Below are 135,245 nucleotides of genomic sequence, written 5' to 3' on the forward strand. Positions count from 1 at the left end.
AGGGCCTGCTGTCCCTGCAGAAGCTCTGGTTCTACATCCAGCCAGCCATGCGCACCGTGGACATCCTGGCCTCCCTGGGTGTGAGGGCCTGGCAGGAGGGACCCCCTGGGTGCAAGGGCCTGGTGGGAGGGACCCCCTGGGTCAGGGCGCTTGTCTTCTGATTTTTTCAAGAGGTCAGAAGCCGTATAGCTTTGTGTTTTACGAATTTGCGAGAGGAAGACTCTGGGAGTTTCCAGAAACCCCAGCTTCATAGTTTGAATTTATCCCAGAAAGAGCACCTGTCCCCTGAGAAGGTGGGAGATGAGCTGAGGGCTCTCGCCCAGCGTGGCCAGGGGCCCTCGGCACTGAGCGCCGCCCTCTCCCTGGCAGCCACCTCGGTGGATAAAGGCGAGTGTGTGGGGGGAGCGACCCTGAGCCTCCTGCACGACCGGAGCTTCAGCTACACGGGTGACAGCCAGGCGCAGGAGCTGTGTCTGTACCTCACGACGGCCGCCAGCGTGCCCTACTTCGAGATCCTGGAGAAGTGGATCTACAGGGGCATCATCGATGACCCGTACAGGTGGGGCGAGGGGCCATGTGATGGGGGTAGCGTCCCGTCCAGCTCTGCGGACCCCCACTCTCTGCACCCCCGGGAGCGAGCACCCTGCCCCGAGGGGTCATGGCTGCGTGTGCACGTGCGGGGGGCTGTGGGGTCTCCCGAGCGGGGGGAGCCCTGCGTCAGGCGCCCTGCCTTGCAGTGAGTTCATGGTGGAGGAGCATGAGCTGCGCAAGGAGAAGATCCAGGAGGACTACAACGACAAGTACTGGGACCAGCGCTACACCGTGGTGCAGAGACACATCCCGTCCTTCCTGCAGAAGATGGCGGGCAAGGTGCTGAGCACGGGTGAGCGCAGGCGGGCGCACCCCCCCACCGCTGGGCTCCCCAGGCCTGTGGTCTCTGAAGGAAACCGCTTTGTGCCCTCAGCGCTTCTGACCCCAGGCATGTGGATTTCCACACAACAGCCGGTTCTTAGCGCTTCTGACCCCAGGCGCGTGGGTTCCCACACAACAGCGAGTTCTCAGCGCCCCTGTGGACACCAGCCAGGGGACCACCCCATTGAGCTCAGCTCTGACACTTAACCGCCGGGTCAGTGTGGGCCCCAGGGATCAGGGCTCCATCGAGGCCTGCTCCAGCAGACACCCGTCGTAGCGTCGTGTCCCCAGGCCACCGCACGTCTGTCCAGTGTGGCCACCAGTCGGGGTCCCGGGCTCCTCCCCAGGTTTGATATTTGCTATGACGGCCCCCAGACTCGGGGAAACTTTACTTAGCAGATACGCTGGTCTGTTATAAAGGATGTTGTAACGGATACAGACAGCCCGATGAGGAGGTCTGCGGGGCAGGTCTGGAGGGTCCCAAACACGGGAGTGTCTGTCCCCGAGGAGCTGGGGGCCACCAGGCCCCTCCCTCGTGGCAGGTGGACGTGCTCACCAGCCCAGAAGCTCTCCATGCCCCCTCCTGTAGGGGGTTCACGTAGGTTCCAGGACAGGGCATGACTGGTCCTCTCGTGGCCGTAGGTCCCTAACTTGACCTCCAGCCCCTCCCCTCCCCAAGTATCGGGGGACGGGCTGAGGGTCTCACTGTCCTGCCATGTGGTTGGTCCCTCTGGCCGCCGACCTGCCTCCTGAAGGTCTGCAGGAGCGGCCAAGAGTCCCCTCGTGGGTGTGAACTCAGGTGGGGTGAGAGGGTTCTAGGTGCTCAGTGCTGGAACCAGGAGCAGGACCAGACGCGCGTGTCGTGTTTCTCCTAGCATCACAGGCCAGCAGAGGAAAAGCAAGAAAGGGCCCAGGCCTTGCTGGGCCGGCGGTGTTTTTAGTCATCACCTTGTGGGTCAGGAACCTGGTGTAGAGACACGTGTGTTACACGTTATCTAGAGACAGGCTCCAGCCAGGGCCCCGATGTTGGTTCTAAGAGCTGGGCTGAGGGCAGGGCTGGGAAGTGGTGGAGGGTCTGGCTCTCTGAGGTGATTCTCGTGGCCTTGATGAGGTAAGTCTGGGGTAAGGAGTCACAGGAAGTCGCAGCGCTCGGTGGGTGACGGCTGTACTGTGCTGCTCTGCTCTGGGCGCGGGGGCTGGTTTCTGGGACCGTTCTCTCCCAGTGGTCCTGTTCCCGACCTCTGGCCAGCGTCGGGGCTGCGGCCTCTCGGGTTCAGGCCTGCGGGTTGTCGCTTGTGTGGCAAAAGGTGCAGTGTGCTTTTCTCCATCCCTTTCAGGAAAATACCTGAATGTGGTCAGGGAGTGCGGTCATGACGTCACTTGTCCAGCAGCCAAAGAGGTCATCTACACGCTGAAGGAGCGGGCGTACGTGGAACAAATCGAGAAGGCCTTCAGCTATGCCAGCAAGGTGCTGCTGGGCTTCCTCATGGAGGAGAAGGAGCTCGTGGCTCACCTGAGGTGCGTGGCTTCCTCCTGGGGGAGAAGGGACTCGCGGCCCATCTGAGGTGCTGCTGGGCTTCCTCCTGGGGAGAAGGGGCTCGCAGCCCATCTGACATGAGTGGCTTCCTCATGGGGAGAAGCAGCTCGCGGCCCATCTGAGGTGCTGCTGGGCTTCCTCCTGGGGAGAAGGGGCTCGCAGCCCATCTGACATGAGTGGCTTCCTCATGGGGAGAAGCAGCTCATGGCTCACCTGCGGTGCACAGCTTCCTCCTGGGGGAGAAGCAGCTCGCAGCCCATCTGAGGTCCTGCTGGGCTTCCTCATGGGAGAAGGAGCTTGCAGCCCATCTGAGGTGCGCAGCTACCTCATGGGGAGAAGGAGCTCGTGGCCCATCTGAGGTGCACGGCTTCCTTATGGGGGAGAAGCAGCTTGCGTCCCATCTGAGGTACGTGGCTTCCTCATGGGGAGAAGGGGCTCACGGCCCACCTGAGGTGTGTGCCTTCTTCCTGGGGGAGAAGCAGCTCGCGGCCCATCTGAGGTGTGTGGCTTCCTCATGGGGGAGAAGGAGCTCGTGGCCCATCTGAGGTGTGTGGCTTCCTCATGGGGAGAAGCAGCTTGCGGCCCATCTGAGGTGCTGCTGGGCTTCCTCCTGGGGGAGAAGGAGCTCGTGGCCCATCTGAGGTGTGCGGCTTCCTCCTGGGGAGAAGGAGCTCGTGGCCCATCTGAGGTGTGTGGCTTCCTCCTGGGGGAGAAGCAGCTCGCGGCCCATCTGAGGTGTGTGGCTTCTTCATGGGGGAGAAGGAGCTCGCAGCCCATCTGAGGTGTGTGGCTTCCTCATGGGGAGAAGCAGCTCGCGGCCCACCTGAGGTGCTGCTGGGCTTCCTCCTGGGGGAGAAGCAGCTCGTGGCCCATCTGAGGTGTGTGGCTTCCTCCTGGGGGAGAAGGAGCTCACAGCCCATCTGAGGTGTGTGGCTTTCTCATGGGGAGAAGCAGTTTGCGGCCCATCTGAGGTACATGGCTTCCTCGTGGGGGGAAGGGGTTCGCGGCCCATCTGAAGTGCACGGCTTCCTCATGGGGAGAAGCGGCTCATGGCCCACCTGAGGTGTGCGAGCTCAGTGGCCCGCCCGCATCAGGGGCCGGCTCGGCTCACGTGACGCTGGGACTTGGCCAGGTGGGGACCCACCTGGTCCTGCCACCTGATGTCTCAGCGACGCCCCCCCGCCCAGACACGTCTGCCATGTCCCCGTGTCTGCAGCGGCTGCCTGCCCTCCAGGGGCCCGTCTGCAGCCCCCTCGTGCCCTCTGGCGGATTCTCCTGCACAGCCTGGCGCAGTAGGCCTGTGCCCCCCATTCCTTTGAGCTCATTGTGAGCTGATCTCTGACTCCTGTGTGAGTGTGTTTCTAGGTGGGGGCGCTCACGTCCTCCCTGCCCCACCCAGCCCCTCATGACCCAGCACCCACCGTGGGGAGCACCGGGCGAGTCTGGGCTCTCCCCCGCCCGCAGGTCCATCAAGCGCTACTTCCTCATGGACCAGGGCGACTTCTTCGTGCACTTCATGGACCTCACAGAGGAGGAGCTGAAGAAGCCGGTGGACGACATCACGCCCACCCGCCTGGAAGCGCTGTTGGAGCTGGCCCTGCGCATGAGCACCGCCAACACCGACCCCTTCAAAGACGACCTCAAGGTGGGCCTTGGCGAGCGCTGCTCACGCGGGGGGAGCGTTCCCAGGAGCCCCCGGGCTGTCAATCCTCTGCCTCTCCATGGGCCTCTGCATCGGCGCTGGGCGGGGACACTGGCTTTCATCTTCGGTAGTGTCTCTGGCCTCATATGTGGAGCTGGATGGGTGCTTGTTTCCGTTTTCTGGAAGTTTCAGGAGGGCTGATGCTAATTCTTCCTGGAAGCTTCTTGTATTGTGAGGGTTTAGTTGTTAACTCCGTCTCCTCCATAGTTACAGGTCTGTTCCAATTTTCTGTTTCTTCTTGAGTCTGTTTTGGTACTTTATGTGTACCTAGGAATTTGTGTAGGAGTTAGTTCTCATGATCCTGTTTATTTTTGTGAGGTTGACAATGTCCCCACTCTCATTTCTCTTTTTAATAATTTGTGTCTTTTTTTTCTTAGTTAAATATAGCTAAAAACTCGTCAATGTCATGAATCTTTCAGAGAGCTAACTTGGTTTCATCTGTTTTCTCTGGTGTGTTTTATTTATTCCTGCTCTAACCTTTACTGTCTTTCTCTTTCTGCTGATTTTGGGTTTAGTTTGTTGGTGTGTAGCTTCCTGAGTTGTGGCGTGAGGCTGTTGTCTCGAGGCTCTTCTTTTGACAGGCGTCTGTGGCTCTGGATTTCCCACAGCTCTGCTTTGGTGGTGTTGGCTGTCATGTCTCCATTTCCATTCGTCTGACGGTGTTTTCAAATTTCTCTTGTGATTTCTTTCTTGACCTGTTTGTTTTTAGGAGCGTGTTTCATTTTCTCTGCTCATGTTTTCTGGCTTTAACATGTTGATTTCTGACGTCACCCCGCTGTCGTCTGAGGGCGTGGTGGGATTCCTGTTTTGTCAGCCTCATTGGGTCTTTGTGGCTTCACCTGTGGTGTGTCCTGGGGCGTGTTCTGGGTGCGTTGTGTCTGGGCCGTGCCCTGCGGGGTCAGTCAGCCCACTGCGCGCCCCGTCCCTGGCCTGCCTGGCTGTCTGCGTTGTGGACAGCGGGCTGTCAGGTCTCCCCTCAGAGTGGGGCTGCAGCCCGGGTGGGAGGCAGCACAACTGTTCCGGGGCTGCTCCTGCAGGAGATGTGTGTGCTCACCTGCAATTCCTGCTTGCTGCTTCCCTCTCTTTCTTATCCGTCATTCTGTCCTCTCAGCCGCCTTACCAGTTACCATCCCGCCATCGCTGGCGCATGGGAGGCCCTCGTGTGTGTGGCGGAGGTGGGGGGCTGCACTCCCTGCCTGGGCTGCCGTGCCCACCTCAGCACGCCCTCCCCCGCTGGGCCTGTGCGCGGTGGGGCTGGGCGGTAACTCACGACTCGGGGCTTCTCCCTTGCCCTTGTTTCTCATCGATACCGTCAGGGGTGTTTGTAAAGTAATTTCTCTGTACTCTTTTTTCTGCTTTGTTGGGAAATGGTTTAGTTTTTTAATTAGTTTGTCAGTGGATGTCTGGTGCATTAAGCCATCTCCCAGACTTAGAATCTGTGTCTGGAGGTGCTTCTTTGGCTCTGGACTGTTTTCCAGTCATGATGCAGGGGTGGGTGTGGTCAGGATGTGATGCTTTCTGTCTGTTTCCCCAAGATTGACCTGATGCCTCACGACCTCATCACCCAGCTGCTGCGGGTCCTGGCCATTGAGACCAAGCAGGAGAAAGCCATGGTCCACGCCGACCCCACCGAGCTCACACTCAGCGGTCTGGAGGCCTTCTCCTTCGATTATGTGGTCAAGTGGCCCCTGTCTCTGATCATTAACAGGTGAGCGTTGGGCTCTCATGCCTGCTCGTGCCCCTGGGGGTTACTGGCTGCCTGGGTCGCACTCTGTCTCACGAGCCTCACGTGGGGTGTCTGGTGCAGCAGCAGCTCCCAGCCGCCCGTTGGAGCCCACCTTGTCCTGTGTTCACAGGAAAGCCCTGACGCGCTACCAGATGCTCTTCAGACACATGTTCTACTGCAAGCATGTGGAGCGGCAGCTCTGCAGTGTCTGGATCAGCAACAAGACTGCCAAGCAGCACTCCCTGCACTCTGCCAAGTGGTGCGTGCCGGCGCCCGGGGCGGGCCCTATGCACACTCAGCACAGACCCGCGGCACGCGCCTGCAGCCTCCGCTGCCCCACGTTTGTGCTGTGTGCACGCGGGACAGACCCCTGGCCCCTTCAGGGCGTGGAGCAGGTGGCGTGGGTGCAGCAGGAGGCCCGGGCACTCGGGACACCACATGCTGACGCCCTCGCCCCGCGCAGGTTTGCGGGCGCTTTCACCCTGCGGCAGCGGATGCTCAACTTCGTGCAGAACATCCAGTACTACATGATGTTCGAGGTGATGGAGCCGACCTGGCACGTCCTAGAGAAGAACCTGAGATCTGTGAGTTCAGTCCCGCTGGCCACATGCCTTGGGGGGGGTCTGCAGAGCGGGGTCAGGGGTCAGGGAGGCAGGACCCGGACCCCACAGCTCCTAGGAGGGGAGGCAGGGCGCCCAGGACGCACGGCCTGGGCTCAGGCTGCTGGAGGAGCACGTCCTTCCCTCAGAGCCTCGGTGGTGGCACCCCGTCCAGGGCCCTGGGGACCTTCCGCCAAGAAGGTCATGTCACCAAACTCCAGGACCAAAAGTACAGTGATCAGTGTTTCCTGCTTGTTTTCTGTCTTTAAAAACCAAAATCTTAGACCTTGTGGGGCACATTAAATGTGTTCTTTTAGCAACATTTTAAAGGTTTTCCCTAAAAGACCCCAGGGTTGTGTAAAAGAGGAGCAGAGCAGCATGTAGCAGCCCCGTGGGGACGTGCTGCCGTCCCCTCGGGCGCCCCCCAGCGGTGCCTCCCGTGCAGGCCTCCAACATCGACGACGTGCTGGGGCACCACACCAGCTTCCTGGACAGCTGCCTGAAGGACTGCATGCTGACCAACCCCGAGCTCCTGCGCGTCTTCTCCAAGCTCATGTCCGTGTGCGTCATGTTCACCAACTGCATGCAGGTGCCGCCGGGACTTGGCGTGCGGTGGGCATGGGGCGGGGGTGGGCGTGGGGTGGGAGCCACGATCCGAGTCTGCAGCCCGTCCTGGCCGCACAGGGGCTGCGTTTCCTCGCGGAGGTTGGTCGTGGCTGATGAGCATTCCTCCTGATCCCCAAGAGATTCACGCAGAGCATGAAGCTGGACAGCGAGCTGGGCCGCCTGACCCTGGAGCACGGCACGATGCAGGGGCCTCCGACGGAGGCTGAGCGGGCCGAGGAGCGCGCCCGCAAGGAGCTCGCCCGCAAGGTGGGTGGTGCCGAGTGGCCATCCCCGAGGCCCTCCTTTCCCACCTCGGAGTTGACACAGTGTTCGGGTCACGGCACTTAGAAACCAGCTTGCTGCATCCTTCCGTTCCTGTCTTCCTTTGATTGATAAAAAGACTATCTTTAAATTACATTCCAAACACAAGCCATGGAGAATCTCCCTTCCCAGCTTCCCAGGGTAGGGCCGTGTCATCCAAGGTTGTGTGGTTAGGCCGGGCCGTGGGAAGATCCCACAGGCCTGCAGCCCAGTGGGCACAGAGCTCGGGCCCTGTGGCCCCTGAGCAGAGTCTGTCTAGTTGGCAGAGTTGGGCACCTGACCAGGTGCAGGTGTGTGTCCTATGGGGTGGGGTGGGGTAAGGTGACCCAGGCGGGCACTTCCAGGTTGCCCACGTGCCGAGGGGCAGCTTGAAAATCTGAGCTCCCTGAGGAAGCCCCGCGGTCCACGTCCTGGCTCCTGGCTCCCCGTGCTGGGGACGCGGGGCCACCTGCCTGGATGCGCCTAGGTCCTCCCCTCTCAGGAATTTGTACGACGCTGTAACTTTTTATCTTTTATTGATGACTTTCTAAGACGCGTTCTTCTGTTTAAAAAGAGGAGCGGGGTTTGAGCTGTTGGGGGCGCCGTGTCTTGCAGTGCCTGGCTGAGCATGTGGACGCGCCGCAGCTGGCCTCCAGCTTCGAGGCCACCATCAATAAATTCGATAAGAATTTCTCAGCCCACCTGCTCGACCTCCTGGCCCGGCTGAGCGTCTACAGCACCAGCGACTGCGAGCACGGCATGGCCAGTGTCATCTCCAGGTGGGCCCCCCGCCCCACTGAGTCCTTGCACTGCCCTGCGCCCTCCTGCCCCAGAGCCGCTGTGACCGAGGCCACGTCCTTGGCCTCCGTGTGCTGGTGCTGATCCCCATCACCTGCTGAAGGAAGGCCATCTGGGTGTTCACACGTGTGTGCGCGTCTGTGTGTGTGTACATCGATTAGGGTGTATTCGCGTGAGTGCTCACGTGTGCTGCGTCAGCACCTCCCCCAGCCCAGTTGGTCTGTGTTCCGAGGGCCGGGCCAGGGTCAGCTGCACCGGCGGCTGCGCCCTGAGCCAGGACCAGACAAGGACCACCCTGTCTCCAGACAGGCAGTGAGGAAGTGCTGGGAGCACAGGCAGGGCCAGGGCGGTGCCCTCCCGCCTGCCATGGTGGGCACGTGAGGCTGGCCACGCCTCCAGGGCCATGACGGTGCTCCCCTGGGGTGCGCTGCCTGTGACCCCAGGAGCGACAAGTAGAAGGTGTGATGGGAGCAGGAGTGTGGAATCGGGGGGGGGGGCCCATGGGCCAAACTGGAGGTGGGGAGACTGTGGAGGACAGCATGGGGCCGGAGGCCCAGGCAGCGGGGAGGACTGAGGAGGACGGAGCACAGGGCCCGAGGCCCAGGCAGCAGGGAGGACCGTGGGGCGGACGGAGCACGGAGCCCAAGGCCCAGGCAGCGGGGAGGACCGTGGGGCGGACGGAGCACGAAGCCCGAGGCCCAGGCAGCCAGGGGGACCATGGGGAGGATGGAGCATGGGGCCCGAGGCCCAGGCAGCAGGGAGGACCGTGGGGAGGACAGAGCACGGGGCCCGAGGCCCAGGCAGCGGGGAGGACTGGGGAGGACGGAGCACGGGGCCCGAGGCCCAGGCAGCGGGGAGGACTGGGGAGGACGGAGCATGGGGCCTGAGGCCCAGGCAGCGGGGAGGACCATGGGGTGGACGGAGCATGGAGCCCGAGGCCCAGGCAGCAGGGAGGGCGGAGCACGGGGCCTGAGGCCCAGGCAGTGGGGGCCTGTGGGCCAAGCAGTGGGGTCTGCGGCTCTGGGCCGGCAGTTTCTGCTCCTCAGAGGGACGGGGTGGGCCCGCTCATGCAGGGTTCGGTGAGTGAGGTCTGGGGAGGAGGGGCGGTCCTTGATCTAGAAGCTCCTGTTGGGTGGCCTCCGGTTCAGCCAGACGCTGGGACTGCTCTGTTCTGCCTGAGGGCCCTGATGTCCTGGAGCCCGGTGTTCTGAGAGCCGCAGGGCCCCGGGGCTGGAGACGCTCGTCTCCGCTCTGACCTGGGTGCTCTCCCCTCTGACCTGGGTGCTCTCTTGTGTCTTCAAGCTCTGCTGTCACTGGGGCTGGAGTAGGTGACGCCTGTGTGGGTGTGTGTGCACGTGTGCTGGTGACTCCAGCGCCCTGGGCCTCGCCGTGGGTGGTGAGGGGGTCGCCAGGGTGACTGAGGCCTCCCTGGGGACCCCGCCCACTTCCCCCACAGGCTGGACTTCAATGGCTTCTACACGGAGCGGCTGGAGCGCCTGTCTGCAGAGAGGAGCCAGAAGGTGGCACCCCCCGTGCCCGGCCCGCGGGGGCCCCCCGCTCCCGCGCCCAGAGTGGCTGTCCCCGCCCAGTGACGCTGCTCACCTGTCCCGGCTGAGCCTCGGTGGGTGTGCTGAGGCCTCGCCAGGTGTCTGTGGGATGTGTGTGCTGTGTGTTCTGTCCAAACATAAAGTTGACGCACCTGCACGTGTCTCCTCTTCTTCTTGGGCTCACCCTCTCTGCAGAGCACCGGCTGGTCCGGGCAGGCACGGGGCAGGGCCGGTGTGGTCTCTGCCGTCCTCTCCCGGATCGAGCAGAGTCACTTGGAAGGATTTTTTGCCTTCAGATAAGGCAAAGTGAAAACACATGGCCTTAGAACAACTTTAGGATGGTCACTGAGGTGCTGGGCACGGGCAAGATCCAGGTGTGGTGTCCACAGTGGTCCTTCAGGCTGGGGTTGGCTCTGGGCAGCAGGGGGCAGCATAGCCCCTGGTCTGTAGCGGGAGCCGCCTGGGTGCGGGTGAGTCACCAGCCTGCAGCCAAGAGGGTGCAAGAGCTGCCTGGGGCTGCCGCCTGAGCGGAGGCCCCGCCCAGCCGAATGTCCTGGGTGTGTCCGTCGGTGAGCATCTTCCTGCCCCCCGACCCCCGCCCCCCGCTCCCCCACAGAAAGCTGCCCCTTCCTGCAGAATTCCGTGTGTCTCATTTTCAAAATCCAGTTCTGACCACCTGTTTCAGGAGGCCCTTGGCAGAGAATGGATGCCCGGGTTCCCCCAGGGACAGGGGTGGGGGGCGGCACTCAGACCGGCTGTGCCCAGCAGAGGGCGCTCTCCGAACAGGGGGCTGGATGAGCCAAGACAGCTTCCTCTTCTGAGCTGTGTCGTGTGTAGGCGTGACCTGGAGCAAGGAGGTTTATCTATCTGCCAGTCCGTCCAGTGGGGCTTCTGCAGCAAAGGGTCTGCCCTCGGGCACCTGCTGGCCTCCCACCTGGCCCCGAGGCCCTCATCCCTGTCCTGGGCTCTCCTGAGACACCTCTGGGGCAGGTGGTGCCAGGGGCACGGGTGGGCTTGGTGGGCGTGTCCTCTGTGGTGGGCGGGGCTGTCGAGGGGCAGAGGGGCTTCCTGGCTGCCGGTGGCTGCCCTGTTGCTGAACTGCCTGTTGTGCTCTGGGCAGCTCGCTCGGGGGCCGTGTAGTCCCGGCAGCTGGTGTTTTTGCCCAAATAGGGTCAGGCTGCCTTTGAACTTCTGCTATCAGGTAACACGAAATACCAAGGAAGAGAAGTAAAATTGCCAGATGATTTGGGCGTTTCACACGCGTCGTTTTTATGATGTGAGCTCAGGGACAGAAGCCACCTCTGCCCCCACGCTGTCACCTGCGCCCGGGACACTCCAAAGTGTGTGTGAGCCCGTCCCACCTTGTATTCCTTTTCCTGCCATTCACTTCGGGGGAAATGATGGCCTGGTGAACTTTGATTTCTGGTCTGGAACCACTCGCACCACACCATCTCACCTGAGGCCTTGACATGACCCGATGTCTGACCATGTCAGGGAGAGCCCGTCCAGAAGGAGACGTGGGTGCCGTGGACGGCTCGGCTGCAGGAAGCCTGGGTCCCTGGGTACAAGGCCAAAGCGGGGGGGCAGCCCTGCCCTGCAGGACAGGGGAGGGCAGGACTGGCAGAAACCAGGGGAGCCGCCCGCGGGCAGGCTGCCTCCAGCCGCTGTGCAGGGCACTGGCACAGTGGCCCACTCCTGGGCCGCCCACCGGCCAGGCAGCCTCGCATACACCCTCCACAGTGCAGGGTCTGTGCCCGAGTGAGGCAGCTGCCCCTGCGTGCGCCCTGCCGCAGGCTCCCTGGTGAGGCCTCAGGGCCTGGGCACAGGGCTGCCCAGGGGCCGCTGGGGCTTTCTGTTCCCAGGAAGCGGGAGGGAATGCCCTCCCAAGAGAACCCCCCCCCCCATACACACACAGCCCTTCCCAGTCAGTTACCTCCACCATCCCAGCAGGCCCCCGGCAGTCCCGGCCTGTCCCTCACGCCCCTGGGGGACGCAGCGTTGCAGGGTGACGCATGTTAGCCCGACCACCTGACCCTGGTTACTTCTGCTCACATTTAGGAAACTTCCCAGTGCTGAGCACTGGCTATGGTCGCTGACGGGTGCCCCAGGGGACTACAGGGAGACCTGGGAGGCGGTGGGGGCCCCGCCCCTCCCGGTACCCGAGGTGCTGATTGGCCGCGACCCAGGGGCCAGTCGCTGCGGGTGGGGCGCGCGGGAACGAGCCTGACTCCAGCGCAAGACGAACCTCAGTGTAGGCGCAGCCGTGGCGGTACCTGTTCTCACCGCCCTTCCCGGACCCCGGATACCTGCGCTCGGGCCCCCGACGGCCGGCTCGCACCCCACGCCCACCGGACCCCCGCCATGCGCGGCCTCGGGCTCCTGCTGCTCGCCGCGCTGGGGCTGCGGGGTGAGTGAGAGCGGGACCGCTCTGCCTGCGCCGCCGCCTGGCCCGCGGCTCCCTGGGCGGAACTCTGGGCTCTTCTCGGGGAGTCGGCCAGTCAGCGGGGAGGCCCGGGCGGTGGACGCAGGGAACCTGCAAAAGGGAACTGTGTGGGTAAACGGTCACCTGGGCGTTTCCTGCGCTGGAGGAGGGCTTTGCCGGGAGGTTCAGCGTGAAGGGCCGGCTGCCCCCGCTCCATTCCAGGGCTTGGGGGCGACTGCCCACCTCTGCTGGGACCGCCAGCCTGGCGAGGAAGGGAGAATAAGGAGCGGTGACCTGGAGCGGGGGGGCCGGGGACACCCCGCGGAATTTCCCGGCCACCTGGGGACCTGCCTCTCTCTGGGGGGGCTGGCTGTGCTGCTAGCCTTTACCCCCACCCTGGCTCCCAAGAGCCTCCTGGGGTTCTGGGGTGAGGGCACTTCCTAGGCAGGCGCCCTCCCCTCAACCTCTCAGTCCTGGAGCTTTGCCAGACGGTGTAACGGGGGCACGACCACTAACACTGGCAAGAGGAAGACTCTCGGGGGTGAGGCCGGTGGTCAGTTCTGGGTCTGGAGTGTCCGGTCGGGTAGCTTCTAGCTCCAGGCGGGGTGAACCCTGCGGAAGAGGGCTCTTGCTCCGCCTTTAGATGCAGTTGTGTGATTATGGAGATGAAAAGTGTCAGCTCTGAGGGCTAGGCGGACAGACTCGCTTCCCCCCACCCCCCAGGGCCTGTGTGCGTCCTGACCCCTAAGAAGGGGGTGGTATTCAAGCCACCCTGGGCTCCGGGTGGCAGCTGGTAAGCTCCTAGACGGGCTGGCGCTGGGCAGTGTCTCTGGGCACTGCCCGGGTGGGGGTCCTGTGGTCTCTTTAAGGCAGGGCCCCCACTCGGGCTGGGGAGCCAGACCTCAGGGTCTGCTGTGATTCCCCCAGAGAAGGGGCCGTGCACGGCAGGCTGGGAAGGGATTCCCGGGGTGGGAGGGTGTGCTGTGCACTGCTGACCCCCCTTTCCCGCAGAGGTTGCCCCCGGGGCCGCCCTGCCCCACGTGGAGCAGTACGAGGTGGTGCAGCCCCGGCGCCTGCCTGCACCCCGCGCTCGGCGGGATCTGCCCTCCCGCCTGGTAAGTCTCGGCGGGACGCTGGCCTAGGGGTTCCCCCCACCCGCCCCAACCTGGGCCCTCAGAGTCCGTTTCCGACTCTGAGCAGGGTGACAGCTCCCTGTGTGCCCCAACTGTAGTAAGGGGGCTGAGGGCCGGGGGGCTTCCAGGCCTTTGGGCAGACTCCTGGGAGCTCACCTCTGCCCCAGCAGCCTGCCCCGCTCTCCCCGCCCCCCCCCCTCCCCCCGGCTCCCAGGCCTCACCTTCTTCCGTCCTGCTCACCCCGGAGGCAGGGCCACCTTGGGTGGCCCTGGGTGGCGGCTGGCGCAGCCCCGTCTTCCTTTCTGGAGCCCGCCAGCCGGCCTGGTTTCACTCTGAGACGTGGGGTGGCTCTGCGGGCAGGGGCCGGGCTGGGATTCCCCGGGGCTGCCTGGGGGCATTCTTGCTTGTGAGGGTGGAGACAGCCCTGACTTGACCTCCATGTCCCAGAAGGAGCCGCCCACTGCCCTGGGCCCCCAGCCCCCTCTGCAGGCGCCCTGCACATGGTCCGGGACGGGGCGGGCGGGGTGGGGGGTGGGGAGGGGTCAGCTGCATCCTGGGGGCATCCTTCCGGTCGGCCCGGGGCTGGAAGGGGCAGGGCCTCACAGGAGCAAGTCCGCCGGAGCAGGGAGGGCAGCCTGGCCCCCTCGTCCTCTCTCGGGCCGGGGTCCCCCTCCCACACGTGGCCTGGGAGGGGCGTTGTCCTCTCCCGGAGGCCTGAGGCCCAGCTCTGGGTGGAGCTGCCAGCCTGCCCCACCCCTGGGTACAGCCCAAGCCCCACCACCCCTCCAGGTTTGAGGTGGGCGTGGCCAGGCAGGGCCTCACCCTGGACCCCTCCCTGCCCTCTGCCCAGGGCCTGTACCCAGAGAGTGTGAGCTACGTCCTGGGGGCCCGCGGGCACACCTTCACCCTGCACCTTCGGAAGAACAGGTGAGCGCCCACCCTTCCCCCGCCCCGCCCCACACCATCTCCAGCCTCTCCTCTGTACCAGGGGCGGCCAGGGCACCACGGTGGCTCTTTTCCAGGGACCTGGTGGGCTCGGGCTACGTGGAGACCTACACGGCCGCCAACGGCTCCCAGGTGACAGAGCAGCTGCAGAGGCAGGTATGGCCCCAGTGCTCCTGCCCTGGGCCAGCGGCGGGCGCGGGGAGCCGGGCGCGGGGAGCCGGGCGCGGGAGCGGGGTCCTCACACCCTCCTCCCGCAGGACCACTGCTTCTACCAGGGCCACGTGGAGGGGCACCCACACTCGGCCGCCAGCCTCAGCACCTGTGCCGGCCTCAGGTGGGTGCTGCAGGCCGGGCGCCCCTCGCCCTCCAGAGGAGTGAGCGGGGCCCAGGAGGAAGGGGTCGGCCGGGCGCAGCAGTGGGGTCCCTGGGGCCACAGCCTCGGGGCCACAGCCTCAGAGCCGCCCTCGCCTCTGCCTCAGGGGCTTCTTCCAGGCAGGCCCCGCTGTCCGCCTGATCGAGCCCCTGGCGGGGGCCGGGGAGGAAGGGCCACACGCCCTGTACCTGGCGCAGCACCTGCAGCAGGAGGCTGGCACCTGCGGTGTCAACGACAGCAGCCTGGAGAGCATCCTGGGGCCGCGGGTGTCTGCAGCCTTCAGACCCCGGGTGAGTGGAGGCCCAACGCTTCCTACTGCTCTGCTTGGGCCTGCGCGCCCCCAGGCTGTTGGCTGCTAAGCGAGGGAAGGGTGGGCCTGCGCCTGGCTCCACCCTGCGAAGGCAGAGCCCCCCGACCCCCAACGGCTCACCCAGCGCTGGCGGGAGCGGGCGCCAGCTCTAGGGCCCGGGAGATGGTCAGCGTGTGCAGACGGGCTGAGGACAGGAGGGCTGTGGCTGGTGGCTGACTGGATTCTTGTCACCACTTTTCAAAAGTGGTCAGAACCCAGAGAGACCCGCTATGTGGAGCTGTTTGTGGTCACGGACAGCACGGAGGTACTTGGGGCGGGGTGCAGGGGTGATGGGCGGGGGCGGGGTGCAGGGGTGATGGGCGGGCGTGGGCCCCAGGCTGCCACTGAGGGTCTGCCTTCCTCCAGTTCCAGCGGTTTGGGAGCAGAGAGGCCGTGCGTCAGCGGGTGCTGGAGGTGGTCAACCACGTGGACAAGGTGGGCGCTACTTCCACCCTGGGGGCTTCCAGCAGGGGCCGCGGGACCCCTGGGCAGCTCACGCCCAGCCTGACAAACCCTGCTGGACCGGAGGGTTGGGGCGGCCGTGGTGGTGGGCTGGCTGCAGGTAGAGCCACCCGCCAGGGGGAAGGGGAAGCCGGGACCCTGCCCCAGTCCTCGAGACCCCTCGCATCACAGTGGACACCGTGGGGCTTCAGGCCCTCCGCCAGCCTCACCGCCAAGCCTGACCCTCGCGGTTCCCTGTCCTCTGGCAGCTCTATCAGGAGCTCAATTTCCGCGTGGTGCTCGTGGGCCTGGAGATGTGGAATGGTGGGGACAAAATTCAGGTCAGCTCCCAGCCCGACGCCACACTGGACAGCTTCCTGGCCTGGAGGGCCCGAGAGCTGGTGGGCCGGCAGGCGCACGACAACGTGCAGCTCATCACGTGAGCGAGCTGGGGGCGGGGCCACACCGCCCCTGGGGGAGGGGCCTGGGGCGCGGGCTCGGGGTGGCCCGGACGGACACTGTTCTCCCTCCTAGCGGGGTCGACTTCACGGGGACCACCGTGGGACTGGCCAAGGTGTCTGCCATGTGCTCCCAGGGCTCGGGGGCTGTAAACCAGGTGCGGGGTCTGCACGGGTGTGCTGGACCGAGGCTGTAGCTGGCCTGGGGGCGGGGCCGGCCGCGAGGCCTGGGGCTTGGCAGAGCACGTGAGGCGGAGCAGGGCACTCAGGTCCAGCATTCCGCCCACTGCTGCGCTCTGGCCAGCTGAGCAGCATTGACGCTGTTACTGTTATTTGTAATAACATTACCGTATATCTACTATTTGAAAAGTGACGTTGGCGGGAGCACCGCCAAGGCCCTCAGCCTCCCTGGGGCGGACAGTTGGGGAGGAGTGGGCAGTGAGGTGGGGCATCTGCCCTGGGCGCAACCCCAGCCAGGATGGCCCCCCTGCAGGACCACAGCCCGAATCCCATCGGTGTGGCGAGCACCATGGCCCACGAGATGGGCCACAACCTGGGCATGGACCACGACGAGAATGTCGCCGGCTGCTACTGCCCGGTGCCGAGGGAGGGCGGCGGCTGCGTGATGGCGGCCAGCATCGGGTGAGGCTCGGCGGTCCAGCCTGGCCCAGGGCCCCAGGGCTGGGAGGTTCTGTCAGCGAGCAGAGCCGGCTCCACCCACCCTCCTGATAACAGAGACACCCACCAACTCCCAGTACCCCAGGGAGCCCTCCTGATAACGGGGATGCCCCCCAACTCCCAGTACCCTAGGAAACTCTCCTGATAACTGATAACTGGAAGGCCTCCCCCCAGCTCCCAGTACCCCAGGGAGCCCTCCTGATAATGGCAATGCCCCCCAGCTCCCAGTACCCCAGGAAGCCCTCCTGATAACTGGAAGGGCCCCCCCCCCCCCAGCTCCCAGTACCCCAGGAAGTTCAGTCAGTGCAGCCGGGCCGACCTGGAGACGTTCGTGGAGAAGCCCCGCACGGCCTGCCTGGTGGACATCCCGGACCTTGACCGGCTGGTGGGCGGCCCTGTGTGCGGAAACGGGTTCCTGGAGCGCGGGGAGCAGTGTGACTGTGGCCGCCCCGAGGTACAGAGCCAAACACCGCCACCCTCCGCTGTCTCTGCTCGTGGGCCAAGTTCGCCTCTGCAGGCTGGGTGTCTGTTCCTGACCCCTGGGTGCCCTGCACACTCACGGCCACACCTCCCGAAACAACCGGCAGGGCTGCTGGGTGGGAGTGACCGGTCCTCCCGCGGTGGGGGCGGGGGGCCCGGCGTGCAGCCCACTCAGACCTTCGCTGTCGCCCCTGCCCCCAGGACTGTCAGAATCGCTGCTGCAACGCCAGCACATGCCTTCTGGCCAAGGGGGCCGAGTGCGCCCACGGCGCCTGCTGCCACGAGTGCAGGGTGAGCCTGGGGCCCGGGCCCAGGGCAGGCGTGCAGGCTGGGGGCCTCCCGTTCCCATGGTGATCTTGGCACCCTGGAACCAGGTGAAGCCAGCTGGAGAGCCGTGCCGCCCCGCGAAGGACCAGTGTGACCTCGGCGAGCACTGTGACGGCCGGTGGCCCACATGCCCCGAGGACGCCTTCAGGGAGAACGGTGCGCCCTGCCCGGGGGGCTACTGCTACAACGGGGCCTGCCCGACGCTGGCCCGGCGCTGCCGGGACCTGTGGGGGCCAGGTGAGGCGGGCACAGCCGCAGGACCGTCAGGGAGGCGAGGGTGGCAGCGGTCCCAAGCCGGAGGACTGACCCACTCCTCCTACAGGCTCGCGGGTGGCCGTGGAGACTTGCTTCCGCTACGGCATCTCCGAAGGCTGTCGGGCTGGGGTCCCCCTGCAGTCCGGCAGGTGAGTGTCCCTCGTGGCCCAGCTCCCCTAGGGCCAGGGCCTGGGATGTCGCCCTCCCTGGGGCCACAAGAAGGTCCTCTACACGAAGGAGTTTGGGGCTGAGTCGGGGCCTCTCGGATGGCGGGGGTGGAGGGGGCCATCCTACCCTGCGGGACCCTCGGGTGCTGCCCTTCTAGGCGGGTGGGCCCCTGGGGCTGGGGTGTGGATGCCTGTGGCCTCGGAGCTCCTGGCGCGCTGAGCCTGGAGCAGGAAGCCCCGCAGAGCGGCCCCACGCTCGTCCCTGTCCCCAGGGTCAACAGGTGCGGCACGCTCTTCTGCGAGGGGGGTCAGGAGCCCCCGGAACGCGGATACTGCATCCTCACCACCTCCTCGGGCATCTGCCGAGCTGTCGTCCAGGACGGCAGCACCGCGTACGAGCCGGTGCCCAAGGGCACCAAGTGCGGCGAGGAGCAGGTGGGCTGGACATGCCTCCCGGTCAGGCCGCTGGGCTCGGGGCGAGCTTGCAGGGCCCAGAGCAGGGCCGTGGCGGCTGCTGGAGCGCTCTGCCCCAGGTAGAAAGTCAGAAGGCGCACGGGGCTGCGGGAGAAGCCCCATGTCAGTGAACGGGTTTGAAGACGGTCTGCGAGCCCTAGGGGTGGGCCGGGGGGTCCTCTGGCCCTGGTGGCCGCAGACAGCTGGCTGGGCACGGTCCTTCCCCACAGCCAAGGTTGGCCAGCAGATGACCTGCAGGCGGGGCCATTGAGAGGGTGGGGGCCGTGGCCTGTCCCCCCAGAGCCCAGATGCAAGCTGGGGGGCGGCTCTGGCTGACGGTGGAGACTGGGTGCTTCAAGCAGGGGTCTAGACTGGCCATCTCAGGAGACCCCACTGCCCTCCAGGTTTGCTGGGACGGCTTCTGCCAGGACCTGCACGTGTACAGATCCAGGAACTGCTCCGCCCGGTGCAACGGCCATGGGGTACGTGGGCCCAGGGCACAGCCCGCCACCTGTCCTCTGGGCTTGAGATATGTGCCAGCCAGGCTTGGCCCCCGCCCCAAGGCAGACAGAGGGCCAAGGCTGGCGCCCTTGGGACGTCGGGAGCTGCCGGGACCTCCCGAGGCGGGGACTGTTGGGGATCTCCTGGGCGTCAGAGCTGGTGGATACGTGGGCAGGATAGTCAGGTGTGAAGCATCTGGTTCTGAGCTCTGACACTGGGAAGGCCAGGGCTCCGGGGCTGTGCCCTCCTGGGTTCCTTCCTGGGGAGGACAGCCCACCGTCAGACCGCCCTGCCTCCCGCGGCGCTGCCTGCTTTGCTCAGAAAGCCCCACAGTGTCTGGGAGGGCTGCGACTCTCGGCACCTGTGATGAAGCCTTGGTGGCGGTGGTCCTAGACACCCCGCCACCCTCTGTCGGGGGGCTCAGGCAGCACAGCGCGTGGGGGTCCAGAGGCCCTGACTCCCGGCCGTCCCCCAGGAGTGCAACCACGAGGGCCAGTGCCACTGCCACCCGGGCTGGGCCCCGCCCTACTGCGCAGAGCCGCCGTCCGACACGCACGCAGGTAGGCTGGGCCCACCCGCCTGGGCGCCTCCTCACACGTTCTCAAGCCTGATGGGGTCTGGTCGGGGGTCCTGGGCAGGGCTGAGAGGAGGCCGTGTGCCCCTGAACCGTGAGGGGCCTGTGGAGGGTGTGGCCTTGCAGCCTCACCTCACAAGTCCGGGGCGGCCCTCCCGGAGAAGGGAGGCCTGTCCCAGAAGGAGGGCTGCAGGTGGCACGGGCTGCTCCTTGCTGGATCCTTAACCCGCCCTGGGCCCGGGACACTGGCCTCCCAGCCCCACACCGTCCCCACTGAACACAAGGCCGTGCACAGACCTGCGGCCGCCGGGGCCTGGCCCAGCCACTCCCGCATCACCAGGGCCGAGGGCCGCCCGCCACCAAGCCCCCGACTGGTCCCCTGAGAGCCCAGAGTGCCGGTGTCACGTACCGGGTCTCAGAGCCTCAGACAGGCCTGGGCTTTGGGGATGTGTGGCCAGGGCTCTGGCTGTCGGCTTCGCCGAGGAGGTGATCCCCTGCTCGCCCCTCCTCAGCTCCGGGCTGGCCTGGCCAGGGTTGAGTTGCTGGTGGGCCCTCCCGGTCCCTGCTGCCTCGAGCCAGGTCTGGCCCTAGTGACGCCTGGCCTTCTGTGCTCCCACAGCCCCTGGGAGCCTCCGAACGCGTGTGCTGGCGGGCGTGGGCGCCCTGGTGGTGCTGGTGCTGATCCTGGTGGGCGTTCTCATCTACTGCAAGGCCCGGAGCCCAGTCCGAAGGAGGTGGGGGAGCTGTGCTCTGGGCTCGCAGGACGTCAGCGTGTGCATGGCCAGTCGCCTGCTGGCGCTGTTGGGGGGAGAGGGGACCCCATGCTGGTGGCCCCGCCCTGGGCCCCTGCCTTCTGCCGTGGGAGCAGGCTGGGCTGTGGGGACGCGTTGGTGACGAGGAAGCTCAGAGAAGGCAGCACCGGCCCACCGCCCGGACACTGCGCTCTTGAGCCCGCTGTGTGGGGACCTCGCCCCGTGCTGGCTGCAGCAGGACACGCTTGCCCGTGGCCTCCAAGCGCCCCTGCCCCGGGCCTGGCCCGACCCCAGAGCTCTCCCTGTGTGGCTGTGGCCTGCACACCCCCCGGGGCGGCTGCAGCTGAGCCATCTGGGGCTGGGCCAGGGTCCCCACGCCCAGGAGCCTCAGTTCCCTGGGCTGAATCCTGAGGCCAGGATGCACTGACCCATCTTATTTCTCTTAGGAACGTGGCACCCAAGTCGGCCATGGGGCTCTCCAACCCCCTGTTCCAGGAAGGGCTCAGCAAACCTGCGGAAGGCGGGGCTCAGGCTCCCCCCGGCGGCTCCCTAGAGCCGGCCCCTTCCTCCCAGCCCGCCAAGCCCACAGCTTCCTCAGTGACCCCTAAGCGCCCACCCCCTGCTGTAAGCGCCAGCCATCCCGACAGACTCCTGGCTACCCCCAAATCTCAGGCTTATGGGGCTTAGAGTGACCACCATTTGCAGGCGAAACCAAGGCTCTAGGACGAGGGTTCTGAGCACCCGCCTGAGCCGGGAGCAGCCTTGAACCTGAGGCTCAAAGCCTCCGCAGCGTCCATCCCAGGATGGTTTAGAGGCGCAGAGGCCCGTGCTGCTGCCCAGCACCTCCACGTGAAGCCAGGGCTGGGGGAGGGGGTCGAGGCTCAGGCCCCGCCCAGTGTGGAGCAGGATGGGGGACCCCCACAGTGCACACACTTGGGGCCTCCTCCCCACTCTGGGAGGGGCCAGGACCTTGGGTCCTCAGCGGGTGGGGGGCAGCTCTGAGCCAGGCTTCTCTGGGGGTGGTTGCCCTGGGAGACCCAGGCTCACACCTGCTCCCTTCAGCCTCCAGCTGCCATGGCCAGCCCACCGTCCCCTCTCCCTGTGTACCCCCCGCAGGCCCCGGGCCAGGTGAGCAGGGAGGGGGCACAGCGCGGGCCCCGGGGGAGGAGGCTCTGTGGCTGCACCTGGCGGGCCAGGCGCGCAGTCTCGCAGCCCAGCGAGGACATGAACGGCACCCAGGGGGGCCTGGGGGTTCTGACCACTCCTTCCCACTCCCAGCAGCTCAGACCTGCTCCTCCCGCCAAGCCCCTTCCGGTGCTGAAGCCAAAGCAGGTGAGAGGGCCATGGGGGAGGAGCTCAGGGGCGCTGTGGGCTCCACCTCCATCCTTTTGAGGCTTCTGCGGTTTGGGAAAGATCTCTTCCAAACGCGAGTCACTGGCGCCCCAGCAGGCCCCCTGCCTTGGGGCACGTATGGGAGGCCCTTCTGCCCACTGTGAGGTCTGGCTCTGGTGGGTCGCCTCCATTGCTGGGAGCACTGCTGAGGGTCCTACACACTCCTGGACACACTCTCACCTCCCCGCAGGCGGGGGCTCCCCTCACTCTGACGGTGAGGCCTGGAAGACCAGGCTTTCTCTCCCCTCCTGGGGCAGGGCTTCACCCACCAGGCGTCCTACGGGCCCCGTGTCAGCCTGTCCGTCCCCGGTGGTGTGGAGTCATCACTGGTTGCAGTGGTGTCTGTGGGGACTCGAAATCACTGTTAGGGCCCTCTTCCCCTTGTGGTCAAAGCTTGGAGGTGCTTGGAGAGATGCCAGCCTGGTTCCTCCTCAAGCTAACCCATGGGGCCTCTGTGGGTGGATCTCGCCTGGGACAACCATTACTGCAGTATTTATTCAATGAAGATTCCCTATTTCTCTTTTCTTTTTTACTTTTTATTTTGAGTTAATTTTAGAGTTACAGTAAAGTTACCAAAAAAAGTCTTTAAATAAAGTTTTAGGAGGGGTTTTGACAGGCCAAACAGGGATGGGGGTTGGGCAAACAGATTTCCGGTCCAGGAAGCTGGGGCAGCCAGGGAACTGTGCTGGAGAAGAAAGTGCAGGCCGCCCCAGCCCTCAGCCCCTCGCCCCACTCAGCGGGGCCCTCTGGGCGCTGAGCTGCACCCCACCCTGGCCTGGGCTGAGCAGGACTCCTGCTAGAGACCTTCCTTCCCCACCCCAGCCAAGGTTGCCCCTGGAAAGCTGAAATGCAAACAAACGCACATTTTAGTGGTGAATCCTTGGTTTTAGACCTTTCAAAGACCCACATTCTGGTAATTTAAGAGCTTTTCCTGGGTAATGTTGGGGTGGGGTGGGGTGAGGTGGGGAGTTGAGGGGAGAGGGCAGGGTGGTGAGATAATCCGACAGGCCCAGGAATGGGGGTCCTGCCACGTTTGGGTTTCATTCAAGGGCGGTGCCAGCCAGAGTGGGGCGGTGTCGAGGGCAATTTTCTGTAGAGCGCGTTCAGCGCAGAGAAGCCTGCAGGCCAGTCTGGGGCGGAACACAGCACCCAGGGAACTTTCTAGAAGTGCTGGGCAGACAGCGCCGGGCACTGCCAGCCATCAGCTGTCTCCATCCTTCCAGGTCATCAAGCCGACCTGCGCTCCCCCGATTCCACCCGTCAAGCCTGGAGTGAGAGGGGCCCAGCCTGGACCCACTCAGGTGAGGCCCTCACTGCCAGAGCAGTGCCCACCGGCTGGGGCAGAGCGAGCTCGCTTCCCCAGGAGGCCGTAACCTCTGCTCTGTACTCTGTCAGAGGACTTTTCAATGCTTACCGCTTCTTCCGGCTGCTAACGTCTTTTTCTGCACTGGTTTAAGTACAGACGTCTACTGCTTGTGGATAGAGAATAGACTTGATAAAGCATCAGCTGTTAATATCCAGGGCTGTCGCCGCTCTGAGCACAGTCATGTTTTTGGATGAAATGAGGATCCAAATTTTAAGAAAAGTAAAACGAAGTTAGATTCAGTTGTGCTCTTTGTAGCAGATGGTCTTTACTATCATTTTTCCTTCCCCAAGGTTGCTCTGAATCCTGTCCAGAGGAGGTGATAGGGCCCAAGCTCAAAGCACCCTGAGTGGTGTGGTCTTGTGACCTCGCCAGCAGCAGCGACACATGCAGCCGCCTGGCCCCAGGCCTTCCACCCCCTCAGGGGCTGAGTCCTCTCTGAACTGTCCTAAGAGAAGAGCCAGCTCCTCAGGGCCAAGACCACTCTTCTGTGTCTCAAGGTCACAGCCTAGCGCCTCCGGACCCGGGACTCCCTGGCTGGGCCCAGGACTCCCAGCTGGGCCATCGGCTGCTGTCCTGACCTGGGGAAGGAGGTTGGGGGAGGCCAGCCCCTCAACTGCGTGTGTCTTCAGACCGCCACTGGTGTCTTATCTGGTACCTGAAAACCTCAGGTGCACATTTAGCAGGGCTCAAAAATTTAATAAAATGCTTATATTTTACGATTAAGTTATTGATCAAGTTTTAAATGACCGGAAGTTTTTACTAGATGAGTGTAAAGTGTTGCATGCGAAACAAGGGAATTTAATTTATAAGACCTAAGCATTCAACGTTTGTTAAAATAGAAGTCTACTGTCAATGTTGTTCAGTCGCTCCCGGCCCTTTACCGTCTCGGGGACCCCCAGCCTTACTGCGTCGGGTCTGACTTTCCCTCCCCCTCCCGAGCCTCCCGCGGGCACCGAGCGTGGCCGCGCCCTCACCTGCGCGCCCCGCCCTTCCGGTCCCGGCCCTGCCGGCCCCGCCCGGAATTCCGGTCCCACAGGCGCTTCCGGCGTCGTCTCCTGGCAACCGCCAAACAGACGGCCGCGCCGCGCCGCGCCGGGCGCCGCCATGCTGAACACAGCCAGGCCGCGCCCCCCGGCCCCGCCGCCGCTGCCGCCCGGCGCCCTCCACGGCCTCTACGCCTGGCTGGACGCGCTGCCGCTCAGCCGCCGCAAGCGCCACCTGGCCCGGGACTTTAGTGACGGCGGTGAGGGGCCGGGGCCCGGGGGGCCTGCCCGGGGGTCCAGGCCGAGAGCCGAGCGCTCGTCCTCCTCGGCCAGCGGGAGTCCCGGGGCCTGATTGGCGGGACGTCCAGGCAAAGGCCGCGGCCCGGGCAAGGTCTCCGCGCCCTGGGCTCCCTGCGAAGCCGTGACGTGAAGGCCCCCGGGGAGGGGCGGGAGGACCGCTGCCTAGATGGCCCTAGGAGGAGGAGTGGGGCGGCAAGCGGAGTGGGGGCCCAGGAGTTCCTCACGCCCCACCCCCGCCTGCCCGGGGGTCCCCTAGCAGCTCCTCGGAGCCCGCCGGCCCTCACGGTCCTCCCGCCGGGGCGCCCACACCGTGCGGGGATTCCCCGGGACCCCTCTCTATCCTTCTCTGCGTGGAGGCCCTGGGGGACGAATGATGCAAAAATCCGGGGCCCCTCGGCTCACCCTGTGCCCCTGCCCGCCCCGCCCCAGTGATGCTGGCGGAGGTCGTGAAGCTCTTTCGCCCCCGGCTAGTGGACCTGCACAACTACGTCCCCACCTGCAACACCGGCCAGAAGCGCAGCAACTGGAACGTTCTCAACAGGCAGGGCTCCAAGCGGGGCTTTCCGCCCTGCCTCCCTGCTGGGCCCACTCCTCGCTCCCCAAGGCTGGCCTGCATGGGCGGCCTCCACCCCGGGGACAGGTTCTCAGTCTGTGTCCGTGCGTGGGCTTCCCTGATACTCTGTCCAGTTCCATTTGAGCCTCCTGGGGGCTCCCCACCAAGAGGCCAGCAACAGTCAGCGTGACACACGCTCTGCAGCGCATTATTCTGCCCACTGACCTTGCCTCTCATGCACTCACCCGCCAAAAATTCTGGGTGACAGACTGCTCAGGCCCAGCAGACACGGCAGTCAATGGGCCCAGCGAGTCGAGAGGGAAGACGGATAAATGAGATGGGGCCAGTGTCAGTTGTGAGGAGTCTCGTGAGGACACTGAGGCAGGACCACAGGAAGTGAAAGCAAGCAGCCTGAGGGGGGACTTGGGTCTTCTGCGAGGCTGCAGTGGGGAGGGCGTGCGGATCCACCCAGGGCCCTTGCAGGACACTGCCCTAGGGGACAGTGCCTTAGCTGGCTTGAGGCCTGGCAGGTTCTGGTGGGACTTACTCGGAGGGGAGAGAGACTGGGGAAGATGGAAGCGGGGTGGGCGGCTGCCCCCACCCCCAAAGCCTGGCGACAGTGGCAGCTGCAGGCAGACGTGTGAGAGGTCAGGCTCTGAGCACTTTGGAGGTGAACGCGCAGGACACCTGCAGAGAGCCGAGGAGCCTCAGGAAGATGAGTGCTACCTAGGGAGGCAGCAGTGAGCCTGGGACTCAGCTGACCTGAAGACACAACGCACTGTGTCCCATGACCCGCAGGGGGTGACCGGGAAAGAGATGGCCCCGGGCCTCTGTGGGTACGGGGGCTGGAAGGCACCCCAGTCCAGCGGCTCTGCACGAGGTGAGCATCCCCGCTGGGCCTCGTCTCAGGGCTGCACCCGCTGCCTCTGCAGGAAAGTCTTCCACAAGCTGGGTCTCAGTGTCTCGGAGGAAGAGATCCGAAAGGTGGTCGTCAACACCCCTGGGGCTATTGAGCCCATCCTGTGTGCAGTGAGGGACAAGGTGGAGGCCGGCGAGGACCCACCCGGCACAGCTGGACACGTGGGTACCGTCGCATGGCCGTGGCCTCTGCTGTGTTGGGATGCGGGCTTGTTGCCTGCGATGAGAGTAAAACCAGGAAGTAAGTGGGGACGAAGCCCCGTATCCCCGTGCCTGACCTGCCTGCATCCCTTTTCAGAAGCGCTCGGGTCCAGGCTGTGCTGCCGCCTCCAGGGAGCATGTCCCCCTGCCCATTTGTGATGGGGAGACGCCCGCAGGCCTGCGGACAAGGATCGGGTCAGTCCCTCCAGGGGGTCTCATGGCACAACGCTGGAGCCCCTTGCAAGAAGCAGGACGCTCCAGTGGTGACGCTGGTGGGTGGGGCTCGCCTCCCCTGCCCAGGCTGGGGGTGTCCAGACTGCACCCCCACCCCCACCCCCACCCCGTGTGGGGCCCTGCGCCCGGCAGACTGCCCTGCCCCCCGCTGGGGTGGCACCCAGCGGGCGAGGCACGCCTTGCTCAGGGAGCCCCGCTTCCGTCACCCCCGCAAGGGGCCCCCGCCCACAGGCCACGTGAAGTGGCCGTCGTTCAGGTTCAGGGGTGGCTTCTCCAAATGAGGAAGCCGTTCAGAGGTGTGGCGGGCTGCGCCTGCGGACCAGCTCAGGCCTGGCCCAGCCGCCCACACTGAAGGCCGGAGCTGACGCGTCCGGTGGTCTCACAGGCCTGCGGAGCCCCTTGGCACGCTCTGGGGTGGAGACCCATTGGAGTCAGAGAGCTTCAGAGAAGATGGGCCACTGTGCATGCAGAGGGTGGGCTCCAGATCAAACTCCCTGCAACCGCCCCACTGGCCCACCCACCCGCCTGCTGAAGGCCCGTGTCTACCTTTCAGTTGCCCAGCCGGGGAGCCCTGGCACCACCTGGACCCTGGGCTGCCACAGCGGCTGCTGGAGGAAAAGGAGCAGGCGCTGGCAGTCCTGCAGGAGACCATCAAGGTACAGGCCTGGCCGTCCCTCCAAGCAGCTTGGACCAGCATGTGGCGAGGTGGGGGCAGCCAGGCAGGGCCCCTGACCGGGGGAGCCTGCGAGCACATCCCAGAGATACCCAGAAGCAGAGGGAGAGTACAGTGGGCCTCCACCCCTCGGAGACTGACCACCCCAGCCTTGCCTGTCATCAGATACCAGAGACCACGAGTCAGGGGCTGCAGACTCACAGGCCTTGGTACCCGGACATATTGGAGGGCAGGCTTGAGGGCCCTGGGGCCCAGTCAGGGAGCAGAAGGCAGCTCCCTAAGGGGCAAGCCTAGTTCTGGGGGTGTATGCCTGTTCCCCCTCTCGCTGAGGGTCTCCAGCACTCCCAGGTTCAGGAGGTGCTCGGGTCCCATCACTGCCATTCAGCAACCACCACATGCTCCGGTGGGCGTCCAGGCTGCATTTTTGGACCCGAGACAGTGGGGGTGGGGTGTGCAGGCCACATGGCCTCGGGGTCAGAGGAGCTGTAGAAATGGTGATGACAAAGCGGTTCCTGCTGGCTCCGCGAATCTTGACGCAGTTTTCTTGAGGAAGCAGGAAAGTGGCATCATCCTGTGGTTTGCATCTGCTGGACGGCAGGGAGGAAGCCCTGTCTCAGCAAGGCCTGTTGCGGCCCTCACGCCCTGCCCATCTGGGCCTGTGCTGACACGGAGCCACGGCCACTGTGGGCCGCAGAGCAACACTGTTTGAACCGCACGGTGTTTTCCACTAGGTGGGCACCACAGTGCTGCCGTCTGCGCTGCAGACCGATGGCTACACTGTCCGGTTTTGACTTGGGGGAGGGGTTGGTGGCCCCCCCACACCACCACATTGATCAGGGACCAACTTCATTTGATTTTTGAAACCCAGAGGGCAAGACAGCTCACCTGCTGTTTGGTGGTGACACAGTTGAGTTCCGTTCCCGTGACTGTCACTGACGTCAGATAAAACATGCGGGGGCGGAGGGGCAGCATCCCAGGGCTGACCCGGGGGGGTGGGGGTGTCGGGGTCCAAGCCTGCAGCGTCAGCTGAAACAAGGCGGCGCCCAGCCTCGGGATGCCCCTGCCCTTCACGCTCGCCGCCAAGGGGCGGTGTGGCCAGGCCGGTGGTGTGCTGGCGCTCAGGGCCCTCAGAGGGTCAATCTGAGACGCCGGCTCCCTGCCTCAGCCAGCGGGAGCCGTCTGTCCTCTGGACACGCTTTCGGGGGCAGACGAACTTCCACATCTGTTCACTCTTACTGCTGGGGCGTGGTGGGTGCTCTCCTTCCAGGAGAGGGACTTTGCTTGGGGGACTTTGGCCTTGCTTGGGGGAGGCTGGGGGGCAGCGGCTGTGCGTGAGGACAGCTGAGCAGGAGCGCCAGGTGGGTGGTCCTGACCATCTGTCTGCACAGGGACATGTTCTCAGCTGTTTCCCTTCAGAAGTGACCCCTGCACGTGAGACTGTCTCCTCGGCAGGCTTGCTCCGAGGACCTGCCCAGCCCGGCTGAGCCGCTGGGCAGGGCTGCAAAGGTTCGGAACCGGCGAGGAGGCTCCGTGGGTCTAGGGCAGCCCCTCCCTCTCCTGGCCTGCCCTCCATCACCTGGGGTCTCAGACTCATTTCAGGGACCCATGTTGTTTCTACCCAGAGTGGCCTGCTTGAGGACCTCTGGTCTGATCACTGATGGTGTGGCCCTTGCAGGGGGACTGGCTGGACACTCAGCCTGGGGCTGAAGCTGCCCGCCACAGGAGCGTGGACAGGTGTCCCTCGGGTGTGTGTTCCTGCAGGTTCTGCAGATGAAGGTGGCCAGGCTGGAGCACCTGGTGAAACTGAAGGATCAGCGGATCGGAGCGCTCATGCGACAGGGGGACCAGCCCCGGGGAGGGGGTACTCCGGGGCCTGAAGGGACCCGGAAGGAGTCCACCAGACTCCGACCCCGAGCCCACATGGAAATCCCCTAGACTGGGTGTTTCTGGGTGTGGCCACGCACTGTCCATCAGACTCGGAGCGCCGAGGAGGGCCCAAGACAGCGTGTCCACAAGCAGAGGCCTGGCTCCTCCTGACTGCACATCCCAGGTGCCCAGCCAATGCGGCCTGAGGTTCCCCTGCTGCCCCCCACCCCCCTGCCGCCTCCCCCCACCAAGACCAGTTTGGATATGAAGACGGGCCTAGTTCCCTGGAGCCCCTGAGCTGTCCCGGTGTCACTGTGAACGCGGAGCATCTGCGGGCAGTTGTGTGCTGGGGGGTCCGGGGTGGGGGCAGCGTCGCGAGTCAGCCAACCTGCCGTCCCGGGGGCTCCGCGGAAACGGCTCGTGGGAGGTTGTGTTTCCTGAAGGGCGCCTGTGGGGACCTCACGGTGGTCATCCGACATAGCCAGTCAGCCCTCCTTGCTCTGGAGGCTTTGGGGGTCAACAGAGCCAGGACCCGCAGGACGGGCTCCCCCCAGTGCATGTGGGGCCCTGGCCCTGGGTGGGGGCATCGGGGTGGGGGCCAGGTGCCCTGAGATGCTGAGGTTGGGGGGCAGGGGGCTGTGTCCTATCTGTCCTGTGTCCTGGCATTCTCACCTTCCTGCTCCAGCATCCAGGGTACTGCCCCCCGCCCCCACCAACTGACTCACTGCCCCCTTCCCGATACACGCACACGCCCCGGGCCCCTGCAGGGTTTCAGGAAGCAGCGTCAGAGCAGAAACCTCCGTCGGTTTTGGAGCTGCTCTGAGTCAGCCCACGTCCTCCCTGAGTCAGACATGCAGCCCTGGCCCCACAGCACGGGTCCAAGCCTCCAGGATTGGAGGGACCCGGGTTTGAGGCAGAGGGTCTGCTTCCCCAGGAGGAGCTGTGGAGGCTGAGTTGGGGAGGGGGGCGTTGCCTAGGAGGGGCCAACTTTCAGATTTCTCCTGGGCACACCCTCACCCCTGGAGAGGAGCCCCAGGATGTGTGTCTGGGGGCGGGTCTGGGCTGCCAGCTGTGGGATCCAAGCTGCAAGCAGCCCCCACCGATCCAGCGTCAGGAGCCACAGAGGGAGATGGGCTCCTCATCCTAGCGCGCGAAGTGTCTCGGGGCGGGGGCAGGAGGGGGCTCACTGGGGGCACGAGGCTGGGGGTTCTCTGGAGGACCCTGACCCCCCTCGCCAGCTGAAGGCTCTGTGCCACCCACAGGGGCAGGAATGCGGAGGAGCAACCAGGGTGGGGGTCGGGCACAGGGCACACTGATTCAGCCTGGCCGGCGGCCGGGTGACCATGTGCTGGGCAGTGGGTTATGGGCAGAGCTGGCCAGGCCTGGGCCCTGGGGAGACACAGAGGCAGGACTATCTCCGGAAGAACATGAGGTGAGGCTGCTCTGTGGCCACCCACTGACCTAAGCTGCCCGTGCCATCTTCCACTCACTGCTGTTGGCCAGGGGCAGCTGTGTGCTGTTAGAGGCCTGTGTCACTGTGAGTTCACCCCAGCTTTCCCCTCGAACCCTGGGTGCAGAGACAGCCCCTGGAAGTTAATGACGTTAAAGTCAGGCTGCCCACCCCTGCAACCAGGAGGCAAACACCAAAGCCTGTTCGGTGTCCGCCTCCACACCCGGGGGCCTGGCGTGTCATCTGGCAGACGTTTTTGCACGTGTTATTTCATGATTTTAAAAACATTTTTAAGGGGAGACCTTCGGAGGTGCAGAGGTGTGAATGACAGCCTGCAGGCCCACAGGGACCCCGCCTGCCCAGGGTGGGCAGAGGCAGCCGGCCCCTGGGCCTCGCCAGTCTCCTCCGGAAACGCTGCGGAGGTGCCCGCGAGGCCACGCCCTCACCACCCGGGAGAGCCCCAGGCTGGTCCAAGCACGCCCCGTGTGGCCAGGGCCGGAATCACGCCCTGCTGACCCTCCTTAAAAAGGCAAGAGGCTGTGATGAGGGCCTAGAGCCCCCCTGACCTTCCTGCCTGCAGAGGACTGGAGGGCTTCATGCTAATTCCTGCGTCAGCCAGAAACCCTCCAGGCCTCCACCCACGAGAACGCAGGTGAGCGGTGTGGACTGTACCACGGAGCCCAGTGTAGACAGAAACGCCAGTGGCCTCCAGGCCTGTGGGAGCTCCTGGCCTCCCCCCGCGGCCCCCAAGGCGCCCTCCCCAGCTTGGCACGTCTGTTTCCGTGGTTTCTGAAGCGTCTGATCCAGCCTTTCCTTCCCAGATGGGTTTCGAGTGAGCGCCACCGACGCTGGGGAGATGCCGACCACGGCGGCGAGCTGGACCTGCTGCTGCAGATGCGCCTCGGGGTGGGGGCGGGGGCCATGCGGCTGCAAAGCTCCGGGGCTGGGGCCGAGACCTGCCCGGAAGCGGGGCCTGGGGCCAGGGACGGGGCGAGCCCCAGAAACAGAGCTGGGAGGGGGCGTGAGAACAGGCGGACGTATGGGAGTGGGGCCTTGGGAGCCCAGCAAGGGTGACTTTTGAGCAAAGGCTTGAAGACAGCGAGGGGCTGCAGCTCAGACGCGGCGCACGGGGCGTCGGGGGCGGGGCGGTGGGCGAGGCTGAGGCTGCGAAGACTGGGGTTTCGCGCCTGGGAGGCGGGCCCGACCTCGTGGGCTGGGGCTCACTCAGAAGGCAGGGGCGCAGGTGCTTGACCACAACGCCACAAAGCTATCCTGGAGGGTGGCGTGGACGTGAACTCCGGGCTTCCCGCTCCCTGGCATCATGCTGAGAGCGAGCCAGGCTGCGTTTCTGCGCCGGAAGGGGCAGCGGCTGATCTGGTGGTGTGGATGTATTAAGTGTTCTCTGACACGTGAGAAACACCTTTCGGGGGAAAAACACCCTGGCTGCACAAAGTGTGTGAAAAGTGAACTAGTGACAGCTTCCATGAAACCATCGCAATATTGTAATTACTCTCCAAATAAAAAGTATATTAAAAAACTGACAGAGGTTCACCCAGAAGGTAAAGTTTGTTTAGCTCAAAAAGTGAAAGTGTTAGTCGCTCAGTGGTACTCTTTGCAACCTGTAGTCCGCCAGGCTCTTCTGTCCATGGAATTCTCCCAAGTGAGGATACTGGAGTGGGTTGCCATTCCCTTCTCCAGGGATCTTCGGGATCCAGGGATCAAACCTGAGGCACCTGCATTGCAGGCAGATTCTTTACTGTCTGCGCCACCAGGGAAGTCCTGTTTAACTCAAAGCTTTGATTAAATTCAGGTAGTAAATGAGTGCCGATTGCAATTGACAGAGATTAGAAATGAAAACCCAGAGAAAAGACAGGAAAGAACAGCAACTGGCTGCTGTCCCAAGGCGGCTTGGGCCCTCGGTGCCCCACAGGGCAGCTCCACCCCCTCCAGGGGCCCACCACTGCCGCTGGGTGGGGCTGCCCTGGAAGGGACATGCTTACTTGCAGAAAGTGGTGAAAAGATGCCTGGAGAACAGGCTGGCAGAAGCCCATCGGTTCACAGTGATTGCTCTTGGGTGGGAGAACGGTTACTTCCGTGTTGCTGACAGTTCCATCAGAGCGATGTGTTCTACAATCAGGAAGAAGAAGGATGCTTCTGGCAAGCTCACCTGAGACACGGTCCTCTTGGGCCACGCATACACTGGACATCTGTCCTGTCCCCTCACAGACCCTGAAAAGGACACGTTGTTCAAAGAGAGAGACCCCCCCCCCCCCTCAGAGAACCAGCCAAAGCGGCAGCTGAAGTCACGATCCACTTCTCGCCTTTCAGCAAAAGCAGAGCCGCTGTCCAGTGGGGTGCTGTGAGGACTCTGGGGGCCCGAGCACCCCTGGCCTCGCCCCAGGGGAGGTGAGAGGACCCCAGGCTCTGCCCCCACTGCATGTTCTGTGGGTCTCAGTCCCTCAGTGTAACAGGTCACATGGGGTGAAGTGCCCCCGACTCCACCCTCAAGTCAGCTGAGTGGCCGTCCAGGCAGAAGGCAGGCGCAGAGACCAAGAAGGTGGGCGGGGGCGTGTCTGGACACCCCACAGCGGCAGTCACCTGGACTGACGGCCCCCAGCCCCCCGCACTCAGCCACACCAGGCAGCTGGCTGGTCGGTGCTGAGCCTTCTCTGGGCTCCCACCAGGCCGGGCCCCAGGAGAGACCAGGCGTTCCTCACTGGCCCCTTGGACCCCCTTCACCACTGCAAGGTCACAGGTCCTTACACACGTGCACACATGCTCACACTCAGCCCCCAGGGCTCCCCTTTGTTCGCGCTGCCTGTGAGCCCTTGCTCTGACCCCCAGGCTGAGCGTTCAGGGCTCCAGCAGGCCTTCTCCTCTGCGATCCGAGGCTTCCTGCAGCAGGAGGTCTCAGGACTCCTGCCACGTTCCCAGGCCCCGGCATGGTCCGGGGCAAGGAGTCAAGGGGCATTCAACGGAGGGCTCCCAGGGGGATAGCGCCCCCACCCAGTGCCCCCGCCCAACCAGCCAGGCCACAGGCTTCTCTGTCCACCAGGAGATGGGGAGGGTTCCCTGGGAAACGCTTGGGGCCAGGAGGATGTTGGTTGGGGCTTCACAGGCTCTTGTCCTTGGGAAGCTCAGCTCACCTGCCGCTCTGGGCCTGCTTCCTCCTCCTACGGGGGTGAGCACTGCTGATGGAGGCGGCCGGGACCAGTCTCGGGCTCTGCGTCCACCCCTGCATCCCCAGGACCTAACTGACCCCCCAACACTGCTGATGGAGGTGGCCGGGGCCAGTCTCGGGCTCTGCGCCCACCCCCGGCGTCCCCAGGACCTAATTGACCCCCAACACTGCTGATGGAGGTGGCTGGGGCCAGTCTCGGGCTCTGCGCCCACCCCTGGCGTCCCCAGGACCTAATTGACCCCCAACACTGCTGATGGAGGTGGCTGGGGCCAGTCTCGGGCTCTGTGCCCACCCCCACATTCCCAGCACCTAACTGACCCCCAAGCTTCTACAAAGGGGCCTTTAGTGTTTGTGGGGGCCCTGAGGGGCCTCGGTTCAGGGACACTGAACTGGCTTCAGGAGGAGCATCTGCCTGTGGATTAGTCGGCCGAGGACCCAGGAGACCCCAGGGGCCATGGAGGCCAGGGGGTCCTGGAAGACTCAGGGCCGTAGAGGCAGTAGCTGCTGAGGGGGGCGGCCTGAAGGTGACAGATCCTTCCCCAGACCTGGAGGCCAAGGCCCTCAGTGAGAAAGAGACCCGGGCTTCTGGGTTAGGGACAGCAGCGATTGCCGGGGCCAGCCCTGTGTGCACAGGCGTGTGGCATGTGTGCACACTTCTGTGAAGGCCCAGTGGTCCAGGCGCTCAGAGGGGGCTCCCTGTGGCTGGGGTGGGGGCTGCCGGGTCAGCCGTGCAGACAAAGGGGCCACATTCTTCCTCCGGCTGGGAAGGCCAAGGTGTCCTGGGAGGCCGCCCGTGCCGTGGCCTTGAGAGTGGAGGGAAGTTCCCATGGCCAGGCTAGCGTTCCGATCCACCCGGGAGGGAGAGGATTATCTCCCAGCAAGGGAGTCACACAGACTCAGCCTTGAAACCCCCACCGCAGAGGCAGGGGGGCTCCGGGCCCAGCCTTAACCCCTTGTCTCCCAGCCTCAGAGCCTTCAGGCCCGGCCCGGCTGACACGCAGTTCCTGCCCGGGGACCCAGCACCCACAGGTGCCGCTCATGGGCACCCCGGGGCACCGGGGCCGCTCACTGCGCTCACGCGGCTCACAGCCTGGGCCAGGCTCTTGGCCGGACACCCCCAGCCCAGGAGGTCCCGGGAGCCGCCGGGGGCCCGGCCCAGATGGTTCCCCGTCAGCCCTCCAGGCCCCTGTCCTCTGCACGGACAGGTGTGGGGACACCCGTTTTAGCAACAAACCGTGGAGGGCCAGGCGAAGGCCAGGTTCAGACCAACCGCACAGCGTCCACCGCGGCCGCGTGCCCCTGGCTCCCGTGTGTTCCTCCCTGTGGACCTCGGGCCGCGGGCCTCCCACCCCCTGCTCTTCGAGGGCCCTCGGGGGTCTCTAGTCTGTCTGGGGCAGCTCCCCTCGGGAGGACAGACTTCTTGGGCAGACACCCTTTGGCCTGCTGCCCCCGAGGCCTTGGTCAAGTTCAGTGTCTCCCTGACAGCGGAAGCTGAACCGGGGGGTCGGGGGCACCACCTGCTCATGGGGCAGGCCCCCGACCCGGCCTCGGGGTGGTGAGCGCCCGCGGTTAATGAGCCGGGGAACCGCCGGTCGGGGTGCAGGGCCAGCTGGGAGAGGGCGAGGTCGCACTGTCTGGGAACCCGCCAGGGGTTAACGCAGCCACCTTCGGGGCTGGGAGCTGCCGAGCTGGGCAGACAGCTGCAGGGACAGCCCCCCGCCGGGAGTGGACGCAAGGAGGGAGTGAGCGGCCCTGAAGGAGGCCCCTTATCGCGGGCCCGCTGTGTGCCAAGCACGTCCTTCAGGGCCGGCAGAGATACTTTCTGTCCTGTGGGCAGAGGGAGAGGCCAGCCCAGCACATTCCGCATCCCGGGGGCCACTCGCAGGGGCCCTGCCGACGGCGACAGGGCCCAGGACCCCACATGGGCCTGTGTGGACGCCACAGAGTCGGCGAGCGTGCAGTCTCCCTCCCTGGGTGCCTGCTGGCGGCCGCAGGACTGCGGGGCAGGACTCCGCCTGAGCTGAGCCCGGGTCCCCGGCCAGCCTCCCTGGAAGCCAGCTGCTGTGCCTACTCCTGGGGACCATGCTCACCGCCTGGGGAGGGGGCTGGAGGCGGCTCCCATTAGTCTGATGGTGCCGGGACGGTGGGAGCAGGCTCCACAGCCAGAGTGCAGGGAGGGGCCCGGGTCCCCGCCCTGAGCTTGGGGCCCACTCCAATTGCCGAGGGGCCGCGCAGCGCCTGGCAGCAGGGTGGTGCTTGGGTGCACCCGTCAGGCAGGGAGCCGCCCTAGCGTCCCCTGGCTGGGCCTTCCTGCTTGTGGCCACTCTGGGTGGAAGCTGGCCCTGCGTCCATCCCTTTGTCCCCAGAGTCCACAGAGAGAGGCTTCCAGGGGCTGAGACTCCAGGGGCTGCGGTCTCCGGGGGCCACAGCCAGATGGGCTGGTGGGACTGAGCTCCTCGTGGGAGGCCCAGCCCGCAGCCACCACCTCCCTCTGACGAGCCCTACCCAGCAGCCCGAGGGGGGCTTCCACACACAGACTCTACCGGGTCAGCACCTGGTTCCCAGGGGCCTTGGGGGAACACCAGACGGTGGGCCTGGCCCCCTGCTCCCCCCTGGCCGCCCACCAGGATCCCCAGGCTCCAGCTGGTAAGGGACCAGCTACGCCGGCGTCCAAGCAGGGCCAGCGGGGTCCACACACCCGAGACCTAGAGCGGCTGCCCCCACCCCGTCTCCTCGCCGAGCCTCTCTGGTTCCTCGCGTGGTTTATAATCAGCAGGCACTGATGTTACAATCAGGTCAGCAGGATGACCAGGAGGGCCTCGGAGGGCTCTGGAGCGCAGGCCTCGCACCCCGGCCTCCCTGCCTGTCCACCTGCCTCCTGCCGCCTCCCTCCTGCAGGCCTGCCGCCGGCCTGAGGAGCCACGATCAGGGGCAGGAGTGTCTCCCCAAGAGCCCAAGGAGGCAGCTGTGAAGGGGAGGGTTGATGGCGGCGGGGACTCAGGACGGGGAGGCCCCAGGGATGGGGGGACCCTGAGTGGTTCTGGAGAATGAGGGGCCCACGGAGATGGCCCCAGGGCCGCTGCTCGAGTTGGGGCTTCACCCCTCAGCCTGGCACTCAGCAGGTGGCCCCCTCGAGCCTCTGAGCTCCCAGGAAGGGGCGTCTCCTCTTCCACCTAAGGTCCCCCCTCCCCAGCAGAGTCGGGGGTCTGACACCCACTCTGTAGCCCCCTCTAGCCCAGAGACTGGCCCCTTCCAGTTGGGGCTTCACCCCTCAGCCTGGCACTCAGCAGGTGGCCCCCTCGAGCCTCTGAGCTCCCAGGAAGGGGCGTCTCCTCTTCCACCTAAGGTCCCCCCTCCCCAGCAGAGTCGGGGGTCTGACACCCACTCTGTGGCCCCCTCTAGCCCAGAGACTGGCCCCTTCCAACTGCCCAGGAGACCCCTGAGCAACTGACCCCCCACTGGGGTCGGCAGGCCCCTCGCCTGGCTGCAAGGTCCCCCAGAGGCCCTGGGGTTGTGGACAGGCTCCTGGCGGGGGGCACTGGCCCCCTGTATCCAGCCCAGCGTCTGCAGATTCTCAGCTACACCCCCGGCCCTGAGGGGTCCAGGCCCCAGTGGGGTGTCAGTGAGGTCTGGGCCAGGATGGCAGAGGCCCTGGCACGTTCACGGGGGGTGCTCATTCTCACATGGCCTCCCTCGCATGGCCACCTGTGCCCTCAGCTCGCCTTTGCATCCTGGAGCGCGGCCCTCAGCCCCCAGGCCCACTGGTCGGGTGAGTGTGAGGGGCTGCTGCACACAGACACACACACAGACACCAGGCACTCACACACGCACAGACACACACACGCGCACACACACACACACACACACACACGCACACACACACAGAGACACACACACGCACGCGCACACACACAGACACACACACAGACACCAGGCACTCACACACGCACAGACACACACACGCACGCACACACACACAGACACACACGCACACACACACAGACACACACGCACGCACACACACACAGACACACACACAGACACACACACAGACACGGCACTCACACACGCACACACACACACACACACACACACACGCACACACACGCACGCACACACACACACACACACACACACAGCACTCACACACACACAGACACACACACACACGCACACGCACACACACACACACACACACACACCAGAGCCACCTCAGAGAAAAGCAAGGTGGGGCTGGGGGTGTCTCTGGACCTCCAGGCAGAGAGGGGGGCCATCCTGGGTGCGGGGGGCGCAGGCCACCCCAGGGCCGAGGGGGCAGAGGGCGTGAGGGCTACACAGCAGGACCCTGGGACTCGGGACGGGGTGGGGGGGTGTGGGGACACCTGATGTCCGGTCCGCTTCAGACTCAGATCACCCCTCTGTCATCCCCCACGGGGGGAAGTGTCTGTGAACAGGGCGGTGGACATCCATCCACGTACATCAGCTGTCCACCCGCTAGACGGTACTGATTGGCAGCCCCGTCCAGGGGCAGGAAGCTGAGCCCTCCTGGGGCCCTGGGCCTGGGGGCGGGGAGTGCATTGTGTGCAGGCGGCCTGGGGTCTTTGGTTGGCCGCCCTGGGTGCTGACTCCCTCACCTGTCCCTGCGTGTCCCCCCAAGACCCCTGGGCCCCTGGGGGCAGAGCTGAGCACGGGGTGGCCTGCAGGTCCTCTGGGCTCCCGGGGGCTGGTCCGGGGCTCAGCGCCCAGGCCGGAGGGGAGATGCTGCTCCTGAAGGCTGCCCCCGCGCGCGTGTTCCGGGCCGTGACGCAGGCTGCTCGCAGGGAGATAAGGCCCGGAGGAGGCTTGGGCCAGCCCTGGCCCTGTCCCAGGCCTGCTGGGGGCCTGCCTGCTGGGGCTGGGCGCTCTGCTCAGAGCAGGTCTTTGTGCCCCAACCTCCCAGGTGCGGGGGCGGCCGGGGTCCTTGGCACAGCATGCCTGTGACCGCACGTGACGGCCGCTGCCCGGGCCGCCCCACCAAGGTCTCCGCCTGGCATAAAAGGGCACCGGGCGGCTGCAGTCACAGAGCTGCGGTCCTCACACAGCTCTCCACCATGCTGCCCTGCTCGCCTGCCACCGGGACCCCAGACCAAGCCCGACCATGACCAGGTAAGGCACGCGGTCCTCCCGGTCTCTCCCACAGCCCGCTGACTGCCCAGCTTGCTCACACCCGGACCCCTGCAGCCGCGACCGCAGCTCCTTCAGACTGACCCGAGCCGGCGTGGCCCCCGGACCTGCAGCCACGCCACTCGCTGTTCCTTTTTCCTATGCATATACTTCTTTGAGGGTCTGGCCTAAAGAGGTGTAGGGCATGGGAAAATGGGGCCCCGAGGTTCCCCTGCGCCACAGCCTGCTCCCTGCCAGGCACCCGCCTCGAGACCTGCCTCCGCGTCCCGCACACCAGGTCAGGGCTTCTGACCTCCGCTTTGGGGTGAGGGGGTCACAGGTTGTGGGACAGGATGGGGCGACCTTCACTTCCATGGGTGCCTAGAGCTGTGGGTGTGGTCCAAGCCCCGTTCCTGGTCTGCACCCAGGAGCATGGTGGGGGTGCGGCCCTGGGGATGGAAGGTGTGGGAACAGGAGTGGGACGGCCCGCCTGTAACCACGCGGGGCCTGACCCACCCAGCGGTGGGGGGTGTCAGCGAGGGTGGCCATGGGGCTGCTTCTCCACGCTCATCATGCTGTGATAATGAGTGTAATGCAAATAAAGGTAATTTCATGTAGAGTTCAGTGTGGAGAGTGTTGATGTGGTGCATTTAAAGCAAAGTTCCCTCGTCGTGTGGTTTTTTTCTCATGCAAGCTGGTGGGGGTGGGGGGCACATCAGTAAGAATGGTCTTGGGGGAACTTAATAAAAATAAAACTTAATTAAAAAAAAAACACACACAAGGGAGAGGACTCCTAGACATGTCAGCTGGGAGGGCGGTGGGTGGGGAACTTTCTGACGACCTTTCTGATAACCAGGGTCACGGGGACAGGGCACTCCCAAACGGTGGGGCGGGTGGGCCAGAACGCCCAAGGCTGCAGTGAAGACAGTCCATCCCCAGCACTGCCTGGGGCACCTGCTGGGTGGTGGGAGCTCCCTGGCGAGGGCGCCTGGAAAAGGGGCAGAGGGGGTCCAATGACTGTCGGGCTTATTAGCTAATTGGCCCAGCAAACACAGCTCACAGACGCCCTTTATCAGCTGTCGTCCCAGGCTTAGCTGTAGGATGGTCCTGTGGGGGGTGGGAGAAGGGGACGGGCTGCAGCTCCTGGAGGCCCCCAGGCTCAGGCAGACACCCACCCCCAGTACCTGCTCCCTTCTGTCCATCCTCACCAGGGGACTGGGGCGGGCTTAGCTCCCCCAGGTATGACACCCTCAGTGCATGAGTAACAGGGGCATTGAGCCAGACACTTGTGTTTTCTGTGATGGGGAGAGAGATGGGCTGCAGGCAGGGCTGGATGCAGGCCGTCAGTGGCTCTGCCTTGTTCTGCATCATTATCCTCCCGTCAGAGCTGCAGGGAATGGCTCCTGGGCACAGGGCGGGAAACCCCGCAGACTCACCGCGGCCGGCCAGCATACCCTCCCTCTGCGTTTTGGACTTGTCCCAGCTGCAGGGGACGCATCCCTCATGGGCAGCTCCCCGGGCAAGAACACAGGCCTGGGAGTGTCCACCAGGAGGTGGAGCAGAGCAGGCCAGTGTGTCCTGCATCAGCTGAGTCCAGCAGAGGAGCATGGACAGGCAGCCAGGGCCAGGCCTGGGGCTGGGAGGCCTTCGGGAAAGCCAGGTGACGCCAGACAGGCTGTCAGTCCTGGGGGGCTTTGTCCTGTAAAAGGTGGGGTGGGGGAATGATCCTGCCCCGTAAACCTCAGCGTGGCTTCCTGGGGAGGTTTCCCTCCACCTGCCGCCTGGCCACTTGCAGTCACCACCAAGGCTGGGAAGGAGGGTCTCACCGGCCTGGGGAGGCAGTGACACGCAGCCCTCCATCTGCAGAGGCCAGGAGCCCTGGAGGCCGTGCGGCCCTGGGGTCCAAGACCCCTGGAAAACGATGGTCAGGGATGACAGGTTCTCTGCCACCAGGTGTCACTGAAACTGGAGGACGGAGAATCTGTGTCATGGCCTGTCCACCTCCGCGGGGCAGGGCTGGGCCAAGCGCCCACCCCCAGGGTCACAGCCTGGGATGAGAACGGGAAGGAGACGGATCGGGGCTGGCGGGGGGTGGGTAGGGTGAGCACTTGAACTTGGTGCCGTGGGAACCCTGCACATCAGCTGCGCCCGTGGGCCTTCCTTCCGGCTGCTGCCCCTCTCCTACCCCATGGGCGCTGTCCTGCAGCAAGGACAGAGAACAGCGGGACCGGTGGGGGGGGGGCAGGCATGGGTCCTGGCTCCCAACACTTTCCCCATGATGGGGCAGCAGGGCTGGAGGACCAGCCCCCGGAGGCCCCGCCCCCACCGCAGCAGGGCAGGCACCTCTGGGCCTCAGCTCTGCAGTCACTGTTAAGATTGATTCAAACCCAGGATGACAAACACCTTCACTTCCTCCTAATCCTGTTGGTTTTCACGTTCGTGCATTAAGCTCGGAGCACCCAGCACAAGAATCTGCCTTTATCTACTCAGACTGGAAGGCCAGCTTCCAGCACCTTTTGTGGAATAAGCTGTCCCTGATTGTGAGGGCCCAGCAACGCCCTGTCCTCCTTGGCCTTTGGTGGCTTGCTGACCGTCCCCTCCTACACAACCCTTTGGCTGTTTTCAAGGAGGAAGCAGCTCTAAAACATCCTCGACTATAAACTGTCCACAGTCCAGAGGCCAAGAGGGCCCAGTCCCAGCAGCAAGAGGAGTGGGGGCTGCAAGCCCGCCAGGCACCGCTGTCTCTGCAGGTAGACACCAGGCATAGCCCCGCACACCCCGGGTGTCTGGCCGGCCTCAGCTGCGGGCGTCCGGGTGCCCACACTCCTTTAGAAGGCAACCCCATCTCTGGAGGGGCCTACAGGCCCCGGGCGCCCCAGGACAAGGCCAGCTCGGCGGGCACCCCGGGTCCCGGCGTCTGGGAGGCAGCAAGCTGGGGGCTGCCCGCCGCACGAGGCCCACGCCAAAGCCGAGGGCTGGTTCCGCTCGGAAGGAAGAATCCCGGAGGCTGAGCCAGAGCAGGGGGCTCAGACAGAGAGGCCCGGGGGCGCAGCGGCGGCGCAGAGGCTCGGGGCGCGGGGCGCGCGCTCAGCCGGGAGTCCTGCAGGGGGCGCTGCTATTTCACACGGCGACACGGGACCAGGTTTTGGCCGCCCCGCCCCGCCCACGGACGTCGCCCCGCCCCCTGTCGCCAGCAGCCCCGCCCATGGATGCCGCCCCTCCCCTCCCCCAGAGGCCGGCCCCGCCCCTTCCGGCGAGGAACAGGTTTGGAGCCGGAGAGGACGGCCGCCCCGCCCCGCCCCCGTCGGTCCCGCCCCCTTCATCCGGCCCCGCCCCCTCTCCCGCCGGACAGGGCGGAGAAGCGCTCCGGGGCGCCCCTTCAGCCTCCCGGTCCGGCCCCGCGGGAGGACGGGGCGCACCTCGTCCGGGCGGCCGAAACGCCGCCCAGGAGGGACACGGCTGCCCAGGAGGAAGCTCCAGAGAGGCCAGGGCCTCGGGAAAGCCGCCCGCCCGCCCGCCGGCCTCCCACTGGGTCGAGCCGACGCTCCTGCCCGCCCTCGGCCGGCCTACGGGCCGGGCTCCGGAGCGCGGACGCCGCGGGGAGGACAGAGTGGACGCGGCCGCTCTCCCTCTGCCCACAACACGCAGGCGACCCCTTCCGGAAGCAGTTTCTGTCACCCGTAGACGGGGAGCTCTGACCCCGGGGCGGGGCGGGTGCCGCGGGGCCCGGAGCCCACCCAGGCCAAGCCCGTTCCCCGCTTCCCGCCCCGTCCTCCGGCGCCCCGGCTCCGTGACCGCCGCCTTGTGTCCGGCGGGTCTGTTCTGATTTGTAGGTAGGAGACGGGGCAGCACCAAGCTTCCCCGTGAGGTGGACACGTCTCCACATTCTTTATTTAAACTTTTTTAAAATGGAAATATACAGTTAGCACCAGCTCCACTTTTGGGCGCGCAGGACCTGACATGGAAACGCAGTGGTGAAGTCACTGAGCGACAGGCTGAGTCTCCTCCGCTGCGAACAGAGGCCCCTCGGGGTTGGGAAGCCACAGGATGTTCACGAGAACAGAATCCAAACGGCACCGGGCCACGGCCATCCCTAGGCGAACCCGCCGGATGCAAGGTGGCCGGTGAGCTAGCCGAGTTTGGAGGCCGGAAGAAGGTGCCGGGCGCTGCGGAGGGGCCGCGGTGACCTCTCCGAACAGCGGGCTTCATGAGGCGCAAGACGTGTTAACGTTTAACCCTCTTGTAGAAGTGGGCTCCGAGGACTTGGGCTTGGACGCCACGGGCACCAAGCACTGACGTCGGCCGTGGCTCACAGGGAGGGTGAGGGCAGCTCCTGGTGGGGGTGGGGGGAAGGAGTCCCAAGGGCCTGAGCAGGGAAGACCCCTATCCGAGAGGCAGCCCCAGGCCTGGGCAGAACCCCCCTGCGACAGGAGTACACGGATGGGTGACTCTTCTTCCGGACCGCCCCAACTCCCGACCCAGCCTGGGGAAGGGGGGCCCCCTGCACACCCACCAGGTGTGGGTGTCCCCTGGGCACACACTCCTGGGGACTTAAGCGCCCCTGTGCCCACGGTCTGGGGGGGGCTCCCTGCTGTACACCCGGGAGACCTCAGTGGGCCTGGCTGTGCGCTCGCCCCGCTCAGCTGTTCTGGGAGAGCCAGTCCACCGGGCTGAAGCTGCCGTGAAGGGTGGAGGCGGGAGGCAGCCCCACTCATGACTCGGCTCTGGACAGACGGTGGGCCTAGGAACTGGGTCCAGCTGGCTGGGCTGCACCTACAAGCTCAGGAGGTGGGTGGGAGGAGGGTTTACCTAGATGACCCAAATCCCCCCTCCTCAGATAAACGGCACCTAACTACCTTCAATTCAGAGGGACAAAGGAGGCCATTCGCACCTCCTCCAGCTCCGCGATGTCTGGGGGGGGGGGGGTTGCGGCCAAGAAAGCAGAGGCGGCAACTGAGGACTAGCTACATGGTCTCTGCTGCCCCTGCCCTGCTGGCCCCGTGGCCGGGACTGCTGGAGGGTGAGGGTGGTCCGGCCCTCCAGCACCCTGCTGTCCAACCCGCTCTGGAGGTCTGCCCACCCGAGGGAGTCCGGGGTCCGCACTGTCACTCCTGGGACAGGTGGGCTCGGCCAGTGTCTGTCTCGGCAGGAACGTGGGCCCCGAGGAGGCAGGCAGGGTGGGGAGGGGCTGGTCCCTGAGGGCCCCTTGGGCCTGCCCACACGCTCTGCCGAGGTTCACTCTGGTTACAGGAGCTGCCCCCAGATTTGAGTGGCAGGTAGGAAGGGGGTCTGCTGGTTCAGGGCAAGGACATGTCTGTGCCCGGCTCTTGGGACGAGCTGAGAGGAAGGGCAGGGTCTCCTGAGCTTCTGCTCTGCTGGGCCGCTACCCGGCGGCCCCCCTGCCCCCAGTAGCCAGGCAGGTGCAGGGGCTGCTCTATGGACAGTCACTCGATGGTCGACCCCCGTGCCCCCAGCGCTTCACTCCTCACTGGATGCGGCCGTGTCCCTGGTGCGCAGCTGGCCTCAGGGAAGGGGGTGGCGAGATCTGGGGGCAGCCCTCTCTCCCCCAACCCTGGCGGGCCCGCGTCTTCCCGCCCCATGCCACCGGCAGACTGATTCGTGGCACATCCTAGACGACCCGCAGGGCACTGCTGCAGGGACCCACCTGGGGAGCCGCTCCCTCAGCAGACACGGCCCCCAGCCCCAAGGCTTTGGAACGGACAGGGTGAGTCTGCAGCCTGGGCTTCCGGGGCGCCCCCTGCCCACACCCTCCCGCCTGGCTGCCTCGCTTCTAGATTAACACCCATCTTGCCCTCGAGCCTCTCGGGCTCAGCCGGCTTGGCCCCTGACCCGGTTGGGTGAGGCTGGGATTTAAGTCCCTCACCGTGTCAGGTGGGGTGTCTCCTGAGATGACGGCAGGATGTCCTGCGAGCTGCGTGTGCCCAGGGTGCTCCCAGGACGCTCGTGGGCAGGTGTAGACGTGGATGTCCTGCCACCGCGACAGCAGCCGAGCTGCGGGGGCTTGGGGCCCCTGGGCCGGTCGCGGTGCCCCCCCAGGCTGGTCGAGGGAGGAAGCCGCAGCCCCGTGACTGCTCCAGGCTCACAGACACCCTCTAGGTCATGGGTCCTCAGCCCCCCAGCCCATGGGCCGGTACCAGAGCCGCCTGTCAGAACTGGGTGGTACAGCAGGAGGTGAGTGGGGGCCGGACGCAGGCAAAGCTCACCTGCCTCTCCCCGTCCCTCGCGGTGCCGCCCGAATCACAGCCTCCTCCGTGCAAAACCTGTCTCCCCTGGAACTGGTTCCTGGTCCAAAAAGGTTGGGGACCACTGGCTTAGATGAAGGGGAACGTTTGTTGGGAGTTACTGCATTGAGTCCTAAAAGCAGTACTTGTGAAAGGTCAGGCATTAACATGTACCATGCCTTTCAAAACCCAGACAGGGCTAGCACTTCTTTCCTTCTGATTTTTCAGGGTCCGTCCACTGGCCTTTCAGCCCCACATGGGCACCATCGGCCGCAACCCCACCCCAGGTCTGCTGGGTGACCCCTTCTCTTAGGGGACCCACCTCTAACGCCACCCCACGCGGGTCAGACGGCTCCTGCCCTCCTCCTCACCTGGCTCTGGGCTCCTGGGGTCTCCCCTCCCCTCCCCTCCATCTACCCCGGCAGCTCTGTGACAGCTGTCGCCCCGAGGGGCCTCAGCTTCCTCACTTGGTGGTGGTCTTCTGGGCTGCACGCCGCCCTCCTCGGGATCCAGGTGAGCGGGCGCAGGTGTGGCAGTGGCTCTGGGCCCTTGGCCTCCAAGCCCAGGTGGCAGCCGACCTCCCACTGGATCCCGCACCTGCGCCCCTCAGAGTCACGTCCCACTGCACAGGCAGGGGCTGGTGGGGGCGAGCGGGGGCTGGGCACCCACGATCTGCAGCCATCTACACTCCAGGGCCCTGAGGCGGCGACTCAACCCGCGACCCGTCAACTCCCCCCACAGCGGGCTCCTCCTCCCCCAGCGGCTCAGCTGTCTGAATCCCTGGACCTGCTGGGTCCTCACCATCACCGTCGGGCAGTGACTAGTGCAGGCGAGTGAGGGCCCCCTTCCTCGACCCCTTGTCCACGTCCCCCGCCACCGAGAGGCCGGGAGGCCCCGTGAGGCTCCAACACTGCCCCCTAGTCCCAGTGCCCCCAGGTCCCGTCTCTCCCGCGCCCCGCTGTGCTCAGAGTCAGGGCTTCAGCCACCATGCCCCTCACCCCCCTCGTTGGAGCCAAGAGGGAGAATCTGGGCTTCTGGTGGGGAGAACAGAGGTGTGCGCCTTGGGGCACGGTGGGCATGCCCCACCCCAGCAGGGGGGCACCGGTGCAAGGGCGTGGTCAGCTCACAGGCTGCAGCTGTGGAGTCAGGGAAAGGGCTGTCCATGAGGACTGGCCTCCCCGTCGGCTGGGTGGGCGCCTTCCTCCTAGGGGGTCAGGTTGGAGAGCTTCCTGCTGCTGTGCGAGGGGCCTTAGTCCCGGCCTGGCCCCTCCGTCCCACCCGCAGAGGCAGCAGCAGGGCAGGCCGAGTGGACAGGCAGGGGGCAGACCCCCGCCTCCCATCCAGGCTGCAGCCCCCTCGCCTCACACCCTCCCCCACACCTGCCAGGTCTCGCTGGCCCTGCTCCGGTCAGCAGCTCAGAGGTGAGTCCTGCACCTGGGGACCCCCCACGATGTCTCCTTGGCAGGTGGGGGCCCCGCCAACCTCCAGTCTCGTGAAGACCTCTGGTTGGAGGGGCTGGGCCAGGCTGGGGTGCCTTGGGAGGCCCACAGATGGACAGACAGACTACAAGCACCCACCCACAGCCAGGCCCTGTGGCCTTGCAGCAGTCCCCCCGAGATGGGATGGGAATGACGTCAGGGTGGGTCCCCCGTCAGTCTGAGGGACTCTGAAAGGGGCCCCTGGTGACCCTGGAAGGAACCTTGATGAAGGTCTAACTCCAGGCCCTGGTCTTTGGTGAAAAAGACTCTGAAGCTAGGAAGCTGAAATCAACAGAACTAAAACAGAGTTTTATGTAAGGACTGAATGTGGAGCTCTGAGCTCTGAGCACGTATAAACTAACTCAGATAGAGAATCCAGTGTCTCAGTTGCACAGGCCACCTGTGGCTGGTGGCGGCCGTGTGGGACAGTCGTTCTGGAACATTCCTGTCACTCCAGAGTGCTCCTGCTTGGTGCTGTCATTAGAAACAATGAACCAAGTGAAGTCAGATGAGCACCTCCTGCTGAACACGATGGAACAATGACCGCTGAGGTCTTCACGAAGGGGCCTCTGCAGGTCAGGAGAGTCCTTGGAGGATTAGGTCAGCGCCAAGAACTCAGAAAACAAAGGAAAAGGGAGTGCCCGCAGACGTCCTGAAGGTGCAGGACCCCCAAGGAGCAGAGAAACCCGACTGAAACACACAGAGGTGCTCACGCAGATAAATGGCCAAAGGTGATGGGCCCCAGACACTCCCGCTGAACAGCGATGGAGGACAGGCCACCCTCAGGGTCCACCCTCAGGGTCCACACCAGCGACTCAGCAGGTCCTGGGGCTGGGCCAGGTGAGCGGGGTGAGCTGCATGCCTGAGTAGCTGCTTCCGATCCTCAGTGACCACAGCTCTGGGAGAGGCCAGCACCTGGGTGTCCGCTGGAGACCCTGCCAGCACCGGCGGCAGGGTCCTGTCTGTCCTGCTACAGGGACGCCAGGCAGGGGGCTGAGGTGCGGACGCTGGCTGCTTCCTTGCCGTGGCCTCCTGTGGGGGGAGCGGGGTCAGGGGCGCTAACCCCAACTGCGAGGCCCCACCCTCATGGCCTGTCGCCTCCCAGGGGCCCTCCTGACTGCACCATCCTGGGCTTGGGATCTCAACACAGAATTAGGAGGACACGTTCAGTCTGTAACACTCAGCGCTGTGGTTTCTGGCAAATTGGTCTGGCGCAGAACAGGGGCGGGAGGAAGGTAGCGCTATTGTGCCTCTTGGTACACCCCTCCCCATTCTGTGCCCCCACAACGTGGGGAAGAGACTACAGACGTAGTGGGTGTCATGAAGACAGTGGAGAACCACGCAGACCGGGGGCCTCTGGTGAGGGTGTGGAGGAAACGCTGGAGGGAGCCATGCTGAGCTGAGAGCACAGACACGTCTGCCCACTCAGTTTCTTCTCCGCCCAAGGTCTTCAGGCCCTAGCTGCGTGACCTGGAAAAAGGTGCAGGCTTGCAGCCAGGCGCCCCTTGAGTCTCCGGGGAGGAGACTGTTCACACCGCCGGTACGGACAGAGCCTGGTATGGACGGCGTGGTTAGAGGAGCAGGTGTAGAAGAGACAGGATCTGGAAGATGAGCCGTGAGAATCAGGACAGGCAGTTCTGAAACACGAGGTGTATGGGAAGCTCGCTTCAGTTACATTCAGGGACCGTCTGGACACCAAGGGAGCTCAGGCAGAGCTAACCAGGTGGAATGGAGCCCTGTCTGGGGTGTGGGAGCCCCTGGACTGAAAGGGTCAAATGCCTCTTTGGGGAAAATGCATCCCGTATGAGGTGGTCCCATGTCACTGGAATAGCTGTTCTAGGGCTCAACAGCACTGACTCTTGATGAACGTGCTGTGATAACCGCTCTCTCTGGCCCCAGCCCCAGAGGGAAGGGAACTGGTGTGGGAGGCCGAGGGTGCTGAATTAGGTGGGAGCTGGATCCCAGCCCCTGGCGGCCCACACAGAAACAAACTGGGGCCAGGGGCGAGCTGGGTACAACCAGCCGGGTGCAGCCCTGCGTTACGGGGCGGACGAGGCTGAGGGCCCAGGGCAGTCCTCCACACACAACAGGAGCACCAGCCGGGTGTGGGGTGAAGGGGAAAAGCAAAGCCAGCCCCAGGGCCCCACAGCTGCCGGGGGTGGGGCGGGGCGAGGCCCAGAGTGGGGGACCCGCAGTCACTGCTGTTGATCGTCCAGGCCAGCGAGGCCACAGGCCACTGTGCATGGGTCTCGGTGTCACAGGACAGGCATGCTGTGAGTTCGCGTGGTGCGGACACAAGCGGAGGCTGGATGGGTCCCCGAGCACCGGGACAGGAGGGCACCGGCAGGTCAACGGCCACACTGCTGACCGCGCACTGTAACACCGGTTGTTAAAGGTAGGAACCGCACACTCCCTAGGATGGCTGAGATGTAAAAAACAGTAACAGAAGTGTGCTTGTAGATGTGGGGAAATTGGAACCCTTGTTCAGTGTTGGTGGCAATATAAAATGGGGCAGCGGCTGGAAGATAGTATGGAGGTTCCTCAAAAAATTAAAAATTACCATTTGGGAATTACCATATGGTCCATTAATTCCACTTACACACCCCAAAGAACTGAAAACAGGGTCTTGAAAGATACTCGCACACCCATGTTCGCAGCAGCATTATTCGTAATAGCTGACATGTGGAAGCAGCCCAGTGTCCACCAACAAGTCAATGGACAAGCAAAATGTGGTCCATCCATGCAGTGGGCTATCGTTCAGTCTTTAAAAAGAAAGAAAACCCGCAGTATTCTGTGTATATCATTCACAGCTTGGAGGACATTATTCTAGGTGAAATAAACCAGATACAAAAAGACAAATACTGCCTGATCCCACTTTTGAGGTCCCCAGTAGCTCAGATGGTAAAGAATCCGTCTGCAACGCGGGAGACGTGGGTTAGATCCCTGGGCTGGGAAGAGGGCACGGCAACCCACTCCAGTATCCTCACCTGGAGAATCCCACGGACAGAGGAGCCTGGTGGGCTGCAGTTCATGAGGTCGCAGAGTCGGACACGGCTGAGCGACAGGGCGCACACAAGAGCATCCCGCCAGGGGCGGGGAAGGGGCTGCAGAGTGAGTGTCCAATGGTGCAGTTTGGGAAGAGCAAGTTCCGGAGCTGATGGGGGTGACCGCTGCACAACGTGAACGTCCCTGACGCCGGAGCTGCACACTTGAAATGGCTAAGACGGGAGACTTAACGCTCCATGTATTTCACCAGAGTGAAAGCGAAGGGGTGAGCCTGCTGGCTGAGGGGCCCCTGAGGATAGGCCGGGAGGCCGGCTGGGTCGATGCCCACAGAGGGACAGAAAAGGGGTGCTCAAGGCCAGGGCGCCATCCCCACTGTGATGTACACGTGCTGAGTCAAACCCAGGATGGCCGGCACAAGACCCAGCTCCCCCCACAGCCCCCCGAGAGCTACAGCTGAGGCGGGTCACGGGCAGGGCGGGGAGACACGATCTGAGCATTCCCACGCGTCAGGAATGGCTTAAGTTACAGGTAAAGTCCCAAGTTGATGCGCTGGAGTGAGACAGGCTCGCCCCTCCCCAGACTGGAGGACCTTGGCGAGGCCGGGGAAGGGGTGGGCAGGGTCATCAGGCCCTGAGGAGAAGGCCCTGGACATGGCCCCCAGACCGCAAGGCAACATGGGCTGTAAGGCAGACAGGTTCTCCTTGGCACACCCCAATACCTTGGTCCCCAAAGACTTGGAGGCTTACATGGATCTCTTCAAACCCCCAAACAGCCCTTTCCCAGAGCAGAGGGTCCCGGTGACATCACCCCCTGCCCCCGGGGGCTTCGGGGATTTGCTGGGAAGCGGCCCAAGGCTGTCTCAGACCCCCCACCCTTGGCTCTTACCTTTGGGAGTGTGTGGGGTGTGTGGGCGTTTACAAAGGCCAAGAATTCCACTGCAGGTTCTGCCCTCGGTGGACTGGAAGAGGGCAGCAGAGGCCACAGTGTCCTCGAGGATTCGGAATCTTTCATACACAGCCCCCAGTCCTGCCGAACGGTGGGTGCAACTTTGTTCTGCCGGGTCCCTGCGGCTGGGGGCCCAACCGGGCCTCTTAGAAGACATTTCCAGAAAAGGGCTGGGGGAGGGGCTGAGTGCTTGGCCGCCTGGAGCCTCCGGAGGGCGAGGACTGCAGGGCGCTTGGAGACAGGCTTCCCGTTTACCTCGCGGACCAGAGCAACCACTTAAGCCTCTGAATGAGCCCCTAGCTGCTGAAAAGCCGCCGGGCATTCAGCCCGAAGGCGTATTGTTATGCGGGCCCGCGCCTCTGGCTGCTTCCTCCTCCCACCCGGCTGGGAGCACGTCCGGCCCCGCCCCGTCCCCGCCGGGTCTGAGCCCCCAGCGCAGGGTGGGGCCCTCAGTCAAGACTTGGAAAATGCTCCTGGGGCGATTTCGATAAAGTCCTTTTAAAGTTGCACGAACCCTGGCCTCCGCCAAGGTGGGAAAGCTCAGACCCGCCACGCCTGCTGCCCCGGGCCCGCCCAGTCCACGCACCTCTGTGGACAGGAGGGGACCCCCTTCCCGGGAACCTCCTCCCTGGACGCTGCTCGGCCCAAGGCCGCGGGCTCTTCCCTGGACGGCCCGCGGGGGGCGGCGGGAGATCTCTCACACCTCCCCCACCGGTTCCGGCTGAACCCGGCCCCCGCCGGTTTCCCGGGCCCTCCCGGTGGCGCCCGGCCTCCTCCCAGCTCGCAGGGGCTCGCCCACCGCGGCCGGTCTGCGCTGGTGGGAAGTCTTGGTAAGCAGATTCTGGAGACCTGGAGAAGGCTAGTGTGCGATGAGGGCCCCGAGCCCTCTCCTGACGGGAGACGGGCCTCCTAGGCTTGGTGGGGCCGGGCAGAATCCCAACTGGGCCCCTCCCCGGGGTCCCGAGGCCATTCTAACCTCCCGGTTATCTCCCGCCCGACGTACTCACCCAGTGCGCAACCTGCACACACAGGATTGAGTCAGAAAAAGCAATCTTTTTATTGAACATACCTAGGTTGGGGGGGGGGGGGGACGGGGAAGGCAGCAGGCAGGGTCAGGGCTGAGGGGGCGACCCTCCGGCGCGGGGACCACCGAGGGGCAGGCCTCAAGGGCGCGGGTCGGCTAGGACGCCTCGCTCGGCCGCGGCGCTGCCCAGGATGAAGCCCACGGCCAGGGACACGGTCTGGTCGAAGGAGCCGCGCAGCTGCTCCACGTGCTGGTTCAGGGTCAGCAGCTGGTCACGCAGCGGGCCCAGGATGGACACGATGTCGCCGAGGTGCCCCAGGGTCTGCATGAGGGCGGCGTTCAGCGACGGCGGCGGCGCGGGCTGCTGGGGCGCGTGGTCCTCCGGGCGGCCAGGCGGAGAGTCGGGGTCTTCCCGGGCGGGGCCCGGGGACGGCGGTGGCGGGGAGCCAGGTGCACGGAAGGACTCGGATTCTTCCGGGCGGCCAGGCGCCGGCGTGAAGGTGCAGAGGGCCGTCGGGGAGCCTGGGGCGTGGGGCGCGTCCGCAGACTTGGGCGGGGACGGACTGAACCTGAGCGTCCACGCGGGATCCGAGTCAAGCTCTCGCGACGCGGGCAGCGGCGGGGCGCCTGGAACACGGAGCTGCCGTTTGCCGGGGGCGCGCCCGCCCCCCACCCCCCGGCCGCTCCTCCCGCTCCTCCGTCTGCGGCGCGCCCTCCCCCACCCCGGCCCACCTACCAGGCTCGGCGGGCGCTGCGGAGGCCGGCCGGCGGCCGCGCGGGGGTCGTCCGGGCCCGGGGGAGCGGCGGCGTCCGCGCCTGCGCCCGTTGTCGCCCAGGAGGCCCATAAGCTGGCGAATCTGCGCGTCGAAGGGCCCGGGCGGCTGGCCGTGCGCGTCGCGGACCTTGTCTTTGAGGAACTTGTAGCGGCGGCGGCACTGCGCAGGGGTGCGCCGCACCTGCTGGCGGGCCAGCGCGGCCGACACGCGGCGGTAGGTGGGCAGCGCCTGGCGGCGGTCCAGCAGGAGCGCGCGCCACACGGCGGGCTGCAGCAGCGTGCCCAGCAGCAGCTCCGTCTCGCGTGCACTCCAGGGCGTGCGCTGAGCCGAGCCCGGGGACACGGGCGAGCCGGGGGACGCGGGCGAGCCGAGGGGCGCGGGGGGCGCAGGCGCCGCCAGCGCGCCGGGCGAGGCGGGCCTCCGGGGCGGGGTCTCCGGGGCGCCCCCCGCCAGCCGCGGCTCGGGGTCCGGGCTGGCGGGCGATGGCGGCTCGGGCGCGGGCGGCCGCCGCGGCCGCAGCAGCATGCCGGGGCCGGCGGGGTCGGGGCCGAGGCCCGGGAAAAGCCGCCCGTTCGCTCTCGGAAGACCCTGCGCGCCCGCCCTGCTTGAAGCCGGCGCGGAAGCCCCGCCGGGTCTACACGGCCCTCCCCCTGCCCCGCCCCGCCCCGCCCCGCGCTCCAAGTTCAACCCGACCTCGGCAACGCCTGGTCTTCGGGCCAGTCTTTGGGTTCCTGGGTCTCGAGCTCGTGGAGTAAGGCTCAGCCCCCGCCCGCCTACCGCGAAAGCGCCCGCCCAGCCGCCTTGTCTGTACTTCTTAAACCGCTGGATCAAGTCCAAACGAACTCGGCAACGTGTGTCGGCCGCGCAAGGTTCCATTCGTGTTTACGCATGTGCCGTGCCCTTTCACCGCTGCGTAAAGGAAGCCGTGGAACATTCTGGTTCCAAAGGCTCCTTTTCCCTTTGGTGCGCCCTTCTGCTGCTAAGTCACTTCAGTCGTGTCCAACTCAGCGCGACCCCATAGAAGGCAGCCCACCAGGCTTCCCCGTCCCTGGGATTCTCCAGGCAAGAACACGAGTGGGTTGCCAGTTCCTTCTCCAGTGCGTGAAAGTGAAAAGTGAAAGTGAAGTCGCTCAGTCACGTCCGACTCTCAGCGACCCCATGAACTGTAGCCCACGAGGCTCCTCCTTCCATGGGATTTTCCAGGCAAGAGTACTGGAGTGGGTTACCATTGCCTTCTCCTTGGTGCACGCTAGATATTCCTAAATGCAGTCGTGTTCTGGTTCTACCAGACCCCCGAACCCCGCTGCGGTTTTAGTTTGCGGAGGCGGTAGTGTTCACCGCTGTCTGCTGGACCTGATGGAGAGCTAGGCCATTGGTCGAACTTAGTGTCGTAATTTACATACACTGCACATAAAGGGACTTTCTTATTCTGATAAAGAATGGCCACCGCCAACATTGTGTTTGCTAGAGTGTTAAGCCTTACTCCCTGAGATACTAAGGGTAAGAGAAGGGTGCCCAAAGTTACAGCTTCTGCTCAGCCTTCTAGAAGTCCTAGCCAGAGAATAAACCAACAAAAAGGTGTGGGAAGTATATAGCCAGGGAAGAAGTGAAACAGTCCTCCTTGCACATGATATGGTGGTACACGTGGAAAGTGCAAAATCTACAGGCACAGTCAGAAGTAATGAGCTTTGCAAGGTCATTGAATACAAAAATGAGCAAAAATCAATTGTATTTACTGTATATTAACTACGGAGAAGCAATGGCACCCCACTCCAGTACTCTTGCCTGGAAAATCCCATGGATGGAGGAGCCTGGTAGGCTGCAGTCCATGGGGTCGCTAAGAGTGGGACATGACTGAGCGACTTCACTTTCACGCACTGGAGAAGGAAATGGCAACCCACTCCAATGTTCTTGCCTGGAGAATCCCAGGGACGGGGAGCCTGGAGGGCTGCTGTCTGTGGGGTCACACAGAGTCAGACACGACTGAAGTGAGTTAGCAGCAGCTGCAGCATACTAACTACAGTAGTTTAATAAAACTTGTTGTTGTTCAGTTGCTAAGTCGTGTGCCACTCTTTGAGACCCCATGCACTGCAACACACCAGGCCTCCCTGTCCTTCACTATCTCCAGAAGCTTGCTCAAACTCCCGTCCATTGAGTCCGTGATGCCTCCAGCCATCTCATCTTCCGTCGTCCCCTTCTCCTCCCGCCTTCAGTCTTTCCCAGCATCAGGGTCTTTTCCAATGAGTCGGCTCTTCACGTCAGGTGGCCAAAGTACTGCAGCTTCACCTTCAGCATTAGTCCTTCCAATGAATATTTAGGATTGATTTTCTTTTGAATTGACTGGTTTGATCTCTTTGCCATCCATGGGACTCTCGAGGCTTCTCCAACACCACAGTTTGAAAGCATCAGTTGTTAGACACGCAGCCTTCTATATGGTCCAACTCTCACATCCATACCTGATTACTGGAAAATCAATAGCTTTGACTAGACAGACCTTTGTTGGCAAAGTGATGTCTCTGCTTTTTAATATGCTGTCTAGGTTTGTCAAAACTCTTCTCCCAAGGAACAAGCATTTTTAATTTCATGGCTGCAGTCACCATCTGCAGTGATTTTGGAGCCCAAGAAATTAAAATCTGCAACTGTTTCCACTTTTTCCCCATCTATTAACCATGAAGTGATGGGACTGGATGTCGTGATCTTAGTTTTTTTAAATATTGAGTTTTAAACCAGCTTTTTCACTCTCCTCTTTTACCCTCAAGAGGCTCTAGTTCCTCTTCGCTTTCTGCCGTTAGACTGGTATCATCTGCATGTCCAACGTTGATATTTCTCCCAGCAATCTTGATTCCAGCTTGTGATTCATCCAGCTTGGCATTTGCCATGATGTGTTCTACACAGAAGTTCAATAAGCAGGGTGACAGTATACAGCCTTGACGTACTTCTTTCCCAGTCTGGAACCAGTCTATTGTCCTATGTCTGGTTCTAACTGTTGCTTCTTAACCTGCATACAGGTTTCTCAGCAGGCAGAGTAGTCTAGTATTCCCATCTCTTTAGGAATTTTCCAGCACTTTCTTGACTCCATCTTTGCAGTAACCGCAATGGTGTCTATGATCTAGTCACCAACATGCAGCTTTTTGTCTGCACCCAGGAGCTACACAGTCGAGGTGACCGACCAGGAAACTGTTGCCCAGATCACCGCTCAGGTAGCTTCATTGGAGGGCTTCCCTCCAGAAAATCAAGTTCTGCTTCTGGCAGGCACACCCCCAGAGGATGAGACTACCCTGGGCCAGTGTAAGGTGGAGGCTCTGAGCACTCTGGAGGTAGTCGGCTGCATGCTTGGAGGTAAAGCCCATGGTTCCCTGGCCCGTGCTAGGAAAGCAAGAGGTCAGACTCCCAAGGTGGCCAAACAGGAGAAAAAGAAGGAGACAGGCCGGATCGAGAGGCACATGCAGTACAACCAGCACTTTGCCAATGTTGTGCCCACCTTAGGGAAGAAGGTCCCCGATGCCAACTCTTCAGTCCTCTGTAATCTTGGCTTTCTCTAATAAAGCAGCTTAGCCCAATCGAAAAAAAAAAAAAGAATTTCCCACAGTTTGTTGTGATCCACACAGTCAAAGGCTTTTGGGTAGTCAATGAGGCGGAAGTAGATATTTTTCAGAAATTCTCTTGCTTTTTCTTTAATCTCTTGGATGTTGGCTTTTTGATCTCTGGTTTCTCTGCCTTTTCTAAATCCAGCTTGTACATCTGGAAGTTCTCAGTTCATGTACTGTTGAAGCCTACCTTGAAGGATTTTGAGCATTGCCTTGCTAGCATGTGAAATGAGTGCAACTGTACAGTAGTTTGAGCATTCTTTGGCATTGCCCTTCTTTGGGATTGGAATGAAAAGTGACCCTTTCCAGTCCTGTGGCCACTGCTGAGTTTTCCAAATTTGCTGGCATATTGAGTGCAGCACTTTCACAGCATTATCTTTTAGGATTTGAAATAGTTCAGCTCGAATTCCATCACCTCCATTAGATTTGTTTGTAGTGATGCTTCCTAGGACCCACTTGACTTCCTCACTCCAAGATGCCTGGCTCTAGATGAGTGATCACACCATCGCGGTTATCTGGGTCATTAAGACCTTTCTTGTACAGTTTTTTGGTGTATTCTTGCCACCTCTTCTTAGTATCTTCTGCTTCTGTTAGGTCCTTGCTATTTCTGTCCTTTATTATGCCCGTCTTTGCATGAAATGTTCCCTTGGTATCTCTAATTTTCTTGAAGAGATCTCTAGTCTTTCCCATTGTATTGTTTTCCTCTGTTTCTTTGCATTCTTCACTTAAGAAGGCTTTCTTGTCTCTCCTTGATATTCTCTGGAACTCTGCATTCAGTTGGATATATCTTTCCCTTTCTTCTTTGCCTTTCACTTCTCTTTTCTCAGCTGTTTGTAAAGCCTTCTCAGACAACCACTTTGCCTTCTTGCATTTCTTTTTCTTGGGAGTGGTTTTGGTCACCACCTTCTGTACAATGTTATGAATTGCTCTGTAGTTCTTCAGGCACTTTGTCTGCACCAGATCTAATCCCTTGAATCTACTAGTAACCTCCACTGTATAGTCATAAGGGATTTGATTTAGGTCACAGCTAAATGGTCTAGTGGTTTCCCCTACTTTTCTTCAATGTAAACCTGAATTTTGCAGTAAACAGCTCCTGATCTGAGCCACAGTCAACTCCAAATCTTGTTTTTGCTGAGCTTCTCCATCTTCAGCTGCAAAGAATATAATCAATCTGATTTCAGTGCTGACCATCTGGAGATGTCCATGTATAGCATCGTCTCTTGTGCTGTTTGAAAGAGGGTGTTTGCTGTGACCATGTTCTCTTGGCAAAACTCTGTTGCCCTGCTTCATTTTGTACTCCAAGGCCAAACTTGCCTGTTATTGCAGATACCTCTTGACTTACTACTTTTGCATTCTAATCCTGTAGGGTGGAAAGGACATTTTTGTTTGGGGTTAGTTCTAGAAGGTCTTCTTAGAACTGTTCGACTTCAGCTTCTTCTGCATTAGCAGTTGGGGCATAGAATCAGATTACTGTGATATTGAATGGTTTGCCTTGGAAATAAACCGAGATCATTCTGTCGTTTTTGAGACTGCACCCGAGCACTGCATTTTGGACTCTTAATTGACTCTGGGGGCTCCTCCAGTTCTTCTAAGGGATTCTTCTCACAGTAAATATAATGGTCATCTGAATTAAATTCTCCCTTTTGTGTCCATTTTGATTCTTAAAACTCCTTGGTGTGGGATAATTCTAAGTCTGCACCTGGGTTATACAGACAGCAAAGGGCGCCTGATGTCTTTCTCGGCCGTGGAACTTTGGCAAAGCTGAGAAGTCGATGGTTGCACAATCCTACTGACTAACCCGCAGGGTGGCAGGCTCTCTGCTCACACCGCTCGTCTGCTCCAGCTGTGTTTAGTCATCCTGTGCCCTCGGCCTGCCCCCGGCCCTGGTCCTCTCTGGATCTTTTTCCCTATGTACTTGACACTTTGAGGAGACTGGTGGGTATTTTGAGGCTTGCCCCTCAATTTGGGTTTGTCTAGTGTCTTCTCATGATTAGACCGGGATTCGAGGGCCTGGGATGAGACCCCAGAAGTGATGTGCCATCTGCTTAGTGCACGTTAGGGCGCACGATGCCAGCAGGCTGGGCCGCAGTGCTGACCCCCTCTCTAGTTACGGTGAAGCCTGCGTCTCCCGCAGTGAGGGCACCCTCCTCCTGTCTGCCCCGCGGGGTCCACTTGCCCCCAACACGCAAAGGCTGGAGGCTGCACCTCTCGGGGCCGCCCTGCGTACTCTGCGGGTCCCCCGGTTCTTCCTGTTTCTCGTTCAGCTGTCGTTGACACTGGCGTGGGCTCAGACTGACCCTCCTGGCCCACAGCCCATCACTGTCACGCGTGGGGCGCACGTGGTCGGCTCTGGCTGGGGGAGCAGCTCTTTCCCTCTTGTTCTGTGTCCTTTTGACCTGATCTATCTCTGTCGCCTTACCCCCTTTAGCGCCTGACTCATCTGCTATACTTTCCCTACCCCAGCCCTGGAATCAGCCATTCAGCTGTTTCTGTTTTTTTTTTTTGAGACCTGAATGGTATCTAGAAACCAAGATTTGGGGTGTCAGTGCTTTAGCGGCTGTGGTTTGGGGGGCATTTCTGCTCCCCAGGGGACGTTTGGTGATGTCTGGAGAGTTGCGGGTTGTCACAGCTGCGGTGGGGGGGGGGGCATGCTGCTGGCATCTAGAGGGCGGAGCCCAGAGATGCCAAGAAGACCCCCAGGCTCGGGAGGCCCCACAGCAGAGAGACCCCCACCCACGGTGCCCACCAGTCCTGCATTGCAGCAGCAGGGCCCTTCCTGGTGATGACAAGCCCAGGGCGCCCCTCAGTCCCCCGGCGAGGAGGAGCTGGCCGGCCGACCTGTGGGCTGTGGGTGGGGGCTGGGTGGCTGGGCCCTGGATGGGCAGGCTTCGTGGCTGTAGTGCCCGGGGGCGACTGCAGGCAGCGACTGTGGGAGGCTGGCCGTCTCCTCCGGAGGCTGCTCGCAGGCCCCAGGGTGTGGGGCTTGGTCCTGGGGCCGCCTTGCCCTTGGCTCGTCAGCTGAGGTCACTGCCCCCCGCCCTCACGAGCAGCCCTGGGGACGTCGTCGTGGCTGTGAGGAGCTCCCCAGACCCGCGGGGCGGACAAAGCGCAGGAGCCCTGGCGGCCTCTTGGTAGAAACAGCTTTATTAGAAACTGGGCTGCGTGACAGCGACATGCAGATGGGCGCGTGCGAGCCAAGGCCGCCGCCCCCGGGGCAGAGCGTTCGGCTGGAGCGTGTGCTCACGTGGCCGCCGACCCTGCTGAGTTCAAATGCTGAAAACCTAGAACCTGGTCTGCAGAACTGAATTCTCATGTGAAAGCCACGTTAGGGCCAGGCGTGCCGCACGCCTCTCGTATTTCACGTATGCAGGAGCTAGGTGTTGGGAGTGAATATATGTGGGAAAACAACCTGACGTTAGAAATTCAGCATTTTATCAGGTAATGGTTTTCCTTGAAATACCACTAGCTGGTTGTGCCAAAGAATCACTAATCCTAAAACTCAAAAGAAGAATCTTGGGTCTTGCAGCGATTTGCAACGTAAGAACGCTGGTGGCTGGGACAGTCCGGGGCTCAGGCCTCCCTGCTGTGGGGGTGTGATGATCCACCCTGGCCCCCAAGCCGCCGGCCGAGCGCGTCCTGCCCGCGCTGGGCAAGCCGACACCAGCGGGCCGGTGGAAACAGCCCTGGGGAGCACCCGGTGCCCCTGAGGCGGCAGGCGCCTCTCCTCTCCGAAAGCGCCGCGGCCGCCAGCCGTGGGAGGCGCTGCAGGTCTGTGTCACATGCATGGCTGCTGAAGGTTTCCAGGACCACCCCCAAGCCCCCCCCACCCGGCGGGGTCGCAGAGGCCGCTGAGGCTGTCTCGGCTTTGGAGCTGCCGTCTGAGTCCTGCGCCCTTGGACGCGGGGCCTTGGCACAGGGGTTCCCGCCCCATGGGGACGTGTTCTCAGTGACGGGTGGTGGGCACTGGGGCCGTGGGGCACTGGGAGTGGCCGGTGGGAGCTGCGAGGCCCTGGCAGGCTGCAGGAGGCTGGCCAGGGTGAAGGCTGCGAGGCTTGGGCACCCCCACCCCCCCCCAGGACAGAGTGAGCAGCCAGCGCTCGGCGCGGAGGGCAGGATGTCTGGCAGGGGCGAACTGTGAGCCCAGGGCTGGGCTGCAGCCCCCGGAAGCCTCAGGGGTTCACATGGAAGGTTCCAGAACCCTTGGGAATCTGTCGTTAGCAGGGGGACCAGGGATCCGTCTTGGCCCTCCGTCGTGGCAGACACAGGCAGACTCACGCAAACACTTCTCGGGGGCACCATCCAGGTTACAGTCCGAGGGGTGTGGGGGTGTGGGGCTCTGGAAGCAGGCTGGGCAGCTGGCAGGCTGGGCGGAAGCTGTTTGTCTCTGAGAAACATAAAGAGCGTTCGGGGGTTCGGCTCCTGGGGAGCCTACTCACCCTGGTCTGGTTTACATCTTACATCTTTCAATTTACAGTCAGCCTCCCGGTGCCATCTCTGGGTCCGTGTCTGAGCCCATGCTCCGTCTGATGCCCCTCCTGGGCTGCAGGGGGTCCCCGTCCACCCCCGGCCTGCCCCATGTGCACCCTGTGCCCCGGCCCGCCGTCTCCGCTACTGGAACGTGGCTCTCATCCTCCGCAGCTTGTCCTGGATCTTCCGGGAGTGCTTCTCGCTGGCCGCCTGCCGGGGGCCCGCCCCGCTGTCTGCTGCCAGCACAGCGATGTCGGCCCCGCTGAAGCGGGCGATTCTCTGCTTGAGCTGGGACTGCAGCTTGGGGTCAGGGGCGAACGTGTAGGGGTTCTCCTGGAACGCATGGACCTGGCTCGCCACCTTGGCGATGTTTCTGTGTTGGGAAGAAACGGGACGTGAGTTTGCATGAGTCTCGGGGGCAGTGTTGCGGCCGGTGGGCACTGGCCAGTCCCAGCCAAGCTGCGTCAGAGTTCAGACCGCAAGGGGCCAGTTTGCTGTTTAATCACAGGTCAGACCTCATTTCAGGACCCAGGCGTGTTCATCCACCTGCCCCGAGTCTGTCCATCCCTCCCTCCCTCTGTCCGTCCATCCAGCTTTCATTCCACAAACGCTGACTGGAGATGTACTGTGGGAGGCCTGGTCAGTGCTGAAATCCCCACGATAAGGAAGCGTGAGGCAGCCCGAGGCAGCAAACGGATGCACATGGGTTATTCCATCTGGGCGGGTTTGGTGCTCTGCGTTTTGCCCCAGCCCCGTTCAGTGACGTGGTGCCCAGGGAACTGGCCACGCAGGGAGCCAGCCTTTGCCTCCCAGAGCTGGGCGTCAGGCGGCAGCCAGCACTCCGCGGGGCGTCATCCGGAAAATGGGGGTCTCTGAGCTGCAGGCCTGGGGAAGCTATGGACTCATCAGACACATGTGCCCACCCTGGTTTTGGGCGAAGATGCGGTGTGTTCCATGTGAATGCCTTCATTGCTAATGAGGAGACAGGTGTGCAAACACATGCACCCGTGAACCACGTCAGAAGAGCAGACACAGCGGAATCTGGCCAGGCCCTTCCTGGACTGTGGCCTCCCTTAATGCCCGCGTCCCCTTTGATCGCCATGGACCTCTTGCAGAAAGTGTGCACTGCGGATAATAGTGTTATCTCTAAATTGCTGCTTTCAGTGACTGAAGGGGTCTCGCAAGCACAGCTGGGGGCGGTGGGCTCCGTGCCCCCTGGGCCCTGCTCGCAAAGCCAGGCTGCTGCCCCTGACCCCAAGGGGGCCGGGCCAGCCTCCGCCTGACTGTAGTGTGAATGGTGTGGGCGGGTCGGGCAGGATGGAGTTGTGGTTGGGGGGTCCTTGCAGACAGGCTGGCCCTGAGCTGGAGGCAGCGTGGGCCTGGGGCGCTGCAGAGGGTCGGACGTGGCTGGGAACCTCTGGAGAGGCTGGCCTGGGCCTGGATGCTGAGGGCACCGGTGCCTCACAGGCTGAAGTGAGCAGTGACACTCTTTGGAGGTGTCTGAGTCCCTGGTTGGTCACGGTGAAGGTGGTCACAAACAGTGCCCAATCCGCTCCTCCCCCGTGGGTCCCCAAGTGTGCCGGCAGCCGAAGGGGCGGGGGCCTGACAAGTGGTCCTCCTCGGTCAGCCCCAGGGCAGGGGTCCAGCAGGAAAGCAGAGGCAGGATAGAGGGAAGAGGCGGCTTCGGGGGGCTGGGAGGTGGCTGCACAGAGGTGGGGTTCAGGGTGTGCCTGCCCTCCCAACAGGAAGGGAGGGCGCAGTGACCTTGGGGCGGTGTTTGGGACCATGGATGCCAGCAGTGTGGGAAATGTTTACTTGTGTTTGTGGAGGAGGCGGCAGCTGGGGGTCACCCAGGGGAGCGTGTGGCAGCCTGGGCCAGGGTGAGGGCTGGGTGGGGCCAGCTGGTCCAGGCCTCAGAGGAATAGGAGGAATGGGGAGACTCCTCACGTGACTTGCTCACCTGTGGGCCCCTCACCCGGGTTGGCTCACCCGTGGGGCCCTCACCTGGTGACCCCTCACCTGAGCTCCCTCACCTGCGGGCCCTCACCTGGCTCCCTCACCTGAGCTCCCTCACCTGCGGGCCCCTCACCTGCGCTCCCTCACCTGCGGCCCCCTCACCTGACTCCCTCACCTGGCTCCTACCTGCGGGCCCTCCACCTGCGGGCCCTCCACCTGAGCTGCCCTCACCTGGTGGACCTCACCTGACTCCCTCACCCTGCGGGCCTCATCCTGAGCCCCTCACCTGAGCTCCTTCACCTGCGGGCCCTCACCTGAGCCTCTCACCTGCGGCCCTCACCTGAGCTCCCCACCTGCGGGCCCCTCACCTGACTCCTCACCTGAGCTCCCTCACCTGCGGCCCCTCATCTGACGCCTCCTCACCTGCGGGCCCCTCACGCTGAGCTCCCATCACCTGAGCTCCCTCACCTGCGGGCCCTCACCTGGCTCCCTCACCTGAGCTCCCTCACCTGCGGGCCCCTCACCTGAGCTCCCTCACCTGCGGGCCCCTCACCTGCGGGCCCTCACCTGCGGGCCCTCACCTGGCTCCCTCACCTGAGCTCCCTCACCTGAGCTCCCTCACCTGCGGGCCCCTCACCTGCGGGCCCTCACCTGAGCTCCCTCACCTGGTGACCCCTCACCTGAGCTCCCTCACCTGCGGGCCCCTCACCTGAGCTCCCTCACCTGAGCTCCTCCACTGAGCTCCCTACTGAGCTCCTCACCTGAGCTCCCTCACCTGCGGGCCCTCACCTGAGCTTCCTCACCTGCGGGCCCCTCACCTGAGATTCCTCACCTGCGGGCCCCTCACCTGCGGGCCCCTCACCTGAGCTCCCTCACCTGCGGGCCCTCACCTGAGCTTCCTCACCTGCGGGCCCCTCACCTGAGCTCCCTCACCTGCGGGCCCTCACCTGAGCTCCCTCACCTGCGGGCCCCTCACCTGAGCTCCCTCACCTGCGGGCCCCTCACCTGAGCTCCCTCACCTGTGGGCCCCTCACCTGAGCTCCCTCACCTGGCTCCCTCACCTGCGGGCCCTCACCTGAGCTTGCTCCACCTGTGGGCCCCGTTGGTCATGGTGAAGCCGCCCGTCTCCAGCTGCTGGATGTGCATGGCCAGCAGGTGGGCCGAGGGCAGGGTGGGCTGGGCCCTAAGGCGCCGTCCTTCCATCAGACACAGGCTGTCGCTCTTCAGGAAGACCTGGGACCCAGACGGGCATTAGTGAGCAGGGGTAAGGGGGGATCCCAGGCGCGCAGCAGGGCCAGTCGGTGCGTGGGGGCACCACACCTCAATTTGCCATCCAATTCAAAATGCCCTTTGGCTCCCGGGCTGGGGGGTCCAGGTTCTGCAGCGCGTGGGCACCGGAGGAACACTGACCCCCCCCCCCCCAGAAAGCCGTGCGCTTCTGGCTGCTGAAGTGCTGGTTCCAGAAGCACGCCGAGGGACACCCACCCAAGTCAGACTGACTGCCGGCCAGCGGCAGGGCCCCGAGGGACGCTCACCCAAGTCAGACTGAGTGCCAGCCAGCGGCAGGGCCCCGAGGGACCCTCACCCAAGTCAGACTGAGTGCCGGCCAGCAGCAGGGCCCCGAGGGACGCTCACCCAAGTCAGACCGAGTGCTGGCCAGCAGCAGGGCCCCAAGGGACCCTCACCCAAGTCAGACCAAGTGCTGGCCAGCGGCAGGGCCCCGAGGGACGCTCACCTAAAGTCAGACCAAGTGCTGGTCAGCGGCAGGGGCCCGAGGGACCCTCACCCAAGTCAGACCAAGTGCTGGCCAGCGGCAGGGCCCCGGGTCTGCTGTCAGCCGAGGACACACGGGAGCCCTCCCGCTAGCAGAGAGCTGGACCTGGGCTGGACGCAGGCTGCTCCTGGCACCTGGTCCCAACAGCCAGAGGCTGTGTCCTCGCCGACTGTCTCTCGAGGGGCAGCCAGGAGGGTTAGCCCCGCGGGAGTCAGACCTGTGAGGCACAGTCGGCAGACAGGGCTTCTGGAGCGTCCCTGCCGCCTCTGTCCGGGAGACGGGATGGCCCCAGGGGAGACGGGGAGGCCGTACACGGTCCTGGGGGGCCGTGGGGTGGGCGCTGTGAGGCAGGCAGCCAGGCAACCCGTCCTGCCACCCATCACCCGCCTCCCCTGGGGGGATGAGAGCTCCCTGGAGCTCATGCACACCGGTACCTCCACAGCTTTCAGCTCCTCCATGACCTCCGCTATCTTCGCAGGCAGAATTCTCCAGGCCTAAAATAAAAGCGCAGGTGAAACCCCCGGCCCCGCAGGGGCTTCCTGCCCGGCTGCGGCCATGGCCCCGGGGGACGCACCGGGGACTGTCGCACAGCCGCGTGCTCCAGGCCGCCCAGGATCTGCATGGCTGTGGCAAAGTTCCTCTGCTCGTAGCAAGACTTCGCGATCAGCAGAAACTTGGAAAGCAGGTTCACCTGCAGCTGAAACCAGAGGACGAGACACACATCCTGAGCTCCGAGGGTGGAGGGGCAGGGTCGCTGATGGGGTGGGCAGAGCGGGCGGAGAGGGACGGGGACGGAGAGAGCCAGAGCGACGGGCACAGAGGCAGGCCAGGTGCCCTCAGTGACCCCTGGACAAACCTCGGCTCAGGACAGACGGGGCAGCAGGGCACACCCCTCTGGGAGCGGGCCCACAGGGAGCCTGGCAGCTTCTCGTCTGCCCGGCAGGTGGGACGGGGTTGTGGCGCCTGCTTCCACGGGGTCACTGGTCTGCAGGGCAGAGCGCTGGGTCAGCTGGGAGCCCCCAGCACTGCCCCCCACTCCCAAGGGAGTCTCTGCCCACGACCCAGTGCACGGCCCCTCAGTCAGTGCTTGGATTTCACACGACTCCAGTGACTTCTGGAATATTCTGGAGGGTTCACTTGACCCCTCCTTTCAAAGGTGCCGCATCCTGCGGACCGTCACCACAGCCAGCACTGTCCTTCCGGGGGGGGGACACCACCTGCAACCCACCGCACGCCCTGCTCCTGGGCTTGGCCGGCGCCTGGGTCCCGGGACGGCCTGGGGGGTCACTCAGCACGTGGCCGCCCCCCTGCCTGGCGTGAGGACATTTACACGCCTGCTTCTCCCGTTGACGTCTGTTTTCTTCACAGGTCTGAACAGATGCAAAGCAGGAGGTCTCCAGCCAGTGCAGGCAGAGCTGTCCCCATATGGGGGCTGCCTCGTACGCTGGAGTCCCGCGGTGGGCTCCTCTGATGACCGGCCTCCCGCCCCAGGCCCAGCACTGTGGCCTGTGCCCCCCGCTGTCCCCACGTGGGGCTGAGTGACACTTCCCGGGATGGCTGGTGCGCTGCATGCTTGGTACTTCGCCGTCGGTGGACACGGGGTGGCGTCCTCATCTCAGCTGCTGTGTCCCGTGACTTCTGCACCCCCTGCTGAAGCCAGAGTCCTCATTTCCCTTTGTTCCTACCATTACTCATCTAAAACAAGGGCTTCCCTGGTGGCTCGGGTGGTGAAGAATCCGCCTGCAGTGTGGGAGACCTGGGCTCGATCCCTGGGTCGGGAAGATCCCCTGGAGAAGGGAAAGGCTGTCCACTCGTGTTCTGGCCTGGAGAATTCCACAGACTGTGTAGTCCCTGGGGTTGCAGAGTCAGACACGACTGAGTGATTTCACTTCCACTTTAAGATATATCACGTCGTTTCCTTTTCTTTGTGACCTTTTGTTTCCACGTTCCCAGGGATGTGATCTGAACGGGATGCGCTGTTACCTCTAAGGGCTTTTGTTCAGTTCAGTTGAGTCACTCAGTCGTGTCCGACTCTTTGTGACCCCATGGACTGCAGCACGCCAGGCCTCCCTGTCCATCACAAACTCCCAGAGCTTGCTCAAACTCATGTCCATCGAGTTGGTGATGCCATCCAGCCATCTCATATCCTCTGTCGTCCCCTTCTCCTGCCTTCAATCTTTCCCAGCATCAGGGTCTTTTCAAATGAGTCAGTTCTTCACATCAGGTGGCCAAAGTATTGGAGTTTCAGCTTCAACATCAGTCCTTCCAATGAACACCCAGGACTGATCTCCTTCAGGATGGACTGGTTGGATCTTCTTGCAGTCCAAGGGACTCTCAAGAGTCTTCTCCAACACCACAGTTCAAAAGCAGCAATTCTTTGGCACTCAGCTTTCTTTATAGTCCCAACTCTCATATCCATACATGACTGCTGGAAAAACCACAGCCTTGACCAGACGGACCTTTGCTGGCAAAGTAATGTCTCTGCTTTTTAATATGCTATCTAGGTTGGTCATAACTTTCCTTCCAAGGAGTAAGAGTCTTTTAATTTCATGGCTGCAGTCACCATCTGCAGTGATTTGGGAGCCCAGAAAAATAAAGTCAGCTACTGTTTCCACGTCTATTTACCATGAAGTGATGAGACCAGATGCCATGATCTTAGTTTTCTGAAAGTTGAGCTTTAAGTCAACTTTTTCACTCCTCTTTCATGAAGAGGCTCTTTAGTTCTTCACTTTCTGCCATGAGGGTGGTGTCATCTGCATATCTGAGGTTATTAATATTTCTCCCGGCAATCTTGATTCCAGCTTGTGCTTCATCCAGCCCAGCGTTTCTCATGATGTACTCTGCATATAAGTTAGATAAGCAGGGTGACAATATACAGCCTTGATGTACTCCTTTTCCTATGTGGAACCAGTCTGTTGTTCCATGTCCAGTTCTAACTGTTGCTTCCTGACCTGCATACAGATTTCTCAAGAGGCATGTCAGGGGGTCTGGTATTCTCATCTCTTTCAGAATTTCCCACACTTCATTGTGATCCACACAGTCAAAGGCTTTGGCATAGTCAATAAAGCAGAAATAGATGTTTTTCTGAAATTCTTGCTTTTTCAATGATCCAGCGGGTGTTGGCAATTCGATCTCTGGTTCCTCTGCCTTTTCTAAAACCAGCTTGAACATCTGGAAGTTCAAGGTTCATGTATTTTTGAAACCTGGCTTGGAGAATTTTTAGCTTTACTTTACTAGTGTGTGAGACGAGTGCAATTGTGTGGTAGTTTGAGCATTCTTTGGCATTGCCTTTGAGATTGGAATGAAAACTGACCTTTTCCAGTCCTGTGGCCACTGCTGAGTTTTCCAAATTTGTTGGCATATTGAGTGCAGCACTTTCACAGCATCATCTTTTAGGACTTGAAATAGCTCAACTGGAATTCCATCACCTCCATTAGCTTTGTTCATAGTGATGCTTTCTAAGGCCCACTTGATTTCACACTCCAGGATGTCTGGCTCTAGGTGAGTTATCACACCATTGTGATTATCTGCGTCATGAAGATCTTTTTTGTACAGTTCTTCTGTGTATTCTTGCCACCTCTTCTTAGTATCTTCTGCTTCTATTAGGTCCATAGCATTTCTATCCTTTATTAAGCCCATCTTTGCATGAAATATTCCCTTGGTATCTCTAATTTTCTTGAAGAGATCTCTAGTCTTTCCCATTCTATTGTTTCCCTCTATTTCTTTGCACTAATCACTGAGGAAGGCTTTCTTATCTCTCCTTGCTATTCTTTGGAACTCTGCATTCAGATGGGTCTATTTTTCCTTTTCTCCTTTGATTTTTGCTTCTCTTCTCTTCACAGCTATTTGTAAGGTCTCCTTAGACAGCCATTTTGCCTTTTTGCATTTCTTTTTCTTGGGGATGGTTTTGATCACTGCCTCCTGTACAATGTCACGAACCTTGGTCCACAGTTCATCAGGCTCGCTCTCTATCAGATCTAATCCCTTGAATCTATTTCTCACTTCCACTGTATAATCATAAGGGATTTGATTTAGGTCATACCTGAATGGTCTAGTGGTTTTCCCTACTTTCTTCTGAATTTAAGTCTGAATTTGGCAATAAGGAGTTCATGATCTGAGCCGGTCAGCTCCCGGTCTTGATTTTTCTGACTGGATAGAGCCTCTCCATCTTTGGCTGCAAATAATATAGTCAATCTGATTTTGGTGTTGACCATCTGGTGATGTCCATGTGTAGAGTCTTCCTGTTACATCCTCTGGCCCAACTTTTGAGTTGTGACTGTTTTCTGAGGCCATAGTTTATGCGTGTAGAAGTCGTCTCCGGGTCGTTCTGACGGCACAGCGAGCGGCACACAGCGCGGGGACCGTGTGTGTTTCAGGCTCAATCACCACGTCCGCCCAGGGCGCTTCCTGCCCTCGTCCCCGCCCCGTCCGGTTCCTGCAGAGGCCACACCGCCCTATGGACAGCCCTGCCTGCATCCTCTGCTCACAGTGATGCTGGCTCCATCCCCTGGCCACTGCCTGGGTGGGTCTGGAGTTGGCTCTGGCCTGCGACCGGGGCGCCAATGCCCCTCCACGTCCCCCCAAAGCGCTTGGAGGCCTGTGTGACACCCCTCACAGGGTGAGGGGAAAGCTGCACATTGGTGTTGCTCTGATGGACATCGAGGATTGGAGCAGATGGGGGCGAGGGTAGGCTCCCAGTGCCCGCGTCCAGGCACAAGTGAGGAGGGGTCAGTCTGTCAGCTAATAAACCCCTGAGGTTGGAAGCTTCTCCCTGAAAGAGGAAAGACTGGGGAACTCTGCATGCATTGGTGGGCCTCGGGGCTCCCTAGGGCTTCAGACAACTCAGGACTTGGGAGAGGAGGCGCTGCAGAGGCTCTTGGTGCGGCATGTGCACGTCAGGCTTCGTCATCGGTGGTGGGGTGGAGGCCGGGGAGCCGCGGGGTCCCCTGCCTTGAGTGCCCTTCATGCACGCCTGCTCCAGGGGCTTCAGCTCGGGATGCCTCCGTGCCCCCCCGCCCCCAGCAGGAGGGCTTGCACAAAGAGGTGCCCTCACAACTGGCACCCCCGACCCCGTGCTGGGGCCAGACCCTTGGGCACCGACCTTGGAGGTGTGACTGGTCACGATCTCAGCGGCCACCCAGGTGCTGACATCATCTGCGCTTCTTAAAAGCTGTAACAGGTATTTGTCCTGGACGTAGTTGGGCAGAAATAAGCTGCAGGTTTTTGCCGACAGAGACTCAGAAGAGCTGGCCCTGCAAGAGATGCAGGCACGGGTCCAGCATGTCCCAGCCAGGACACGGGGTGGCGCTGGGACCCCGAGAAGGGGGTTGGTGTCCAGCCCAGAACTACAAGGCACTGCCTGTCAGCCAAAGTGTCCGGAAAGGCATTTCCACCCAGCGGAAATAACAGGGTGGAGCCTCAAGACCCTCGGCCACCCCAGCGTCTCAGGCTCCGCAGACCTCGGTGGACACTTACTTGGGGACCGCTGCACTTTTGTCTGTGACGCCCAGGGCCCGCGAGTTTAGGAAGTGGACGGGGTGGCACTTCTGAAACAGCTCCTGCCAGGGACGAGGACAGAGAGGGCGGGCAGCGCCCCGTCTCAGGGCCGGGTATCGGTGGGGGCTCTCCATGTTCACCCAGACGGCGGCAGGGGGTGGGGATCGCTAGGTCCCTGTCCCTGGCCGCCCGCCCGGTTCCAGCAGGGGGCCCCGTGCGCCGTGTGGACCTGGCGCCCCACCTGCTGCAGCAGCGTCAGCTGGCTGAAGAGCTGCTGGGTGCTGTACTCAGTGAGGAAGTAGGGCCCCTTCTCGCCGGCCTTGGTGTAGGGCCCGTAGAAGTCCTCCAGGAAGCAGGGCTTGGGCAGGGCCGACGCGATGCTGTACTGTCGCTCCTTGTGGGGCAGCGCCGGCCCGCTGCCCCGGGACAGCCGCCAGGGGAAGCTCTGCAGGGCGGGTCCCCCCAGTCAGGGCGGGCCGGGGCAGCCTAGAGCCGCAGGGCAGAGCCCTGCCTCCCGCCTGCGGCCGCACTGACCCCAGGATTTCAGCAGCTCCCCCGCGGATGGAGCTGTGCGCTTTGGTGCTGTCTGCATGAGTCATGGTGAGGCCCCCCCGAGACCCTGCCCCTGTTCCTGGCCATATCCCGATCCTGCCCTTGGCCCAAGGGTCAGGGAGGTGGTGTGGTCTGGGGCGCTGGTCCTCTGTTGTCCTTGCCCGGGGCTGACAGGAAGTGCCAGCCTCACAGGGCTAGTGCCCTGGAGCCGCAAGATGGACTGTGTATTGCACGCGCGCACCTCTGCCTGTCTGTGCTTGTGTACAAAGGTATGCACGTGTGCGCCTGTGTGTGTCTATCTTCCTGGGAGAGGCCGCACCTTCCGGGAGACGGCGTCCTCCGAGAGCCTCTTACACAGGGCGTTGAGGGGCCTGGCGTCCCCCTCCACCTCCTTGGGGTCCTCCAGGTCTGTGCCATGCAGGGCGCCCTCGGCCTGCCGCTCGGTGCCCACCTCCAGCAGGCCCAGCAGGTGCTCCGCGGAGCCGTCCAGAGGCAGGATCTGGGCAGAAGCACGTGGGGTCACCTGCTGCCTCCCGGGGGTTGTGTCCCCCCCGCCCCCTGCCTCACCTGGGAGGAGAGGTAGTCCTGGAGCCTCCCCAGGAGCCCGGCGTTCCTCACGAAGTCCACGGTGTAGCAGTCCTCCAGCCAGGCCTGCAGGAGGCAGAAGCTCCGCCTGTAGATCTTGGTGAAGGTGGAGGTGGGCTCCTGGTGGGCCCTGGAGGCAGAGGAGTCCTGAGCCGGGCAGGGCCCCCTGTGCCACCCCTAGATGGGACGGGGGTGGGGGGAGCGTGGCTCTGTCTTTTGGGGGCACCTAAGCCCCACCCCACCCGCCCTCCCACCTGGGCAGGAGAGGGGCCACTGCAACCACCGCCCCCTCCAGCCTGCCCCAAGGTTGGGAAGGCATTCGGAATGGTGGGGTGGGCTCTGTGGGTAGAGAAGATGGGGGCAGGGTCTCTGAGTCCCCTCCTGGGCCCCAGCCTGACCTTGTGCGGGAATCTGGGGGCAAGGACAAGCCAGCTCAGAGAGGGTGAGAGCAGCACCACCCTCTCCCGTGCTGGGCCTGCTGCTGGCCGAGGCCCTTGGGATCCCTCTACATCCTCCAGTCCATGGGGGTCCCACCTTCCTTGTCCCCACCCTGCTTCTCCCCCACCGTGGGCATCAGTGGCTGCTCCTGGCCCGCCTGCACCCCCTTTCCGCCTCTGTCCTCGCCCCGGCCCTTGGTGCCGGCGCCCGGGGTACCTGGACAGGGTGCTGCTGATGCGGTCCAGCAGGAAGTGCAGGAAGTCCTGGGGGCTGCAGAAGTAGCGGAAGGTGTACAGGAACTGCTGCACATAGCCCTCCAGGAAGGCGCCGCTGCGGGGGGGGGGGGGGCGGCCGTCAGTGCGGGCCGGCCAGCACCCGGTCCTGGTGTGTGCGCGGGTGTGAGCGTGTGCAGATGAGTGTGGTGTGGGTGTGTGCGGGTGTGTGCGCAGGTGTGAGTGTGTGCAGATGAGTGTGGTGTGGGTGTGTGCGGGTGTGTGTATGGGTGTGCACAGATGAGTGTGCACTGTGTGTGGGTGTGTATGGGTGTGAGTGTGCAGGTGTGTGTGGGTGTTGAGTGCAGGTGTGTGTGTGAGTGTGCAGGGGTGTGTGTGTGCGCATGTGGTGTGTGCAGATGAGTGCACAGGTGTAGGTGTGTGCACGTGAGTGCAGGTGTGTGTGGGTGTGTGTGCAGATGTGGGTGTGTGTGTGAGCAGATGTGAGTGCGGATGTGTGTGTGGGTGTGAGTGTGCAGGTGTGGGTGTATGTGTGAGCGTGTGTGCAGATGTGAGTGCGGGTGTGCATGTGTGAGTGTACCGCTGTGTGTGCAGGTAGGTATGTGGCTGTGTGTATTTGTGTGTGTGTGTCTGTTAGTGTGAGTGTGTGGCTGTGTGCACACGTGTGTGTGTGTGCGGATGTGTGTGAGTGCTTGCATGTGAACATGAGAGCCCTGTGCTGGAGGCACTGGCTGGACCACCACTCAGAACCAATGAGCCGGGGGTGCAGGGTATTGATCACATTAGAAATTCCTAAACATTTTCAGTTTGAAGACGTTTTTTAAATTTTATTTTTTTAAAGGTTTTTTTTTGGCTGCACTATGCGGCTTTCGGGACCTGGTTCCCTGAGCAGGGAGCAAGTCCTGCATCCCCTGCATTGGAAGATCAGGGTCTCCACCACCGGATGCCAGGCCAGGGAGGTCCCTGAAGACTTTCTTAATCTCAGTTTTTGAGGCTCTCCCTGTGTCTCCTCTTAGAAACCTGAGGAGAGGTTTCTAATTCAGAAAGCTGAGTGCGTGCAGGGGCCCTTCCCCAGCCACAAATCACTGTCAGGAAAGAGGCAGGGGGGGCGTTGGGTCCTCGACCTCAGGCAGGGCCCCCCTCGGGGCCAGGAGAGCGGAAAGGAGATGAGGGTCCAGGACTGAGGACCCCAGAGCCCGCTGGCCCCTGCCGGACACCAGTCAGGCGCAGGCGGGACTGGGCAGCCGTGTCTGGCTGCCCGCAGAGGGGACGCCCTCTCGGGGGCGCTGTGCTCACGCGTCACACACACGCCCCATGACACACACATAACGTCTCCTGGAGCAGTTCTGGGGCTGAGGTGCTGAGTGACACCCCACCCCGCAGGGGAGGCGGAGGAAGCGGCCCCCAGCAGCCCACCTGGGGAGGGCGACCGGTGGGGCAGAGGCAGCTGCCCCCGGAGGGTCCTGTCCCCCACTGGCTGTCAACAGCCTCCAGCCCAGAGAAGAGCCCAGGGGTTCCAGAGCGGCGTGCTGAGCCCCTGGAAGCCACCCGGGGGTGACGCTCCCACCGTCACATGAGAGGAGGTCTGTGTCCAACCCGGTTGGGGCTGGGAGGGGTGGGCCCTTTAGGAAGCTGCCCACAGCCTGAGCCCCAGGTGGGGCTCGTGGGTGCATGGAGAGAAGGGGAGGTCAGGGGTGCCTGGGGGCCCCTGGGAGCGAGCGGCCTGGCCCCTCCCTACTGCAGGCGAGCCCTTGCGCCTGCGTTATTATTTGGGGTCGCATGAGCCTAAGGGGCTTCCCCGGTGGCTCAGCGGTCAAGAACCCGCCTGCAGTGTAGGAACCATAAGAGATGTGAGTTTGATCCCTGGGTCAGGAGGATCCCCGGAGGAGGGCATGGCAACCTACTCCAGTTTTCTTGCCTGGAGAATCCCAGGGACAGAGGAGCCCAGTGGGCTACAGTCCCTGGGGTCGTGTAGAGTCGTTGCGACTCAAGTGACTTAGCAGGCGTGCACGTGAGCCTAAACCCTGCTCACGCCCAGCGGCGCTGTGGAGAGCTGGCTGGGTGCAAGCTGCCCGCAGCCCCGGAGCTCCGTGTTAGTTAAGGGGCATCCGACCTAGGAAGCTGGGTGCGGTCATGGTGCCTTGGGGGTCACAGTGCCTCAGGGGTCCCGCCTGTGTGGAGTCAGGAGTCCGCCAGGCTGTCAGCCATGGCGGCCGGGTTCCTGGGGTCTCCTTCAAAGTGCCCCCTGCACAGCTGACCCAAACCCACAGACCCGTGCGGTTGGGTCTGGGCCCCTCAGCCGGGAGCCTGGCCAAGGAGGCCAGTGGGCACTGACACAAACTTAGATTTCTGATGGAAACTACATAGAAATGTGCAGAGCCATCTCAGGAGTGCAGGGAGACGCCCCACCTCCTCCACCCGGCCCTGGGCCTGCTCCGCCCTGGTCTCCGGGAGCCTGGGGGGCACAGGGGTCCCAGCGTCCCCCAGGCCTCACCTGGAGTAGAGGTAGGCCATGAGACCCAGCGGGGTGCCGGCCTGCAGAACGCGCGCCTTGGGCTGCCGGCTGCCGCGCGGGTGCTTGCTGACGTTGTAGAAGATGAGGGAGGAGGACTCGTCCAGGGGGCTGAAGTCCAGCGTGTCACAGTGGGCAGCCGCGATGCTCACGATCACGGGCAGTGCGCAGGGCTCCAGGCCCCACTGCTCCGCGTACACGACCTGGGGCGCGAGTCAGCGCTGTTTGCCTGCCCAGCCGTCCACTCACCCCGTCCCTGACCTGGGGCAGCCGCTCAGAGGCGGGTGTGTTTCCGAGGGCTTAGTGGGAGGAGCCTCTGGAGGGAGGGGTGGGGGCCTTGCCTGGAGGTACTTCTTGGCCAGCCCGAGGAACTGCACCTTGGACCGCATCTCCTCCAGCTGCCCTTTCAGCTTGGACAGCATGGTCTTCACCTCGGAGCCTGGGGGTGGATGGACTCAGCACGAAGCGCCCGACCCTCTTGGGATGCCTGACCCCAGCCCGGCCCTGGTCCCGTGAGGCTACCTTTGTTCCGCTTCTCCTTCTGTAGGAGCTTCTGGTAGAACTTGAGGGTCTTTCGGAAGTTCCTCTTCTCGATCATGAGCTGCTGCTCCAGCTCCTGGAGAGGGAAGAGTCGTGAGCCCCTGGCGCCTGCCCTCGGGGGTTCAGGGGAGGCAGACTTGCCCACAGGGCCGAGGCGGGCCTTCGGGACGTCTGCGTCTGGTCAGTGGAACTGGGAGACATCTCAATAGAGTGGAAAAAACCAGATTCGATGGACTCGCTTGAAACAAGGCGGCTAAACGTGTGTGGTGTCGGTGACCACCAGCCCTCCCCACCAGGCCGCCCGGCCTCCCCGCAGCCGCCCAGGAGGAAAGGCGGGCAGAGCAGGGCGGGCGTATCCAGGTCAGAGGGGCTGCCTTCCGGAGAGAAGTCCAGGTGCTGCGTCCCCGGCTGGGGGGACCCGGGGCCACACCTCTCATGGTTTCCTCGGTCTCGGGGATCGGCCGTGAGTGAAGGTCCGTGGGCACCTGTGGTCCCACGAGGCCCCTCTGTGGCCCCAGACCCATCCACTGAGGCCCGCACCCCACGCTTGCCGCCCCCAGGACCCCTGTGCAATGTGGGCTGGAGGCCCCCCCTCATGTGCTCAGCTGCTGGCTTTGCATGAAGCTTGGACACGCCCAGCAGTGCAGACCCTGGGAAGCCCCCCAAGCCAGTCCTGCCTGGAGCCACACGCAGCCCCCAGGAAGGAGCCCAGCACTGCGCTTCCACGCAGAGCCCCAAGGACAGCAGGGGCGTCAGCCAGGCTGAGACCTTAAGGATAAATGCGTGAATGAGGATTCGCAGGGTGGTCAGTGTGAGCGGGCGTCAGCCCCGTGGGCACAGCCTGGCAGCCACACTGGTGGGCTTGGCCCCAGGCGGGTTCGGGCGATGGGTCCACGTTTAACACTGGGTCTGTTGAATTTAGGTTATTTCCTCCTGCCCTAACCCGACCAAGGGTTGTTCTCATAGAATTAAAGGAGCATCCGTTCATTAGACAGATAAACGGGGATGACCTGAGGCACAACTTAGGCCTGCTGGCCACTGGATTTACGTGGACCTGAGGTAGACAATAAATAAAGCAGGATGCACAAGGTGGAAACCCCAGAAAGTGTGGACAAAGAGAAAAGGGAGGTAAATGTCAACCAGTGCCTCCCACTTAAACGCTCGGAGCAAAGCCTTGTTAGGACAGCAAGCTGAATGGAGACACGGGCGACCACAGGCCGCCGGCGCAGCCGGCCGGACGGCGCCCCCGCATGGTCAGCGGCGGGAGGTGACGCAGCCGGGCGGACGGCGCCCCCGCGTGGTCAGCGACGGGAGGTGACCAGGCGCCCTCCTGCGGCTCTGCCCACCCCAGCCTCATGCGCGCGTGCCTGCTGGGTGGCAGACATGAAACGTGTCCACGGGTTTTTTATGCCTTTGTGTTTTCCCGAGACCCCTGTCTGTAACAGACACGGTGGGTCTGCGAGTGTGGAGCTGGGGTCAGGGTCACCCGGGCCCAGAGCAGAGGCGCACAGACACTCACCTGCCTGCACTCAGGTTCCAGGGGACACGCCTTCCGGGGGCAGGAAGAAGGGAGAGACACGGTCACCGGTTGTCCGCCCGGCGTTTCCCAGCCCACCGCGCCCCTCGGGACCGACCCCCGTGTGCACTGCCGGCAGAGCCGCTGCGGGACCTGGTGTGGGAGCCTCGTCCCAGCAGTGGGGTTGCCAGCAAGCCGCAGACGGGGCCCAGCGCATCTGGGACGCGAGCTGGTCTCCACGTCCACCTTTAAGGACCACCTTCAGGGGACGCAGGGGGCAGCCAGGCTCATCCACGGTCCAGTCTCCCTCCAGGAGCTGCCACACCTGGAGAGCCCGGGATCCAGGACAAGGGCCCCTCGGACCCCACCAGGCACCTGCCCAGGAAGCAACAGGCAGCACCCTCCCTGGCCCTGAGCATGGCGCGGGCTGGAAACAGGCTGCCTGTCCACACTGATATAATGCCACCAGCGATTGTGACTGTGACGTCCAAGGTCGTGACCTGTGGTGTCAGAGGTCATGACCTGTGACATTGGAGCATGTGACCTGTGCCATCAGAGGACACTCAGGTCGGCCCACTGTGCTGCCCAGCGCCGTCGAGCAGGGGCTGTTGGCAGGTCCGCGTGGAGCTGCCTCTGCAGGGGCCACATCCTCCTGGCCCCGCCGCCCAGGGGCCCTCATCAGGGGCCCCATCTCTCGGTCCAGCTGAGATCAGTGTGGCAGCAGTGCCTTGGTGAGATGCTGTGGGTGCCTGGGCTCGGAGTTGAGGGGCTGCCAAGGAAGCCCACCAGGGTTCGGGGGACCCCCCCCCAGGGCTTCTCTATTAGATTCAGTTACAGTGCATACGGGCTCCCAGGTGGTGCAGCGGTAAAGAACCCGCCCACTGGTGCACGAGACAGGAGACGCGGGCTCAGTCCCTGGGTGGGAAGAGCCCTGGGGAGGGTGTGGCTGCCCACTCCAGTGTTCTTGCCTAGAGAGCCCCATGGACAGAGGGGCCTGGCGGGTCACTGTCCCTGGGGTCACAGAGCCGGCACAGCTGAGCACACACACGACCCGTGGTCGCCAAGAGCACAGGCGGCTGCTGGCTCTCAGGACTGAGCCGGTGGGGCTCGCTCTCTCCTAGGGCTGGGTGGCCAGGTGAGGACACTGGGAAGGTGTGGCTGGACAGTGCTGAGGCACGGGGCTGCGGGGGGGGGGGGGAGTGGGGCGCCTGGCCGCTGGCCGCTCCATCCTGTCTGTCCCCCGCGACCGCACCCCGCGTGGCTGTGGGGGGGGTGGGAGCCCTGGTCACTTGGGAGGGGAGGCTGCAGTCAGGGCTCCTGGTCATGAAGGGGCAGACCCCCAGTGGCCAGGCAGAGACCTTGGGTTCAGAGCTCTGGGGGGCTGCCCTGCATGCAGGCTGGCCAGGCCTGGACACTCCAGTCCAGGGCCTGCCGTCACCCTGCTGACCTGGGAGGAGCCGGGGCTGCCCCTGACCCGGAGGGGCACACAGAGTGTGCTGCCCACCAGAGAAGCCACCCTGGGGCCTGGCCAAGCTGACCACCACAGGCCAGATGCTTCTCACCTCGTGATGCTGGCCCTGCTGCCCAAACCTGGCTGTGGTCCCCAGGGCAAGGTGACCTCCTGCCAGCCGGCCCTTGGTGACCAAGAGCCCAAAGAGAGAAAAGCTGGTTCCTGCCTCTGAGGTGGGGGGTGCACACAGATGAGCACAACCCCCCTTGGAAGCAAACAGTGGGAGCACCACCCAGCATGGTGGCCGCGGGAGCAGGTGGGACCTGGGAGCCCTGGCTGGAACACGTCCTCGTGGCCCACGGCGCGCCGGCCCGAGCACCACCCCCCATTCCCCAGTCAAGGGCAAGCATGGGGCCAGCACCGCCCCCCAGGCCGAGACAAGCATGGGGCTCACCGGGCTCTGGGCGTTGGCCGCAGGATCCCTGGGGCCCTTCTGTCCGGCCAGCTCCTGCACGTAGCTGTGCACGTCCGCGCCGAAACAGTCGGCCTCGTAGAAGGCGCTGCACCAGCCAGGGCTGCAGCTCGGCATGCCCACCGGGGCGGGGCTCACAGCCAGGCCGTGCTTGGGGGGCCGGGGGGGCTGGGACTCAGCCTCGGCGCCCCTGGCCAGGCCCCTGCCCTGCGGCTGGGCCTCCGGCTGCCGGTCCCTCCCGGCTTTGACTGACTGCTGAGGTCGGAACCCCACTTCGAAGTTGCCCTGAGAGAGCTCGTCTGAGTCCACACCCGGCTTCTCCTTCCCTGGACAGAGGAGAGGGGGTCACGCATGGCGACGCGGGTTCCGGGAGATAGTTCAGCCCTGACTGTTGGGAGAGGCATCAGGTCCCGAGGAGGGGCTGGGAGGGTCCTCAGGGTCGGGTCCCTGGGTCCCCTTCCGAGTGGGCCACTGTGCGGGGCAGAGTCAGGGAGGAGATCCCAGGGAACCTGGGACTGTTCTCAGACGAGGTAGAGGGACCTGGGAACCTGGGGTCCCAGCGAGCAGCGGGCTGTTCTTGGGCACCTCCACCCAGCGCACATCCGAGTGTGTGCGTGGTACGGGGGCCATCCTGGGCGTGAGCGCAGCCACACTGCCTGGTCCCTAGGGCCCTGACGTGTCAGACGGCGTTTGGGGACATGACCGAGACTTCAGTTGTCAGGAGCCCGGGGCTCCAGCTGCAGGCAAGGCCTTGGGGTCTTAAGTGGCTCGTGCCCAGGAAAGATGCCCTTGTCACACCATCACCACACTGCTGACCCAGCCCTCACCCTTGCTGCCCACTGCGGGCCTGGGGAGCACTCTCCCCACCTGCCCCCCACAGAACGGACCCCCTGGAGGAGGGTCTCACCCCAGAGCCCTGTCTCACCCGACCTAAGACGCGAGGCCCTTCTGCTGGACGGCGAGCAGCTGCTCGTAGCGCGGATCCCGCTGTCCTCGGGCTGTGACCCCGTCTCTTCGGAAGCACTGCCATCAGAACGGAGAACCCTGCAGGCGCCCCCCAGGACCCCTCCCCAGGCTGCCCAGAGGTGCCCCGGGCGGGAGGTGGGGGCCTCAGGACAGAGGACAGCCTGGCCGCAGGCAGTGTGGACACGGCCTTTTGACAGCGGGCCTTCTGGGCATCTGTCTCCCCCCCGGAGGGGGGCTGCTGCAAAAACAGGGCTGGGGCTGAGATGGGGCTCCGGCTGGCTTGGGAATCAGGGCACCCAGCTGCTCCAGGCACAGGTCTGCTGGGTCCCCCGCCCACGTTGCCCTCTGCAGCCCCCCAGGAGGGGTTGGGCTGCAGGCACCCGGCCTCTCCTGTGAAGGATGGGGGCTGGGAGTGCTGGGGAGGGCCAGCAGACTTCCGCAGCTGCCGCCTCACCTCCGACCCAGGAGGGAGCTGGGCAGGGGGACACGTCCCTGCAGGGGCACCCGCCCAACCCCATAGGGGCCCAACTCCCCTTCCTGCCCGAGGAGCGGTTGCGCAGGGAGCACTTCAAGCGGAAGGGGGCCCGTGGTGGCTGCCCCGGGGAGCGCCCAGCCAGACGCGGGCTGGAGGTGAGCCCTCGGGGCAGGTGGGGGCGGGGGCCCGGGGGAGGAGCCGGGGGTCCGCTCCAGGGGTGGTCTTACTTCCCCGAGGGCGGCGTCCGTCCGTTCACCACCTTGAAGAGGTTCTGCAGCAGCTTCTCGCCCCAGTAGAGGTCGCAGAACTTCTCTGATATGGCCCCGCAGAACGTGGCGTAGGTGAGGTCTTTCAGGGCGTAAATGTACTCCCCTGCGTTGGCGGAGGGACCAGTCAGGATGTGGTGAGCGATTTTCCGGGTCCCCCTGGTCCCAGGGGCTTGCAGGGCTGGGCGCACAGCCAGGGGAGGGGCGGGCGCGTCTAGGACCCTCCTCCTGCGGCCGCGGAAGGGCTCTGCTCCGCTCGCGCTGGGCCGCGACGTGGCGGCGGGCTCCCGTGGTGACCTACCCCGTGCCCGCGTGCCCGCCCCTGCTCCTGGGCCCTGGGACCCCTCGTACCCATGATCAGAGCCTCCAGCCCGCGGTCCAGGTAGCCGTCGAAGGCAAACTCTTCCTGGATGAGGCGCGTGGCCTCCTGCAGTGACGGGCAGGCCGCCCCCTCCGGGAGGGGCGGGGCATCCACGCCGGACGGACAGAGCTTGCGGTCTGCTGGCTGGGGCGACTCGGGCTGGCGTCCTGGGGCGTCCCCGGGACTGTCTGGATTCCCTGTGGCTGGGGAGGGGCCCTGTGGGGCTGACGGGGGGCCTTCAGGTTCCTGGCCTGCCTCCTGGGTGGTCTTGCTTCTAGGCGGCTCGGCTGGGTGATGAGGGCTGGGGGGCGCTGTGGGGGGCCTGGGGGGCTGGGGCAGAAGCCCAACAGAAGATGCTCGAATTGGGACAGGCTCATCTGCCCCTCCATCCTGGGAGGACACCTGTGTCTCCAGGGGCGGGGTTGGGGCTGGAGATTCTGGTGGCAGCATTGAGGGCCCCTCTGGTGGGCTGGTGGGGGCTGGGGGCCAGGGGCACCCCTGGGCCGAGCCTCTTGGTGCTGACTCCCTGAGGGGCCCTGAGGGGCTGGGCGCCGGCTGCACAGCTGCCTCCGGGCCAGGGGCCTGCTTCCCATCACCCTGCAGGTCCAGCTGGCCTCCGTCCTCTGGCCGCTCGGCTGGCCCTGAGGTCAGGGTGGGCCTGTCCCTGTGAGCGGAGCAGACGACACTCAGGGGGTGCCTGGGACCCCAACAGCCCCCAGGAGCGGCACTCACCTGCAGACACCTGCGTCCGCAGTAGGGACGATGGGCCTGGAGTGAGTGTCCGGGGAGGCAAGCGCCTCTGGCAGCAGCTCGGCCCCTCGGAGGCCAGAGGGCTGACCAGGCACTGGCCCCTGCACGGCCTCGAGCCTGCTTTTGCCAGTGAGCCACACGAGGTCTGGGGACAAACACAGGGCGACCGGGGTGGGTGAGGGCCTTCGTGGGCGCTGCCTTCCTGGGGGCCGGCCATAGGGAGTGCCGGCCATCGGGAATGCGGGCCTGCGTGGGTGCTGCCTGGATGGGCCAGCAAGCCCAGGGCCGCTGCAAGGGAGAGTCCAAGGAGAGAGCCTGAAGGAGGAGCGTCCGGGGCTGCCCTGAGCTGGGAGGGAGGGCGCGGTACTTGGCTGAGTGGCTGGAAGGTTGGAACAGGCCAGTGACCCGGCTGCAGCCGGGAGGCTCTGCGGGTCTGTGGGGGGTGCACTGGGAGACAGGGGCCACGACGCGGGGCGAGTCCCCTGCTCGGCCGCTGGACACTGGGAGGCCTGAATGACAGGGTCAGAGGAGCCGGGGGGAGTGAGGCAGGGCGGCCGGGGGCTAGCTCTGGACACACCATCTGGGGTCCTCGGCCACATCCAGCATCCACATGGGGCTGGATTCCTGGAGGCAGGGGAGGCGGGGAGGGCCGGTCCCAAGTCCTACCTGAGTGAGGTTGGGGTGCAGCCGCCAGGCTGGGGTCCAGCTTAACCACCGAGAAAGCGTGCTGCAGACCGATGGTCTCCTCTTCCCGGTAAACCTGGGACGGAAGGACACGGCCAGCTCCGCTGAGATGAACGTGAGGCCCCGGGGGCGCGGCCTCCGCAGCCCAAGCCCCCCCCGTTGTTGACGGGCCTGGCTTTGGTCTCTCTGGAGCGGGAGCCCCCGGGCCACACGGGTTTCCCGGAGCAGCGGGTTCCTCTGGTTCCTGGGGTGAGGGCTGGTCATGCCTGGGGCCGCCAGGCCTCATGTGGATGAAGGTAGCCAGTTCGTGTCCACATCCGAAGGACAGTGTCGCCACTTGATGTGGCCCTGCCTGGTCAGGCCTGGAAGCTGAGGGTCACTCTGTGACCCCCACGACGTGCCAGGGGTTCAGCAGAGACCAGGGCGGGGGCCTGGCCCCCCGACAGCGGCACAGTAAGGCCAGAGGATGGGGCGTGACCTGCTGCCCTGGCCAGGAGTCTCCACCTCCCTGAACTGGAAGAGGGGGAGCCTCCCCCCATGGCCCGGGGTAGCACAGAGGGTCTGCGGTGCCCGGCTTACCCGACAGGTCAGCGCCCTCAGGTGGGCCAGGATCTTACGGCTGTCCATGCCCCGCTGCAGGAGGTAACCACTGCAGGTCTGAAAGCAAGCACAGCCAGGCGTCCAGACACTCGGCCATGCCGTGCACTCCCGGGGCAGAGCCTGTTGGAGTGCGCGGTGGCAGCCGGAGGCTTGGGCTTCTCAGCAGGAGGACCCCACGGCACCCCTTCATGGGGAGAGCCTGGGGGCCTGGGCTGCGATTCTGAGTCCCTGGCTGTCCTGGCCATGGTCAGCTGGGACGCCACGGAACGAGGGGCCACACCCAGCCTGCTGGACCCGTGGAGGAGGATGGGGAAGTCAGGCGTGTAGGGGTCTGTAGGGGATCAGGGGTCCATGCTCGGGCCCAGGCTACCCCCTTCCACCTGGCTGGCGGATGCACTGGAGACCAGGACAAGCTGGGGGAAGATCAGGAGGTGAGCAGCAGAGGCCCCATCCATAAGTGAACCTGCGCCCTCCCCGTCTGACACCGCTCTGCCCCAGAGATGAGAGCCGGTCCCGGCCCCAGGCCTCGAGTCGGGGCCCCCGCGGTGCAGGTACCTCGATGGCCTCCGCGGCAGAAGGCCGCTCCTGGGCGCTGCGTCTGGCCATGTGCAGGAGGAGCGTCTTGAGCCTGCGTGGCAAGGCCAGCTTGCGGTCTCGGGGGACGCTGAACTTGGCGGCCGTCCATAGGACCGCGGCCACACAGTATACGGAGGCCTGGGTGGGGAGAGGGGCGGGCCGTGGGCTCAGAACTGCCCCCAAGTGGGGGGCGTCCTCAGAGCCTGGAGGCCTCACCACAGACCCCGAGCTGCAAGCCAGGCTCTGCACGGCTGACCAATACCCACAGGCGTCAGAGCCTCAGCATGAGCAGGAGGACCTGGGCCCCGGCCACATCTTTCAGCTTGTTTTCCACAAGGGGAAGGTGGCCTCATGGGGGTTCGAGGCCCGGAGTCCCCCGAAACCCTACCGTGCTGCTAAATGCTGAAAACGGGCTGTCTGAACAAAAACACATCCTCCCAGGGCCCACAGAGGTCTGTTCTACAATGTGCTGACACAAAGGTGTGTCACACACACTGCGAGTGTCGAGGAAGGGCCGCTGCTCCTCTCTGTAAGTGTGTGGAGTCGGCCGCTTCTCCCCGAGGGCTCCCTCCGATTTGTATCCGACTCTTGGGTCTGCAGCCGACCTGTGACCAACATGAGCTTCCGACCTACACGTGGCCGATACCTTTGTTTCTCTCGAAAAGTGAAAGCGAAACCAGAGGCACACCACAGACGTGCTGAGTCAGATGACTGTGGCCGAGTCCCCCCGGGGTTGTTCCCAGACCTGACGCACTCTTCAGTTCGATCTTGTTGTCAAATTCCTCCACCACGTCCGTCATTAAGTCTAGTCAACTGACAAGACAAGGAATCAAGCCCTGAGTTCAGCACTGGTGGATTTCCATGGCGTGAAGACTCGTGCGTGGCCAGGTCCCAGCCATCAAGGTGGTGCCGTGGAGCGGGGAGGGGGAAGACGGGGGGGGCCTCTTCCTATGGGGCTCTCGCCCCGAAGCACAGACACAGCCAACTATGTCAAGTCATGTTGTCCAGTTGCTCAATTGTGCCCGACTCTTTGCGACCCCACGGACGGCAGCACGCCAGGCCTCCCTGTCCTTCACTGTCTCCCGGAGCTTGCTCAGACTCAGGTCCATTGAGTCGTGATGCCATCCACATGGACGGCAGCACGCCAGGCCTCCCTGCCCTTCACTGTCTCCCGGAGCTTGCTCAGACTCGGGTCCATCGAGTCGGTGATGCCATCCACACGGACGGCAGCACGCCAGGCCTCCCTGCCCTTCACTGTCTCCCGGAGCTTGCTCAGACTCATGTCCATCGAGTCGGTGATGCCCTCCAACCATCTCACCCTGTCACCCCTTCTCCCGCCTTCAGTCTTCCCCAGCATCAGGGTCTTTTCCAGTTAATCGGCTTTTCACATCAGGTGGCCAAAGTGTTGAAGCTTCAGCTTCACCATCAGTCCTTCCAATGAATATTCAGAGTTGATTTCCTTTAGGACTGACTGGTTGGATCTCCTTGTAGTCCAAGGGACTCTCAAGAGTCTTCTCCAGCACCATAATTTGTTCTTTGGCCCTCAGCCTTTTTTATGGTCCAACTCTCACATCCATACATGACCACTGGAAAAACCATAGCTTTGACTAGATGGACCTTTGTTGGCAAAGTGATATGTCTGCTTTTCAGTATGCTGTCTAGGTTGGTCATAGCTTTTCTTCTAAGGAGCAAGAGTCTTTTAAATTCATGGCTGCAGTCACCGTCTGCAGTGATTTTGGAGCCTAAGAAAATAAAAGTCTGTCACTTCATCCACTTTTCCCCATCTGTTTGCCATGACCTGATGCCCTGATCCTAGTGTTTTGAATGCTGAGTTTTAAGCCAGCTTTTCCACTCTCCTCTTTCACCCTCCTCAAGAGGCTCTTTAGTTCCTGATTTAGTTTGGATCACTAGGAAGTTGCTAATTTTGAGTATTTATCAACTTTTAATTTTGAGGTAACTAGATGCGCACAGTTGCAGGGGATGACCCAGAGACGCCCAGGCGCCCTCACTCGGCCGCAGCGGGGACGCCCTCCAGGCTTGGTGCGGTGTCACAGCCAGGCCCCCGGTGTGGACCCCAAGAGATGTGGGGCTTTGCCGTCACCAGGATCCGACCTGTCCCCTCCAGCCTTAGTTGCTGGCAACGATTCATCTGTTCTCCATTTCTTAATCTTGTCACTTCACATAAATGGGACCTCACGCTATGCAGCCTTTGGGGCTGACGTCTTCCTCTCGGCTCCGTCACTGCTGCCGCGGCTCTGCTGCTCTGCGGAAGACATCTGAGCCAAAAGACCTCCAGCCGTGGCTGTGGCCAACAAGGCCGCCGTGAACAGTCGTGTCTAGGACTTCACGTGAACACAAGTTTCATCTCTCTAAGAAACATGTCTGGGTCGTCTGGGTCCCCGTAGCGATGGATGAGAGTTCCCGTTGTTCCTCACCCTTGTCGGCCTTTGCTGTTGTCAGGGTTTTGATTTTAGCCTGTCTGCTGAGCGTGCGGTGGGAGTTCACTGCTCTACTTTGCATTCGCAAGTGCCATATGAAGTGCGACATCTTTCATGTGCTTACTTGCCATCTGGTATCTTTGGTGAGGTGTCTGTTCAAAATTATTGTGATAATATACAGTCTTGATGTACTCCTTTCCCAATTTTGAGCCAGTCTGCTGTTCCATGTCCAGTTCTAACTGTTGCTTCTTGACCCCTATACAGGTTTCTTAAGAGGGAGGTCAGGTGGTCTGGCATTTCCATCTCTTTTAAGAATTTTCCACATTTGTTGTAATCCACATAGTCACATAGTCAAAGGCATTAGTGTAGTCAATGAAGCAGAAGTAGATGTTTATCTGAAACTCTCTTGCTTTTTCTATGATCCAATGGATGTTGGCGATTTGATGTCTGGTTCCTCTGCCTTTTCTAAATCCAGCTTGAACATCTGGAAGTTCTCGGTTCACATACTGTTGAAGCCTAGCTTGGAGAATTTTGAGCATGTCCTTGCTAGAAATGTGAAATGAGTGCAATTGTGTGGTAGCTTGAATATTTTTTGGCATTGCCCTTCTTTGGGATTGGAATGAAAACTGATTTTTTCCAGTCTTGTGGCCACTGCTGAGTTTTCAAAATTTGCTGCCATATTGACTGCAGCACTTTCACAGCATCGTCTTTTAGGATCTGAAATAGCTCAGCTCGAATCCCATCACCTCCACTAGCTTTGTTTGTAGTGATGCTTCCTTAGGCCCACTTGACTTCAGACTACAGGATGTCTGGCTCTAGGTGAGTGATCACACCATTGTGATTATCTGGGTCATTAAGACCTTTTTTGTATAGTTCTTCTGTGTATTTTTTTGGCACCTCTTCTTAATTTCTTCTGCTTCTGTTAGGCCCATATCCTTTACTGAGCCCATCTTTGCATGAAGTATTCCCTTGGTATCTCTAATTTTCTTGAAGAGCTCTCTAGTCTTTTCCATTATATTGTTTTCCTCTATTTCTTTGCACTGATCACTGAGGAAGGCTTTCTTATCTCCTTGCTATTGTTTAGAACTCTGCATTCAGATGGGTATATCTTTCCTTTTCTCCTTTGCCTTTTGCTTCTCTTCTTTTCTCAGCATTTGTAAGGCCTACTTGACAACCACTTTGCCTTTTTGCATTCCTTTTTCTTGGGGATGGTTTTGATCACTGCCTTTTGTACAATTTTAAGAACCTCTGTCCATACTTCTTCAGGCACTCTGTTGTTGACTTTTAAGAGTTCTTAGCATATTTGGGATACAAGTCCTTTGTCAGATATGGGTTTTGCTCCCATCTGTGGCCTGACTTCTCATTCTCTTAACTGCATCTTTTATGGAGCAGAAGCATCTAATTTTGATGAAGTCTAACATGGATTGTTTCTTTCATAGATCATGCCTTTGGTTTTGTTTCTAAATCTTTGCTTAGATTTTGTCTAACGTTTTGTCTAGATTTTCTCCTTCATTATCTTCTAGAAGTTTTATAGCTTCGAGGTCTATGATTCACTTTGAGTTAATTTTTGTGAAAAGTGCAAGGTCTGTGTAAAGATTTTTTTGCATGTAGATGTCCTGTTCTAGCACCACTTGTTGAGAAGACCATTGTTTCTCTAGCATTGCCTTTGCTGTTTTGCTGGAGACCAATTGACTGTATTTGTAAGGGTGTTTCTGGGCAGTCTTGTTCCATTTATTTGTTCCATTATTATTCGTCTTTCCTTTTGCCAAGGCCACACTTGATTACTGTCGCTTACAATCAGTTTTAGAACTGGGTGACGTGAGGCCTCTGACTGTTCTTTTTCAATATTGTGTCCGCTATTCTGGGCCTCCTGTTTCTTCATATAAACCAATAGCTACAAAATAACTTTCTGGATCTGTAGATCAACCTGGGAAGAACTGACACGGTGATAACATTGATCTTTCAATCTATGCACATGGACTGCCTTTCCATTTCTTTAGTTCTTTTTTGGTTTCTCTCATATTAGTTTTGTAGTTTTCCTTATATGTTTCTTATACACATGCATGCATACTAAGTCGCTTCAGCGCATCTGACTCTTTGTGATCCTATGGACTGTAGGCTGCCAGGCTCCTTTGTCCATGGGATTGTCCAGGCAAGAAGACTGGAGTGGGTTGCCATGCCCTCCTCAAGAGTATTTTTCCCACCCAGCAATTGAACCCGTGTCTTTTACATCTCCTGCATCGGCAGGCAAGGTCTTTACTACTAGTGACACCTGGGAAGCCCTTCTCATAGACATATTTATACCTAAGTGATTTTTGTGCTGCTAGCATAAATGGTATTGTTTTTTAAATTTCAAATCCTGATTGTTCATTGCTGATAAAAAGGAAAGCAAGCGATGTTTGTATCATTCCTCTTCTACCCTGCAGTCTTCCTATAACTGCTCGGTTCCAGATTTCTGTTAATTATCTGGGACTTTCTGACATGATTTCAATCATCTCAGCTGTAAACAAAGACAGTCTTCTTTCTCAATCAACATACACTTTATTTCCTTTTCTTGTCTTATTGCTGCATTGTCTGAGCTACTACAAATCTGTACACATGTAGATGAACACATTTATACATGTGTGAAAGATGTTCTACTTCATATGGCATTTGGGGAATGCAAGTTAAAACAATGAGTTACCACCACACACTCAGTAGAAAGGCTAAAATCAATGTACGATATTGAATAGGAGTGATGAGAAGGGACATTCTTGCCTTTTTCCCAGTCTTAGGAGTAAATTATCTAGCATCTCACTGTTAATTATCTGTTGGCTATTTTTGTAGATATTCTTTATCAAGTTTAAGAAATTTTCTTCTATTCCTAGTTTTCTGGGAATTTTTATTATGAATGAGTGTTGAATTTTGTCAAAAGCTTAGTATCTACTGATACAAACATATGATTTTTCTTCTTTAGTTTATGTGATATATTACATTGATTTTCAGTTGTTGAGTCAGCCTTCCACGCATGGAATAAATGTCACTTTGCCAGTTTTAAGTTTTGATGAAAAGTTCAATTTACCCACTTTTCCTTCTATGGGAAAATTTATGGATAGTGCTGTTGGTGTCAAGTCTAACAACTCTTTGCCTAGCCCTCCATCCCAAAATTTTCTTTAATTTTTTTTAAATCAGCATTTTGGGGCCTTCAGCATACAAAGGCTGTACATTCTTTGTTTGATTTACATCTAAGTATTTCACTTTTTTGACTATAAACGTATTATGTTTTTAATTTTAGTGTCCACATGTTTATTGCTAGTATATAGAAATACAATTGATCTTTGAATGTTTATTGTATATCCTGTGATCTTTCAGAACTCACTTCTAAGTTCTGGGAGGCTTTATTTTTTCTTTTTTGTAGATTCTTTGCAATGCCTTTGAAGTTTCTATGTACATAACCATGTCATCTGCAGACAGTATTATTTCTTCCTTCCTGGGTTTATGCTTCTCACCTGCTTTTCTTGCATCATCATAATGGCTGGAACTTCCAGCACAACGTTGAATGGGGTGGTCAGTGGGCACCCTCACTTTGTTCTGGACCGTGGCCTTTCCACCAAGTATGGTGCTAACCGTATGGTTCTTTTGGTAGACGCTCTTTGAGGCAGTTTCTTCTCTTCCTATTTTTCGGTTTCTTTTTTTTAAAAAAATAAATGGGTGTCAAATTTTGCCAAATTCTCTTTATGCATCAATTAATGTGATCGTGGGGTTTCTCTTCTTCAGCTGGTTATATGTTGGGCCACACTGATTGGTTTTCAAACACTGAACCATATATCCCTGAACTCACATCCCTGGAATAACCCCACTTGGTTATGGTGTGTAACTGTGTTTACACATCAGTGAATTCTATTTGCATATGTTTTGTTAAGGGTTTTTGCCTTTATATTCATGAGGGATATTGACCTATATGCATATTTGTTGCATTATCTTTGGTTTTGGCATCAGGGTAATAACAGCTTCATAAAATGGTTTGGGAAGTGTTCACTTCTGTTTCCTGGAAAAGACTGTAGAATTGGCATTAATTCTTCTTTAAACTTTCAGTAGAGCACCCAGGTAAAACCATCTGAACCTGGAAGTTAATTTTTGAGAGTTTAAAAATGTAAATTCAATCACCTCAACAGTTACGGGACTATTCAAGGTCTATTTCATCATGGGTGAGTCGAGGTAGTTGATGTCTTGTGAAGAATTGGTCCATTCCATCTAAGGCGTTGCATGTATGTGTGTGGAGTCATCTGTGGTGTTCCATTATCCTTTTGATGCCTGCAGGGTCTCCGGGAACGTCCCCTGAGTCATTCCTGATGTTGGTAGTTTGTGCCTCCCTTCACGTTTTGCTCCGTCAGTAAGTTTATTAGTTTTATTGGTCTTTTCCAAGAGCTGGTCCTTTTCTCCTTGGTTGCCTCTGCTGTTTCTCCATTTTCATTTCATTGACTTCTGCTCTCATCTTCCCTGTTTCCTTCTTTATGCTTTGGGTCTATCTCACTCTTCATTTCCTTGGTTCTTGAGGTGCGAGCTTAGATTACTGAGTTGAGACTTTCACTTCTTTTCAAGTTTTCAGCATACAAGTCCTGTACATGCTTTGTTAGACTTACAACTATTTCATTTTTTAGTGATTATTGGAGGGGAGGTGGACAATGGCCAAGTCCCAGCTCTTCCTGAGGCCTCCTTGGAGACCGTCCCTGCTGTGGGGGGGCCCTTCTCGCTGGCAGGAGGGCGGGGGGTCACAGCCTGGCTGCTCAGCCTTCTCCCAGCACCCGGACGGAGTGGGCTGCCTTCCCCTTGTCCTGCCGCTCTGGCTCCAGAGTGTGGGCTTCCCCTGCGCTTGAGCTGTGCTCGCTGGGGTTTCCGAGATGCCCTTCATCCTCCACGTGTGAGGCAGGTGCCCCTGGGCTCTCGGGACCACCGCTTCAGGCCAAGGATCCCCCGGGGCAGCCTCTGCTTCCCACCTGCCTGCCATCCACTCCCGCTTTAGGAACCGTGTGCTTGGCGGGGGCAGGAACTAACCCCTCCCCCATGTTCCCAGAAGCAGAAGTTCTACCTTGGTTTTGAACATAATTTACTTGATTATAAGTTTGTACAAGTTAATTTTTAATAATGGGTATGTTTGACAAGTGCCTTGCAAACCCGTGGGGTCCTGGGGTCCACAGAGAAGTGCAGGCTGGGTGACCCCGTCACCTTCCGGGAGGCACCGACCAGGTGGATGCTCCCCAGCCCCGCAGCGCCTCCGGACCCAGGGGCTGCGCTAGGGGGGCCGCCTGAGCTCCCCATGGTCCTCACACTGGGCTGGTCCTCTCCCCTTTCCCCACCAGGCTCTCGGGAGGAGGTGTGGGCACCACGGGGAGGGGGTGCGGGAGGTCGGGGGAAGGGGTGTGGGAGGTCAGGGGAGGGGTGCGGGAGGCCGGGGGAGGGGTGTGGACACCACGGGGACGGGTGGGGAGGGGTGGAAGAGCTGGGTACCTTCTCAGTCGTCAGCTTCTGCTCTGCGACCTCGGGAGCCAGGAAGAACTCGTTGTAAGCGCCTGAGAGAGAAGACCCCAAACCCCGCTGAGCCTCCTCAGCCCGGCCTTGGGTGCTAGTGCAGCCCCAGGCGAGCCCGCTCACGCACCGTTGGCAGGAGGTGGCCCGAAACACACAGCTCCGTCCTCGGCCACCAGCACGGAGTCCAGACACAGGTAGGCTGTGGGGGGCGGGGGGGGGCGCGGAGGGGACGGCAGGTCAGGGCCCCCGAGGGCCGGCAGAGCCGCGGTCAGGGCGGGGCAGCCCTCCCCTCCGGATGCAGCCTTCCAGGGGCCCCAGGCAGGGCGGCTGCCGGGGTGCAGGCGCTGCGGGAAGAGGGGGGACAGAGGAACGCGGGCTGCCCGCTGAGTGCTGCCGGGGAGGGGCCTCAGGGGAGGCTGGGGGCCGGCCCCCGCAGCCGAGGCTCATGGGCCAGTGGAAGCCAGACCACAGCAACTGCCCCATCCATCACGTGCCAGAACCACAGTGGGGCCAGAGACCGTCTCTCTGCCTGGCAGGGCTGAGCTTCGGGGACCACTCCCCACCGGCCAGTGGGGACAGAGTCAGCCCTGCTGAGAGGGCATGGCTGAGCCCCCCACACGGCTCCAGCTCTGCCGCAGGGTCCCTGCTCTAAGGCCCACGTTTTAAGCTGCACTCTGACCCCCTCGGTCCTGAGACCAGAGCTGACACCCCAGGCTGCCCCCGCCTCACAGGGTGGACACGGCCGCCCGCCCCAGGCTGTGCACACAGCACATGGGCAAGGGAAGCCACGCGGCCCCCCGGTTCCGGGCCAGACACGCTGGGGTGGGTGGCCGGGCGAGGGCCCGTGGGGGGGTCACCTGGGTGCTGGCCGAGCGTCCGCAGGGTGCTGAGGCACGCGTGGGACAGAGCCCAGAGCTCGTACTCCTTGAAGGGCCGGCCCAACTTGGTCAGGAGGTCCTGCAGGGAGACGTCCTGGGGGTGGGGGAGTCGCATTCAGGGTGCAGGCACCTAGGAGGGGGTTACGGGGCAAGGACCACATCCAACACGGTGGGTGTGCCCCCTCCCCTTACACGACAGGCTGGGGAGTCCCCGCGTCTGCACAGCAGGTATGGGGGTGCGAGTGGAGAGTCCAGACCCCTGTGCATGGCCAGCGGAAACACAAAACGTGCAACAGTGTGGAAAAGCTTCATGGAGGCCCCTCAGAGAAGCAGACGTGGAATTACCATCTGCTCTGGCAATCCCACTTAAAAGCGGGTCTTGAAGATGTAGTTGCACACCTATGTTCAAAACAGCATGATTCACAAGAACAGAGAAGTGGAAGAGCCCAAGTGCCTCTGGGCGATGAATGGACAAGCATGATTGGTCCATCCACACGAGGGACATCACTGAGCCCCAACGAGGAAGGGAATTCCAACACAGCGACAACGCAGATGAAGCCTGGGGACACAGGTCAGTGACACGCCAGCCGCAACGGGACGTTGATTCCTCACACATCACGGACTGAGGGGTCACAGCCAGAGGCAGGAAGCAGATGGGAGGGTGTCAGGGCTGGGGGAGGGGAACAGCGGTCCATGCTCCAAGCGGGCAGTTTCAGTTTGGGAAGATGAGAAAGTTCTGGAGGTGGTGGTGGTGATGTCCACACAGCAGTGTGAGAACCTAATGCCACCGACCTGCACACTTGAAATGGTTAAGACGGTGATTTCATGTTCCGTGTGTCCCCCTTTCCTTGCAACCCCGACCCCATAAAAGTCCAAGAATCAGAAGACTGAGTTCAGCTGGGAGGGAGTTCTCTCCTTTGGGGCTACAGGAGGAGCTAGGCCGCGCCGCCACCCTCAGACACAGACGTGCGTGTTTAGAGGAAGGTTCCGGAGGTAGTGGCTTCACCGCTCCCGGACCCCACTCTACGCCCAGGGTGCAGCCGCGCTGGTCCTGCGGCTTCCCCGCCTGCCTCACCCAGGCTGTGCCTGGCCAGCAGCCTGAGTTCTGGGGCACAGGGCTCCCCAAGTCTCCTGCTGCTTGTGGGGCTGGAGCAGTCAGCTTTGCCACTGGGACGTGCTCTACAGAGGTCTGGGGCCTAGTCACGGGAGGCCTTTGGGGCGGGAAAGCTGAGACCATGGCTGGGCTCCCCATCAGCTCTGCCCCGACGCCACCAACCCTCTGCACGTGGTCCCCAGCCTCCGTTTACCCATCTGGGATGCGGGCTGTCGTGAGGCTGTTGAGCACTTGAAGGGGAGTGGGGCCCCTGGCTCAGGCCTGAGGTTTTCACCCCGGAGCCTGGCTCTGCGTACATGAGTGTGGCCGTGTGGGCAGACACTGTGGGGCGGGGCGGTGGGACAGTGTGCGTGGAGCGGCCAGCGTGTCAGTGCCTGCTGGGGTCTCTAGGAGAGATTTCCATTCTAAAGTAACCATATTTTTCATGTAAATTACCCTCAGGTGCTTGTCAGGATAGGAATAAAAATATAACTCAGCCAGCCCTCCCCTTGAACCTCTGGGTCAGCAGTGAAGTTGCTCAGTCGTGTATGACTCTTTGGGACCCCATGGACTGTAGCCCGCCAGGCTCCTCCGTCCATGGGATTCTCCAGGCCAGAACACTGGAGTGGGTTGCCATTTCCTTCTCCAGGGGATCTTCCCGACCCAGGGAGTGAACCCGGGTCTCCCACACTGCAGGTAGATTCTGATCATGTGAGCCAGCAGGGAAGCCCTGGGTCAGCAGAGGTGGTGGAACGAGGCTGGGGAGACAGCGCTGCCTCACAGACACACATGTGTTTGGGCCACAGACCCCCAGGTGGCTTTGTCCCGAGATGTTCCCGGGGACCCACCTTGGGGGAGTGACTTCCTGGGGCCAAGACTTCCGCCCACAAGAGGGCTGATGGCTGCTGCAGGCCACTCACCTGCAGATCACCTGCGATCATGCTAAAAACACACTAACCTCCCGGACACTGGCTCTAAAGGAGTCCTCTGTCCTTCCCAGCTTATAAGGAGACAGTGCCAGGGCCAGAGGAGCCTGGTGGGCTACGTTTGTGGGGTCGCAATGAGTAGGACACGACTGAAGGGACGCACGCCAGGTCTGGAAGATCGCTGCACCTCACTCCCGCCACAACAACCACCCTAGGGAGGCCCCGCCCTTCACCCAGAAGACCCCACCTCCTTGCAGAGACCCCACCCCCAGGAGGCCCTGCCTCCTGGTCACGGCAGATGCTCAGAACCCAGTAGGAGAACACAGCACGCTGCTCAGGCTCCTATGGTAGGAAAATCCACCTGCAGCGCAGGAGACCCAGGTTTGATCCCTGGGTCAGGAAGATTCCCTGGAGGAGGGAGTGGCAACCCACTACAGTATTCTTGCCTGGAGAATCCCATGGACAGAGGAGCCTGGTGGGCTACAGTCCATAGGGTTGCACAGAGTCGGACACTGAGCGACTATCACCTTTCCAACCAAGCTTGACAGGTAAGTAACCTCAACCTACATTTTTAATTTCTAACTTAGAGACACTCCTGAGTTCCAAGACTGGCAAAGCAGAGCCCAGAAACAGCCCTTGGGCCTTCTGGAAAGGCTGCTCCCTGTGCGTCTTTGAGAGAAAAACTAACCCCACAAAGGCGTGCCTGGTTCCCCGTCTTAAAGCTTGGAGATTGAGCCCATGGATGTTGTGATGGTGTGTGGCCCCCGAAGCTCAGCCCTGGCTACCCCTTCCTTGGGGTAAATGCCCAGCACTCGGAGGGCGCCTGTGAGTGCACGCGGGACCCGGTCACCCACCTGCTCAGTGGCCGCCCTGTCGGGCTCCCCGGCTCCGGCCGCAGTCCCCTCGTCAGGCTCCGGAGTCCCTAGGTCTCCACCCGCATCTCGAGGGCCCTTGGAACCAGGTGGGGGGCTTTCCCACGCGGGGCTGCCGCCGCCCACCCGCTTGTCCCCTTCGCGACGGAGCTCTAGCGCTCGCTCCAGCCACAGTCTGGATGCAGGCTGTGCCTGGAAGCTGGGAAGGTCATGCTTCCCCTCTGGAAGGGCCTTCTTGGGGTCTGGAGGGAAAAATTCCGATGCGGGCAGCTGGGTTTTCACGCTGGTCAGCGACAGGCAGAGGGCGCCGGACTCGGGGCCGTCAGGCGGGAGCCGGGGGAGCGTCCGAACCTTTCTCAGGCGGCTCCTGTCCAGGAAGCCTCTGTCCAGGTCAGCCGGGGGCCGCTGGGCATCCAGGAGGAGGCAGGCCAGCCTCTCGGGCGCCAGCCCCTCATGACCCGGGCTCTCTCCATTCTTCACAGGGGAAGACAGCAGAGCCTTGGAGGGCGGGGTTCCGGGGTGCTCCAGGCCTTCTCTGGCAGGACTTGGGGGCCAGCCTTCCAGGGCAGGCATGGCCTCGGGGTCAGCAGAATGGTCCCCCGGCTGCCTTTTGGGCCCTGCACTTCTGGGAGCCAGTCGCCCCCTCCAGGTGATGTCGCTGACATCTGGTGGAGAGCAGGGCATAGTCACTGCGGAGGGCGGCGGCCTGGGTGGGCCTCTCCCTGCCTCCCCTGCCCACGGCCACCAGTGAACGCATTGCTGCAGGACCCCTGGACCGCCCCCCCTCCCCCGGGTACTGGCCCAGAAACACCCTGGCCTGCCTCCTTAATCGCACCATCCTGGCTAATTAATGAGTCTCCAAGGCTACGGTGCCCCCGCCCCCCCCCACGCAGGATGAGCTTCCTGCGGGGGAAACGTTTCCTAAGGCCTGTCTAATCACTTCATCCAAAAAGCACATCGTTTTACTATTACAATTACACAAGCGATCCTCCCCAAAGGAATAAATTAAACCTAGCTGCAGTCCCGCCTCGTCTTTACGCAAAATCTTTGGCGCACACATGTCTCTGTGAACTGCTCTAGAGACACTCGCCCTCCTACTCCTGGGGGCCTGCAGCCCCCGCTCCGAAGCCTCCCCGCTGTTAGAACCGCCAGTGGGCCCGGTGCCACTGCAGCGCCACAAACGCAGACTTGGTGGGAAAAGCTGCTGCTTGGCTGGGAGAGGGGCCCTGCCGCCCCCAGAGGCCCTGCCTCCCCCAGGGCCCTCCCTGGCTCCGTGCTTCGAGCACAGCTCAGAGCAGACGCTGGCACTAGTTCAAAGTGCCACTCGAGATTACACCCCAGAGCCGTGAAAATCCTAGATTCTTCAGCAACAGCGTGTGCGGCAGGAACCAGGTGGGCCCCAGAGGACGGCGCTGGGTCCACGGCCCCAAGGCCCACGAGCCGGACAGAGGTGAGGGTCCTGGGCACCCACTTCCCAGATGACCTGACTCTCACCTCTGCTTGGGTGTGTGTATGTGTGCGTGTGTGAGCTTGTGGGTGTGCGCTGCGTGTGTGCGGGGCTGTCCCTGCTGTCTGAGTGGTCTAAATAAGTGTGTCCGAGTTTGCACAGACACGTATGTTTCTGTGTGTGCTGGGGTGGGGCACATGTGAGCTATTTGGATACGCGTGCATGTGAGTGTGGGTGCTTCCACGGTGAGTACGCTGGTGCTGACGTGTGCACACCCGCATGTGCACGGCTGCGTGCGCGGTAGTGCCTGGGCACGCGTGCTGGCGGGCTGGCGGGTGTGCTTACCTTGGAACGCCGCGAAGGACTCAATGGAGAGCACCCTCCTCCCGGCGGCCGACAGGCTCCGGCACAGGCGGCAGGACGACGTGAGCTGCATCTTCTCCTCGCACAGCGCGATGATGCTCTGCGGCGGGCGGGCGCTCAGCCCGCGCCCCCGCCTCGGGGCGGCCCCCACCCCCGCCCGCTAAGCCTTCCAGGCTCTGGGGTCACGGGCCGGGGCTGGGGGCGCTTACGCAAACCCGCAGATTCTGCCCCGCCCGTGACTGTTACACGGCGCACCCTTCATCGCCGAAGTGCAGAGTAAGTCAGGAGCCCGGATGACCGGGTGGTGGCGTACCCGCGTGCTTGCCGGGTGTGCGAGCGCGGGCGCGTGGGCCGGGGGCGCAGGGCTCAGGGTATTTCCTGGGGTGAAGTGGAGCAGGACTGAGCGCTTACCTGGAGGTCGGGCCGGTCCCCGGGGTCCTCCGCCTGCATCTGGCCCAGCAGCGCCTCCAGCTCCTGGCTCAGCCTGGGCTGGGGCTCGGGCTCCGGCACGTAGTCGAGGGCCGCCTTCAGCGTGGCCCCCAGAGAGTAGATGTGAGCCTGCAGCACCAAAGACCCGCTGGGGCCGGGGGTGGGGCCGTGTGGGCCCTGGCCGGGGCCGTTGGGCGGGCCTGGGGGCAGGGCCGTGGTGGGCGTGCCTGGGGGGCGGGGCCGTGGTGGCCGTGACCACGCAGTGAGGCTATGGGCGGGGCTGTGGGGGCCACGGCGTGGCGTCATGGGCGGGGTTGCGGCCGTGGACAGGACTGTGGAGCGGACCTGGGGGCGGGGCCGTGGGGTCGCGGTCGCGCAGGTCCACGCACAGCACCTGTTGCACGCGGTGTTGCTCTTCCGGGCCAGGAGCACCCCAGATCTTTCCAGGGCAGCTCCCCGCCCCATCCCCCGCCCCCAAGACATCTCCATTCTCGCCCTGACTTTTCCTCTCTGTGCCCACTCATGGACTTCGCTATTTCTCTGCTGAGCTGCTGCCTGTTTTGGGTGCACTCCTGGCGGCTCAGATGGTAAAGAATCTGCCTCCCAATGCAGGAGACACAAAAGACGCGTGTTTGATTCCTGGGTCAGGAAGATCCCCTGGGGAAGGGCATGGCAACCCACTCCAGTATTCTTGCCTGGAGAATCCCGTGGACAGAGGAGCCTGGTGGGCTATGGTCCACTGGGTTGCAAAGAGTCGGACACCACTGAGGAACACTTTCCCTTTCACATGAAGGGGCTCATCTTGGTCTCTGTGTCACATATATGTTCTCTCTGTCACTGATCTTTTAACTTTGTTCATGTGCCTTTGACATTCAAACATTCTACTGTTTATTTTTCATTTGTGAAATCTGCTACTGTGACCATCCTCTGCATCCACTGCAGTGACCATCCTCATGTGGATGTCTTCAAGCAACCACACCACGTTCACAAAGGCTCAGGCCCTACAAGTGGGCTTGCCGTTCAGGGTTAGCCAGCTGCTACGGAGCTTCACTCATGAGTGAGATAATTCTTTTTTATTGGCTTCCTTGGAGGACCTTCCCTAGCCCAGGACAATAAAAACTGCTTCTGTGTTTTTCCGATACATTTGTAATTGTGAAGCATCGAGCTCTGACCCACCTGGGATGTGTCTTTTTGCTGGGCACTGCAGGGATGGGGGTTTGTCTCCTGGTGGAGAGCCACGAGCGCAGCTGAATAACAGCCCACCCTCTGCCGGCCTGAACCTCATCCTGCCGCCCTCGCTCCCCGGGGCCTGCGCGCTGGCCTCCCCTCCTCTTTGTGTCTCCCTCTGTCCAGACTGTGCTCTTTTAATCATGGTAGCTTCAGAGTGCATCCTCACACCTGAGGACAAATTGCTCTCCATCTCCCCCCGCCCCGGGGTAGATTATTTTCACATTTGTCAAGTTTATATATAAAGTTCCACCATTCCCATTTAAAAAAGAAACCCGGAATGGTTGGGATTTTAGTGTAACAGCACTGATCCTGCAGAATTTGGGAGGACCTGCGTCATGCAAGATAAAACACTTGGATGTGGGCAGGATGGCTGTCTCTAGGTTGTACCATCAGCAGCACTTTGGTCCACCTGTGGACAAAGTTCCCCTGTGGGAGCTGTGGGATCCGGCAACATTTGCCAAGGGACCTGGCAGGGGTCACGCCCACCTGTTCCTCAGGTGAGAGACAGACACGCCTCTGGCTTGGTTGTGGACCCCTTAGCTAGACTGGCCAGGGAAACAAGAGAGGACTCAAGTGAAATCAGAAATGAGAGAGGAGATACTACAAGTGATGCCACAGAAACAAAGCATCATAGGAGACCACTAGGTATACACCAAACTGGATAACCTAGAAAAAAAAGGATACATCCCTAGAAACATACAGTGTACTAAGACTGAATCATGAAGAAATAAACTGAACTGTTACTAATAAGGAGATCGAATCAGAAATCAAAAACCTCACAACAAAGAAAAGCCCAGGACTAGATGACTTCACTGGTGACTTTTTCCAAACATTTATTTAGAGAAGAATTAATGCCAATCCTTCTCAAATTCTTCCAAAAATCAAAGGAGAGGGAACTCTCCCAAACTCATTTTATGAGGCCAGCATTACCCTGGCATCAGTTAGATAAGGCAATACAAGAAGACTACAGACCAACATCCCTGATGAATACAGATGTAAAAATCCTCAACAAAATATTAGCAAACTAAATTCAAAAGTACATTAAAAGATTGTATGCCATGGTCAACTGGAATTTGTCCCTGGGATGCAAAGATGGTTCAACATAGGCAAATCAATAAATGTAATTCACCATATTAAAAGAATAAAAGTTAAAATCATATGATCATCTCAATAGAAGCAGAAAAAGCATTTGGAAAAATTCAGCATCTTTTCATGATAAGAACTTGCAATAAGTTGGGTATGGAAGGGATGTACTTCAACATAACAAAGGCCACATACGACAAGCTCACAGCTAACGTCACACTCAATAGTGAAACGCTGAACTCTAAGTTTAGAACAAGACAAGGACGCCCATTCTCACAATTCCACACTGGAAGTTGTTGATAGCCAGAGCGATTAGGCAAGAAAAAGAAATAAAAGGCATCCAAACTAGAAGGGAAGAGATAAAACTGTCTCTGTGCATGGTATGATCTTACATCTGGAAAATCTTAGATTTCATCAAGAAACTTTTAGAACTAATTAACAAATGAAATAAAATTTCAGGATACAAAATCAGCATACATAAATCAGTTACATTTTTATACATTAACAATGAAATATCTAAAAAAGTATTAAGACAATCAGGAGCTTCCCTGATGGTCCAGTGGTTAAAGAATCTGCCTTGAAATGTAATGTGGGTTCAATCCCTGGCCATAACACTTAGAAGTGAACGATACTGGAAACGCTATGAGGCAAAATTCATGTTTGGATGGAAAGTCTTAGCTTTAGGCATTGACCCTAATGTTAGGAAAGAAGAAGAGCTCAGACTAATGAGCTGAGTGTCCGACTCATTAACTTGAAACAAGCACAAGAAGAAAGAGACTGCAACGGAAGAGCAGGACCGATGGAGGAGCAGGTGGGACGGGAAGCATCGCAGGATGCAAGCGGGCTCTCTGAAAAGCTGATGGGAGAAACTTCCCTGTAGGGGAGGTCGCTCCGGCTCACACATGGTTTGGCTTGAACTTTGTGCTGACCAGAGAAGCCTGCGTTTTTAAACAATTTATTTTATTGAAGTACAATTGATTTATAATGTGTTAACTTCCGCTATGCAGCAGCGTGACTCATTTATACATGTATATATGTACTTCAAAAAAGTCCTTTTCATTATGGTTTATCACAGGATATTGAATGTGGTTCCCTGTGCTGTGCAGAAGGACATTGTTGTTTACCAGCTTATATGTAACAGTTTGCATCCACTAACCCCAAACTGCCACTCTTTCCCTCCCTTTTGGTAACCACAGGTCCGATCTCTATGGCTATGAGCCTGTTTCTGTCTTGTAGATAAGTTCATCTGTGTCATATTTTATATTCCACATGTCAGTGCTATCATACGGTCTTTGTCTTTCTCTGACTTACTTCACTTAGTATGATCATCTCTGGGTCCATTCATGTTTCTGCAAAGGACATTATTTCATTCTTCATGACTGAGTAGTATTCTGTTGTATATACGCACCACATCACTTTCTTTTCTTTTTTGGCCATGCCATGAGGCTTGAAGGGTCTCAGTTCCCAAACCAGGGATGAACCTAAGTCACAGCAGTCAAAGTGCTGAGTCCTAACCACTGGACCACAGGGACATCCCTACATCTTCGTTATTCATTCATCTACAGCAGCTTGATTTATGGGCTGTTGAACACACATCGTACGACTGCTTTAACCATTAGAGAAGAGGATGCCTTTAAAAATCAGAATGGAGTTGCTGTGGTTCAGGCAGCCAGGGTGGATCCAGGTGGCTGAGGGTTCAGACACATTCCTGCATCCCTGAGAACTTGGATTTCAGGATGCTGCTATTAGACTCAGGGACACCACCAGCCGTTCTCAAAACAGTATCTGCCAGCAGCTGCCACCTGCAACCTTAGGTCTCAAGCCTCCCCCTGTGACTATGCAGCCATTTCAGACCCCAACAAATCCTGCTTAACCAGCACCCTTCCTTCTTGCAGCTCCAACCCTAATTCTTGACAGATAACTTAAGTAATTTTGTGGGTTTTGCCTTTAAGAGCCTCCACATTTTGTATTCTGGGGACACGATGCAGGTGCTTCTTAACTCTGTGTCTTTCAGGCTGCAGTCCTCTGTTTGGCTCAAATAGCAGTCTTTGCATTTCTATTATGGATTGTTATTATTTCTGTTGACAAAACTAACAAAATATTGGGTATAGAAGGGATGTACTCCTTCCCGCAAGACTGGTAAGAGAAGGCACAGATAAATCATCCAAGGAGTGGAAGGGGACACCTAGAATAAGGCATTCATTAAGAAAGAATCTCCCCTGCAACTTTATAAACACAGATAAAAATGGGTAAATTTTTAGAAATATGTGGTTTATCAAAAACTGAGTCAATAAGAAATTCAAAAGTCCTATAATTATTAAAAATAGAGCAGCAATTAAAACTCTTTGCTCCAAGGAAATAGATGGCTTCCTAAGTCTGACCAGACTTTCAAGGACCAGTCCATTCCATTCTTATGTAAGCTGTAACACAGCAAAGGAAGAGGGGGCGTTCGCACACGACAAAGATACTCCTGACGCCAACGCCATCAGAAACATCAACAGAATGGAAAACCACCAGCCACTCTTGAAAATATGCAGAGATGCAAAGCAGGCATCAGTTGATCAAACGCAACGGCGTAAAGAAAACACAAGATGCTGCCCATTTAGGTATTTCTAAGTCGGAAAGGCTGATTTAATGTTAGGAAATAAATTGGGAGATACTGACGTCTTAATAATCATTTCAGAAGCGCAGAAGCACCGCACAATAGAACACCATGCCTCTGCAGGGGCCTCAGGCAGAAGCCGTCCTGCTGGGAAGGTGGAGGCGCTCTCAGGGTAGGGGAGAATCGCTGCCCTGCTCACCCCGGCTCCAGCCCACCCAGGACACTTGGGGCGGCGGGCGTGGCAGCAACACAGCCTGGCACCTTCTGCTGGGGACTCGATCAACCGCAGGCAGACTTTTCACCACTGAGCCGCCTGGGAAGCTTCCCTGGTGCTCAGACTCTAAAAAATCTGCCAGCAACGTAGGAGACACAGGTTCGATCCCTGAATCAGGAAGATCCCCTGGAGAAGGGAATGGCTACCTGCTCCAGTATTCTTGCCTGGAGAATCCCATGGACAGAGGAGCCTGGTGGGCTGCATGCAGTCCATGGGGTTGCAAAGAGTCGGACACGACTGAGCGACTAACACTTTGATCAGTTAAATAGAACGTTATCAGAAATAATTAAATAATTTACCACAAGGGCTGATACAAAATTAAGATGTTAAAGTGAACTGCATTTCTGTAGACCTGACACAAAAAGCAGGAAAATGTGATTACAGAGATGACCATCCGTTTACATAAAATCAGAAGCATCTCGTTCCTGAGAATAATCTAGTAAAAGACATTCAAGTAAAACACAGGAGAGGTTTTAAACCGTTACTGAGACAGTAAATAAGAGCTAAATAAATGAAGAGGAATAATGTGCTTCTAGAGGAGACCACATACTATAAGGGTTGAGTTCTCCCCAAACTGAGGTACAGATTCAGACCACTCTAGTCAAAATGCCAACAGAGATTTTCATGGAACTTGATACTAAATCCAAGCCCTCTGCGGAAGAAGAAAGACTTCAGAACAGCCAGGATGCCTCTGAAAGGAACAGGGAGTGAGCCCTTTCCCTTGTGGAGCTGGGATTGCTAATAAATGCAGGGTGCAGACCCTCCTGGACTAGAGCAGAGGTCTGGGAGGTAGACCCACTTTTGTCCGGACTGGGGTGTATGTGGCTTCGCTGGAGTGTGCCCCAGGCTAGCCAGTAAACAGCTGGAAAGACTTTTCTACACAGAAAAAGATGAACTTGGATCCTTGCCTCACATTACATAAAAAACCCACCTCAGGTGGGTTTAATGTGAACAACAAAACCTTTAAAACTCTTGGTAGAAAATTTCAGCAAATATCTGTTGGACCTTGAGGTTGGGAAGGTTTCTTAAAGCAAAAAACAAAACAAGCCACTAACAGAGAAAACACTGTCAACTACAAACCGGCACCTGCCGTCCACCTCTACAAGGATTAAATCAGGCGCCGCTGCAGGTGCCGACCATCAACACTCCTGAAGGAGCTCGGGGTGGACAGCAGGAGTGAGGCCCCTGCTCTGGGAAAACTGGCAGGACAGGTCTTCAGACACTTAGATGCCGGCAGGACCCAATTTTATGAGCCCAGTTTCTGCATCTCCTCATTTCTAGAAAAGCACTGAAATCTTGCACGGTGAGTCTGCTCCCTGTGACCAGCAGACCTGCTGCAAGGATATGTGCTTGGGCTTCCCGGGTGGCTCAGCGGTGAAGAACCTGCCTGCTGATGCAGGAGACACGAACTCGATCCTTGCTTCAAGAAGAGTGTGCAGGCGGAGGAACAACGAAGCCCGTGAGCCACGACTTCGGGGCCTGTGCACTGGGGCCTGGGGGCTGCAGCGGCTGAGCCCGCCGCCCTAGAGCCGGTGCTCTGCAGCAAGAGAAGTCCCTGCAGTGAGGAGCCCGCAGACTGCAACGAGAGAGCAGCTCCTGCTGGCCACAACTAGTGAAAAGCCTGCACATCTGATGAATACATAAATAAATAATAACATCTAAAAAATTTAAAAAAAAAGAACAGGAGCTTGACTACACATAGGTGGTGCAACGGTAAAGAATCTGCCTGCCAATGCAGGAAACGCAAGAGACACGGGTTCCATCCCTGGGTCGGGAAGATCCCCTGGAGGAGGAAATGACCACCCGCTCTGGTATTCCTGCCTGGAGAATCCCACGGACAGAGGAGCCTGGGGGACCCGGTCCACCGGGTCACAGAGTCGGACACGACTGAGCACACGCCCATGCCACGCCCCCGTCACCGAATCACAGGCGTGCTGACCTCCCCGCCCCTTTGGAGCAGTTTCCCAGACATGTCTGAAATGCTGTCTCCTGGGCTATCGTCTCGTTTTGTCCTAAATAGAACTTAACTCGCAACTCTCACATTGTGCATTTTTTTAAGTCAACACCACCAATAATTCGACTCTATTATAAATGACAGGGCTCCCTTGGTGGTACAGTGGCTAAGAGTCCACCTGCCAATGCAGGGGACATGGGTTTGACCCCTGGGCTGGGAAGACTCCATATCCGGAGAGCGACTAAGCCCGTGTACCGTGTACTCGAGTTCTGCAGCCGGAAGCCACAGCTACTGAGCCTGCACTGCCCCCTGCCCTTGGCGACTGAGCCTGCACTCCCCCAGCCTGCGAGCTACGGCGACGGAGCCCACGCACCTGGAGCCCGTGCGTGGCAACGGGAAAAGCCACTGCAGTGAGAAGCCTGCGCACCTAGAGAAAGCCGGCACAAGGCAAGGAAGACTCGGCGCAATAAATAAATGAATAAATCCAGAAAAAAGTTTCTGAAAAAAGACGGACTGATAAACTTTTTCTTTTTTTTCCATCAGAGGATGCCTTCAGGCAGCTTTTCTCAAAGCATGGTTCCAGAGGCCACACAGCTTCACAGCGGAAGGCTGCGGGGACTCCCAGGGCTGTGGGCCGGGCGCCGGCACGACAGACTGACTGCAGGCGCCGCGGTGAGAGCCGGGCCTCCGCGGAGCTGGGCCTTCAGGAGGGTTACAAACACGGAAACAATGCCACTGTCCTCACTGTTTTTGTGGGTGAGAATACTGTCACTTTTCATGAACATATACGTGTTAACACTGAATGGGTTTATGATCATTATTATTAAATGAGTTAGTAGGTGGAGTTTTTCCACATTTCTCCATTTTATCTGTAACACAGTGAGTACTGTCTGGTGTATACACGAAGCTCTTTGGATACTTGATTTTTAGGAGTATTAGGGTTCCAAGAACCGAAGAGTTTGAGAACTGCTGCCTCAAGGAAATGAGATGTCACATTCCATAGTCAACACGACATTTGCAATCCTGACAAAATGGAGGAAAATACGGGGAGAAAAGTGGAGAAGAGCTGGAGAGAGCTGGAGAGAGATGGGCCCGCCCGCGGGCAGGCCCCACCCCACCTACACGACCCCACCTACATGACCATCGACCATCGACCATCGTCCGGGGCCACCCTGTGGAGGTGCTGGTCTCTTCCAGCTGGGGGAGCGTGCCCCTGGGTCCTCCCGGCTCTGCAGTGACCGGGCTGGGAGCTCGTGCTGGACACTCCGCAGCTGCGCTGAGCAGCACCGACCCCAGCAGGCCCTCACCCCTGCCCAACGAAGGACGTGACTCCCAGCGCAGAAAGGGAAGTTCCAGGAGCTGAGATGCAGCGGCAGGCTCTTTTCAGGGGGCGGAACTGGCACAGGTGGGCCCTTGCCCTCTAGGTCTCCGCCTGCCTCGCTGCACCGGGGGCGCCCAGGGGTTCACTTCACTGGGCGGGGCCCGGTGGCCTCGGTGACCTTGGCCCGGGTGTCCCTGGTGTGGCCGTGGCTCACACTCAGGGGGGGGACTCTCCAGGCCACAAGCCTCCCACGAGCAGCCCCCGCCAGTCCTTTAGAGGAGCTGTGACTCCTGCCAGCCACCACTGGTAATTTTAGGTGCTTTTAACATCTTAAATATAGTCAATTCACACTCAGACAACATGCCAGGCGCGCAGTGAGGAGCCGGCGGCCAGATGCACGCTGTCGCCGGAGCCCAGCCGTGGAGTGAGTGCCCCATGCAGCCCCTCGGGGGGAGACCCCGCCGCTCGCGAAGGGGGCCAGGCGCTGGCCTCCTCGCTGCCACTTACCTCAAAGGTGTTCCCCGTCACGTCGAACTCTGGGGGCACAAAAGCTCCCTCAGGGTCATCTGGGGGGGTAGAGAAGGTGCCGTTCACACGGTGACCCCCCAACACACGTCAGGTGAGACAGGCCACCAGGCTCTTCCTGGATGGGGGGCTGCGTGCACCTGGGGCCTAGTCAGGACCACCCACCAGCGGGACCCAGCCCCCCTGCCTCCCCTCACCCAGGCCCAGGCAGGTTGCTGTGGAAACCCGGCTCCAGACCACAGCGCCCAGGGCAGGGCCCGCACCCCCGCGGGCACCTCTGTGCTCATGTTCCCGCGCGGGCCTCACCGCTGAGCTGCTCCATGAAGCACACGTTCCCGCTGGTGTTGAAGGCCAGCGTGTCAGGCGTGATGCACAGGGTCTGGAAGATGGCCGAGTGGGCAACGCTCCGCATCGCCAGGCTGCACTCCAGGCACACGGCCCAGGCCTCCTGCTCACTCAGGCCGCTGTCCCGCAGGGAGAGGATGTCGGCCAGGGACACATTCTCCTGCCGAGACAGCCTGGGCTGAGCCCCGGGCGCCAGCGGAGGGGCGGGGGGCCTAGGGACGAGACCCCGTGACTGCCTCCACGTCTGGATCTGACGCAGCTGTGGTCCTGGCACCCACACTCACTCACACATGCACTCACATGTGTGCACCCAACACACTAACCACTGTCGTGCGTGTGTGCACGCACAGCCACATGCTGTCCCCCCCCCCACACACACACACTTTGCACACACTTACTTAGTTATCAGAGGCACAGGCATGCAAAACAAGCACATCCACAAGCCTGTGTCCACACGTGTCCACACAAGTCACACCTGCACGAGCAGGCCTCACAGTACACAGGCGCACACATCAGACCCCCTGCACCTCACCGCCCTCTTCCGGGCCATTGTTTGATGCCCTGGTCAGCCCTGTGAGTCTGTGTTCACACACCACCCACCCAAAGAGAGGAGGGGGCACAGAGGGAGCCAGACTGGGAGCTGAGGGGGGAGCATGCGGGCAGTGGTCAGGAAAGGGCCTGGACACCCAGCCTCAGAGTGGGAGTGGAGAGCGGAGTGAGTCGGGGTGGGGAGCAGGGGTGAGTGGGGTGGAGAGTAGGGGTGGGGAGTAGGGGTGAGTGGGGTGGGGAGCAGGGGTGAGTGGGGGTGGAGAGTAGGGGTGGGGAGTAGGGAGTGGGGTGGGGAGCAGGGGTGAGTGGGGTGGAGAGTAGGGGTGGGGAGTAAGGGTGAGTGGGGTGGGGAATAGGGGTGAGTGGGGTGGAGAATAGGGATGGGGAATAGAGGTGAGTGGGGGTGGGGAGTAGGGCTGAGTGGGGTGGGGAGTAGGGGTGGGGAGTAGGGGTGAGTGGGGTGGGGAGCAGGGATGAGTGGGGTGGAGAGCAGGGGTGGGGAGTAGGGGTGAGTGGGGTGGGGAGCAGGGGTGAGGGGGGTGGGGAGCAGGGCTGAGTAGGGTGGTACAGAAGAGAGGTCCCCAGCTTCCTATCCCTACCAAGCTTCTGCCTCCAGCCTCCAGTGCCCCGCCCCCAGCGTGCAGGGTGTTCTCAGGTGCAGCCAAGCTCAGGTCCTGAAAGGAGCCTCCACCTCCTGCCTGTAAACTTCCCCTCCCTGCACGGGGTCCCCAGAGCCACGGCCAAGGAGATGCAGAGTTTAAAGGGAAGGACAGCAGGCTGGGTGGCGGTGCGCGTGCGGTGCTGGGGGACGGAGGCGGACGGGGCAGGTCTGCTCGGGTGACTTGGCTTCTCCCACCGTCCACGAGCTTCTCAGCTCAGGGAGGGGCTCGGTGCCTCCTCTGGGACCTGCCCTCCTCTTTCTGTCGGGCGTGGCGTTAAGGTGGGTGAGGACAAGACGGCCACAGGGCTCATGGCTCCCAGAGAAGGGGGGCGCCCGGGCCAAGCTCCAGAAGTGTGCGGACCCTGCGGGAGGGTGGACGGGCTTCTTAAAAGGAGAATCCTGAGCAAAGAGCGGAGCACGTGGTCAGACCGGGCCAGCAGACAGTGAACCTGAAACCTCAGCTTCCGAACCTGCCGGCTGCACCTGATTCTCCCGTACGAGATCATCCACATTTGCCTCAGGCAGGGAGGACTCACAGCCCGAGCGCCAGGGGGTGTCACGGGGCCTGGCTAGAGAAGTGCCGGGCACTATGTGCCCACAGACGCATGCCCGCACACCAAGAGGCCCATGCACACGCACACAGACACGCACAGTCCACAGCCCGAGGACCCCGTGGGCTTGGCTGTAAGGAGGACGCGTCTGAGCCGGTGCCACTGCGGGGGCCTCGCTGACTCTCACTGGCCATGGCCATGCGGGCACCGGGCCCGCCTGCTCACACAGACAGACGTGCTGCCAGGAAAAGGTGCCCAGGGCAGGTGCACGGCTCCCGGCTCAGGGCCAGGCCTCTGCTGTCCTGCCCAGGGAAGACCCTCAGGGAAGCCGGAGACCTGCACCCACTGACGGGGGAGCCCCTGCGGGGTCTCTGTGTGGCTCTGTGGGGTGACTCCCACAGGCCCGGAGTCAGTGCTTCCATTCAGCGGAGCCCGGCCCCCCAGGCGGATGGTCTCAGACCCCCCGAAACCCCACTACTGCAGTGGGAGGCGGCATTCAGCTGAAGCAAGTTCCGGCACACCCAGGGGAGGTACTGCCACGTGACGAGGGACCCCGTGGACCCTGAACCTCGGGCCAAGCAGGCCCCCGTCCACACCCAAGGCAGCGGGGCTTGGAGGCTGGCAGGGGCATCACGGCCAAGGCAGACATTTGTGGGCGGTGGGGGCAGGCGACAGTGACATATTAGGAACAGACAAGCTGGTGAGGCTCTGGGGGATGGACTGGCTCCGTGTCCTGGGTGTAGACGACCCAGCCTTCCGGGCAGGTCCAGAAGGTTCCCCAGAATCCCGCGGGAGCTCGCACCCCACCACCAGCACTGCCCAGCAGGACGCTGCCCGGTGGCCATGGGCTAGGGCTGCGGGCGGGCCTCCCGGGGCGGTTCGAGCGGGCCCCCTGGCAGCTGTGTGGGCAGAGGCTCAGCGTCTGTCCCGGCTGGGAGGAGAGCAGGGGCGGCAGGGGACGCAGTCTCCCCAGGCAGCCCCCTGGTGCCACGCTGGGTCCCAGACGGGCATCTCCTGCCGCTGGCCGGTCACAGCGAGGTGCTGGCCAGCGGGGGCGTCTGTCCCTCCAGGGCGGGCCGTGGGCCAGGCTGCCTGGGCCACAGGACCCCTCCACGGGCCATGGTGCGTGTTTTTTTTTTTTCATTATGCGCGTTTCAAACGCTGCCCCTCTGCCTGCAGACCCCTCAGGCCCAGCCCAGCTCCCAACCCACAGGCGCCGGGGAGACAGATGTCCTGCTGGACTTGGGGGGGCCAGTAAGAACACTCCCTCAGGGGAGCCTTGGGACCGGGACACCCTGCCCCCCCAAGGCCCCCGAAGACCAGGGCCGCCTGGTGGCTGATGTCTGCCCCTCCCGGGAGGCCCTGCCTGCTCTGCTCCGGCCTTTGCGGGTCCCAGCGGCGCTGCCTGCTGGTGGCCAGAGGCCGGGGGCCAGGACTCGGCTGGGAGGGGCCGGCCCTGAGCTCTCATGCCCACATGTCCCCCATGGGTCCCCAGGGCAGGTGCCCAGAGAGAAGCTGCTGGGACAGGGGGGCACCCACACTCTAGTACCGGACCCCTAACTGTTTTCCAAAGCGGAAACCTGCAGGGAGGGCGGCCTGCCACCCCCCGTCCCCCACCAAGCGGCCACCACCCGCTTTCTAGTCCTCAACCTGGCCCTGGCGGGAAGGTAGTCACGGCGGTGTATCTTGTGTTCCCTGAGTCTAATGAAGTCGAACGTTTTTATATGTTCACCAGCAATTTGATTTTGTCCGCGGTCACAGTGGGGGAGGGACCGCCCAGAGGCTCCTGCTGGGGTCTCCTGCTCACGGGAGTCAGCTGATACAGTGAGCTGTGTGAGGAGCGAACGCCCACGTCTCCTGCGCATCCCCACCCGCGGTTCCTTCCAGGGGCTCTCGCAGCCCGGCCCTCCGTCCTCTCACACCGGACGGCTCTGGGGAATCGCTCTGACAGCAAAGTCCTGTCGTGGGCAGTCCCACGTCCCTGGCAGGGACTTAAAGCCTTTAACATGGACCACACCCACTGTGTGCAGGCACCAGAGTCTGGAGCAGGGACAGGACATCGGCTGGAGCCCCAGTGACAGAACCCCCGGCTTAGAACACACCCAGGGCAGTGCCTCCCATCAGGAGAGGCTGTGGCGAGAGGGGCCAGTTGTCCGAACTTTCTTGCTGGATGGACCACCACCGCGGCCTCCCACGACATCTGGAGGTCACGGCCACGGACAGCGGGGACCCCTGGCCCACACACTGGGCTCGGGGGGCTGCTCCATCCCCAGGGCGCTACAACAGCTACCAGAGGGCGTCAGGGCTCTGCAGTGGATGAACGGCGGGCTCGGGGTGGAGGCTGCGGGTCCAAACCCCACTCTGCCTGCCCTGTTTACTGGGCACCCGTCACAGAGGAGGCCCTGGAGGCACGGGGCGGTCGGTGCAGAGAGGCTGCGTGGAGAACCACGTTCTGTGTCTGCCTCGAGGGTGGTTCGGGGGACATGAGGCTTCCAGCAGACGCTTTAGGAACCCCCCCTCGGGAGCATCCGCAGGCTGTGTGCCGAGAGCACCCTTCACTCCGCCATAAAGCCATGGAGATACCCACAGTTATTTATTCCCTTGCAGTTCCCTCCGCAGCCCTCTCTCTCACCAAATCCAGGCCACGGCGGGTGGGGGTGGGGTGGGGAGGCACCCCCCCAACCCGGGCACTGCCCCCCCGCCCCCACAGACTCTGAAAGACTGTTTCTAGGGCATGAGCCCCTCTGTCCTCAGAAGCGGCTCGGCTAAGGATGTGGCAGGGGCCAGGTGGGGGCAGGGGCCCCGAGGCCCGCAGCGAAGGTTGCTGTGACCCTCCAGTTCAGGAGGGCGGGTGGGTCTGCAGACCCCACAGATGGGCGTGTGCTGGGATGGGGGCTCTGCAAAGACCCAAAGCCTGGGGAGCAGCTGAGCCCTCCGGCGCCACCTCTCCTGTGGCCGGGACTGGCCTCTTCAAGGGCCATGGGGTCTCCATTCCACCCCGACCTACAGAGCTACCCGACAAAACCAGGCCCAGGGGCAGCTTCTCCGACAGGGTTGCAGGCAAACCGGCTCTAGAGGCGCTTGGCCGGGTTAATGGCCAGAAGCCCCATGGGGCAGCCTCCAGCCCGGGGGACCCCGGCTGGGGGTTCAGGACTTGGGCTCCTGATTGAAGGCCCTGAGTCGGTCATCAGTTACGGGGCCCCCAGCCCCCACACCACCAGCTCCGAACAGGCCTGACTGGGCTTTCTGCCCGGAGGCCCCACTCACCTCCTAGGACCGCGGCGAGGGGAACACCGGGCTGGGCCCGGGGCCAAAGCGCCTCGCGCTCATCCGGGGTTACATCTGTAACCCCGGGCCCACCCCTGCAGGGCATCCGCACCTACGGCCCACAGCTGCTGTCCGGTGGCGCGGGGTCCTGGCCCCTCTGCGGGGAGGGGAGGTGAGAACACCTGCGGGGTCCCCTGCAGCCGGGACCTGGCCCGCGGGGGCCGGGGGCCTGGGGGTCTCTCTGTGAACCCCTCGGTGGGGGCGGTGGGGGTCCCCCCCGGTGGGGGAAGGGGCTCACCTCGTCTTCTGGCAGAGTGGGGAGTGGCTCGAAGTCATAGAAGTCCAGGTCCTTGCCGTCCCCCTCATAAAAAGCCGCCGCGGCCCGGTCCATGGTCTGCATCCTTGGGCGCGCCGCCGCCGGAGCCGCCGCGTCCCCGCCGCCCGAGGTCCGCGCGGCCGGCGCCCCTCCCAGCCTGTCCTAGCCGCCCGCGGCCCCGGCTCCCCGGCCGCCGGCTCTACTCCGGGTCTGGCTCCGCGCGCCGGGCTGGTTCCGCGCTCCGGGCTGGTTCTGCGCTCCGGGCAGGCTCCGCGCGCCGGGCCGGCTCTGCTCGGGGGCTGGCCCTGAGCTCCGGGCCGGCTACGCGCTCCGGGCTGGCCCTGCGCTCCGGGCTGGCTCCGCGCTCCCGGCCTGACTCCGCGCTCCGGGGCTGGCTCCGCGCGCAGGGCTGCTACACGCGCCGGGCCGCCATGGCAACGCGCCCGCGCCCCCCCCGCCCCCCCGGCGCCCCCGCCCCGCCGCCCCCGGCGCCCCGCCCGCGCGCTGCCGCAGTGTCTCCAGAGCAGGGCGGGGGTGGGGACACCTGGACGCCGGACTAGGGCTCCGGGCGCTCGGAGGGCCGTACTCACTTTGGCCGGCAGCTGGGGGCGCCTGGAGCCTCTAGGGGCCTTCTGGGGATTTTGTCCCTCGGGGATGTTGGCCGTTTCCGGGGGCTGTGCTGGGGGCGCTGGAGGTCTGTGCGCGTCGGGCGCCGTTCGGGGGCGGGGCCGGTGTTTCTGAGCGGTGCGCCGCAGGCTGCGGCGGGGTCTGCGCCCACCTGGGCACACGGAGCGGGGCTCGTGGTCCACCCCAAGGAGGCTGGCAAGCGGGTATCTCATCTTCCGCCGGTACCCCGCTCCCGCCCCCACCGGCCGAGGGCGGGGCTGCCGCAGTCCCCGCGCGGGGGCGGGGGTGGGGGGTGGGGGGTGGGGTGGCGGCTGCAGAGGCTCCCGGGGAGGGTGGGGGGACCCCGGGGAGAGGGGCGCCGGGGGGGGGGGGCGGGCAGGGCAGGAGCGCGAGTAGGGTGGAGACCAGGAGGGGACCCGTGTGAGCAGCTGCGCTCTGGCTGGCCCGCTTCTTCAGTTAGTCCGGTGGGTGATAGGTAGGACCAACACTTAGAACTTCATCCCCACCTTGCCAGCCGGCTGTGGAAAAGAAACTGGGACAGACAACCCCTCCCTCAATTTGGCGGCTTCCGGGCCAACATTTCATCGCCCCCTTAGTCTCTGTTGGCCAGTTTCCCCGGCACCAGGGCCAGCCTTGCCCCAAGCTGGGACCTGTGGCTGGGCAAAGAGCAGGACACCCTGACCCCAGCCAGGAAAAGATCCAGGGCGCTCCCCTCCCTGGGGAGTGAAGATCCAGCCCCCACCCCCAGCAGAGAGCCAGACAGCACAGCACCCCTGTTCCCACAGGAGGGGGCATGTGGTCTCACCAGCCTGTGTGGGCATGGCTGGCAAACCCCCCCCAGGCGGAGCAGTGGGCCAGAGCTCCCACAGGAGACGGGGCACTGCTTCCAGGCTGCCAGCATCACCCTCGCAGCCTGGCCGGGCACACAGCGGTCACTCTGTAAACACTGCTGTGAAGAAGCGGACTTGTGGTAAGCCCTGCAGGGTCCCAGGATGCGGGGGACCGATTCCATCCTGGCTCAGGGCTCGTGGCCTCGGGGCCTGCGATGTGACCACAGGTGGGCACTCAGGTCAGGGGAGAAGCCGGGGACAGCGAGGCCCCAGGCTGGGGGCCAGGGCTCTGCGCAGCCTCACTTTGTGCAGCCCCCCCCCCCCGCCCGCCGCCCCGGCACCTGAAGCAGAAAGGGCTCTGGCTGTCTGGAAGCCGAGAGCTGGACTCTCAGACCCGGCGTGTCTGGGCTGTGGGTAGGCACTGCCTGGCGCCTCAGAAGGAGGGAACCTGCTCCAGAGCCCGGGGCACCAGCTGCGGCCTGGCCCCGACCCTGTGTCCACAGAGCTGGGCGCCCTGGCTGCAGGGTCCCCGTGCTGCGTGGTTGGGGGCTGCCGCCTCCCCCTCTCCAGGGCTGGTGTCGAAGCGCTGCTGAAGCCAGTGTGTGGCCTTGACTCCCTGCCTGCCACCCAGCCTCCATGCCCTCCGGGGGCCTAGGGCTTTATGCCAACTCTGTCACCTGGTTCTCGGGTCTCCGGGCTGCCAGGCCCAGGGCTTGGGGGCAAAGATCACCCTCTAACTGAAGGAGCCGTCTCTGTGGGTGCTTCTGGGTCTAATGGCATTGTCTGCTTCGGGAAGAGGTACATCCGATTTGGGTAAAATACAGAGCAGGCGGGCTGTCGATGCTGGCTGAGTCCGCTCTGGCTGTTGCAGCCTTCAAGTGCTCAGTGGGCATCATCCATCTCCTTGGTCAGACAGGGACCAGGGCCTGGGCCAATGGGGCGGGGACTGAGGACCTGGGCCAGACACACCCGGCAGGGGCCATGCTGCCCTTTCTTCTTCTCCTGGAGAGTTGTGGTCACTGGTCTTCCTTGTTCAGTGGAGTGACCAGACGCTTGGCTGGGTGTGAGTCTCACTATGTGTTTACACACTTGCCCGTGCTTACGGCAGGCTTTGCTCCCAGGAAGGGTGTGGCCCCTGTGTCCTGGCATGGTGGGTGCTTGTCGGTGTGGTTACGTGACTGTGACGTTGCTCTTGAGAGGGAGGGCTTCCAGATTGGGCCTCTCGGCCTCCCCAGAGCCGATGGGATGGCACAGGTGGGACAAGGACCTCCAGGCAGAGCTGGGCCCACGCAGAGTTAATGTCAGCCCCAGACAGGCCCGAGTCCTCATGAGCAGACTGCAGGAAGGGCCCCTTGCCCTGGCCGAGGTGTCTCCGGCACTCGCCTGGTGAGCTAGCCCGCTTCCTGGGGGCCCTTGGTACCACCAGAATCCTGCAGAGGCTTCCGAGCTGCACCGTCAGCTCCATGGCCAAGGCCACGACCCGGAGGGTCCTGCCTCCTCATCCCTCTGACCCACCGACTCGCTCTGCTGCACCCCCATCTCCTCCAAGACCCTCCGTTGGCCTGCAAAGAGGCCCTGGACCAAGCACCGTCCCTGTGTGCTCAGCCTCGGGCCTCCCCGGCTCCTCCAGTTTGGTGACCAGGGGGTCGTGCTCCACGGAGGCTTGGCCCTCGTCACACGTGGACCCCGCCTGTTCTTCGGAGCCTGTCTCTCCTGGCTTCCGCGTGCAGTTCCTCTGAGTGCAGGGGTGGGGGTGGAAGGGAGCACTGAGGGTGGGTTTTCAAAGCCTTGGCTCCTGTTTTCCCAGAAAGAATCTTGAAAAGCTGTCACACCACTTGTACATTTTGAAATTGACATCCGTGGCTTTGAAAAAATAAATGTAAATCATTGTAAAGAATGTTATTTCTATTGTGGTATAAATATTGACATTTTGCAATAAAGCTGTTAGTCATTCCTATAAATGTACCCAAGGAGCTAAAAACCGAAGTGGTTTTGATACCCACTATCAATCAGTTAGGGAAAAAAAAACATAAAATACTACATAAACATGTTTTTCTTAAATAGTCAGGCATCTCTGTCATAACATTGTCCTCAAACTCATTACAGTCATCTGACTTCGGCCAGAATTTTATCCTACCGTGGTATATTTTTATGCTGGAAAATTTCTGCAGATTCTCCATAATACTTCACAACAAAAATGCATGTAAGTTTTGATAAATTGAATACTTATTAGATAAAAATTTTTAAACATTTTTGTTTTCAGTGACCATAAGACTCATTTTATGGTATTGAAATTCTAACCACGTCTCTCCCGAGATAGAGACGCGCACTCGAGGACCTAGCCGGCCGGCCGGCTCCTGCTGGGATGCTTGGGCCGGGCCGTCACCCGGGGGCCGTCACTCGTTCCTGTTGCTTCGTCCCCGTGCTGCTGCCTCCCTGGGGCGGGTGAGGGCCTGGCTAGCAGGAGGAGGCCCTTCCACTGCTCTCCCATGGGGCAGGGCCGGTCCTGCTTCCAGCTCCCCCAGGACCCCAGCCCCACGGCGCCCTCCTCAGAGGTCTGCGCCCCCCGCGCCCCTGGGGAAGCTCCTCCTGCAGGTTCTGTCTGCGGGGACCTGTGCCCGGCTCTTTGCAGCCCTGGTTCCCCCACAGGTGCACTCTGTTGACGTGACCGGCGTGGCGGACCCCGCAGGGACCCAAACCACTTCCTTTCACTCACGGATGCCGTGTGTCCTTGCAGTCACGCAGACGTGCATCTGAGTCACGCTTCCCAGGAGACGGCGCTGCCAAGCTCAAGGGCTCGCATCTCCGGGCACGTGCTGCCTGCACCCCTGCGGCCGAGCGCCTTGCCTTCCCAGAGGCCACGTGTCAGTTCTGGGGGACAGGGTGAGGTCGCTGTCCACAAAGGCCCCCCGTCTAGCTGAGCCGAGCTGGAACATTCCTGATTGGGAGCATCCGAAGACCCCAGATGTGATTTCTCACAGCTGGGGAGCTTGTGGGAGCCTGGGGTCCCCTCATGGATGGAGCCGGCAAGGCGCCTGCTGGAGGTGGGCAGAGTGACGGGAAACCCTGGTCAGAAAACTGTGTCTCTAACACACTCTTTCCTCCCCAAAGGTGTGCGCTTCTGACGCTAAATCAGAGTCCCTTTAACTCTGTCCGTAGATGTCCTCTGCCCCTCCTGCTGCGGGTCTTTGCTTCCCCCATGAACACCCAGGGGAAGTCGTGGCCCCAGAGCTCAGAGCTGGGCTGGAGCGCTGGGGGCCCACCTTGGAGCCCCTTGGGTCTGGCCTGGACACCTGCCCTGCACCAGGAGTCGGCAGTAAGCCTGCCTTCTGCTGGACACAGAGGAAGGGACACAGATGAAGCTGCCAGCATGCTGTGGGGGAGCAGGTCCCGTGCGAGCAGGAGTCACAGCCCATGGAGGGCAGGTCCTGGGGGCGCTGGAGAAGGGGCTGCAGGAAAACTTACGGTCAACTGTAAATCCCGATGTCCAGGGACTGAGGCGTGCCCCCCGCCCCGATGTATCAGGAGGAACAGCAGCGGTGCCCCTCACCCCCATCCACCCCTGAGGTCCGACAGCAGCCACCGTCCCGCCCTGCAGAGGAGTTTCCTGCTCTCTTTTTTTCATAGAGTTTCACCACTAAGCGTATGTTGTTAAACACATAATTTGGTTTTGCTCATTTTTTTTTCTTTTTTGGTAATTTGTATAAGTGGAATCACACTGTGCACATTTTCTTTTTTTGTCTGGATTCTCTCCCTTAGAGTTATTCTGGGAGCAGGAATCTCGTTGTTACTGAATTGTGTTAAATGCATGAAACCACCGCTGACGGACATCTGGGCGGTCCTAGGTCTGGGGTGTCAGCTGGGACACATGCTGCTCGAATTGTGCAAGCAACGTGCACGTGTTCTGGCCAGGTCAGCGATGACGCTGGTGTTCAAGTCCACGCACATGCCCAGCCTCCATCTGCTGGAAAGACTCTGAGCGCGCACGTGTGTGAGTGTGTGTCCAGCAGTCTGTGGTCAGCCTGGCAGAAGCGCCCGTGGGGAGTCCCCGCGCCCTGACTCCGCCCCCCACCCCCTCCTTTTCCTCCTGAGCATCTCAGCGTGGCTCAGAGTGGCTCCCAGCCAAGCCGACCTGCTGAGGTCTGGCTGCAGTCTGCACACCCCCAGGCCTGAGGGGCAGCGGGTGTCCCAGCCCCTGATGTGGGCACCTCCCTGTAGAATCAGGCTCCCTCTCGTCTCTCACTTATATTTTGTAGTTTTCATTGGGAGGACTTGCGTTTCTTCTACTGGATTTATCATGAATATCGGATGTATTCTGGTACTGCTGTAAATTGTTGTCTTTGTAAAAATATTGTTTCCTGTTTAGCGCGGCCTACAGGGGTCAGACTGGCTCTTGTCCATGACCTGTGTCCAGTAGCGTCTCACCCTATTGAGTAGTTCTGATCTGGGCTGACGTGGGCTTCCTTGTCAATCACACTCCCCAGGAGTAAGCTCAGATTCCCGGTTTCTCATCCCCACCACACCTCTTCCACCCTGGGACCGTGGGGCCCAGCACAGCATCGAGCAGACGTGGCGAGATGGTCCTCTGGGCTGAGTTCCCAAGGTGAATAGTTGGGCTTCACTTCGTCATGGTCACAGATAATTCTGCTGTAGATTTTTATAGGTTAATGAAGTTCCCTTTTATTGCTAATTTGGCAAAGGCTCTATTTTGTTTGTCTAGAGGGGGCTTCCCAGGTGGTCCTAGTGGTAAAGAACCCACCTGCCAATGCAGAAGATGTAAAAGATACGGGTTTGATCCCTGGGCCTGGGAGATCCCCTGGAGGAGGGCATGGCAGCCCTCTCCAGTATTCTTGCCTGGAGAATCCCATGGACAGCTACAGTCCATGGGGTCCAAAAGAGTCAGACACGACTGAAGTGACTTAACAGACACACTTCTCTTAAAAAAAGAAACACGTTTTTCGGCTGGGTTGAGTCTTCACTGCAGTGGGTAGGCTTCTCGTTGCAGCACGGGGCTTAGTTGCCTGGAAGCAGGTGGGATCTTAGTTTCCTCACCAGGGATTGAACGCACGTCTCCTGCATTAGAAGCCGGATTCCTAACCACTAAACCACCAGGCAAGTCCCTGCCAAATCTTCTAAAATCACAGACGAATGTTGAATTTTATCCAATGTGTTTTCTACGTCTGTGAAGGTGACGGTTTGACCTCCTTTATTCTGTTGCTGTGTTTGTGTCTAAGTCAGACTAGTTCTGTGCTCTGGGAGCAGACCCACCCGCCTCTGACACATCCTGTCTTGCAGATGTCCTTCATCTCTGTGCCTGATATTTTTTGTGGGGAGTTTTGCATTTATTTTCACTGGCCATAGATTTGTTTTTCCCATGATGCACTTACATCAAGGTTATGTTCACCTCACAAAACAATTGGAATGTATTTCTTCTTTTTCTATTTTCTGGAAGGTTTTTGTAAAATTCACACGATTTCTTCCTCAAATGTTTAGTGGAGTTCTCTGTGAAGCCATCCAATTGACTGTCTGGACCTGGGGCTTTTCTTTAATGGGAAAGTCTTAAATGATAGATTCAATTCTTTAATGGTTCAGTTCAGTTCAGTTCAGTCACTCAGTCGTGTCTGACTCTGTGACCCCATGGACTGCAGCACGCCAAGCCTCCCTGTCCATCATCAACTCCCGGAGTTTACTCAAACTCATGTCCATCGAGTCGGTGATGCCATCCAACCATCTCATCCTCTGTTGTCCCCTTTTCCTCCCGCCTTCAATCTTTCCCAGCATCAGGGTCTTTTCCAATGAGTCAGGTCTTTGCATCAGGTGGACAAAGTATTGGAGTTTCAGCTTCAGCATCAGTCCTTCCAATGAACACCCAGGACTTATCTCCTTCAGGATGGACTGGTTGGATCTCCTTGCAGTCCAAGGGACTCTCAAGAGTCTTCTCCAACACCACAGTTCAAAAGCATCAATTCTTCGGCGCTCAGCTTTCTTCACAGTCCAACTCTCACATCCATACATGACCACTGGAAAAACCATAGCCTTGACCAGACGGACCTTTGTTGGCAAAGTGTCTCTGCTTTTGAATATGCTGTCTAGGTTGGTCATAATTTTCTTCCAAGGAGTAAGTGTCTTAATTTCATGGCTGCAGTCACCATCTGCAGTGATTTTGGAGCTCAAAAAAATAAAGTCTGCCACTGTTTCCACTGTTTCCCCATCTATTTGCCATGAAGTGATGATGCCATGATCTTAGTTTTCTGAATGTTGAGTTTTAAGCCAACTTTTTCACTCTCCTCTTTCACTTTCATCAAGAGGCTCTTTAGTTCTTCTTCACTTTCTGCCATAAGGGTGGTGTCATCTGCATATCTGAGGTTACTGATATTTCCCCTGGCAATCTTGATTCCAGCTTGTATGTCATCCAGCCCAGTGTTTCTCATGACGTACTCTGCATATAAGTTAAATAAGCAGGGTGACAATATACAGCCTTTACCTACTCCTTTCCCTATTTGGAACCGGTCTGTTGTTCCATGTCCAGTTCTAACTGTTGCTTCCTGACCTGCATACAGATTTCTCAAGAGGCAGGTCAGGTGGTCTGGTATTCCTATCCCTTTCAGAATTTTCCACAGTTTATTGTGATCCACACTGTCAAAGGCTTTGGCATAGTCAATAAAGCAGAAGTAGATGTTTTTCTGAAACTCTCTTGCTTTTTCGATGATCCAAGGCATGTTGGCAACTCGATCTCTGGTTCCTCTGCCTTTTCTAAATCCAGATTGTACATCTGAAAGTTCACTATTCACGTATTGTTGAAGGCTTGGAGAACTTTGAGCGTTACTTTACTAGCGTGTGAGATGAGTGTGATTGTGCGGTAGTTTGAGCATTCTTTGGCATTGCCTTTTTTGGGGACTGGAATGAACACTGACATTTTCCAGTCCTGTGGCCACTGCTGAGTTTTCCAAGTTTGCAGGCATATTGAGTGCAGCCCTTTCACAGCATCATCTTTTAGAATTTGAAATAGCTCAACTGGAATTCCATCACCTCCACTAGCTTTGTTCGTAGTGATGCTTCCTAAGGCCCACTTGACTTCGCATTCCAGGATGTCTGGCTTTAGGTGAGTGATCACACCACCGTGGTTATCTGGGTCTTTAAGATCTTTTTTGTATAGTTCTTCCGTGTATTCTTGCCACCGCTTCTTAATATCTTCTGCTTCTGTTATGTCTATATCATCTCTGTCCTTTATTGTGCCCATCTTGGCATGAAATGTTCCCTTGGTATCTTAATTTTCTTGAAGAGATTTCTAGTCTTTTCCATCCTGTGTTTTCCTCTGTTTCTTTGCACTGATCACTGAGGAAGGCTTTCTTATCTCTCCTGGCTATTCTTTGGAACTCTACATTCAAATGGGTATATCTTTCCTTTTCTCCTTTGCTTTTCACTTCTCTTCTTTTCACAGCTATTTGTAAGGCCTCCTCAGACAGCCATTTTGCTCTTTTGCATTTCTTTTTCCTTAATGGTTATACAACTCTTAAAGCTGTTCCTAAATTTTCATAGGTCAGTCTTGTTAAGTGGTGCTTTCCTAGGGATTTGTCTGTTTCATCAAGTTTTTCAGACTTACTGGCATTAAGTTGCATGTTTTACCTCCTCTTTATCTTTTTAGAATCTCTGGGATCTGTCATAATGCCTCCCTCAATTCCTGACATTTGTTGCTTTGTTCTGTCTTGATTAGATTTGCCAGGGCAGTGCTGATCATACTGTTTATTAAAGAATATATATTTAACCAGCTTCTTCTCTTATCTTCATTATTTCATTTAATTTACTTGGGGGAAAGTTTTATTTACTATTTTTTCAAAATTCTTGAGATGGATGTATAATTCACTAATTTTCAGCCTTTCCTTTTTAAAAAATCGTATTTATTTTTGGCTGTTCTGGGTCTTTGTTGCCACCTGGGCTTCCTCTCTTGCAGTGAGTGGGGCTGCTCTCCAGCCGTGCTCCGGCTTCTCCTGTTTCAGGGCGCGGGCTCTAGGGTGCACGGGCTTCAGGAGTTGAGGCTCCGGGCTCTAGGGCACAGGCTCAGGAGCTGTGGTGCCCAGGCTTGGCTTCCCTGGAGCGTGTGCACGCTTCCCAGACCAGGGAGCAAACCTGTGTCTCCTGCACTGGCAGGCGGGTTCTTCACTGCTGGGCCACCAGGAAGGCCAGCTCTTTCCTCTTCTTATATAATTTATTTAAAGCTACAACTTTTCTCTAAACACAGTTTTAGCAAGACAAGGTTTAAGTTTTTTTAATTGAAGTAATTACCTATAACATCATGTGAGTTTCGGGTGTGCGACATGGTTATTTTATATTTGAATGTTGCAAAATGATCACCACAGAAAGTCTGTCACCTCACCTGGTTACCAGTTTTGGGGAGGACTTTTAAGATCGAATGACAAGGGCTTCCCTGACGTGCAGCCTTCTTGACCGCTGAACAGGCCGCGTGTCTGTGTTTCTGTTGGCGCTGCTGCAGAAAACAGCTTTCCCCCTGTTGTGACCGCCTGCTGCAGGGCCGGGCCCCAGGGACATCTGTGCCCCCGGGCTGGGGGCTGGTGAGGGTCCTGATTGTGCCACTGCTGGACAGAGATGGTGTTCCCACCGGGTGGCCAGGTAGATCTTCCCGCTGGTTCAAGGGACAGGCCCAGGTGCTGGGGGCGGGGGAGCCCTGGGGCCTCCAGCCTGCCTTCCTGGAAGCCCTCCCCACACTGGGCGGCTGCTGCCCTGACCGGGGGATGAACTACTGGGACCTGCTGTGCCTCCCTGCAGGCTGTCCGTGAGTGGCTCCTGCCAAGGACAGCAGAGGCCTGGCACTCGGGGTCGGGCTCTGCTGCTCCCCTGCTGGCCAGTGGCCAGTGGGCCTGGGGCCTCTTGCTGCCAGAACCAGGACCCTTCAGAGACAGCCTGCCACCCGTAGGCGGAGACCTGGGGCATCTCTCCACCCCCACCAATGCTCTGGATTCCCTGCAGGCGTTCTGCTTCTTTGCTTCTTTGCCTAACCTTAATCCCTTTGAGTTAATAACAGGAAGGTGGTCCCTTCATCCCACAGCCTCCACGGGCAGGCCCAGCTGAGACTTCTTCGCCCCTAGACCAACACTGATCCATCATAAGCAAATGTTGATAATTAAAAACAAAATTACAAAACAAAACAAAATTACAGAATAAACTCAGTTAAACCCAGTTTAAACAAGACGTTGCCAAGACACGGAACTTGTTGGCTCTTTTCCCCACGTGAGACGCAGAGCTGACTTTATGGCATGGGTCCCCGTGAGCAAGACGCTGGAATGTTCCCCACGTGAGACGCAGAGCTGACTTTATGGTGTGGGTCCCGTGAGCAAGACCCTGGAATAGCATTGTCTTCCCTGGACGGGTGTTGATGTCTCAAGTTTCTTGAAAAACAGCAGAGGCTCCATTTCATTCACTTCAATGGGGGACATTTCTCAAAAAAAAAAAAAAATAGTTGAGACTCAGATACACAGTTATGTTTTTCCTCTTCTATTTCTGCACATACTGAACTCCATGACCCTCAGGTCATGGTAGGAGGCAGGGCACAGGAATGCCCCAGGGTCTCTGTCTCCCCTTGGCTCAAAATTCCACACAAGTTCCTGCCTTTCGGGGCTGCCCTATCTGCTCTCAGCTTCCCCTCCCCAGCGTCTCCAGGGCGCGGCTATGGAGGTTCCCACACAGCCGGGGACGTGGGCCAGGCTCCTGCGCCATCTCAGGGGTCCCCGCCCCTGGCCAGTGCCTCCCACCGTCAGGCTCATGGACTGGATTTTCCTTTTTTCCCAAGGGTTCAGTTCCATCATTTTCGCCCCAACGCTGGTGGGGTTCTCCCCAGGTGGGGCTTGCTCGGCCTGCTGGCCGTGACCCTCTTATGATGCATCTCCGGTGGGGGGGGTTGCCCTCCCCTGGAACCCGAGGCCAACACTTTCTGTGCAGGATGATTTCTTGCAGCTCATGGAGAGAATTCCATATGTTCGTGAACATTCCAGGTGTGCCTTCCAAGCGTTTGTACTCACTGCCTCAGTTTCTGGAGCCTTTGTAGGAAACGAGAGGATGGCTTCCTGCCTGTTGGCTTCATCCCGGGAGCTCCGTCCGAGGCCTTGAGGACGTCTTCACTTGGAAATCCCCACCCATCCATTGATGCTACTTCCCGGGTCCAGGAGGAGCCCTGTGACATCCTCCCGTGAACGTGGCCCCCAGGCCCCTCTCCTGCCGCTCCGGGTTCCCAGCCCACGCCGAGGTCACTGGGGTCCTGGAGCCCCTACCCACTCTGGAGCTCTGAGGACATGGACCAAGCAGAAAACAGGGCCTGCAGGCAGTGAGCAGAGCCTGCCGCAGGCTCGCCGCGTGAAGACAGAGGGTCCCTGGCGGATCAACCACCCCAGCCCTGCAGGGGCAAGCGAGCTGTCCGAGCTGATCCCCCGGAGCCTCTGGGAGAGCATGCGGCAGATGCTGTGTGATGCTGGGAGTCGCTTGACTTCTCTGAGCCTGCTCCCTGGGCTTGATGCAGGCATTTGACAGGTGACGCGTGAAGGGCTCCTGGCCCACGTTGGGTTGGCGGAAGGCAGGCGGGGCATGGAGACTGCAGGTGGAGACGCGGCCCGGTGGGCCCTGGCGGAGGTGGGAAGCGGCCCCGTGTGAACCCTGGGGGCGTGCTTCCCCCGGTGGGCCCTGGCGGAGGTGGGAAGCGGTCCCGTGTGAACCCTGGGGGCGTGCTTCCCCCGGTGGGTCCTGACTGGAGGTGGGGGAGGATGAAGGGAGGAAAAGGAGTCCCTGACCTGTCCTGAGGGTGGGGTGGGGCGGCCACTGTCCTCCGTGAACCCCGTGTCTCCTGCACACGCGGGGGTTCCTGGGACCGTGAGCCGAGGGGCTGGAAGGGGCTGCACCCCCGCGTGGGCCCCCACCTCCCCCAGGGCGCCCCTGCCCTTTGTAAACTGTGGAGTGCAGTGCACACTTCTGGCCCCTTCCCCAGCCATGGGGCAGGCTGACAATCACCTGGGCTGCCCCGCCCCCACCTCAGTGTTTCCGGTTTTCTAGGTCCTGTGTCTCCAGCCCGAGGGTGGGGTGGCCGCTGCCGCGCCTGCAGGTTGATTCTGGCGTGTCTGTCCACACTCCGTCGCTGCACCTGGCTCGGGTCGTCTCTCTGCCGGCTCCGGGTTGTTCTCTCTGCCGGCTCCGCGTGGTTCTGTCTCTCCCTGTGGCCGCGTCGGTCACTGTCTGGGGAGGACCTGGCGGATGCCAGCGTGGACTGTCCTCTGAGCCGCGTGTCAGCAAGGCTTCCCCGATGCCCACACTAGGGCCCCCAAGGCCCACCAGCAACACTGATTCTGGCTCCATTTAAGATTTTGATGCTGGTCATTGTGAATTTTCGCATCTTTTTTTTTTTTTTGAATCAGTGTGTTACAACCTTACTTGTCTTGATTACTGAGTTTGAGGGCCTCTGAAATCTTGCGCTAAGCATCTGCTCGCCCAGCCCCCCCCAGGAGCTGGCCACTTCTGGCCTGTGATCCTCATTGGTTCCACCCTCGCGCCCCTGGGGCTCTGGGATCCTCGCCTCCCCACCCCGACCCCGGGGCTCTGGGCTCCTGGCCGCCCCCCCCACCCAGGGCTCTGGGCTCCTGGCCCCACCGGGCCCCTAAAGCCTGTGCTCGCTGCTTTGGTCCCCAGGCCTCCTCCCCGCTGCTGATGTTCCCGCGTGCTTCCCAGAGGAGGTCAGCATCTGACCAGCCGTGCAGGTCCTCCTGCCTTTGCAGGCCCCCAACGCTCGTCCAGGATCCAGCGGTGACCGTGTAGACAGGCCACACGGAGCCCACTGCTCCCCAGCCGAGTCCCAGCCGCACGGGGTCTCCTGGGGGTGTGAGCAGGGCCTCCACACCCTCGTGTGCAGACCTTGGCCCGCGCTGTCCTGTGTAGCCGCTGTGTGGTGCAGCCGCCTCTCAGCCACGTGACCCCTCCACGTGTGGCCCTTCTGCACCCCCGGCCTCCGCAGTGTCCCTGGGCCACGCCGTCCACCCCCGCTGGCGTGAGCGCCGTGGCACCGCGCCCATGTCCTCTCATCCCGTCCTGTCCCAGCTTCTGGGGCCACAGACCCGGCCTCCGGCAGGCACCCCTCCTCGGCCCTAGGACACTCTTAGCAGGTGGATCCGACAGGCAACTTTATGGCCCAGGCGCCTGATGATGGCTCGTGGGGAAAGCGGCTGCTGAACCTCGGCCTAGAGAAGAACCGGCTGTGCAGGCTGTGTGCGGCCAGCAGGCCGGGGCGGGGCACCCACACTGCCTGGCCGGGACTCAGGCGGGTCTTGGCCGGTTGGCCCGCGTCTGGCTGCTGGTGACCCTGAGTCCCGGGGCCCTCCAGTATCCCCTCCCTGCCCGGGACCCCGAAGACCTGGGGCCAGTGGTGGGGCTGCGGGGCTCCGGGGCCTCTCCAGGGCGCTGTGGGCCCCTTCCCGCGGCTGGCTGTGCCCCTGCCCAGGGCCCCGGGGCCTGGGGGCGCCTGGCCTGGCAGAGGACAGGCCTCCCGAAGCTGCGGTCCCTGCTGCTGCCCCTGCTGCCCACCGGAGCCCGGCGCGATGGCCCAGCCCGACAGCAGCCTCTGCAGACTCGACCCAGGCCCCACGACTAGACCCCAGAGACTGCTCCTGGGCTCTGCCCCCACCCGACAGCCTGGCGCTCTGTCCTCTGAGCTGACTCTGTCCCAGGCTGGGGGTCCGGGGGCCCGAGACTTCTCGATGATCTGTCTCACAGAGCCCGGTGGCCCAGATCCCAGCCCCGTCCCTCCTGCGGGCCTGGCTGCGCCGACGCCAGCAGACCAGGAGGGGCTCCCGGGGCTGGAACGTTCAGAGGTGGCTCAGGGGCTTCTGGAGAGGTTGGGGGGTGAGCAGGGTCCCTTACTGAGCACCAGCGCTCCCTGCAGACGGCAGGGCTGACCGTGCCTGCGGGCAAATGCTTTCTGGGCCCCCAACAGCAGACACTCAGGAGGCACCATGATGCTCGGGATGAACCTTGATGGTGGGGTGGACCTTGACGCTGGGGATGGACCACAACGCTGGGGAGAGGGCGGCTGAGGCTCCCTGAGGCCCCGGCCGGCGGAAGCTGTCAGAGCCGCCCTGAGGGGCAGGGAGACAGCGGCCAGGCCAGGGCAAGGGTGCTGCCACGCCCTCTGTGATGGGCACGCACATGCACACACACTCTCACATACACACGTGTACTCTTGCACTCACATGTACAACACAGACACCTCCCCATGTACACAGTCACATGATTCACACACATGCACATGCATGCACTCAGAAGTGCACACACATTCACGCACGCATATGTGCACATGTTCACTATCATGCTCTCATGGATACACTACACACTCAGAAAGGCACACACCCGCCCAACTCTCAACAGCACACTCAGGAGCATGTGTTCTCACAGTGCACACACACATGTGACAGACTTACGTGTGACTTGCACAGACTCACATGTATGCACAGGGGCACTCAGCTCATGGGCACACTCGTGCATGCTCTCACACTCCCCCAGCCGGCAGCCTTCATACAGCACAGGGAAGTGGCGACACGGTTAGACCTCAGGCAGCAGTCTGTAGCTTTGACCTCCGACCCTGCGTGCTTATGGGGTTCCCCCAGATGTGGTCGTGTCATGGATTTTTATTCCTGGAGGACATCACTGTGAACTAAGCGTGTCACCGTACTCCCAGTGGACTCGGGAGGCTGAAGCAGCCCTGGGACCCACGAGGCTCACTGGTTCCCGTCCAGTCTCTTTGGTCTCAGGGATGAGCCGCTCTCTGCTCTGCCGGGGGCGGTGGGGCACGCCCTCTGGGGGAGCTGGGGGCAGCCTCGTGGCTCCCCGGCCTGCCCTGAGCTGGGCACCAAGGGGCCTGCCCCTCAAGGGACAGAGGCTTGCAGATCTGTGACCCGGCCTCACAGAGCACCAACAAGGACGGCACGAGCTTCATCCACAGCTCCATCTGCAGTGAGTGCTCAGCACAGCCCCTGGGGCGCTGGTCGCGTGGGCGGGGGGCCGGCAAGCAGGCTCGGGGTGGAGACGAGAGCCGCCCTGCGGCAGTCATTGGTAGCTTGTCTGGTTGTCTTGTGAAGAAGCAGGTACTGGACACCACGGTTCATTACAAGGTCAGTGTCAGATTTACAAGAACCCGGGAATCGAGGCTCCTGTGCTAAGATACTGGGCAATACGTCTGGGACCCTGGGCATGCCCGTCCCGCCCCCTTCCCCCCCCCCCCACCCCGCGGGTGTGGGGAAGACCTGGTCCTTCTGGAGCCCCCCACACCCCTGAACTCCCCTGTAACCCCCCAGCGGGTGTGGGGAAGATCTGGTCCTCATGGAGCCCCCCCCCCCGCCTCCATGCAGACGCTGACAAGCCCTGGTGATGAGGCTGCGCAGGGCAAGGAAAGCCTGGCGCTCAGGGGGCTGGGAAACACGCATGTGCATGGCTGCACAGCTGCATGTGCACACGGGTGGTGTATGTGACGTATGTGCGCAGTGCATGCGACACGCACACAGCACACACGTGTGCCCATGGTGTACTGTGCACGCATGTGGCGTGTGCATGTATGTGGCAGTGCACACATGCATGTGGGATGTGCACCTACACGCGTGTGTGGGTGTGGGTGCACATGCACAGACCTGGGGGGGGATCCTGGGCTGCACAGACGCACACGCGCTCCCCTCAGGGTGTCTGGGCTTCTGCCTCTGCGGGGACCCGGAGCCCCTCCCGCGGGACACACGGCTGCCGCCGCAGAAGGACTTTGGTCATTGACATGTGTCCTCTGAGTCGGGGCTTTGTGCCCAGATGTTCATGGAAGTGCCAGGCCCTCTCTCTTTGTGGCAGGGACTTTATTGTTCCCAAACGCCATGGTGGGCAGGCCCCAGTCCCGACGGTGCCCGGCTTCAGAAGTCAAGTGGACATTAGAGGACGTGTGGTGGGTGTTTCCAGGGCACAGACCCCTTGGAGACCATGCCGGCCCCAGGAGGCTGAGGGTCCCCGGAGTGAGGCTGCTGCCCGGGGCTCTGTGATGCTCTCTAGCCTGGGGTTAACAGACAGCCGGCCTGGGCCGAGGAACGGGCTGAGTCCTCTGACGCTCTGGACCGACAGGCAGGCTGCCCGCCTCTAAAAACGAACCTTAACAGAACGCACACATGAGACAGTGGGGGACGTCGGTGGTGCCTCCTGCCATGGCCAGGGCCATCGAGGCAGCAGGGGGGCAGATGGGTGCACGCGGGCACGCAGGGCGGGTCCTCCACATGGCTGCCAGGGGCGGGCGCTGTGGGCTGGAAGCAGGTGACTGTGGGTGCGGGTGGTGCTCCTGAGCGCGGGCTCCGTGGAGGCAGCCGTGGCCCAGAGCGCCTTCCCTCTCACGTCTTTCCTGGGCAGGGGTGGGTGGGGGCCGCTAAGGCTGGGTCGAGCGGTGACCCCCGCCCACCCCAGGAGCAGAGGGCTCTGCTTTGGGGCGGTCCCGGCTGCGGGGGCAAAGGGGACAGAACCCTGCCCGCTACACCGTCGTCTCGTTCCTCCAGGGCCCCGTGCGGATGTTGCCTGTGCTGTCTGAGCCGAAGGGGGCGGCGTCCCGCGCATCGCCCTTGAGCAGCCCGTTCTGGCCGGGGCCACCGAAGGGCAGCGACTGTGTCCTTCGGAGCATCTCCAGGCGCGCCGGGCCACGGGCCGCCTCCCTGCCGGGCCGCGGCGGACAGCTATAGAGCACAGGGCTGGGGGCGCTGCCCTCGGGCTGGCTGACCAGGGGGAAGGGGTCGCCCTGGGCGCAGCAGGCCAGCGCGTGCGGGCCCACGGGGCCCTCGAGCGAGCTGGGCGGGCTCTCCGAGCGCGAGCTGTGCAGGCTGCCGTCCAGGCTGGACGGGATGTGGTAGGCGTATTCCTGCTCGGCCGCGCCTGCCCGGTGCCGGCTGAAGTAGTGCGGCTTAGTTCTGCCCTGGACACACGCGTGCAGGTGCGGGTCGTGCTCGAAGGCGTCCCCCTCGCGCACGTGGGCTGCGTCCTCCAGGAGCTGCTCGCAGTGCACCTGGGAGCAGCAGGGCGTGGCCGGCGACAGGCAGCTGACGTGGCCTTGGGTGGCCTGCAGGTTGGTCATCTTGCAGTGGCTGGTGGACGGGTGGCCGAAGCCCAGCGCCTTCCCGGGACACGGCGAGTCCTGCAGGCAGGCCATGTTTCCCAGCGCGTCCCCGTTGGCGTCGAAGGCGGGACGGGCGCCGAGCTTCGCGGCGTGGGGGTCCCGGCGGGCGGGGCAGCAGGACCACCAGCAGTGCCACACGTCGTCGCGCTTGGCGCAGTGGTGGATGAGCACGAACAGCCCCAGGGTCACGCAGAAGGCGCCGTACAGGCAGCTGAAGACCATGTCCAGGAAGTGGCCCTGCGACACGGCCAGCGCCCCGAAGGCCCACGTGGCCACGAACAGGAGGAGCGTGAAGGCGGCGGCCCGCAGCTGGGCCTTGAAGGAGTGCTCGTTCTGCAGCAGCGAGGCGGCCAGGCCGTCGGGGGCGGGCGGCGCGCCCCCCGGGGTCGCGGGGCCGCCCTCGGGGCCTGCCAAGCGCTGCTGCTCCTCCGACCGCTCCTTGAGCTCGTATCTGCGCTCCGGGTGGCGCCGCAGCTGGACGTAGGTGCCGAGGAAGTACACGCAGGTGCCCAGGGCGATGACGGCCACCGGCCCGTAAAAGGCGCCCAGGCTGGGCTCCCAGGCCATCCAGCAGCTGCGGTGGGGGGAGAGGGGGGTCAGCAAGGGGTCGCTCCGGGCAGGCTGCCGGGTCAGAGTGGGGCTCACTGCCTCCCTGCGGTCACGTGATAAGGAGACGGGGTGGCCGGGCTGGGGCGCGGGGCGCAGGCAGGACCACGCTTGCTCTGAGGCTGTTCCTCTCCTCCGGCTCCAGCAGGACGGAGCGGGGCCCCAGAGAGGGCCCAGGAAGCACTGGGCCCCCGAGCGCAGGACCGCGGGGCTTCGCCCCCCAGGGCAGCTGTGGGAGGAGCGCAGGGGTCTGGGGAGTGCCGGCCGCCCCGGAGGCTCTGCTGCGGAGGGCGGAAGGACAGCTGGGGCAGCCCAGGGGGCCAGCCCCACAACCTTTCACCCACAGAGGTCACCGCAGGGTGGAGCTGACAGGCGGCCCCACAGCGACGTGGCCTGGGCAGGGCCATCGAGGCAAAGGCCCCACCCCGCCCGCCAGCCAGAGGGGCCTCAGGCGGCCGGAGGAGCTGGAGGGGGCGGGGCTGGGGCAGGAGTGGGGGAGGGGAAGGCGGGCCGGGCGCGCGCTTCCCACCCCGCCAGGCCCCAGGCCCGCCCTGAGCCTCCAAACCTGCCCGCAGTGCCGGCGGGGGTGTCGGGGAGTCCGAGCGAGGGGGGGGGGAGGGGCTTGGGGCCCCTGGGAGACGCGCGGGGCGGGGCGGCCCGGTACTCACTACGCTGCATCCTCGGCCTCCATCCCGTAGTTCCTGATGTTCGTGGCGGCCGTGACGCCGCAGATGACCAGAGGGGCCCCTCCGCCGACGAGGTAGAACCTGAGGGGGCGGGGGTCACTGCCCTGGGGCCCTCGCACTCCAGGGCAGCCCTGCTCCCTGCGCCGCCCACGGGGAAGGCAGGGGGAGGCCCTGCTGTCCGGCTGCCCATGCGGCACCAGCCCAGCCTGAATTGAAGAGCCACTGCCGGTGTCCGGCCAGAACTGGCCTCCCTTGTGCCCCAAGTCCCCTCCCCCATGTCCCCCACGCTCCCACCCCATGTCCCTCCCCAAGTCCCCTCCGCCATGCCCCTCCCCCATGTCCCCCGTGTCCCCTCCCCCATGTCCCTCCCCAAGTCCCCTCCGCCATGCCCCTCCCCCATGTACCCCGTGCCCCTCCCCCATGTCCCCCACGCTCCCACCCCATGTCCCTCCCCAAGTCCCCTCCGCCATGCCCCTCCCCCCTGTCCCCTGTCCTCTCCCCCATGTCCCTCCCCAAGTCCCCTCCGCCATGCCCCTCCCCGCTGTCCCCTGTCCCCTCCCCCGAGCCCCCTCTGCTCCCACACACCCCCTCCACGTGTCCCCCCCTCGTCTCTCTGCCTGCACAGAGGTGACCCTGGCCGGGCCCAGCGCGTGTCCGCCACTCTGGTTCAGCAAGAAGAACAGAAGGATGTGAAGGCCCTGGGCGGGGGTGGGCCGCGGTGGAGCGGGGGAGCGCCACGCACTCCAGGGGGCTTGGCGCTGCGGCGGGTGCCCGCTCAGGCGCCCGCCTCGGGCGCAGGTGTCGCCGGGCAGCACAGGACACGAGCAGCTGCCCACTGAGTCGCTGTCCGTGGAGCCCAGGCCACAACCCGCTGGCGGTGTCAGTGACCGACGGGTGCGTGCGCCGGCCTGACGCCTGGGGGGAGGCGCTCGGAGCGGCCGTTCCTTGAGCCTGGCAGCCGAGTCCTCCGCGGCCTGGGGCAGGTTCTAGCGTGTGACCCTCCCAGAGGGGCAGGGATTCATCCAGGTGGGAGGCGGCTAGACCCCCAGACGGAGCTGACTCTCCCGCCTGCGGGGGCCTCAGCCAACAGCTCCACCCACGGGTGCTGCCCGGCGTGGGATCCTGGGGGCGTGAGCGTGAGCGGCTGTCACAGACACGCTGGGGCGGGGGGGCAGCTCGGGACGACCCCCTACAAGAGGATGTCATTCTCAGGATGCCACAAGCACCCAGATCAGTGCGACGGCGCCAGGCCCCCAGTGACGGAACGATTCCGGGTCCACGGGGGAGAGCCAGGAGACCTGCACGGGGCTACCCTGGTGATGGCCGAGGCCTCTGCGCGCCCCAGAAGTCTACTCCAGAAGGAAGGGCAAAGGAAGACACGTCCGGACAAAGATGAAGCCCAGAGGGGTCCTGGTCAGCTGACCTACACTTCAGGAAATGCCAGATGAAACCTTTTAGGCTGAAGGCGTACTGCACAGAGAGAAACTTGGAGGAATGAAAACCATAAGAAGCACTGAATATTTGGGTAAAGAGAAAACATTGTTTCCTTTTAGTTTCTTTAAAATATATATTACTGCTTAAAGAAAGAATTTAACACTGCCCTGTGGAGTTTACAGGACTTCCCTGATGGCTCAGATGGTAAAGTGTCTGCCTATAATGCGGAAGACCCGGGTTCAATCCCTGGGTTGGGAAGATCCATCGGAGGAGGAAATGGCAACCCACTCCAGTATTCTTGCCTGGAAAATCCCATGGACAGAGGAGCCTGGCGGGCTACAGTCCATGGGGTCCGCAAAGAGTTGGACACAACTGAGCGACTTCACTTTCACTTTCACTTGTGGAGTTTACAGTATATATGGGGCAACACTGATGAGGTCTGTAGCAGAAAGAGGGTGGGAGGGGAGGTGGGCCACAGGGTCGCAAAGTTTCTAATTCTAATGGTTTTTACATGGAAGAGTGTGACTTTCAAACTAAACAGATGTGAAAAGGTTGTGGATTTTAATCCCTAAAGCAGCCATGAAAAGTAAATAAACAAAAAACTAACAGATAAATTAAAATCAAATATTAATATAATTCAAAAGAAGAAAATAAAAAAGGAAAGGAGGGACAAAAGAAAAAAGAAGTAAAAACAGAAAACAAAGAAAAATGGAGACAAAATCAAAATGCCACTAAATTTTAATGGACTAAGCATTTCGGTTCAAAGGCAGAGATCATCAGAATACATCAATAACAGCAAAAAAGCAAGACCTTGTTAGATGCTGTCTACAGTAGGAGAAAAGATTTTAAATAAAAAGATACAGAGTGGTTGAAAATTAATGGATGGATAAAGCTAACCACACGAACTGAGTCTAAGAGGCCAGAGTGGCTGCATTAATACAGGACAAAATAACCTTTAAGAAAAGAGGAAAAAGAAGGGCATCTCACAATGATATCCACGTTAGCTCGTAGGAAGACATTTAAACTGTAAATGTGTGGGGGCCAGAGGGAAGATTCGAAATATGCAAAGCAAAAACGGACAGAGTTAAAGGGAGAAATAACTCCAGAATCACAGCTGGTGTTTTGAACTCCCCTCTCTTAGCAACTGATGGAACAAGCAGGCAAAAAGTTAATAAATAGAAGAGATGAACAATAACATTAATCATGTTTCCCTAATGTTCTTTCTAGAAAATCACACCCAATAATTGCACAGCACGAATTCTTTTCAAGTGCACACGATCTATTAATCATCACAGATGATATGATGCTTCATAAAACAAGTGTTGATAAGTTTAAAAGCATTTAAATCATACAGAGTATATTCTCTGAGATCAAAATGAGACTAAATTAGAAATTAATAGCAATAACTAGGAAAACCACACATATCTGAAAAATGAAATGATATACTTCTAAATAATTTATGGATGAAAGAGGAAATTATAAAGAAATCTGGAAAATATTTTAACCAAAGTGAGAAAGAAAATTCAGTATAATATCTCTGGGATGCAGCTAAAGCTGGGCTTAGAGGGACACTCATAGCTGTGAATACTTCAGTGAGAAAAAAAGAAAGGTTTAAAGTTCAATGAGCAAAGATTCCACCTCAACAGGGCAGAAAAATAAAAGAGCATCGTGAACTCAGAGTAACTAGGAGGAAGGAGATGACAAAAACAGGGGCAGAAATAAATGAAAAAAGAAAAAAAGTCCAACAAGAACCTGCTGTATCGCACAGGGAGCTCTGCTCAGTGGACGTGGCAGCCTGGATGGGAGAGGAGTCTGGGGCAGAACGGATGCGTGTGTGTGCAGCCAGTGTCAGAAACCAAGGTCAGCTGGACGTGGTCAAGCAGGAGGTGGCACGAGTGAACATCGACACTTTAGGAATCAGTGACCTAAACTGGACGAGAGCGGGTGAACTTAAGTCAGATGACCGCTCTGTGGGGCTTCCCAGGTGGCACCAGTAGTGAAGAACCTGCCTGTCAATGCAGGAGACGCAAAAGATGTGGGTTTGATCCCTGGGTGGGGAAGACCTTCTGGAGTAGGAAATGGCAACCCATCCTAGTATTCTTGCCTGGAGAATCTCGTGGCCAGAGGAACCTAGGGGGCTACAGTCGATAGGGTCACAGAGAGTCAGATGCACTGAAGTGACTTAGCATGCACTGTGGGCAAGAATCCCTTAGAAGAAATGGAGTAGCCCTCATAGTCCACAAAAGGGTCTGAAATACAATACTTTGGTGCAATCTCAAAAACAATAGCATGATCTTGGTTTGTTTCCAAGGCAAACCACTCAACATCACAGTAATCCAAGTCTATGCAGCAACCACTAATGCAGAAGAAGCTGAAGTTGAACGGTTCTATGAAGACCAACAAGACCTTCTAGAGCTAACACCAAAAAAAAGATGTCATTTTCATCATATGAGGTTGGAATGCAAAAGCAGGAAGTCTAGAAACACCTGGAGTAACAGGCAAGTTTGGCCTTGGAGTACAGAATGAAGCAGGGCAAAGGCTAATAGAGTTTTGCTAAGAGAACACACTGGTCTTACCAAACACCCTCTTCCAACAACACAAGAGAAGACTCTACACATGGACATCACCAGATGGTCAACACAGAAATCAGATTATATTCTTTGCAGCTGAAGATGGAAAAACACTATACAGTCAGTAGAAACAAGACTTGGAGCTGACTGTGGCTCAGATCATGAACTCCTTATTGCCAAATTCAGACTTAAATTGAGAAGAGTAGGGAAAACCACTAGACCATTCAGGTATGACCTAAATCAAATCCTTTATGATTATACATGCGTTTACAGTGGAGGTGACAAATAGGTTCAAGGGATTAGATCTGCTGTAGACAAAGTGCCTGAAGAACTATGGACAGAGGTTTGCAATATTGTACAGCAGGTGGTGACCAAAACCACCCCAAAGAAAAAGAAATTCAAGAAGGTAAAGTGGTTGTCTGAGGAGACCTTACAAATGCCTGAGAAAAGAAGAGAAGTGAAAGGCAAGGGAGAAAGGGAGAGATATATCCACCTGAATGCAGAGTTCCAGAGAATAGCAAGGAGAGATAAGGAAGCCTCCCTCAGTGATCAATGCAACGAAATAGAGGAAAACAATAGAATGGGAAAGACTAGAGATCTCTTCAAGAAAATTAGAGATACTAAGGGAACATTTCATGCAAAGATGGGCACAATAAAGGACAGTAATGGTATGGACCTAACAGAAGCAGAAAATACTAAGAAGAGGTGGCAAGAATACACCAAAGAACTGTATAAGACAGGTCTTAATGACCCGGATAACCACGATGGTATAAACATTCATCTAGAGCCAGACATCTTGGAGTGCGGAACTCAAGTGGGCCCTAGGAAGCATCACTACAAACAAAGCTAGTGGAGGTGATGGAATTCCAGCTGAGCTATATACAATCCTAAAAGATGATGCTGTTAAAGTGCTGCATTCAATATGCCAGCACATTTAGAAAACTAAGGAGTGGCCACAGGACTGGAAAAGGTGTTTTCATCCCAGTCGCAAACAATGGACATAAGTTTGAGCAAACTCCAGGCTTGCTTTGTGGCTCAGATGGTAAAGAATCTGTCTGCAATGAGGCAGACCCAAGTTTGATCCCTGGGTCAGGAAGATTCTCTGGAGAAGGGCATGGCTCAGTTCAGTCCAGTCGCTCACTCGTGTCCGAGTCTTTGCGACCCCATGAATTGCAGCATGCCAGGCCTCCCTGTCCATCACCAACTCCCGGAGTTTACTCAAACTCATGCCCATCAGGTCGGTGATGCCATCCAGCCATCTCATCCTCTGTCATCCCCTTCTTCTCCTGCCCCCAATCCCTCCCAGCATCAGGGTCTTTTCCAACAAGTCAACTCTTCTCATGAGGTGGCCAAAGTATTGGAGTTTCAGCTTCAGCATCAGTCCTTCCAATGAACATCCAGGACTGATCTCCTTTAGGATGGACTGGCTGAATCTCCTTGCAGTCCAAGGGACTCTCAAGAGTCTTCTCCAACACCACAGTTCAAAAGCATCAATTTTTCGGTGCTCAGCTTTCTTTATAGTCCAACTCTCACACCCATACATGACCACTGGAAAAACCATAGCCTTGACCAGACGGACCTTTGTTGGCAAAGTAATGTCTCTGCTTTTTAATATGCTATCTAGGTTGGTCATAACTTTCCTTCCAAGGAGCAGGCGTCTTTTAATTT

The 135,245-nt window shown here is 60.7% G+C and overlaps 6 protein-coding genes, 1 long non-coding RNA gene and 1 pseudogene across 15 annotated transcripts in view; 5 read left to right on the forward strand and 3 right to left on the reverse strand.

Moving 5' to 3' along the window:
- TUBGCP2 (tubulin gamma complex associated protein 2) overlaps positions 1-9,884 on the forward strand; it is an 18,950-nt gene extending 9,066 nt beyond the window's left edge. For all 3 annotated transcript variants that reach the window (XM_043475057.1, XM_043475058.1, XM_043475060.1), the window contains 12 exons: positions 1-78; positions 370-559; positions 738-883; positions 2,250-2,430; positions 3,914-4,094; positions 5,687-5,859; positions 6,008-6,136; positions 6,341-6,461; positions 6,922-7,065; positions 7,221-7,349; positions 7,998-8,161; positions 9,637-9,884. The exon at positions 1-78 is cut by the window's left edge and continues 122 nt beyond it. In XM_043475057.1, coding sequence (XP_043330992.1) covers positions 1-78; positions 370-559; positions 738-883; positions 2,250-2,430; positions 3,914-4,094; positions 5,687-5,859; positions 6,008-6,136; positions 6,341-6,461; positions 6,922-7,065; positions 7,221-7,349; positions 7,998-8,161; positions 9,637-9,772 — 1,772 coding nt within the window. In that variant the 3' untranslated portion in view covers positions 9,773-9,884. The remainder of the gene's footprint in view (positions 79-369; positions 560-737; positions 884-2,249; positions 2,431-3,913; positions 4,095-5,686; positions 5,860-6,007; positions 6,137-6,340; positions 6,462-6,921; positions 7,066-7,220; positions 7,350-7,997; positions 8,162-9,636) is intronic.
- A 1,941-nt stretch (positions 9,885-11,825) lies between these two features.
- Positions 11,826-23,516, forward strand: ADAM8 (ADAM metallopeptidase domain 8). Of its 6 annotated transcripts, none has more exons than XM_043475052.1 (24): positions 11,826-12,134; positions 13,161-13,264; positions 14,133-14,209; positions 14,305-14,383; positions 14,485-14,561; positions 14,707-14,890; positions 15,155-15,214; positions 15,316-15,384; positions 15,660-15,829; positions 15,925-16,006; positions 16,342-16,490; positions 16,803-16,980; positions 17,208-17,297; positions 17,381-17,570; positions 17,656-17,737; positions 18,028-18,190; positions 18,613-18,690; positions 19,185-19,269; positions 19,903-20,017; positions 20,482-20,659; positions 21,098-21,163; positions 21,314-21,367; positions 22,651-22,728; positions 23,084-23,516. In XM_043475052.1, exons 1-24 carry the CDS (start codon positions 12,089-12,091, stop codon positions 23,111-23,113), a joined length of 2,484 nt encoding a protein of 827 aa, XP_043330987.1. In that variant the 5' UTR covers positions 11,826-12,088; the 3' UTR covers positions 23,114-23,516. The 6 variants fall into 6 exon arrangements, 4 of the variants coding, with proteins under 4 accessions (XP_043330987.1, XP_043330990.1, XP_043330988.1 ...); XM_043475053.1 differs by having other exon boundaries at positions 11,827-12,134; positions 21,317-21,367; XM_043475055.1 differs by lacking the exon at positions 21,098-21,163.
- A 129-nt stretch (positions 23,517-23,645) lies between these two features.
- Positions 23,646-31,530, forward strand: LOC122446022 (sperm flagellar protein 1-like). Its single transcript, XM_043475686.1, has 6 exons — positions 23,646-24,036; positions 24,506-24,617; positions 25,562-25,709; positions 25,846-25,943; positions 26,536-26,638; positions 28,417-31,530. Exons 1-6 carry the CDS (start codon positions 23,646-23,648, stop codon positions 28,588-28,590), a joined length of 1,026 nt encoding a protein of 341 aa, XP_043331621.1. The 3' UTR covers positions 28,591-31,530.
- A 6,699-nt stretch (positions 31,531-38,229) lies between these two features.
- On the forward strand, positions 38,230-38,913 carry LOC122445793. The gene is made up of 2 exons (XR_006270677.1): positions 38,230-38,297; positions 38,373-38,913. It is a non-coding gene; the product is annotated as an uncharacterized LOC122445793 (long non-coding RNA).
- A 12,092-nt stretch (positions 38,914-51,005) lies between these two features.
- UTF1 (undifferentiated embryonic cell transcription factor 1) lies at positions 51,006-52,664 on the reverse strand. Its single transcript, XM_043477314.1, has 2 exons — positions 51,726-52,664; positions 51,006-51,616 (listed from the first exon to the last, which is right to left on the reverse strand). The coding sequence occupies exons 1-2, from the start codon at positions 52,639-52,641 to the stop codon at positions 51,129-51,131; spliced, it is 1,404 nt and encodes a 467-aa protein (XP_043333249.1). The 5' UTR covers positions 52,642-52,664; the 3' UTR covers positions 51,006-51,128.
- Positions 52,665-54,886: 2,222 nt separating this feature from the next.
- Positions 54,887-58,657, forward strand: LOC122446023 (annotated as a pseudogene).
- A 105-nt stretch (positions 58,658-58,762) lies between these two features.
- KNDC1 (kinase non-catalytic C-lobe domain containing 1) lies at positions 58,763-111,469 on the reverse strand. Of its 2 annotated transcripts, none has more exons than XM_043476967.1 (31): positions 110,636-111,469; positions 105,271-105,521; positions 104,947-105,005; positions 95,958-96,104; positions 95,529-95,646; positions 93,719-94,401; positions 90,825-90,939; positions 90,095-90,166; positions 89,947-90,008; positions 82,001-82,159; positions 81,425-81,502; positions 80,828-80,921; positions 80,144-80,306; positions 79,402-80,075; positions 79,012-79,156; positions 78,269-78,366; positions 77,326-77,669; positions 75,425-75,454; positions 73,888-73,981; positions 73,707-73,804; positions 73,348-73,568; positions 70,837-70,950; positions 70,165-70,312; positions 69,917-70,096; positions 69,287-69,490; positions 69,025-69,107; positions 68,651-68,801; positions 64,124-64,246; positions 63,984-64,043; positions 62,851-63,008; positions 58,763-60,192 (listed from the first exon to the last, which is right to left on the reverse strand). In XM_043476967.1, the coding sequence occupies exons 1-31, from the start codon at positions 110,701-110,703 to the stop codon at positions 59,961-59,963; spliced, it is 5,226 nt and encodes a 1,741-aa protein (XP_043332902.1). In that variant the 5' UTR covers positions 110,704-111,469; the 3' UTR covers positions 58,763-59,960. The 2 variants fall into 2 exon arrangements, with proteins under 2 accessions (XP_043332902.1, XP_043332903.1); XM_043476968.1 differs by having other exon boundaries at positions 105,271-105,469; positions 110,636-110,904.
- LOC122446029 (basic proline-rich protein-like) lies at positions 110,853-114,601 on the reverse strand. Its single transcript, XM_043475704.1, has 4 exons — positions 114,497-114,601; positions 113,699-113,845; positions 111,244-111,591; positions 110,853-111,065 (listed from the first exon to the last, which is right to left on the reverse strand). The coding sequence occupies exons 1-4, from the start codon at positions 114,599-114,601 to the stop codon at positions 110,853-110,855; spliced, it is 813 nt and encodes a 270-aa protein (XP_043331639.1).
- Between the last annotated feature and the right edge of the window lie 20,644 nt (positions 114,602-135,245).

This window comes from Cervus canadensis, chromosome 8, assembly GCF_019320065.1.
Source record: "Cervus canadensis isolate Bull #8, Minnesota chromosome 8, ASM1932006v1, whole genome shotgun sequence".
NCBI lineage: Eukaryota > Metazoa > Chordata > Mammalia > Artiodactyla > Cervidae > Cervus > Cervus canadensis.

What these genes read in the sequence shown, in the direction of transcription:
- ADAM8 (XM_043475052.1), top strand. Translation starts at nt 12,089, where the DNA reads ATGCGCGGCCTCGGGCTCCTGCTGCTCGCCGCGCTGGGGCTGCGGG. An exon ending in CTGCAGCCTTCAGACCCCGG is followed by an intron (nt 14,891 to 15,154) that starts GTGAGTGGAGGC and finishes ACTTTTCAAAAG; the next exon opens with TGGTCAGAACCCAGAGAGAC. An exon ending in TGGTCACGGACAGCACGGAG is followed by an intron (nt 15,215 to 15,315) that starts GTACTTGGGGCG and finishes GCCTTCCTCCAG; the next exon opens with TTCCAGCGGTTTGGGAGCAG.
- LOC122446022 (XM_043475686.1), top strand. Translation starts at nt 23,646, where the DNA reads ATGTTGTTCAGTCGCTCCCGGCCCTTTACCGTCTCGGGGACCCCCAGC. An exon ending in AACTGGAACGTTCTCAACAG is followed by an intron (nt 24,618 to 25,561) that starts GCAGGGCTCCAA and finishes CTGCCTCTGCAG; the next exon opens with GAAAGTCTTCCACAAGCTGG. An exon ending in GGCCTGCGGACAAGGATCGG is followed by an intron (nt 25,944 to 26,535) that starts GTCAGTCCCTCC and finishes TCTACCTTTCAG; the next exon opens with TTGCCCAGCCGGGGAGCCCT.
- UTF1 (XM_043477314.1), bottom strand. Translation starts at nt 52,641, where the DNA reads ATGGAACCTTGCGCGGCCGACACACGTTGCCGAGTTCGTTTGGACTTG. An exon ending in CGCAGCGCCCGCCGAGCCTG is followed by an intron (nt 51,617 to 51,725) that starts GTAGGTGGGCCG and finishes TCCGTGTTCCAG; the next exon opens with GCGCCCCGCCGCTGCCCGCG.
- KNDC1 (XM_043476967.1), bottom strand. Translation starts at nt 110,703, where the DNA reads ATGAGGGGGACGGCAAGGACCTGGACTTCTATGACTTCGAGCCACTCC. An exon ending in TGACCAGTCACACCTCCAAG is followed by an intron (nt 64,247 to 68,650) that starts GTCGGTGCCCAA and finishes CTCTGGTTTCAG; the next exon opens with CTGCAGGTGAACCTGCTTTC. An exon ending in CACAGGTGGAGCAAGCTCAG is followed by an intron (nt 60,193 to 62,850) that starts GTGAGGGCCCGC and finishes TTCCCAACACAG; the next exon opens with AAACATCGCCAAGGTGGCGA.
- LOC122446029 (XM_043475704.1), bottom strand. Translation starts at nt 114,601, where the DNA reads ATGGGAGAGCAGTGGAAGGGCCTCCTCCTGCTAGCCAGGCCCTCACCC. An exon ending in GAACGAGTGACGGCCCCCGG is followed by an intron (nt 113,846 to 114,496) that starts GTGACGGCCCGG and finishes CCCTGCACTCAG; the next exon opens with AGGAACTGCACGCGGAAGCC. An exon ending in AGGCTGAGCACACAGGGACG is followed by an intron (nt 111,592 to 113,698) that starts GTGCTTGGTCCA and finishes GAGCCTCTGCAG; the next exon opens with CCGCCACCCCACCCCCCACC.